This window comes from Diadema setosum, chromosome 17 (genome assembly GCF_964275005.1).
Source record: "Diadema setosum chromosome 17, eeDiaSeto1, whole genome shotgun sequence".
Lineage (NCBI taxonomy): Eukaryota > Metazoa > Echinodermata > Echinoidea > Diadematoida > Diadematidae > Diadema > Diadema setosum.
In genome coordinates, this window is record NC_092701.1 from 17,816,140 (window position 1) to 17,960,318 (window position 144,179).

Consider the following 144,179-nt stretch of genomic DNA (forward strand, 5'->3'; position numbering starts at 1 on the left):
ATACCTCGGTCACACCATCAACACAAACAGTGTACTTCCAGATCCCAGCAATACCAAGAAGGTAGCATCTTGGCCGCGTCCACTCAACCCAACTCAAGTTCGCTCATTCATTGGACTAGCATTCTTCTATCGCCGCTTCATTCGAAACTTCTCGAAGATAGAAGCTCCTCTGACCAATCTGACTCACAAAGGGGCGAAATCCATCTGGACAGATGAATGCGAAGTCGCCTTCGAGACATTGAAGCAAGCTCTCACCACACCACCCTTACTGGCGTACCCAGACTTCACACAGACGTTCACCCTGTCTACTGACGCCTCCCTTACTGACATTGGCGCTGTACTCTCCCAAGTACAAGAGGGGAAAGAACGATCGAGTAATTGCCTACTTCAGTCAGATGCTCTCCACGACCCAACAGAAATGGTCTACCTACGACAGAGAGCTTTGGGCTATTGTTGCGTCAGTTCGTCATTTTCGGCACTACTTACGAGGATAGGAGTTCACGATCTTTACGAACCATCAGCCTCTTCTTGGATACAACAAGGTATCAACCCAAGATGACGTGTCTGGACGACGAGCCCGTTGAATCATAGAACTCAGTGCCTACTAGTTTCAAATCAAACATCGCAAAGGTCATCAAAACAGCAATGCTGACGCTCTGTCTCGTGTGCCACCAAGCCCTCTACAGACTACATATCAGACATGTGCCACGACAGACGAGCTTACTCTCCGTGAAGCTAACAACCAAGGAGAATGTAGCCTCGTCCAAACTCGCTCTACTACAAACCAAGCCAAGTCGAATCCAGTCGCAGACCAACCACAAGTGCAAAGACCACCTGAAAATTCCAGTCTTTCTGCACAAGATCTCGATTTGCGACAGCACCAACAAGATGATGACATCAAACGAGTTATGACATACTTGACGGAAGGTTACCATCCACCTACCAGAGAAATTCGTCAAGACGTTATCTTTGGAACTGTGATCGTCTAGTCATCACTAACGACATCCTGTATCGTAAGACACAAGATAACCTCGGCAATATCAGGCTACAATCAGTTGTACCGAGAACACTGGTCCCTACAGTTCTCAAACAACTACATGGAGATCCAATTGCCGGACACTTTGGTACACAAAGAACACTCCAAAGGGCGAAGACATCCTGTTTTTGGCCATTTATGCATCGAGATATCTTGAACTACCGTCAGACATGCGACGCCTGCGAATCAATTCGTCTACCAAACCTCAAGTACCAAGCTCAACTACAAAGCATCTCATCTGACCATCCTCTCGAAATCGTGTTCGCCGACATTGCACAGCTACCAATCTCACGGAAAGGCTTTCGCTACATCCTAGTCATCATCGATCACTTCAGTAAATTCACCAACATATATCCAATGAAGGCCCAGACTGCGCCGACAGTAGCCAAACATAATATCTTCGAGGATTACATCAAAGAGCATGGAGTACCTGAAACCCTCCACACAGATCAAGGCAGACAATTCCAGTCTAGACTAGTGCAAGATTTGTGCAACAAACTCGGCATCAGGAAATCGAGGTCATCCCCATACCACCCTCAAGGAGCGGGCATAGTCGAAAGGGCCAACCGAGTAATTAAAGAGCAACTAGCCAAATATCTCGCAGACAAAGGAGATGAGTGGGACTCTCACGTCTCTCAAGTCCAGTTGGCATATAACACTACTGTTCATTCAAGCACAGGACTGACACCTTACTTCATCCTCCATGGAAGGGAAGCCCGACTACCAGTCAACATCACCTGTCCAGTACCATTGCCGTCACACTCCTCACCACAAGAATATGTCACCAATTTGGGTAGCCGTCTGAAGAAAGCCTTTGTACATGTCATACAACAAACAGAGCATGCACAAAGTCGACAGAAGGAAAACTATATACGACCGAAAGATGCGACTTGCTACATACAACCTAGATGATGTAGTGTGGCTACATGATCCAACCAACAGCCGAAACAAACTCGAACCAAACTGGAGGGCCCATATGAAGTCATGTCCTCCTCAGACGACGGACTCACCTACCAGATCTCTGACATCCACGATGAGGGGAGGAAGAAAGTTGTGCACCACAACAGACTAAAGATATTTCGGTCCAGAAAAGACCTGCAGAGAGAGCAATCTTCTACGCAACCCCAGTCATCTACCAAGCGACCACCCAAAGTTCCTTCTCCATCTAAGCCACCTGCAACTCGTTATTTGGAGGTGACATTTTTGAAACCAGAGCCAGTGGCACCACGTCCTACATCGAGCCAAGCCACCCCACATCGCAGACCAGAACAGTTGACCAGTCTCTATCAGGGCAAAACATCCTTCTTCAGGGGCAAGGCGAATTTGACCAAACACCACGGTCAAACCAGCCAGACCCAACCCAGCCAAGTGTGCGATATGCTGCAGACCAATCCAACCTGCAGGTGAGTGAATTTGACCACACGCCACGGTCAAAGTTACCTCACCAACGGCAGAGCCAGGGTCATCTCCACTGTCACCAGCCAGACCAATCCTTTGGGAAAGGTGAGTTTGACCTACCATCAGGGTCAAACCAGGCCGAGCAACTCCCGAGGCTGAGCCAACCTACTGCAGAGGCTCAACCAACCAACCTATCCCTGTGGCAGAGGTCAAACCAGGCTGACCTACCTCCGAGACGGCGCCAACCGGTCCAGACCCGAGCCCAGGCAAACTCCGGTGAATGCAGTACACAACCAACTGCTGTGCCTCTACCTAGACCACCACTCCAGAGTGCGAGAGAAGGACCAAACTCTACTCCAGAAGCCCAACCGAATCACCAATCCAGCCTATATGTCAACCCATCAACCCAACCCGTAGGTCAACAACCAACAGAGTACAAAACGCAAAATCTCTACCTGTTTTGACCCATTGCAAGGAGTGAAAAGTGAGCACCATTGGAAGTGATTGTGAAAAAATTGTGTTGAGGAACAGAAATTCTGAAACGATCTATTGTTGATATAATGAATGGTATTGTGTAAATATGTATATGTTTGAGAAGTTGAGTATATGATTTCGTAGAGATTAAGCTGAGTGATAATGATTCAGAAAGATCACCAGTACCGGGAAACAGATATTTCAGGATTGTAATTCATTGCATTTTTTGTTTTGGTGAATTTAAAGGTGTTTGATAGTAAGTATCTGTCAAGTGAGCCGAGATGGTTAAGTTTTTGTGTCGATAGTAAAAGGTGTTATTTTGTTGGCTCGAGTTGATTCTAAGTTTGGTGTACATTATGTGTAATGATTGATTGGAATTGCAGTAGATAATAGATGATAATGTGCTATGATACATCAAAGAAAAGCATTTATGCATTTGGATAATGATTATGATCAGTCTCATAGAGAACGAATGCAATATAAAATGAGGACATTTTATTTGTGAGAAGGAGATTATTTGTGACCCTGCACCTCAAAACAAACAGAAAGTCGCCAGACATGAATTTGTAGTTAAGACAATATTCTGAAAGAGCAGACTTTAAGCTTTAAAATGATGTATAACTCAAATCAAATGGACTCTCCTAACCTATCTAAATATTGGAAAGAAAGCACAAACTCAGGAAAAGTGTGAACTGAGAAAAGAGGCTCTGAAGTACAGTGTCTATTCAAGCGCTTAATCTTTACCAAACTGTGCTGGCTGTGCGATGAATGGGACAAAAACAGGAAGTAAACCACCAGAGTAACAACAATGAAGGGATTATCAGATTAAACTGAAATTAAGAATGTCTCATTTACACATTCTGTCTATAATTAATGCCAACTTTCAAAGCAGTAGCACTATCCTTTGAAAAGTTATTAGAGTTGAAAGTGAAGAGTGTGGACAAGGTTTTTCAGGGATTCTAAAGACACACCTAATCACACTATTCTACAAATATTTTCGAGATAAACTGCTAAAAAAAACACACTTTCCTGCCCGTTTTATAATACCAAATTTTAGCATAATGTAAAAGAAGACCCGCTCTTTCAGAAAATATAAAAAAGTCAAGTTCGGCTAAGTTGACCCATTTCACTAATATTTTCAGTCCTCACGGAAAAACAGTGTGTGCGACTTTATGTTCGTTTTGAGGTGCACTGTCACATTTGTAGAGACATAATTTGAACTGAATTTACTTTCCCTGTGCTAAGTGAGCTCATACAGTTTTATCCTTTCCCATGCCATCCACCATGTCACACCACTTTCACAATATGGTACACTCCACTCTCCTTCTATACCCAAGGCACATCTCCATGTCCTACCAGTACATGAGCCATTGTTTGAATTTCCCTCCATTTCTCCTGATTGGTTTTCCCGGTAATGAATATTTATTTGTGCAATCATCCTTGTTACGCAGTCACATATATGAGCCATGCATAGTAATTCATCCTTTGTTGAGATCCATTGTTGAGTCTCTTGAATATTCAGACCCTTTGTTAACTTATTTGTATACAATGAATATTCACTGAATGGCAAGTGCCTGAACAAGAACTAGTTATACAATAAAATTGCTGGGAAGGACAGTTTGCCAGCAGATCTCGTACAAGCAAGACCTGTGTCAGCTGCCTCCTAAGTATCTCCAAGTTGTACTGCCTCTAAGAATATGAGAGTGAACCCGGAGCCCTACAATGCCATAGATGATAATAAGTATGCTTTAACAATATTTATTGATCTTACGAAGGATTTTGATATTAGGTTGTTTTTGTTTTTGTTTGTTTTTTTAACAAAATTACATTATCATGGTGCGCACGTGGCCTCCACTTAAACTTTTAAGCAGTTATCTTATTAAAGATCGTTAGGAATTAACTTAGGAATTGAATCCGATATCAAAACATTTAACTATAGTGTGACACAGGGATCGATTTTCGGCCTTCCTTTTGTATTTGTAAATGATTCGCCTTTATCAACTCAACACTTTATTTATATACACACACACAAACACACACACATATATATATATATATATATATATGTATATATATATTTGTATATATATATATATTTGTATATATATATATATATATATATATGACACCGGTGTGTTTTGTAAAGGCTCAGATCCCACCAAATTATTTGAAATCGTAAATAGTCAATTTGATATTTGTGATTTGGTAGAAGTAAATAAATTGATTTAGAATTAAGATAAAACTAATTATACTTCATATGATATATATAATAGATCATTATTTGCAATTATATTTTAGGATGGAGAAAATTTACAGAGTTGTATGAAAAAAGAAATTATAGAAGTAGTATTGTAGATGAAAGATTATCCCGGAATTGTCATATCGAAAAAATAGCCAGCCACCATATCAAATATATAGGTTTGTATAAAGTACTGTATAGTATCACTCTAATAATGCTCTTAACATTTGTATCATATTTACAACTCACATATATCAACTATTGTAATATCATATGGGGCTTCACTTCTAACACGAATATTGATCGACTACACAACTTACAAAAACGAGGAATATATGTAATAACCAATTCAACATATTTTCCCCAGTCTAACTCTGTTTTTAGAAATATTGATACATCTATTACAATTTCGAGCCTTAATATCATTACAGTCTGCAATATTTTTGTACAAACTTGATAATAATCTCCTTCCTAATGTATCAATTCTCTGATTATTTTACCCTGAATAGTTCATCATGTAGCTGTCGTCAATATTTTGCAAAGGTTCAGTTTTATGGAAAAGTTTGGATTTCTTGTTAGGGTCAGTAAGAGCGTATGAGGCAATTAATTACAACATTACATAAATAATAAATAACACTTTTTATGCTATTAAGTTACAATTAAATTGTTGAATAGCTAAATGTGGAGCTTTCTTTTTTTTTTGTAGTGTATTGCTTTTTGAATTAAATTCAAAGTTGCTGTGAATTCCATTGTATATTTTCTTTGTATCTGTTTGTCTCAATCTAACTACAATGACTATAAATGATTACATGTATTTACATCATGTTATTTGTCTAGGGATTATTTTCAATAAGTCTCTCTTTTGGGGGGTCATGATCATGATTCCGTCAATATCATATTTTGATACCATGTAATCTTGTTTATATGTTTGTTTTTGCTTTTCTTATAATGCAAACTTTGTAAACCCTATGATGAAAGTGGAAATAAATGAAATGAAACGAAATGACATGAAATACATTTCCCCCTTGCATACAACTTTACAAGAAGTAAGAAGGCCGAACCTCTTTATTGATATCAGAAACTGAGGGGTAAACGCGACGAATGTCTATTTACTGCTTCTGACGTATGTTTTTTGCCTTGATAATGATAATTGCGACTTGTTGAAAAGAGTGTAATGTTGAGAGCGCTTGGCGAGGAAAGTTAAAAAATAAATGAACGGTAGAATGAAAGTTATTTCAAAGCACACATACAATGTAAGGGACCCAAAGCAGCTGGAACTCTTCTCACAGGAATCAAAATGTTCAAAAACAAAACAAAAGAGTCTGGCAAAATTAAGATATGCCTGATACAGATAGAGTGGTGTGCAAGCTTACTATTTTTTTTTTCTTCCCAGATTGCCATCTCTAACTGCTATTCCATGACTGGTAAATGAATAGATAAGTAGATGAAATGTACATGTAGAAATGGATATAGGTATCTAGCTCTTTTGATTAAAAAAAGAAGAAAAAAACAACAACAAGTAATGCTGATAGTGTCTATACGCATGGATAAAACGACAGACATGTTCGTTGGCCCATGTTACTCCCACGCTTTGCTCGCCCAATGCTCCTGATCACGATAAAAACCACGTCAGTGCACCGAACGTTATGGTGTCTATCAGTGTACGTTCCAAAGTAAATTTTAAATACCTTTCATCAATTTTGGTCTCTGAATAGTCAGCTTTATGGTATCTATGAATGTAGAGAGCCAGGAACTTCAGAAATTGGAAGTGCATAGTTGAGATACACGTAGCATAAAAGCAACAACGAGGACAACTGTAAGTTTACTTTGTTTCCCCCTGTATGGCAATTGGTATAATCCGTGAGGGTCTTGTTTCAAAAGTGTACACAATAATTTGTGCTCTGCTGAAGCAAAAAAAAAAAATAAATAATAATAATAATAATAAACGTAAATGGTGAACGTCAGTGTGCACTGCCTGTATAGTAGGACTTGTTTTCAATTACATGAAGCCTTTTTTAAAGGAATGTGATTAACACGAACCATAGCAAACGCAGTACACATTGTGTCAAAAACAATCAATCAAACAAACAAACAAACAAAAAGATAGTAGCGTTCCACAATGTAACCCCTATAAGAATTTGTGCGTGCAGATGAGTATCATCTTTAATATCTCCCATCATTTAATAGGTACAAGACTTGAAAAGTGACCTTAGAATCCGTTATATAGTTTGGATTATAAATACTATAGGATCTCACTTTCACACAATTTGGTAATGAAAATTGCGTTAATGTATTTCATTTCGTTCATCCAAAAAAACAAAACAAAACAATTGTTATCATAGAAATCCACATTGTTCACGTTTGTTTCGTTTGTTACACCAGGGAGGTGTGAGACCTCCCTGGCTACACTATACTAAATACCATCGAGTGCGCGGCATCTCTACTAACGCCCTCTCACCTGCTGTGCCCACGTTGTATCACTGATTTTCTTCTTAGTCGCCATGATCATATTAGTATACCCTAATAGACATAGATTCTGTATTGGTTGCTAGAGCACTAAGTCCTGGTTTGTGGCATATTATAAGGAGGGGTTTTGTCGCTGTAGTTGTTGTTGAATTGGTATTGTTCATCATTCACAGGGAGGGAAAAAAAGAGTGACAGGCTAGAGGACAAATGAAAGAACGAAACTCTTGTCATGTAACAGTATAATAAACACTCAAAAGTAAAATATTCACATCGAATAAGTATAGCTGTATTCAAATGGTTTTAATCAGGTTAAATGATCAAATTATCGATATCTATATCCGGTCATGCAGGTCCTTAGTATTACATTTAGCTTTTGCATACTACCGTACAATTTCATGAATTCCACAAATTTATGCGCAAAGGATTTTATTTGATATGATTTGATTAGATTTTATTGATTTGATGTACAACAAAACACAATTGACATTCTATGCAGATACAAAAGTTCAAAAGTTACAATAGAATACCTCAGAATGGCACGTCGGCAAGACATAATGAGTATAATACATACGATATCATTCGATATATTCTATGCGGGGCAGGGCAGTAGTGGTGTATATATAATAATATAAATCACACTCACACACATTACATTATATATATATATATATATATATATATATATATATATATTTTTTTTTTTTTTTTTTATATACACATATGTATATATGTATATATGTATTTATAGGGCCTACATCGAGGAATCCGAGGAATCCATATTTCACTAAAGAGGCTCGAAATAGTGCATAATTTGTTTTCCATCTGAAAATGCATCTTCAAAAAATACGAAACGTTTTCCCTTGCAATAAGGGTTCCTCTATGATTTTGTTGTTTGTTTACATACTGCAGGACAAACGATGAAGCAGGTGACCTCATTAAAATTGATATTATACAAAGTGGTCTATCTGTCCATGAGGCCGAATTACAGAGAGCACTTAACACGCGCTATCGATGAATTAACCATGTGAGTGTGACGTCATATCAGTAGTCAGAGCCTTCAGAAGACTCTGGGTGTAGTGCACCGTGAAATGAATATGACATCACGGTATATATGGCACATATTTTTCCCAGTCGGCATTAGGCCTTCAAAGTGACAATGTTGTGTGTCACATGACACCATTGTGTAGACCAACGTTAAGGCCCTGTCACACCTTTCCAGGTAAGCCTTGCGTGTGATTTGCGGAGAGCAATTTTTGCTACCCGGAGATCCTCGCAGATGGACCGCTCATAACAGTACCTAGCACGTACCTCGCCCGTAGTTGCCCGGAGGTGCGCACGCAACTCCAATTAACCCGCAGCCATATTTAGACCCTGTCACACCTTTCCGGGCAAGCTACGCGGGCTTATTGCGTGTCGGGATTTTTCAGGATACAGGACAATGTAAGAGGGCGGACAAGGATTTGGGCGGTTTTTAGCATGCGTCTTACCAACTAGACGCGCTATTTGACCTGCGTGCCAGGCGCGTGGGGGCTGACAGTCAGTGACGGAATTCCTCTGAAGGACTATTAATTTATTTGGCAGATTTTTGGCAATTTGCTCTTATATCTCGCTCCACGCCTGCAAAACTGACCAGGTACACGGGTGTTGGCAGTATCGACACCGTTCCTTGCCAGTAAAACATCCGTATTATGCTCGTAGAAGGTCGTCTGCGTGGACCTCTGATGGCAATCTCCGCGACTCACCAGGAACAAGTTTTGAGCATTCTCAAAACTCGGCTGCGGGTAAATTAGACTTGCGTGCGCAACTACGGGCGACTACGTGCTAGGTGCTGTCATTGTGCAGGCGATCTGCGGGGACCTCTAGGAAGCAAAACATGTTCCCCGCAAGTCACAAGCAAGGCTTGCCCTGAAAGGTGTGACGGGTCCTTGAGCATGCTCCAACTTGTTCCGGGTGAGTCGCAGGGGTTGCCCACAGAGGTCCACGCAGATCACCAGTAGAAGGCCCGTAGCTGTATAGCACCACACAGTCAACTCCCACGCAACTTTCCCCTAACTAGAACGTGAGTAGAACGTAAGTGTGTGATAGCACACGTCCAGCAGGTAAGACGCATGCGATACTCGCCCAAATCCTTGTCCGCCCGCAGAAAATTATTCTGCGTGCTGGAAAAATCCATACAAGCAACAAGCCCGCGTAGCTTGCCCGGAAAGGTATTTAGGCAATGGAAACAGGTTTTTATTAATGACGGAGAAAAGGGCATTATTATTCACGGCAGAATTTCAAAAATCTTGATTAGGTAATCCGTGAGGGTAGGTTACTGTGTTAAACCCTTAGTATACTATAGTGCACGATTTATTACAAATAACATTATATTCGAGTTTTATGTCATTTCATGCACTTCACTCAACCCATGCAGTTTACGGTGTCTAGACCCTTATCTTGACGAACATTATTAATAATATGTCACCAAAACTCTATCTCAGTAACCTGGTGAAGAATCAGTTACGAAATAATGTTTTTGTTGCATCAAAATTTCTTTCATAATGTGAGCTGTGCTTAAAAACATTTAGGAAATATTGTGCAAATCGTACAGTAAGAAAACAGGGGAGGGGAGATTGAGATTCTATGGCGCTACATTGTTGTTCAATCATGACTTTATTCAAGTCCAAGCAAGTATTAGAATGACATGTAAAAAAACAAACAAACAAACAAACAAACAAACAAAAACAAAAACAAAAACAACCAGGTCCACCGTTTCATTCAAAACGAATGGCAGGTTAAGACACGTACATGGGTACAAAAAATACTATTTAAGTTTACATTACACAAAATATACATACCATATCACACATAAACTGTCAAATATTAATCAATCAATCAAATATCAATACATATGATATTCCTGCGTTACAATAACGACAGTGGTGTAATTATCTTCCACAATATTAATACAATAATCCTCTTTAAAAAATAAAAATGAAGTAATACAAACATATAAGATACAAGCCTTATCATCATCATCATCATCATCATCATCATCTCATGACATCTTCACCAACTTAAATCTTTATTTGGCTCTGTGCCCCATACCCCCCCCCCACCACCTATTAATAATCAAAACCCATCTTTGCAATTATATTATAAACCATTTTCAACGTAAAAGAAAGATTATAAACAGAAAATTCTACATTTTTCAGTTGCCCATTCACCCATTCTTCATATACAGTGTATAACAATAATCTCATCTCAGCTTTCCGAACATAATTATCATTTGACCTCAGATTCCCTTTCCTTCCCAGCAGAAACATAATTATGTTCTTTAATGCGATACAACTATTATATTATTTCTGCTTCGTGCCAGATTAAGCATGTGTAATGAATTATGTTTCTTTCGACCAAACAGCAATTAAACTAGTGCAAGGTGGACTCGTAGATCTGGGAGGACCCATATAGCTCCGGCTTCTTGTTGTAGTAGAGACAAATGGAAGTCCCGAGTATCCGATCAGACTAGGTAATAACTATAAGTAAATCAGACATCCTAATTAAGCTTGTAGCATGAGCAGTAAGGACTATTGTATATGACGCTCTCGCTGCCTGTGGTGTTGTTATTACCATTCAGTTCACAAACGTCATCAAGGTAGTTGAAGGAAACGCAGCTGGAATTTGCCCTTGCGCAGAGAGCTGCGCAGTGCACCAAACCCACATCTCTTGCTGTTTCTTCGACAAGACCAGTGAGGCATGGTCCTTTCTGACGGAAAGTCGCGGCCGAGCTGCCGGCGGATGCAACAGGACCTGGCGGAAAGAGCCATTTCAAGAGGAAATATGATATTTTTTTTTGACAAAATACTCTCGAAATTTCTCGTGTTTTGTTTGTTTATAAAGTTATATTCCCAAATATTGTGTTGTTTTGATCATACTGAAAGCACAAGTACACCTTAGCATACATATGGATTTAGTGAATGCATCATTATTACAGAAACACATAAGTAAAAGTTTGAGGAAAATAGGACACCAAGCCTACTCATTCAAAAGTTATGAATCTTTAAAGTTTCTGTGCAGTAACTGTTGGATCAGAAGACTATCATAGTTTATGATGTCACATGCGAAGAACAATTATGGAAATCAAATGAGAGTTCCACAATTTTTTTTTTTTGAAAAAAAAAAAACACATACCCGGTACCCTTCGACTCGATACTGTTATATGTTAGGGGTGATATTATTTCCCCTGTCTTCTGGAAGAGGCAAGCAAGTGATTTTTTTTTTTTTTTTAAATACGAGAAAAGTGAAAATATGTTGAAATTTCTTTATATTTTCTTTATATTGTTGTACTCATTTGACATCACAAGCAGTTGTAGTCTTCTCATTTAGCGGTGGCGGCACCAAAACGTCAAAGATTCATAACTTTTGAACAGATTGTTGGAGTTTCCTTACACTTTCTTTCACTGATGTGTTCTACTATAAAATATTGCTGCATTCTCTCAGTCCACATGTTCGTAATGGTAAACTTGCCCTTGGAGGCTTATATGTATCTGTCTGTTTTTTTCTCGATCTTTGTGGGGTTTTGAAATATACCCTTTTCTCAGAGTTGTTGTTGTTGTTGTTTAACTCACTGATATAGCCATACAGCTATACCCCGAATACGAAATAGCTGAATATCACTTTAAGTAACCGAAGTTCTTTCAATGAAACAAGGTTTTAGATATGATAGTGTGCAAGATGTTTTTCTTCAAAAGAGTTAAAGCTCGCGCTAGTTCTAGACTACGACTTGGCTATAAGTGGCAGTGGGTATATCTCATTGGCTTGGGGACTAGCTGGCAACCTGGTGGTGACTCGGGTCTTGCAAGAAGTGGAGTGGTCGCGGAGCCAAATTTTGTCCGCAAAGTCTCCGACATGTACGTCTCCGCATCCTTGCCGAGACTCATTGCATGGCAACCTATCGGAGACGTCGTGTTAGACCAAGGAGGTATGAGAGAACCTCCTTGGTTAGACGTCTCCGCAACTGATACGACGTTATCACCTTAATTGTTTGGAGACAAATCGGAAATATCCCTGGAGTTGACTTGGTAGTGAGAGGGCATACCAAGTCATTCTGGAGGTCTTTCAAGTAGCATGAGTCAAGGCACTCGCCGCAACGTCTCCCCCGGTGAGACGATTGAGGGCCTATCTCACTGGAAGAGACTGCGCCATGACTGTCGCTCCAACTCCATGGGCTCGGAGAAGTCTCTGCGACTTCCAGACGAAGGATAAGTCGTTACCTAGCTTGTGTGGAGACGACTCTGAGTTGTTAGAAGGCAAGCCATTTTTTTTTTCTTTAGAGTCACAGGAATCGCGGTGATTGGTGAGAAGGCTTGCCTTAAATTCTCACCAAGAAGGCGACTCTTATAAGACGACGCCCGAGACGTCTCAAAGCAAGGTGACAACTTATTCACTCGGAAACCGCGATTACGTCTCCGCGACGTCTCAGATAGGTGACCAATGGGTCTCCGCAAGGTCGCAGAGACATGTGGGAGACCTCGTGGACAAAATTAGCCTCTACAACTTGGCTGTGACTGAGAGGAAATCGCGGAGACGTTGCGCAGAGGTCCCCGAGACCATACAGCTGGAGACCGGGAAAAGTCTACGAAAAAAAAAAAAAAAGTCGAACATGTTCGATTCACTCTCCGGAGACCAGGCTAGTTTCCAGCAGACGTCTCGAAGACGTGACAGAGACATCTCCGTTAACCACTCGGCGACCACTCTGCGACCATTGAGACTCGAGTCTCCAGGTCGCTATCTAGTCTTTAAGCTACTGAGATACCCGCTAAGAAATGGGAAAAAAAGAGTTATGGCATTATGCAGTCATTTGCAATTAGCAATTTGAATTGACATCGTGGCTTAAACTTCAAGTGCGCAACTTTTTCCATAAAGAAATACGGTTAAAAGAATAAAAGATGCCAATCGGGTAAACCCTTTTCTATAGTTGTGTGTGTGTGTGTGTGTGTGTGTGTGTGCATTCATGCTTTTTGATGTCTATGAAAACTGTTGCACACACGCCACGTGTTTTGTTCTCTTTATGTAGGGGAACGTGGGGCAAGATGGGACACGGGGCAGGATGGAACAATGCGATAACTATCTAATCAGAGGGCACTATAATCTGCACTGAAAAAGCACGTCAGGAAGCCATCTTTACGCTCTGTGAAGCTGAGATTCTCTTGAGCTTTGGTGGACAAACGCAAAAAATTGATATTGAAGACGGCAGAATTTCTGCAGTTAAGAAATGTATAGTATCCCCGCCTGGCATAATATGAAGAAAGGTAGAACGTTGATATCGTGTGGTTTTTATAGTATATACATCAAGTTTATTTCACAAAATGTAGGCAGACTGTATGTCATTGCATGTATTGTGTAGAGCTTAGAAGTATAGTGCGTGTGTGCATGTGGCAGGATGGGACATCTACCTCGGGGCAGGATGGGCGGGTGTCCCATCTTGCCCCATCATATTTGATGTGGTTAATGTATATGTTTTATTCTTTTTTCAGTTTCAGAATGGTCCGGAATTACAAAAGAAAGAGCGACCGATTCAAGTGGAACACGGAAATATGCGTCTTCATTGTTTGTCCCATCGTGCCCCACGTATGTGGGGCAGGATGGGACAGATTTGGCTATTTTGAGATGGCTATTACGTAAAACAAAAGTAGGCAATTAAGATGATATTACGTGTGATAGTGTTGCCTTACATAATCTTTGTAGATCCTGTTTCATGTGGTAGTTTGTTACGTAGTATTTGAATTAAGCACATTTTACTGAAATGTGGCCCATCCTGGCCCACGTTCCCCTATTTGGTTTGTGAGTACACTTGTAATATCAAATTTTAGGTAAATAGATAATCAAAACTCACCTCCAAAGGATATCAGCATCGAGAAGAACAATAACTCGAGACAGGCCAAGGCTTTTCCGTGAGTACCCATGTTGAAGTTATAACTACAGCAAGGCATTCAAATGTGAAAGAAAAAAATCACGAAGGAGAGACTGACAGCCGCGAACAAATTCAGAATTTACGACGGTTATTTTTATCAGTTGGCCACTCCACAATCAATCAATAGTTGGGTTTCCGATTGACAGATCCGTGCGATGACTGTCACGGATAAAATGATGTAGGAGAGCAAGAGACACAGAATCTATAGACTCATATGAAACGATATGGAGCAAGGGAAGTGGGAGAGGAATATTTGAGATATACTGAATTATCAAAGTATCAAAGTATTGCTATTTATTTGCAACATAATGCAAAGCAAAGCACAGCATCGTCGAGCATCAACAAATGCATGACGTCAATAAACCAGTTCGTAGTTCCACTTTGCGCATGAGCAGAAAAATGTAATTTGTGACAACAGGCATTTTGGTTTGTTAATTCACTGAGATAAGTTTCTGTGATGTGATGGTTATTCATATCCCTTTTATACTGATATATTGGATGGTGCTTGCCAGCACATTCACCTAATAACAAGCCTGCACTTGGTAGTTGGCAATATCAAAAGAAAATAGCCGCGAGTGATAAAAATGAGATCAAGTCAACATTCACTAATCAGCCTCTGAGTGAAGGGTGTGATGATTAAAAAAAAAAAAATCATAAACGGGTGCTTGGTAAATGGCAATGCATGTATGATTTTAGTCGGTGTATACAATGTAGATTGTCAGGGGTCTCTCTGATCTTTTGCTTAATGCTATCTTTTTGACACCAGTTACATGGCTTAAGTTCATACTGTTGTTCTCACGTGTTAAATGATGTAAAGCGAAATTTGTGACTTAATTGTCGGCTTTCTTTCAAAACCTGCTTGACCCCCCCCCCCCCCAAAAAAAAAAAAAAACAAAACAAAACAAAACACGAAACACAAACAAACAAACAAACACTAAACAAACAAAAAACAAAAACAAAACAAACAAGAGTTAAACCCTGTAGTTTGTTTGTTTGTTTGCTTGTTCATTTTCCATCTGAGATGATGGATAGCCCATATTCAGCTACGTTAAGGGGGTATCTCACTGAGCGGCGAACATTTGCGAACGTAGCGAATTTGGGATTTCGCCAGGGTTCGTAAAGGGTTGCAAAAGGTTCGTTAACAGTCGCAAGAAAGTTTGCAAACGGTTTTTATTGTCGCAAACAGTTTTTCTTGTCGCAAAGAAATTTTGAACATGTTCAAAATTTCTTCTGGAACCTTTGCGAATTTGTATTTTCGCTAACAGTTGCAAACATTCGCAAAACACTTGTAAGAATTCACAAACGGTCGTAATACGGTGTCGCAAACATTTTTATTTGATTCGCCACTGCTAGCGAACAAGTAACCATATGGTTCCTATATAAAAGCTTCTGAAACAGACAAGGTTCCACTCTAAGAAAGTTCTTGAAGCTCTTGACATCTCCATCATGTAATTGCTGCAAGTCTGTCCTCTGCAACAACCACTCTCTGACCCAAACAGTCTTTCTTTTCTTCTTCCTTTCTTGTTTTTCTTTATTTTATTTCTCTTATGCTGCACAATAGCTGTAGCAGCAGCCTGACAAAGCAGCTCTTCAAGGATAGCAACACATTGAGCCTCTTCTTGGCAGAAATTTATTTCCATATACTGGAAATCTATCTTGAACGGTTGTCACAAGAGATCTGAATTCAGTGGAAGGTTTTACGTTTGTTTTATGGGTCTGACTATATATAATCGCGTGGTACTTTTCTAGGTCCAAGAACATTCGCAAAATTGTCGCAAAGGATTTGCAAACAGTTGCTAATATTTGCAAAACTGTTGCTAACATTTGCAAAATTGTCGCTAACATTTGCTTACATTCGCTAATAGTCGCCACCTGTGTTTTGCAAACACTTTCGCAAACATTCGCTGAAGTGTTGCTAATTGTCGCTAAACATCGCTAAAAGTCGCTAACTGTCGCTAATGGCAGAAGCGAACCTCGATTTTTCGCAAACATTCGTCAGAAAAGTTGGCGAATCTCAAATTCGCTACCTTCGCAAACGTTCGCCGCTCAGTGAGATACCAGCTGTACAGTTGCAAGAAAGTTCGCAAACGGTTTTTATTGTCGCAAGCAGTTTTTCTTGTCGCAAAGAAATTTTGAACATGTTCAAAATTTCTTTGCGAGTTTCTATTTTCGCTAACAGTTGCAAACATTCGTAAAACACTCGTAAGAATTCGCAAACGGTCGTAATACGGTGTCGCTAAAAGTTTTATTTGATTCGCCACTGCTAGCGAACAAGTAACCATATGGTTCCTATATAAAAGCTCCTGGAACAGGCAAGGTTCCACTCTAAGAAAGTTCAGCTCTTGACATCTCCATCATGTAATTGCTGGAAAAACTTTTCATACTGACCAAAGTCTGTCCTCTGCAACAACCACACTCTGACCCAAACAGTATTCCTTTTCTTCTTCCTTTCTTGTTTTTCTTTATCTTCTTTCTCTTAAGCTGCATGACAGCTGTAGCAGCAGCCAGGCAAAGCAGCTCTTCAAGGATAGCAGCACGTTGAGCCTCTTCTTGGCAGAAATTCATTTCCATATTCTGGAAATCCATCTTGAACGGTGATCAGAAGAGATCTGAATGTAAGTTCGTTCGTTTTATGGGTCTGACTATATATAATCGCCTGGTACTTTTCCAGGTCCCCAAAACATTCGCAAACTGTCGCAAGGGATTTGCAAACGGTTGCTAATATTTGCAAAGCTGTCGCTAACATTTGTAAAACTGTCGCTAACATTTGCAAAACTAACGCTAACATTAGATTTTGCTAACAGTCGCTAATAGTCGCCACCTGTGTTTCGCAAGCATTCGCTCAAGTGTTGCTAATTGTCGCTATAAAATATCGCTAAAAGTCGCTAACTGTCGCTAATGGCAGAAGCGAACCTTGATTTTTCGCAAACATTCGTCAGAAAAGTTGGCGAATCTCAAATTCGCTACGTTCGCAAACGTTCGCCGCTCAGTGAGATACCAGCTTAAAGCCGGTCTTCCATGGGCAGGGGCGGTGCAGCCGTGGGGGCTCGGGCCCCCACACTTTTTGTGCACCATACAAAGGATCATCACTTTGGGCCCCCTGGGCCCCCACACTTTTTTCAACCCGGAAGTAAGTAAGTGGCACTAAATTGGGAGGGGAGAGAATGAGCTGAGGACCTTTTTTTTTTTTTTTTTTGGGGGGCTTATCAGCTGAAGAAACCCCGAAGTGGACGGGGACGGGGAGAGATGAGCTGAGGACCTTTTTTTTTTTTTTTTTTTTTTTCGCTTGTTAGCTCATGAAACCCGGAAGTGGGCCCCCACACTTTTGAAAACACTGCGCCGGCCCTGATGGGGTCCAGTTGGATGTGAGGTAGGACCACTTCACCGGGTTAAACACCCTGCTCTTTGCGATGAATGACTGAAACGGGATCTTTTACGTGCAAGAGTTGTTACTCTCTCATACACCTGTACACGGGACCTCCATTTTATCAGAGGGACAGAGTGTTTTGCCTCTTGCTAGAGGGGACGGTATGCTTACACACAACATTGCTCTGTCCAGACTCGGGTTCGAACCCGGGCCGCGTGATCGTGAGGCAGACGCGCTACCGACTGAGCCAACTCACCGCCAGTTACAAGTTTGGCGTTTGTTCATCACATGACTGCATGGTGGTTGATGTGTTAATTATTTGAATTCCAAAAGCCCAAATCCCGCTTTAAAAATGATAACAACAACAACAACAACAACAGCACAAATTCACCATTACAATCTTGCTGCTATCTAGGTTTTATGCTTAACTTGATGTCCACGTTCTTATTATTATGTGTGGTTGGTGTGACTGCCATAATGCAGGGTTCAACAATTCGTTCTGTGATGATGCCCGTTCGGGCCACTGATATCTTTGATCTTTTGATGGACCTACATCAATTTTTAAGTGGTCCCGGGCCACCTGGCCATTGATAACAATGCCGAGCCTTGCATATCCAGTTGCCTAAAGCTCTACATTTCCAAAGGCAAGAACCTATAGTACTCTGAATGTAAGTTTATGTATGGAACGCGGGACCTGTAGTTGTACTTATTACTGTAATGTGATATTAATTGTATTAATAACACGCCCGACGACAGTGTATAATTAAATGAGTTTCGCTGATACCATGTTTTAATGAAATTTATATCAGTACATTACAAAAAATTCAGTTTGCATCCACTGAAAACAAATTAATTAGTGCAACAAATACTGAACCTCCCTCCCTCCGCGCCCTCCCTATCTTTCGATGATCAGGTTACAAAGAAGAAGAAGAAAAAAAAAAAACATTTCCCACTTTTGATCCTTGATAGTTCGAAAACTATATATGTATCAGACAACACTGTCATTGATATGAGTAATAGCTGAATCCCATAGTATACAATTTGGTTGGAGGTGAATTGAATATGAAAGCATGCATGAACCAGTAAATCCATGATTGATTTGAAAGTTAAGTTCCAGATTTTGGTCAAATTTGAACCCTCTGTATATGAACTGTACACAGGATACAATGATGTGCAAGTGTGTGTGTGCATACAATGGCAATGAACAATAGACATAAATATCACGAATACCGCCTTTTTAGAGCTCTGCTGACTATAGGCTTCTGGTGTTTTGCTCCAAGGCACATGAATGCTTTATTAATAATTCATAGTGGATTGCCCTCGGCACTGCTTGTCTGAATTCATTGTAAAAGGTAAAAAGCATGCACATGAAAAAAGTAAGCACATGTTTCCATGTGCTTGCATACACTGCATTTCAGGATGAATAAAGACTAGATATGATATTGGAATTTCTCATGAATATGTAATAGAGCATTCAAACCCTGGTCATTTTTCAGGACCATTGTCTGGGTGTTAACCACACACTCCCATACACACTTGACCCCTGTGAAAAGTTAAAGTTTGTACGGAGGGTTGAAAATTGAGCTAAATCTGAACCGTAACTTAACAATAGATCTTGAATTTAATAAAAGCGAATCATTCTTTCATTTTTAAATTACCTACACCTGTACACTATTCAGCTATTGCTCATATCAATGTCAGTTTTATGTGATATCTAGTGTTTTGAACTACAGCTGTAGTTATTATGGATCAAAAGTGGGAAATGTTTTCTTGTAACACCTGAATATATATATATATATATACATATATATATATATATATATATATATATATATATATATATATATATATATATATATATATGTATGTATTAACAGAAAGACAGCCAGAGGTAGGGAAACATGGGATTTAAAAGGTGGGTAACATACAAACACAGATTGATTTAGTGATGCCTAAAGTAGACACTGGAGAGTAGTCCTATAACGAAATTAAATGTATTCAGGCAAATTGAATTAACAGCAGCCAAGGATAATCTACTTTCGATCAATCAACATAGAAATGTCATTCTATAGAACATTCCTTACCGTACTTAATAGTAAGGGAGAAATTGGTCACATAGGAAAGAATAGGAACGGGGAGGAAATAAAACCCGATGCTGAGTTCAGTTTAAATTGTCAGCTTTTGTGGGATTACTCGTGTCCTTGCTTGTACTCCGTGTAGAATCCATGTTCTATCTTTCCGGCAATGTCAAAGCTTTAGGATTAATGAAACTATCGAATGTTGGCTATATCATAGATGTGGGTCGGCTCAATGGCTGTCAGATTGAGTTGTCTACATCAAACGCAGAAACAATGGAATACTTTTATCTGCAGGTAGGGCCTAGTAATTCATTTGACGATATTTCGATAATGTAATAACTTTTCGTCGGTACATTAAAGGGATTGTATCGTTTTGGTTGAGACCTAATTTCAGGTTTCTAACATTTTTGGTGAGATAATGAGAAACCTCTTATGACATATGAAAGAGCATGTAATTCTATGAGGAATTCAACGTTTATTTGATGAAAATTGGTTTTGCAATGGCTGAGATATCCAAAAAAAGAACGATTCTAAAGCCTGGGACCCACACTTTATTACGATCGCTTTGTTTTACTTTGTAATAACTCAAGAAAGACATTCCCTATTACCCCCATATTTTGCACATGTTTAGTTCATGCGTACATTATTTTATAAGATAACAACTACTTGATCGAACACCATCTTGGGTAGGTAAATAGGGTCAAAGGTCATAAATGTTTCATCCTGTATCTTGGTGAATACATGTCCAATATTTTCCATATTTTGCATACGCAAAGACCATGTCACAATGATCATTTCATAAAATATTCACTTTTTGCTCAGATGCCATCTTGGCTGTGCAAAGTGGGGTCAATGGTCAAATATACTTCATTCTGTATCTTCGTTATAGTGTATACCGAATTTGGTACCAAAGATGGCAGACCTGACTCTCTTTTCTAAATGAGAATCCAAACATCACACGGCCAATGTCTCTAAACACAGATGAAACCTGTATGGTCATGCCTATTGCGATCAGGACTCGAATCATCGATTAAAAAAAAATCGGATCACCTAATTTGTCAGTGTTGACAAATTCCGAGTCTAGTTTTACTTTGTTTTTTTATGTTTCAGTCATTCCAAACCCGATTTTCACCAAATAAACTTTGAATTCCTCTGAAATTGGTATGCTCTGTACTCTATCATAAGTGTTTTCTTGGTATCTCGCAAAAGTTAAATGCCCAATTCTCATCTCCACCAATACTGTACGCACTCTCTTATCCATACGAAGAGCATATACTGGACTGGTTCTCCAGCGTATGAAAATAGGCTCTGTGTTGAAAAAGAGACCCAGTGGTGCGCGACCCGGTGAGTCTAGCGCTCACCCGAGTATCGCAAGGCTACCTTTCACACGTTCTTGCAGACTATCGTGACCTACCTGCCTAAGAGATGGAGGGGGGGGGGGGGGGGCGCGGGGCACATATTTTATCATACTGGCGATGATAGCTTCTATACCTAGCTTGTTGCAAATTTGATTATGGGTTTCAAAGACAAGATGGGAATTTGGAAAATAACTGGACCCAACCCCCCCCCCCCCCAGTCTGCGAAGAGTATATCCCTGGATCTACCATGAACAAACCTGAGATGCTATCACATTTGGGCATATTATTGGCCTACCTGCCAATTAGGTTTTTCAAGAGGCTTGAAAATGTGACAATACGTATGTTGCACATCGCACGACGAACAACGCATGATGAATGTCGATCGCAAGAGGTCTAAATGAGCCTTTACGGCAAGACAGCATAAGAAATAAAGATGAAATGCTGAAACAGACCCTAATCGAATGAAAAGGATCTGTCTCATCATTTTTATAAAAACAAACAATGCACAAATTGCTCAGGTATTGGCATAAGGTTTCACGGAAACCTTATAATATAGAGGTATGAAGGCAAACCTTAAATGTGAATATATGTATGAGGAAAACTCACTCTACTCATTCCCGTGGGGGGGGGGGGGGATAATGGCAGAGACATCTTGTATTAAAGCTTATAGATCAAGATTACGGATGCCTATGTTTCTGAAAGCTAAGCAAAAAAAAAAAAAAAAACAAACAAACAAACAAACAAACAACAAACAAACAAACAAACTAACAAATAAAACAATCCGTAACATTTAGGTTTTCACTTATGGCTGCGGATGTAATGAACGTCTCGTGGCAAATTTGGGACAAACGCAATAACAACCTGTGGGTGTGTGCACGTGTGGGCGTGTTTGTTGTGTGAATACACTATGTTCACAATCCTAAATGGTTTTATGTTCAGAAGTCAATTAGTTGAGAAGATAATCCTTGGCTTAAGCACTGGATGTATGTCAAGGTAATACTGTATAGAGTATTCGTTGGATAATAGGGTTCTATTTTGACTTTGAAAATTTGTGTAACATCAGTACAGTGATGTATTTTTCAAATATCTGTTGTGCTATAAGCTGCAAATGTTTCAAAATCCACACACAATTATGATTTGTCCAGCACATCATGTTTTGTTAGCACGACTTTGCATATGTTTTGTAAAGCAACACCATGTGTTGGTAACTAAGATCCCTTTCCGTCATACTCCCCCCCCCCCCCCCCCCATCAAAAAAATACAAATAAAAAATGCACACACAAATTCACACCCATAGAATAAAGAAAAAAAAAAGAACAGATTTTTGTAACAGTGTTACTAACACTGAAGGGGTGTGACATAAATTTTAAAAAATGCACACACAGACTCACACCCATAGAATACAGAAAAAAAGAAGAAGAGATTTTTGTAACAGTGTTACTAACACTGAAGGGGTGTGACATAAATTTTTTAGGTTTCAAGTCAACTTGAATAAAAATTGATCAGTTCTAACCAGAACCATATTTGCATACAGCATGTATTTGCTTTTAGATCACAACTGTATTTACCTTTGACATTCCACATTGTGACATAACAGTAAGTCAGATGCAGAGAAACCTGCGAGATTTTGTATGCACAATTTTCTGACAAATCTTTTGGTGTATTCCTTTTTAAACTTGGAATGTTTCTAAAATCAATGTATCTGCTTCTCTTCTCTACCATAAATTAATTTTCATGTATAAATAATCAGGGCAGTAATCCAGCAGGTTTAGGTACAGTGCACTCCCATTATAACCAAATCCTTGGGACCTGCAGGTTTTTGTTATACAATGTACATGTATCAAAATTTCATCACAGCCAAACTACATGTACAAGTATATGAAGATATAATACATGTAGATGATAATTTTGGGACCTGAATTAAGTTTTACTTTGTTCTAACAAGAATTTTTTATAACTACATTTGTTATAGAGGGAGTGTACTGTAGTACAATAATTGTAGTCCATCAAGTCACAGTTGTTTACTAGGCAGTAAGTATGTCTGATAAAGTGTATGTACGTGTATTTCTCAGCCTCACATGACCTCATTTGCTTGCATAACTTATAGCTATCATTCAGAGGAAATGACTCGACAGAGCATAGAACAAAAAGATCACAAGAACCAACACCTATGTACATGAATAATAATACATTCACTAATCCATCTTTTAATTGACACAATATGAAATTACAGACAATTCATATCAATCCAATCTGCTGTCTAGAACACTCTAAAGTGACATGAAAATACAAATGTATTTGGAAGACTAAATACCTTACATGACATAAATTCATTCAGCTATCCAAACACAGAGAATCAGAGAATGAACTCGGACATTTTTGACATAATGGTGATTTGTGCAAAAGGGGGTGCATTATATCAATTATGCCACATGCATGCAACTTTTTATTACAAACTTCGAATACATCATACAGCCAAGAGAAATGTAATGAGGAAGTTTAAAAATAAACGGTGTAAGGCTTAAGGAGGCTGAGAGAGGTGTAAAAAAATACTTTTGTGATGGTGGACAAGGATTCAAAAACCACACGCCATCCACGCTCTACTTCTCCTCATGTGTGCGACAAAGACAGTGCAACAATATAGACACACCAACACGAGAGCCAAAAAACGTAACTCTTTCCAACATGAACGACAAAAACACACAGATATGAGCTTGAAATTTGGCACTGAAGTCACAAAGTCAAGATGCCACTGCCTCAATGTAGTACAAATTGTTACCCTGTAGTACAATTACTTTCTTTCAGAAACAAACATAGGATATATAACATTCAAGATTTAATTCAGTGAGTTTTCCATGGTCATCTTTTATGTTAACTGTACACACTTTGGTAAATTGATTTGACGTAATATTTACTTATCCAAGTTGGGAGGGGTGTATGAGGGATGCAACAAGTCAGTCAAGTACACTACAACAGTTTGATGAAGGCAGCTGTGTATTTTTAAGGTACATAAGACTAAGTGTAATCCCCTCCTGTTGATGAGGGCTATCAAGACCAAGCTATGAATTTCCGACATCCCCCCTCCCCCCCCCCCCCTCCCGTACCAGGTATGTACGTCAAATACAGCTGTATTCACAGTATAGACCAACATCCTGATTTTTCCGAACATTTTTCTCTGTAAGCCTTAAAATGCAAATTTCAACGACAATGTTTTCCTTTACCACAGAAAATATCTACCTGAAGTAATCAACATTTGCAGAACAAGAATCAATCTTGAGAAGAAAAAAAACCCCATAAAAATCCACCCTGACCCTTTCATTTATTCTCTTTAATATGTGTTCACTTCATGGTACATCTATATCTAAGTATTTTCTTGTAATATCTGCCTTAAATTTAGGTGGTTACATGAAACACTTAATGCTATACATTGAAATCAAAGCTTTGCATTGTCAATTTGTCACATCTGTACATACTGAGCAACATAACAAAATAAAGTTACATGGATTGTAAATACACTTGCCTAACCATCACATTAATAAAAGATTTTTAGCTTTTATCAAAATGGTCACAAATACAGCTAATCTTCTGTGGAGACAGCTGAACAAACATTGGAATAAAATCTCATGTATCTTATTCTTATGTATTTGCCTCTCCATAGCATGCATTTGGTCGCAAAATTCTTAAAGCTTAATTTTTACAACTGCATGATTAAGAAAGAGTGACTACAATTGAGTAGTACAAAGCAGCACACAAAATGCCCTTACATTGTTAGTTGACACAATGAAAACTTTCTCTGAGCTTGTTGCACAGGCAAAATGGTAAAATTTCCAGGGAAAGTCCTTGCCCGACTTTCAAACATACAAAAGTTTTGAGGTGAGAAAAACCATCAGGAGAGTAGTAGGTATAGAAACCACAATCATCTTCTGTTTCAGTATAAGTTTTAAAATTGGTTGTCAGACTTTTTACAAAGCAGCACACAAAATACCCTTACATTGCTAGTTGACACACTGAAAACTTTCTCTGAGCTTGTTGCAAGACTACCCTCAGTCAAAATGGTACAATTTCAAGGGAAAGCCCTTACACGACTTTCAAACATACAAAAGTTTTGAGGTGAGAAAAACCATCAAGAGAGTAGTAGGTATAGAAACCACAGTGGGCTTGTACTAAGCGCCTGCTGTCATCTTCAGTTTTATTGTATTGACCGATTCGGGTTCGTTGAGGGCAGCAGACAATTTGTGGCACTGGGCGCAGCCATGAGCTCATTTTGAGGTGTCTTAGCCGACCCCCCCTCCTCTCCCCCACCCCCGGGCAACATGTTTATCGCGCACTTGTAACAAAGGTTCGCGCACTAAGCAAGCATTCGCGCACTCAGTATGACACGCCCATTGGCTAAAACAACCATGCATCAGTTTTTCATTCTGTGCGCGAAAGGGGGTGGGGGAGAGGGGTCGGCTAAGACACCGCGTAATGGCGCTGCCCGTGCCAAAAATACACATAGCGCGTCACAGAATCGGTCAATAAGTTATTGTATATGTTTTTAAGTCAGAAAATCCAACATAATTCTCTGAAAACTCAATTCTGATTGGCTGATACCAGACTGATGTTCGTTTTTCTGACTCATGTTTAATCACAACTTTTATGCAACAAGACCCAGGTTTCATTTGGTATTGGGTTTTAAAGAGAAAACCACTCCTGAGAACAAAGTTATAAGAAAAGGAACAGGGGGGCGTTGCATAAAAGTTACTATTATGGTAACTTTGCCATCCAATGGTAACTTCCATGGAATTCTTGATTGTGATTGGCTGTGGAGTATTGTTGCTATGGTAGTTACCATTGGATGGCCAAGTTACCATAATTGTAACTTTTATGCAACAAGCCCCAGAAGTGTGCCGGTTCTTAGAGTTAGTCATCATAGTTTACAAATCAGGGTATGTTGTTGATTCTCCATTTTCCCCATTTCAATCTTGACTCTGAGCATGAGAATTCATTCATGATATCTACTCCTCCTCCACTGAAGACCAACCTCAGACAATCCTAACAACACTTTAAATCACAAGTGCCGAGAGGATTAAGGTGGAGGCTGCACTCTGCAGTATGAGAAGGTAAGTTAATCCATGCAGTCCCCATTCTCCTCCTTAAAAGTCTCCAGTTTCACCTTCTGCTCCCTCCTGGCCTTCTCCTGTAGACAAACCTTGATCTCCTGTCCAATGGCGGCAGCCATCGGGGGCGGTACAGCGTTGCCAACCTTGTGAAAAACCGCAGAAAAAAAATTTGCATTAAAGACAGTCTAAGGCAAAAATTGATTATATAGATCAAAATCTCTGCTCATACCACAAATGAGGATATAAAGTTGGGACAGAGGAGGGCTTGCGGAATATTTCCAAAATCAAAATACACCATGAAAGGCTGGTTACCCTTCGCCTGCATGGTGAAACTGCTTCACCAGAAAATCATTTCAAACCTTCAAGCAACACAAAATCATTTCAAGTTGTCACATTAGAATCAAGGAGCACGACAGTATCCACAGGAGACCATCACACAAGGCAGTCATTTATTTTACCAATATTAACCCGTTGAGGACGGTTTGATTTTGCTCCAACACGCATTTCCCAAACGCTTGCCCGAGTGTACTCGGGACTCGTCCTCAACGGGTTAAGAGTACAATGGAGCCTAATCATAACAGGGTCTTATACAGTGAGATACCAGTTAAATCAAAGTCTGAAAAAATCTGAAACTTATGAAAAAACATCTGAAGGGCATTAAACTGTGAACATTTCAATGCATTTGAACTGAAAAAAAAAAAAAAAAGGTCTGAAAAATGGGCTCTGCGCAGAGTAAAAAAGTCTGCAATCAGATTAAACTCTGAACTCTCAAATCCCTGCACACATTAAGAGCAGTGTCTCATGCAGTGACTACACTTTGAATTAATCATGCAGGGTTAGATGATACACATAATTATGTCTTATACACTGATAAAGATGTTGTTTCCCTCTATCTAGGCCAGCACTGCTTTCTCACCTGTCTGTGCTTGTCCAGGATGGTGCCAAAGAAGCGGTAGGTGTCTGGGAATCCCTGGGACCTGGCGCACTCTCGGACACTGACCACACGGTGCTGCTCTGGGTGTAGAACTCGCCCCTATAAAAATTCAGCAGGAAAAAAAAAATAGGTAAACAAGTTTGCCCTTCAGTCTGGTCAAGGAAATACAGAAATTATCTTTATTTAGATATTATCATGCAGCTAGTTACATGTCTTTGCTGACTCTGTACAATGCAAGCAATTCTCTGCACACAAAATCAGGCATTTCTTCTCACTTGAAACATCTGATATCAGTTTCAATCTGAAGCACACATATACTACTTGTACACTAAAACCACAAAATATGACAGGCAACGTTTGAAAGTCACCACCCACTGATTAATCCTTTTCACCAGAGCTTCGTTAGTGCTTTATCTTTATAAAGGATTGAAATTGCTATATGTACATGGCATGTCCTTCACCATATGACAGAATGTGCTAAACTGATTCATTTTCTTAAAATCAGTCTACACATACAAAGAGTGGAAGCTGTCCTGTCACAAGCATGGCATCAACAGGAATGGACACATTCATGAAAGTCTTCAGATTTTAGTCCCTCAGAGTAAACTCTTACCAACGCCTTACTCTATGTATTCTTCTTCTTAACGTCTGAAGTGTCTTCCTCACCTGTTTCCCCATTGGCTCAGGGTTGGTTACTGTGGTGCTGAAGAAGCCATTCCACTCCAGTCTCCCGTAGAGCCCCGCCCAGTTGTTGTGGCGGTTCCCCGTGTGGGGCAGGCACCATGGAATTAGGGTGTTGAACTGGCGATCTGACGGGTCGCATGCATCACCCTCGGCACAGGAACATACACCCCTCAGGGCACCGGTCCAAGATTTGCCGTTCTTCTTGTCATGGTGGGTGTATCGCCTTAAAATAATTACAAAGATATTCTTGCATGACATGAATTCATTGCATCAGTTGTTTTTTTTTTTGTTTTTTTTTTGTGTGTGTGGGGAGGGGGTTGCTGCACTCGTAGTGTAGTCTCTTCAACATGTAAATATTTCAAGAAAAGTCCATTTCTTTGCCAGATATATATATATATATATATATATATATATATATATTTTATTTTTTTTTTTTTTATTTTTTTTTAGGGGGGTTGTTTCTTTGCTGGATATGCCAATACAATCTTCATCTTTTTCATCTGTCAGTTAAAGGACAAGTTCACCTTCATAAACATAAGGATTGAGAGAATGCAGCAATATCAGTAGAACACATCAGTGAAAGATTGAGGAAAATTGGACAATCAATGCAAAAGTTATGAATTTTAAAAAACTTTGTGTTGGAACCGCTGGATGAGGAGACTACTAAGGCTCGTGATGTCATATGAGTACAACAGTAAAAAGAAAATGTAAAGAAAATTCAACATATTTTCAATTTTTTTGCATAGTAAAAGAGCACTTGACTTGCCTCTTTCTAAAAGCAATGGGAATAATATTACCCATAACCTATGTCAGTAACGAGTCATGGGAATATGTACTTTTTTCAAAAGATGAAATTTTGTGAAATTCTCTTTATATTTTCCTTATATTGTTGTACGCATGTGACATCATACACTGCAGTAGTCTTCTCATCCAGCAGTGACTGCACAAAAACTTCAAAAATTCATAACTTTTGAACGGATTGTCCGATTTTCCTCAAACTTTCCCTGATGTGTTCTACTAATATTGCTACATTCTCTCAATCCTTATGTTAAAGAAGGTGAACTTGTCCTTTAAGGAAATTTCATGATACTTGTATAAAACAATTGACACCACAATGACACTAGTATTTTAGAGACTATCAATAAAACAATGATACAGTTTAAGACAGGCATCTTTTTCCTTCTCTGTTTTCCTTATCAATACCGTATGAAGGGAAGTTGTCTACATGGGGGGAGTTGCCTTGACTGTGTATTTGAGCAGGATACAGCAATCGCTGACTAATGAATACTCACAGCTTTCTGCAGACAGTGCCATCACGAAGTGTCACTGGAATGTTGGGAAGGTCACGCCAATCTGATCCTGGGGCTAGCGGGATGTGCTTCATGCGGGCAGCAACGAGGGCGCTCATGTCCTTGCAGATGTGGTCCCTCAGGATGGGCTGGTACTGGTTGCCTCGAATCTACAACAGGTGGGTCAGCAAATGTTTGAGGAAATCTTTTCTTCAAACAAAATAAATTTCAGAGATACTCATTTTCTTATTTCGAGAAAATCATGGCACCCCCTCTATATTGCTAACAAACAACAGACTCGAGAAAACTTATAGAGAACTACATGTAGAAGTCATAGACAGCTTAAGTAGGACAGAGAAGTACAGGTACCAGTTTGGGGGGAGGGGGGTTAGGAAATTGCAGGGCATGTGGTAACACTTTAGTCATATAAGAGCAAATCTGATATCTGGAAGTTCACTCAAGCCTTTTGTCCAAGCTTCATGATTTGATTTGTAATTAGACATAGATTACCTTACTGACTGATTATCACAATCCAAACAAGCTAGAATAATGCAGAGAAACATTTCACATATATATGTCATAGTAGCCAATACTTTCTGCCAGTGTATAATATAAACTAGTTAATATTTAATGAGTTTGCATGGACAGGTGGTGTACAGATATGGTAATATCTGTAAATAAATATATGTGGGACTGGTGATAAACCTGAACTAATCTACTCTGAAGAAGTTACTAAACCTCTGCCTCACCGAGCGTTGGAAAGCAGACTGCGGCTCGCCGTCGTACGAGATCTCCAGTTTGTTGGCGCCGTTACCGATGGATGGGAGGTCGGACATGGCATCCCGGACGGTGATGGTGCGGAAGGGCGCGGACTGGGACCAAAGGTTGTTGGACTCGATCTTGCGATCGCCGATCATGACGCTCAGCTGACAGGCTCGTGGTGAGAACACGTGCAGGGGCTCTGGGTACTTCGGAAGCTTCTCGCCTGGAGCCGCAGCAAGGATGATAGCTCTACGACGGGTCTGGGGGACTCCATACTGGCCAGCTTGAAGAATGCCAAAGGTGCACTAAACCCCCAAACAAAAAGAGTGATAAAAGAGAGAGACATGACGAAAGTGACCATAAACAAATCAGAAGGTAGTGTCACTTTTTATGACTTTAAGAGGAAATCCACCCCAAAAATTATTAAATGTTCAAAGAAAGAGAAAAATACTCCCTACAGAATGATTCAAAAAATCACAAAAATGGGATAAGAAATAAGGAAAATAAAACATTTTGAAATTTCACATATTTCTGGAAGACATTTCTTGACCAGTCCTTATGAATATTCAAATCAGCAAGTTGAGGATGTCATGCTCTCACAATTTCTTATTCATTTCATATACAAAAATGACAAATATCTCATATTCCAGCTGTATAAATATAAAACTTGTCTTAAAATCAAATGTTTACTCAGACATATCTTGGTATGGGAACATGCATTTTCTTGTATTAGCTAAAAGTAACAATTTTCCAAGTTTCATATATGACATACATGAAAACTTGTGAGGGTATAAATACATTTGTTACTTTCAGTTGTCTTTATCTACATTTACAAAATGCTCTACATGTGTGTGATTAGGACAGCATTATCCTACCACTGATAGTGTGTGGAAATACATGCAGACTATCAACTGGTATAGTGAGTAAATGGTACAAGCAGTGACAAGTTTATGGTTTCAGACTAAAAGAAAAAGATCCCTAAGTTCATACCTGATAACCCATTCTGACAAGACATCTCAGTGCAAGCTTCAACACCATGTTCTTCTTGTACGACACAAAATTACGAACATTCTCGAGGAGGAAGAATCGTGGTCGGTAGTAGTCACAGTAGCTCAGGTATGACGAAATCAGTGAATTCTGCAAAGGTGGAAGAAACAGCAAATGTTCACCTTAAGAGTAGAAACGGAAAAGACAACTTTCATACTAGGAATTTAGTCAATTACCCTAACATTCCACTATTACAATAAAAAACGTAATTGTAAATCCTGTCATTAGTTTAAAAAAAAAAAAAACCAACAACAACAACAACAAAGAAATGATTATGTAAGGTTTGCAGGACAAGAAGATAGTCTGGTTAACAGTCTGGATCCTGTAGAACAGGTCCTGTGAACAGGTTGCACACACAAAGGACTGGTATTAAATAATTTTGAGTACAGTTCAGGTTCAATTTCTTCATTCATCCTTGTAATCAACATGGAAGAGTCTGTTCATATTTACATCTAGTCCATTCTGGAGGGTGTTGGGAGAAAAAATTGATCACATTTCACAATGACTCATTAGTTCACCACACCGAGAAGTCTTGCAGGCTGTTGCTAAGTCAGACTTTTTGCGAAAAAAAAAAGAGTTTGGCGCTCACCTTGAACTTGGAATATTCTCTGGAGTTAAAGCGGTTCATCCCACTGAATCCTTGGCATGGCGGTCCTCCACACAGCAGCTCAACATCTCCCTTTTGAGGTAGCTTCTGACCGGTTGCATTCGTCTTCTCACCCTGGATATCAAGATCACAGATATGTTTTCATAATCTGGGCCAGTGCAATATGAATTGAAAGGGATTGGAGAAATACCTTTGACTGAAGTTACACGTAATTTATCTTACACAGTAGAACTAGCACACGTTTACAGCCATTCAAGGTAGAATTGTTTTTTCACTCAACCAAATTTTCAACCTGTGTGAGGTTGACTTAGGTGAGGTTCACTGCACCCTCTCATGCTTGAAGTTTTTAACTCTTGATGAACAGTTGCATAAATGCTAATCTTGCATCATACCAAAATGGAAATAAATATGAATGAATGCAAATACCTAAACTGTTGGCATTCTTCCATGATTACAGAAGATGTTATGAGTCCTATAATTTTACCCAACAAACAAACAAGTAAACAAACAAACAAACAAACAATGAAATTGTTCAGTTGGCAGATGTGACTGGCGTCGTACATGGGGCATCATCATATGCTCTAGGTCAATAGTGGTACAAGTCGAGACAAATTTACACTTCATTGCAATTACCAGGTAACTTAATAACAACATGAAAAAAGATGGCACTGAATGAATTTGGATGATTTCACCAACTGTGAAAACCAGCCAATGCCCCTAAAATTATCTGGACAGAGTTCTGCGAGCTAAAGGGGAATGTTCTGGCTCTGACCCACACCTGCATGACAAGGCGTAGAAGTTCGTTGCAGTCGTCACTGAAGACGATGGAGCCTGGATTGTTGAGTCGGAAGGCCTGTGCTGCAGGCTCCTCCTTCTCGATGGCCCAGCTGCTCTCACAGATACCAGCCTGGTGAAAACCTTCTGACAGACCTACAGGGCAAGCAGTAAAGGAGTTTGTAGGGAAAGAGAGAGGTGTGAATACCATTCCAAGGAGGACTACTAAAATCATGAGTTCACAATCCATTTACCCAGGATTGAACCAAGCCTTTGGAATAACTTGACATTAAAAACAAGTGAAGTACTTGTGTGTTTCTTCTATCAAAACAAAGATGCTATTGTCCAAATATGCAATAAACAAAACATGTTGTTGCAATGTTACAGACATGGTATCCCACTTCTTCAAGTGTGCAGTATTCTGGTTACTTTTCCAGCACAAGGTCACACTGCATTTACTGGTAATACTTTCACTTACACTCACTGTAATAGCAACCCCTTATCTAAAGGGGTAAAACCTACAACCAGTATTACATTGTCCAATCTGGGAAGATAGCCAAAGATTCACACAGGTTATGTGCAACAGAGAGAACCCCACTCATTTTCAATCTCCGAAGATATTTCAAAATGAAACAAATGTTGGGTCCTATTCTCATCATTTTGAATCTAACCTCGGTACTTCGTTATCTCTCACTGATGATACTGTGTTTGTTGCACATCACAATCATCCAACAAAAATGGAAAAATGGGCCAGGGGAAAGATGATAGAGGGATATAACTGTTTGACAATGTTGAATCAGAGATGATCCTACACTTTGTAGATCTTGCAGCTGTTAAACACATATCTGGACATCACACATACCTCCACAGCCGGCAAAGACATCAAGACAGCGCAACTTGTTGAAGGAGACTTCCTCAGAAGGTTTCTCCTCTGTCTTCTCGCTGCTAGACTTCCCTTTTCCTTTCCCTTTTCCTTTCCCCTTGCCCTGAATGAAACAGACAAAGAATGGCATATGTAACACAAGAACACATGAAGACATTTACTGCCATGCTGCTAAATTGAAAACCTTGGCACTGCTGGGCAAGGAAACATAGTACAGGAAGTGAATAATGATCAGACAATTCAACAATTCTGATGGAATCTAACGTGATTCCATGTAAATTACCATGCAGCAAAAACATTTTCTTTCAGTCAACGGACATAATATATTTATACTGTCCATTTATATTTTCCTGGCATAAAAAGGCCACAATGGTAAGGTAATATCAAAGTTTCTTGTTAATAGCACGTGAGTCTGATAAAGGTCAATAGGTGTCAATATAACAAACAAACATTATAAACATAACTGTGTCGAATTGCAATACTAAAATACTCATTATGGCAACGGCTTTAAGACTTCATAAGCTGACCAAGGCTACTGATTTGTGTTTGTATGTATTTGTAGGTACATATCGTCAGGTCTGAAATATTGACTGTTGTACTGGCTGATGGATGCACAATTACTTGTTCTTCAGCAATTCACATGCAAAATTATGATTGAGTTGCATAGCCATTTTTTTTTTTTAACTCCACAATTCCTTCCATGAAAATTAAAACCTGGAGATAAAGAAAAAAGATGAAAAAGGATGTTAAAACATACCTTTCCCTTCATCTTTGTGTTTCGTGCCTTACTGGGTGGATCTTCAAATGTCTTCCTCTCACTGTCATAGGCCTATGGGAGAGGAGGAGGAAACATTGAAAGGAACATCTTAAACTGCACTACAATTATGTCAGCATTCCAACATGTCTTCATGAACAGACCATTTCATTATAAATGAAATATCAAATGAAATTGCTACAGAACAGAGCGGATATGCAGGGCATATAATATTTCTATGCTCTTTACTTCATTTCCCCCTCCCTTTATTGAATCAAAGTGCATACAAACATGTTAATGACCAACACAACCCGCAACTTAGGGTTAGTCATAAATAATTATAGCTGCTGTATACACCATGCATTTCACAAAGTGAGATGTGTAAGGCAATTTTTAAAGTGGGTAAATTTGCAAGCCTCACTCTCATAGATGGAATGGGACAGAAATACTATCACGTTTCAAAAGCAAAAGAAAATAAACAACCCATTTGTATTGGAAGGCAATTTTTTTAAAAGGAGTTCTTCATTTCACAAATATTGGCTGACTTGCGAAAAATAAAGGCACTGCAAAATATACCACGTACACAGTAAATACAGGCAACATCACAAAGACATAAGTGTGAATTGAGCATATTATATCACAACTGGCAGCTTTGTATAAAGAATATTAATCATCAGGGTTCTGTCACTGTCATTCTATGCAGGGTATGACCTCTCACCTCTCTGAAGTAAAACCTGTGGGCACCACCCATGCTGTATTCCTCCACACTCTCATTCAGGTCTTCGGCATAAACAACAGAACATTTTCCTTGAACGCAGGTCAGCTCCACCAAAGCATCTAGACACATCAACAAGATTTTAAAAAGTTCTTACCCACACAGAGTCTAAGTTGACATATATAATAAGTATTATAGTAACCTGTGGTAAGCATTAAACTTTTTCCAAATCTACATCACTTGATTTAGATTGTCATAAAATGATAAGACACAATCATAAAGCATTACCTACTTATAAGTTTGTGGGAAATAGTGCAAACTATCGAAAAGATAAAATATTTCATTAAATTCTGAAATTTTATGGCAGCAAAGCTGTTTAGTTGAATAAACTCATTTGATCTTTCATGATTAAGTAATTTTACTGAGTTATGTCCACGGGAAGGTGTTTGTAAACTGCAAAGCTGATTGACTAGACCCTATCAAAAAAAAAAAAAAACCACACGCTACGGCGACTGGTGTATGCTTCCGCCATAATACATGGTTCTCCTAATAGGTCTGTAGTACAATGTCTTGACAATGTGTGATGACAGTTTCACACAATTGGCAAAATATTAAAATGACAGGTTTGCCACAAATGTGCTGAATGTTCACTTTCCTAGAACTAGGTTCAATTGGATGAATGATTAAAACGTCAGAGTGCAGGTATTTGGGGGAACTGATGATTTTCACTTGACTTTTGACCCTTTTACAAGTTTATGCATTGAGTAATTTTCAAGGTATTGAGAAAAAGTATAATTTCAGTATCAAATGGTAAAATAGTATTATCGAAACCTGGCCTTTGACCTTTGACCCCACAGTTCCAAAGAGAATCACTGTTAGGTAGAACATGCATAAATATGTAAGTTTCATGACAATACCTTGAGTTATTTTTGAGATATGGAGGAAAAAGTGCAATTTAGCACTTTCACTTGACCTTTGGACCTTTGACCTTTTGGCAAGAAACTTCCCACAGAATATATATTGGGTTATACATGCATACATCAAGTTTTAAAAAAATCCTTCAGGCATTGCATAAATATAAGGAAAGTAGTTATATTTTGAGGAGTTGACCTTGACCTTTGACCCCTGACCTTTGACCCATGACCCCAAACTTCCCTAGATAATCACTGCCCATCGGTACAAGCATAATTATATACGAAGTTCCATGAAGATACCTTGAACCATTTGCGAGATACGGAGAAAAACATGAAATTTCAAATTTTTTTTTTACAAAATAACCTGTGACCTTTGACCCTGTGACCCTAAAATCCACACAAAGTATCATCCCCCAAGGATATACCCTCATACCAAGTTTGATGCAAAACCACCACACGGTTGTTGAGATATCGACAAAAACAAAACGGGACGGACGGACGACCCGAAAACATAATGCCTCCGGCCACTTCGTTGGTGGAGGCATAAAAACTGCCAACATTACCTCTTGACATGACAACAAAAATAGCATAGCATGGTATACTGAACAGGTTACAAAGAGCATGAGTTTGGAAATTTAAACAAAAAGTATGGCATAATGCCCACTTCCAAGGTATGATTTAGGTATGAAAATGAACAGACGTATAAAGTTGGAAGAGCTAACCTTCTTCACTCCAGTAGAGGACATTAAGGTCAGACTGATGAGCAGCGCCACGCCCCTTGTGAGTGTCCTCTGGTCTGTACATCTTATTGACCCTGAGCTTGACCACCGAGTTTGACTTGGTGGTGTAGATGGATGTGATCTGACCGATCCGGAAGGGCTCCGGGCACTCCAGGTTGCTGCCCTTCACATACTCTGAGCTCTTGCGGTAGTTTTCAGGGTACAGATCCTCATCCTAGAAGGGACAGAGATGGAGGGATTAACCCTTTGACCCCCAGGAGGATACTTGTTCCTTTATCAATCATATGTGAAGTGAAAAATCTAAGAAGCAATGCGTTAACATGGTCCTATTTACTGAGCACTGTCATTTTAGGATGAATTAGCATCAAATTCTGAAATCATCCCAGCTATTACCTTTAGAATCATTCACACTGAATTCACCTACAATCTCATTTGCAGTTGTTGTTTTTTTTTCAATGTAAAACACAAGGCACTTAGCAAACAAGTTTACTTCATGGCAGTTTCTGTGCACACAAAAACACCACAGGACTGAAAAACAAGACATAGATATCAAAAAAAAAAAAAAAAATCAACAATCAAACTGACAGCCAATCCATCCTTGAATAAAACTGAGTTATACAAGATGGGGAGGAATATTCTAGTCAAACAGAAGTGTCTCTTGCAAAGACTTACCAGATCTTTCTTAGAGACAGATTTCTTGGGTGGAGCCTTCTGCTTGATGTTGAAGGAGTAGGCCTCTGGGAGTAGGTAAACACCATCTCCAATCTGGTACTCCACTCCTTTGAAGTGGCAGGTACTGCAAAGAGTACATAAAAAGATTTGAGGTCAAAGTTCAGTGCTAAGAACTTCTGTTTTTGGTGTTTAACCAATCTTCTTTAAACCTCTATGTATCTTTCTTCTGCTGTGATGACACTTGTTGAACATCTGTCATTGACTGTCTCTTTTTTTGGCTTTAAGTTTTCCACGTCCTAGCTTGACAGCTTTGACATGATTGGTGTAAACACAGCTTCTACAAGTTAAACTTTGTTTCAACATCCCTTTTAATAGCTCTGAAACAAACTGTCACCACTATATTCTTTAAAGTAAACAATGAATCTAGAAATCCTTGAATTTGGCCAATTAGTAACAGCACATTCACATGACAAGTAACTACATGTAGCTACCTGCATAAGGGCTGCCAATATACATCAAAACATCAGGGGAATTTTAAAGAGAGTTCTGGGATATACTTTGGTTGTATATGCACATCAACAGGCAAAAATCATTAAATCAGGAATATTGTCATATTCTCTAGTTAGGATATGAAGAAATACACTGTATGTCATTTTACCGAGAGGCTCCTGGAGTATCAGGGGGACTTGGCAGCTTTGCTTGCATGCTTACTGGGATTCTATCATTTGATGATGGTACACAAAAGTATCATAGATGGCAGACTCTACAAAACACAAAACTTTGGGGTGATCCTTTACCTGTACAGTGTCTTTGAGTCTTGCACTTCTGTCTTCGCGCCTGGTCTTGGAGTTTCATCCTGATCGTAAAAAGGAACACATTATCGCTGTCTTACAGTGAGAATACAGTCAAATCTGTATAGGACAGTCACTTAAATAGAAGCATATCTGTGGCCTTTACAGGACCTGTCTGCACAGAGTCACAAGACCTCTGGCATGGATATATATATATATGTTTAATAACTTTGTTTTTATAATCCCTCATTGCAACATATTTACCAGCTGGCAGACTGGCTGACATGCCCTGCTTGCCACAGATGTTTTGATTACAGTTAGCAATCTTCCAAATACTAACTATAACACAATGACTCGTTGTGGCAATGTTGCACTGCTGGAATGCAAGCTGGCATAAATATGAAATATTCAGTCTCACTTCATCCCATCCCCTCCCTCCCCCCGGAAAAAAAAAAAAAAAAGAGTCAAATCATAGAAAATAGATAATGGCAGATAAAAGCTACAATCAAGGACACACAAAAGTTCAAGCTAATGTTGACACACAAACCTTTTCTATCTTTTCTAGTTTCAGGCAACAGGTGCAGAAACGATGCAGTGGGATAGAGTCTGGCCGTTCCAGAACCTCCTCGTCTTCGAAGCGAGCCAGATCGGGATCGTACCACTTCTGGTAGAAGAATGTCTTCCCATCATCCTCCTTGACCACGCGGTCCGACTCTGGGTCGTCGATGCCACCGAGCATGTGCCAGTCGGGCGAGGGCGCCTTGTAGATGACGGTGCACTTTGAATTGACGGAGGCGAGGTACGTGTCTTGGCACTCGTCGACGAGGAAGACCTCCAGGTGGTCAGACGTCTCCCCAAGCACAGTCTCAGAACCATATCTGGGGAGTAACCAAAGTCATGATTTATAAACATGATCCCTTTATGTCATAGCCAATAGGTTTGCAGTCCTGGCTGTCCCCAAATATAAATACACGTAGAAGACCAAAATACTGAACAAACTTTGGTATACTCTCATTTTAATACCATAAGACCTGGCAAATATACGAAAAAGCCTCTTGCTCTCAATTTCCTAGAATATATTTCACCTTTTACAGTAAAGTCAGTATCTGACTTGTATATTTAATGACTAGTCATTCAAAATACACTCTTGAACCCTATCTACACATTCAGCACAGCTTTCATTGATGCAGTGCTTCAACCAATTTTCAATATTAACTGGACAAAAGCAGTGAGTTTTTTTTTATTACATTGACAGATGTCAAACACGAGGGGTGGGGGTGGTAGTGATGGTGTATGTGTGTGTGTGTGGGGGGGGGGGGGTGAGGCAATAAAAAAAAGGTGGCATCACTTAAAGATGGTGGCTGACTCACACAAACCAGCGAGCATGGAACATCATCTCCCCTTCCTTATCCTCCCACATGTAGACCACCTTGGCGATGAAAAGAGGCTTGGTCGGATCGTCTGGATGGATGTGAACGCAGTCACCATTTTCAACCTGCCAGATTGGGACAAACGACAGAAAAGATGTGCCAACAAAATTGAATCTCTAGGTACCATGCAGTGTAAAAGTGCTGAAAAAAAGTGCTGCTCTTACCATGGTTAAAAAGAAAGAAAAAATTAAAAATGGCAGGACCATAAAACCCCTCTGTTCTTCAATTTACCTCAGCCAAATGCTGAAAGCAGCTGACATTATACGAATCATTACTTACCAGAGATTATTTTTTGAAAGTAAATGTATGAAGATCCTTTATACTTGATTATCCCTAAATTTTCTTGAAAGCTTTGTCAGTCAAAAAAGTGTATCTTTACATTGCACAGAGCATACAGTAACTGTCAATCAAAATTGGAACCTGGTTGTGATCTAACTACTGTGAATACATCAAGCACCTCTTGGGCAATGAGATAAAATCAAACCAAATCAAAATGTTCATAACAGGAGTCACTAAACACAGCAAAAATTGATACTTATTCTGAACTGGATAAATTTCCAGAGATTCACTGTGTTACTACAGCTGTTTTCTGTCTTCAGGGATATGGCCATATTACATGTTGGATTCATTTCAGTATTCTTATAGTTGGACATCCAGGTATTTATGTGGCACAAGGTCACAGAGAGTAGAGGCTAGAGTGAAAAACAAACTCATAATCAGCGTACTTTCGAGACACAATTATCTACTTTTCTTATGTAGTTGGCTTCAAAATTCCATCAAATCATCAGATATGGTCCATCTGAACATTTCTAACAGCCACAAGAAATTTTACTGACAAATTACAAATGAGAAGGGTGGATAAAGAATTCTGCATGCCGACAGCCCAAGTTCATAAACACCGTACTAGTGTCTGCATCACCATGTAGATTTGTACACTGCTAGTGTGCACTGCATTCATGTGAAAGCTCCACATATGTACAGGTAAGCCGTCTGTTTTCACTCCAGCTACCGGAAGTGGTGTGTACCCGACTTCAAGAATATCTAGATAGACCTTAAGAGCTTGCCTGCTGCCCCCAATGCAATAGAAATTAGGGAGCTTTAGATGTACGCGACGTGGACCTTCAGAAGAAAAAAACCTGTTCTGAGCATGCGCAAAATTGTTATCAAAAGTGATAACTTGCGTCAACTGAATTTTCACGCCGCATAGTGGGCTATTTTTATGTCTGCTCAATTCACAACGCAGAGAGCTATTTGACGCATCGATCATGTAGGGGCATCATTTTATTTTGTATAGGTTGCATAATCGTGTAAGCTAGAGCTACTTTTCAACATGACGCAGGGATAGAGGAAAACATCTAGCGCAATCGTCGTTTCAAACATCCACGTCGCAAATCTAAAGCTCCTACCTTCTCTGCAACCTACCCTTTCATCTCCAATCATGGCTGCAGTGTAGTATGCTCTGGTCTCTGTCACTTCTGATGGATCTCCAATCCATGTCACCTTTGCCTGGGGATGGGGAAGGTGGTATTAGAAAATCAATCACTCCATATCACATCCTCTTCATAGTACTAAACATGCTCCTTCTGAACTTCAAATCCTGGTTTTTGTTTCTAACCAGAACAATTCACTGAAATGCCTCTTACTGCAAGGAAAAGAGCACTAGCATATTCACTTTTCTCTCTTTCCATGAGGAAAAAAAAAAAGTTTGAAGTATCTTCAAAGCTGGAATCTCTCCAATTTCTATATGGTAAACTTTGGTCATGGATTTATCCCCTTTAATAGTAACGCTAACTTATAAAAAGTTTTATTTCTGACACTAGTGCAAATGTCCAATGATACACAAGAATAACAATTTAGCAATAAAGGAAATGCACCTCAAATGTGTATGGACACAAGAATAAAACAAATAAGTATTTCAATACTGTTTAGCAGTAACAAAACTTAAAGGCATGTGCAAAGGTCAAAAAGACGAGACTTCTCAGCTACTCTATATTCCTTACCCTTTTCTTCTTTTTGAGTGGGGAGCCCAATTTCCTGCTTTTCTTGAATTTCTTCTCATCAATATTTTCCTTGTTATCCGAGTCTTCCAAATCATCCAAATCATTCTCGTCTGCCTCCTTTACTGCCATGTTGGGACACCTGTGTGAAAGACAGCAGGAAAGATTGCATAGCGACATAGGAATAACAATAATCAGCCTTCATGTTAAAATTTTCATTGTTCTGAGAAAACACCCCATGGCTGGATCTAACTCATAGAGCTCACTGTTGGATTATCACAAGTTTCGTAACAAATGATATCTTTTCTTTTTTTTTCCCCAACAGCAGGAATCTCATTGACACAGTCTGAGATTTATTCTGATTTTGCCTTTTTTGAATACTGAAGCATGCAAATTTCAGTACATGTAGTTATAATTGCAGCTGTTCTCCTGTACCCGTAATAAAACATAACACAAAAACAAGGATATCTTTTTTGAAGCATTTGTTTAAAATACAATGTACAGGTGCATTTTGTCTTTATAGTATTACAACTTATAATTACTGTAACTTGGCAAGAAAATGTTAATAATAAGTACATGTATATTCATATTTTTCCTTCCATATTTTTCTTATGACTCACTGGACATCCACAATTTGCCTACCTTCTCTGGCTGCAGGCTTGCTTGGCTTTGCCTGACCCACCAAACTTCACCATGTCCTTACATGCCGCACACTTCCCACAATCAGGGGCTTGACATATCTAAAGATTTGAAAAAAAAAAAACAAAGAAAAAAATAACCACGCAAATACATACAGAGAAGTCAAGAACTGTTAAATCAAACTGAAAATTTCAGAACGAGTTTTCACTTTATCTACCAATGACCCATTATCATTTTCACCATCTTGAACATTCTAGCATTCAGCCATTTAAACTACTACTAAACAATATGCCACAATGATTACCTAAGAAGAGGCAAATGGCAAATGGTATTGTCAAACAAACCAGAATCAAATGCATGAGTGTTCAAAAACAAAACAAAACAAAACAAAACAAAACAAGACAAGACAGAGAATTACTCTTTGATAAAAAAAAAAAAAAAAAAATCACACTAGGAAAGCACTCGTAGAGTGCAGAACTCTGCCAAGCAGCTCATTTCCACCCATTATACATGCATGCTGAAAAATCGCCCAATGTCCCAATATAGAAGCCTTTTGTTTACGTCATCAGTTTCAGCTACACGGCGCCTCGCCCAAGTAGAGCATACACTTTAGAGCAAGTATGCAAACCATTTAAATATGTGCAGCTTGAACTCCCAAGTTCATTGACCCCATCTGCTAAAAAATTAAAAAATCCTACAAAAAATTCATAAAAATCCCTGGATCACTACCAAAATTGCATCATCTGTTCCTTGTGTTATCATCAACTTTTCTTGCAAGTTTCATTCAAATCAGTTCACAACTTTTTGAGTTATTTTGCAAACAGACAAACCCATGCTGATGATCACATAACCTCCTCCTTCCTTGACGAAGGTAATGAGTATGGGCATGTGATTTGAATTCTTTCTTGCTGGATAAACACTTATCATGGGAGTATTTATGTGGTAGTGTGTTATGCAGGTTTATAGGTTAAAGAAATCGTATAGTATTGGTTGAGACCTAATTTCAGGTTTCTAACACTTTTTGGTGAGATAATGAGAAACCTCGTATGAAATATGAAAGAGCATGTAATTCTATGAGGAATTCAACGTTTATTTGATGAAAATTGGTTTTGAAATGGCCGAGATACCCAAACAAGAGCGATTCTAATGAAGTGTGGGACCCACTGATTACGATCGCTTTGTTTTACTTTGTTTTTGGATGTTTCAGTCATTCCAAACCCGATTTTCATCAAATAAACTTTGAATTCCTCTTAAAATGGTGTGCTCTGTACTGTATCATAAGTGTTTTCTTGGTATCTCGCAAAAAGTTCAAAGCCCAATTCTCATCTCCACCAATACTGTACCATCCCTTTAATAAGCACTTACTTCACAGACCCCACATCGCTGCTTTCTCCCCATCGATGCCTTCATCTCATCAGCGATCTGGTCCTGGAAGATGGCATCGAAGATGTGGCTGACCAGGGGGGTCACGGTTGCCATGGTGTGGGTAGGCTTCTTCTCCTTCTTGACGGTGGCTGCCTTGCGAACTGCTCGTCTGTGACAAACATTTCAAGGTTATCATCAATGAATTACTTCACATTTCCTGAGCGATTGTAGCCAATAAGATAGTTACTGCAAATCAAGTTTACTGAGCAAATGTACAGTTGGATGCATCAAAGAGGGTTCTTTTGACAGAGATAATGCTGCAGAAATAACAGATCAACAGGTTTGAAGCAAAAGCTAATATCATTTAATGCTAACATGAGTGGCAATATGATCATTCACTTTAGTATCCCAGATACATATAAAAATAATCTACATTGTTGTGTAATGATGATATACTATGACAATCTCACCTTCTTTCATGTATGTGTGTACCTATTATCAAGTGACATTTGCTCTCATCATATTATTGTGATTCTCATCTTCTTCATATTGTGGAACAAGGCCCAAAAGATTAAATAAAGAGAGATATTTGACTGACATGACTCTAAAATACTCTAAAACCTAAAAAAAAAGACATTCCTTTTTACAGCCAGGACTGCAATCTGCTCAACATTCTGCACAGAATCCCATTCTTTTTCTACATGACTTTCAATATGAGAAGGCTCTTTTGACATCTCTTCCATCAACATTGAAAACCACCTGTCGCTTTCCACCTGTCAATCTTCACTCATGATGACGGCCAATCAACCTGTCCAACACATGAAACATAAGAGTGGAGAGTTTAGTTCTTTTAACCCATTTTCTGTGGGATTCTAAAATTTCTACACACTTTACATAGAGTCCATCAGGGTTTGGCAGTCAATGGGACTCAAACTCACTTCAGGAAAAATAACCAACAAAACCATCAATAAGACGTGCACAGGGTAAATTGCACACTTTAAAACAACCATCGCTCTTTGCTGACCGATGGACACTTCACTGACCTCTTGCCTAGGGTCACTCCAGCCAGCTTGATGAGGTCACGCATGCACGGTGTGGTGATGAGTAGCACCTCATCTGAGTCGGCCGCCTCGTCGTAGCTCTCCACCTGTTCCACAACAAACTGGGCATGGCGGAGGAGGGAGTCCTCTGTGAAGCGCCCACAGTCATCTGGAGGCACGGTGGTCTGGTGGTCAATTAATAAACATTAACTCACTTCCAGTGACCCAGTGAATAGTGTCGCATTTCATGAAAGATGTTAGAATAGCAAAATTGGCTAGAATAGCAACTTTTCGTAGCAACAACCAATCAGGAAGCTAGATTCTTGTTGTCACCATCACCTTTGCCATTCCAGCAAGACTAGCCTCTTTTTAAGAAATGGGCCCCAGATGTGTACATGTGCTGTTGGTCAGTGTTGTAAAACAAACTAGTAGGTTATGTAACAAAGTTTCTAAGATATCTATGTTGCCAAAATTTTGTGGATCTAATCCAACTTTCGAATCAGCCATTTGACCAGGACCAAACATCACTAGGACCTATTGATTGACAAGTGTAAAACCATGACTCCCTAAGTTTGCATGAAATGGGACACTTAGCAAGTAGGCAAAGTAGCTTGTACTATCTACTTAAAGGTGATCTAATCATCTGTAAAGCAATTCAAGAAAAGATAACTGTGTGACAGAATTCAAGTATATTCAAGTAAAATGAACAAATACTGATCAGTGCATTGCTCTCTAGTAATAATTCTCAGGTGAATTGTCCTACCCTTGTATGTCAGCCCAGGCCTCGAAATAGGATTTTGGAGGGGCAAGGCCATTTAAAAAAGGGCACTTTTTCCAAGAGGCCAGGGCACTTAGGTCAGTCAGAGGGGCACCAAGGCCACATTAGAAAGGGCATGTTGGGTGTTTATACGTGATGTGAATGCCCCATAGAGCTGTATGCTATCGACCGTGTTGCTACACTCCAGCAGCGCACGCACGCATAAGATCTCTCCGCAGCAGACGACGTTAGGCAGTAGGCCATACGCAATACAATGTAGGTTCTGTAATACAGTACGTTCTCAATGCGTACCCCGCGCTCGCTTTGGAGCACTTCCGGCGCCATTTTGCTTTGAGCATGCGGGCATGAATGCAGAGCGCGCGAGAGAGATGGCAATGCTCGCAGCTAGCCGTCCGACAGGCCTGGCATTTTTTAGCATGGCTTGCGACCACTAAATTTGTCTTGCTCCGGCCCGCCGCTGCCTAGCTAGTAACTCTATGGCCGCTGCGCTGCGGAGGCAGTTGGGACGGTAAAAGCCGGTCGGGCGTACAGTACATGTACGTAGACTTCTACACGTCGTCTCGTATCTCGGAAAGATACTTTGAGATTGAATCAGATATATTGGGATGTGAGTGAACTGAAGGTATGATATTTGAGATCACGAAAGTTGTTCAAGCTTATTAAAGTGTAGACTTTGAGAAAGGGCATATTATACGTCATAAATAATAACTTTCATTCTAAAAAAGGGCACCACGGCCACAAGAAAAAGGGCACATTATTTTTTTGGCCGTAACTTTGATCAAGGAAAAAAGGCATTGCGGCCAACGAGAGGGGCACCGACGGCCATGGCCGTCGGTGGCCGTCGGTTAATTCGAGGCCTGTCAGCCTCTGATGCTTCTTCAGCAACAAAGTGAAATAAGAAATAATTCATATCACTGAAGACTTATTATGAGTGTAAATGAGTATCATTCAACAAAAGTATACTGCAAAGGTGGAAATGTTGGTGCAAGTAATATTTCATGCTCTGTCAGGTAAGATGAATTTCATGTGTTTCTAATTTCCTAGAATCAAAACATAAAACAGTTACATAATGAGCAAAAAAATGTGCATGTTTTTATTTTTGCACTGGTTTCTTGTGCAAAAATGTCCACTTTCACAACAGGCATAATTGAGCTACTATGCTACATGTAGGTCAAAACAGAACCCTACAGCAAAGAGTGCATAAATGTAAGTTATTGGAGTAAGGTGATCAAAAATATCAGACATTTGAAATCAGTCTTTCACCTGGATCTTGTTTAGAAGGTCCTCGTACACAGACTCTGGGTTGTTCTGGAGGAATTCAATCACTATTTTGCTCATGTAGATCTTCTCCTGTACAGCTGTCCAAAATGGTTTGTATTCTTCGCTGGGGTTCATCACGATGTACTCAGCAAAGGCTGCGGATGATTATATGACATTGTGTTATATGGAAGTTGTAATCATGTTCCCCTAAAATCTCCAGCATATTCTCAATTTGTTGAATACTAAGGGACTCCAGTTCTCATGTTTTTGCAGGAGATCTCCAACATTGAGGCCATTTCAACAAAATGTCTCGCTATTCCTCTTGAGTTCAAATTTCTTTCACTATAGGTGTGTGTCTCCAGCTTACATTACAATGTACTTCCTGCCTCTTTTTCCACCAGTTACACTTTGCGTGCATACCGTGCACATAATATTGCGTGCATGCTTGCGTGGTCAGTCTCCCTTTTACTATGAGGTCCACACAGAAGAATCTCCAGTGTACAAGATATTTAAGGTTGAAATTTCTGAATACTCCCCCCCCCCCAAAAAAAAAAAAACAACAACAAAAAAACAAAAACAAAATCCATTCAACAATTAATTCTATATCAAAAGTCAAATGTTGATTACCAAAAAGAATCTACCACACTTGACAAAACTTCTATTTTACTGGATTTCTATAAGCATTAGATGATTACACATTGTAAGATTTCTTTTTCTTTTGCATCATAAGAATTTCACATATTTTATCAAACAGATGATACACAACATTGAGTATTGAAATATGCTTAGGTTCTACTCTACTCTAAGCATCTTTGAAGCACTGTACTGTCTCTAGTTTATTATCAAATTTCTTTAAAAACTTTTCCCCACACTTGGAAAACAAAAAATAATTCTCTTTCTCTGAGCTCAGATTCCAGCTCACTGTCACCTGTTACAACCATTATCACTTTTCACGATAATGGAAACGGCGAGTACAGTTCTCATCCAAAATGGCCGCCACACAACTGACCTGTGCTGAAGCCAATGAGGGCCTTCTCTCCTCCGTCGAATCCCGTCGTATACCATTCATTGATGGGTCCCATCTTCTTAGTGGGGATGCCTCCTTCGTTGCTCGGGTTCTCATCGTAGATTGGCTTCACGTAGCCACTGAAGTAGAGCTCCTTGTTCTTCTCGATCAAGCCTCCATCGAACGCACACAGATGGGTGCTCTTGTCATAGACACTGTATCAGAAATTTGGTATTGTACATATATTATGAATGCATACTGGTTGAGTTAATATATCACTCAATATAATTAAACAGCTTATTCAAACCTTTCTCTCCCTTGATCTACATAATGCACACAAAGATAGATAGATAAATGGACAGACAGACAGATAGACAGAGAGCTGGAGACTATATAGTAGATATTCAGATAGATAATATGGGAAATAACTAGGTGTTTACTTATCCCTGTTTATTTTTTCTTGTACATGGGGTATGATCAAATAAATACCAAGCTTTTTTTTCTGTTAAAAAAATTTAGTTATTACTTCCGAAACTGTTTGATGCAGAAAATAGATGTTTGCACAGGTATTCAAGTAGTAATTTAATTCATTTAACCTCAAAGAACAAACTTTGCCCATGCTGTCTGATTATTTTCGAGCACTCATCCTCAGCATTTTTAACTGTTAGGACAAGCTAACTGACATTTCTCTAGAGGAAGAGGTTAACACCTACAGTACCTAAAATTGGTGATCTTGTACTGCAGCCTCTCGTCGTAACTCATTGTCTCCTCCTCATCTCCCGTCAGAAGAGACAGTCGAGGGTCAGTGAGGGTGATGTACTCTTCACGCTGGGGTGGGGGGGGGGGGATGGTGGGGTAGAGATGCAAGGAATAATGAAAATGGAAATTGAAACATGGATATCACTTGAAATATTGATAATGGCTATTTGCATAACACAGTCTTTGAAATTCCAGCAAGTTTCAGCAAAATCAGAAAGTGATGGTCTTGACTATGATTGTACGTAGAAATCATACTATAATTCGAGTAACCTTTGTCTGTTTGTCTGTTTGTTCCTCTACTCCTCCCAGGTCCTTGGTCCGATCTCCATCAAACTTGGTGGGTGGATGCAGGTTGACCGCGAAATTGCCCTTGAGGGGTTCATTTTTGGAAAAGTCAAGGTCACTGGGGTCAAAGGTCAAATAACTGTTTTCGCTACTCCTTCAATGGGGATCTCCCAGGTGTAGGTCTACTAATATGGGGATCCCCCCAGAAATATCCTCAATGGGGATTTCCCAGGTGTAGGCCTACTTATGCTTCCAGCAAGTTTGGCCAAGATCGGACCAAAGGAGTAGCGCAAAACAGTTATTTGACCCCCATTGACCCAGTGACCTTGACCATTTCCGGGGGAATCCCCACAGAGGATTTCTGGGCACTGGCTGAAGCCAAACAAGCATGATACATGTACATGTACTCTCTGATAGTAGACAATGTTGTATACAGAGAAGTTCTCAGTACTTACCAAACTACTGCGATAACTTCATCATAGCCCCCCCCCCCCCCCCATATGCCCCACTTCGGCTGATTCAGCACTCCACAGGTACATTGACTAGTACTTCTAATGTGACTATCTTTTTAAATGTCTAAGTTGGTATCCTACCCAAGTAGATATGAATGAATAGAGTTCACCTGTAACTGATATAGAATCTAAGTGTCAATGAAACAAAGTTATCATGACAATCAAATGAATAAAATCAATGCATGGTATGTTTCTGGATATTGATCTGAAAGGCCACATTCTGTGTGCAAACACAAAGACGCACACATACATGAAAACAAATGAAGAAAAAAACTGTTGATACTTACAGCATCATCGGGATCTCCAGGGAAGAGCTTCAAGTCTGGGTCATCAAGCAGCTGTCTACACTCCTTGCAGCGAAGAGGAGGTTGCTGTGGAAACAGAGTTACAACATGCACATTCTTTTGATGTCAAATGAATTGTGCTATTAAGTTTAAAGGGACTGTACAGTACTGGTTGAGGTGGGGATTCATGTTTTGATCATTCTTAAGTGAGATAATGAGAAACCTCTTATGAAATATGAAAGAGTATGTAATTTTTAGAAGGATTCAACATTTATTTGATGAAAATTGGTTTTCAAATGGCTGAGATATCCAAAAAAGTGATAATAATAAAAGGCGACAGGCCACAACTTTATTAGGATCTCTTTGTTTCACCTTGTTTTTGGATATCTCAGCCATTTCAAAGCCAATTTTCATCAAATAAACTTTTGATACCCCTTAGAATTACATGCTCTGTGACATCTCATAGAGTATTTTCTGAATATCTCGCAAAACGTTAAAAGCTAAATCTTCACCTCGACCAGAACTGTACACACCCTTTAAAATGTACATGTATTCTGAATATCTATTCATTTTTATAAAACAACTGCTCAAACAAATCAAGGATGATACCATGACATCACTGTAAGAAGACAAAAACCTAACTGGTCTTTAAATCCAATACAGAGAGGAACTCTGGCAATTACCTCCTGAATTTCAAAATGTATCTTTGATTATGCATGTCACAAAGACTAAGTGTTTATGATAACAGTAAATCAGGGACAATACTTATTCAGCCTCAAAAATAGAGAGAGAGGAAAAAAAACTTTTTAAGTGAATCCCCCACCCTCATGAGCAAAATTATACTTTGTAAGTTATGTGTACATGTGCACACACATCTTTACCAATCATAATGTTCATACTTCATCTATTAACCTGCTGAAGAAAAGTCTCTAGTATATACAGACAGGTACGTCTAGGAAATGTGTGTTAGAGCAAAGTCAGTTTGTCCTTTACTAACAGGTTAAATGAATGTGATGCTACATGGCTAAACTCTATTGCTTGCCACACAGACCAGAATAAGGGTGATTAATTTCTCTTTCTCTTTACAACACAAAATGGTGAATCAAGTTAGATAATCTGACAATGATGCATGCCTTACCTTTGCCACAGGTTCTGAGCTTGGAGTAGCCGTCTTTGGTTTTTGCCTCAACTCCCTCCTGCATGATATTAAGGTGGGAATACAACAGAAAACCACACAACTCAAAAAAAAAAAGAAGAGAAATATATCAAAGTATGCCAACTTGTGATCCACTATTACCACTTGAAAAAAGCGCCTGCAGATACACACTGATACACATTATCTGATCTGATTGAGAAAGTTCAGAGAAACAAATTATGCTACAAATACTGCAAACAGCAGAAGGGTTTTGATGACACATTCCACAATCTAGTGATGGGTAGGATTCCAAGTTTCATGTAGCTGATTCACAAAAACAAACCCCAAAAGGAACAAAATTGAATGGTGGTGTGTGCAAAAAAACAACAACAAACAAACATACAAACGAACAGTTGTATAAGAAAAAGAAAAAAAGTTTCTTTACTCACGAGGGAGAGAGAGGTTCATCTTCTTTGCTCTCTTCATCTTCTTCCTTCTTGATTCTTTTTCCACCTGGTCCACTTGGTTCTGGTTCTCCCTCTTCCTTCATCTCTGCATCATCATCCTTTTCACAGCCCTCCCCAACTTCTTCTGGTTCTTCTTTCAAGGTGTTGGCAGAAGATTCTTCTACTTCCTTCTTCCCTTCTTCCTTCTTGACAGGTCTGGAATGAACATAATGAAGACAGAGTTTACTCATTCAGAAGTTTTCAAGACTTCGGCAGCAACAATTTGGGGGGTAAAATGTGCCTTACAATATCTTTGATTTGTGTTCCCCCACTACATGTCTACACATGCCAGGTCCCACCATATACATTTTCAAGTTAGGACTTGAACTCTACAGCACACCACAGACATATTTAAAAAGATAGAACACAAAGGCATGAAAACTGCACAAGATTTTAATGCAAACTCTGTGCATATATCTAAGTGCTCTCTTGTGATATCTGGTAACGTACACTTTGGAAAACATGGAGAGAATACTGGGCTGTCTGGCATCAACTTTTGGAGACCGCTTCCTCTTAGCAGACCTGGTAGAGTTTGAGTCGGGTGTGGTCTTTTCTTCATTGTTCTCCTCCCCTTTCTCTCTCTTCTCTTCATCTTTTTCATCATCATCTCCCAGAACTCTCCTCTTCCGCCCTTTCCCCTCACCACTACCACCACTGTCCCTCTTCTGCTTCTTCTTTCTCATTTTGGACTCCTCCTTTTCCGAAGGGGATGAGTCTGCATCCATGTCTTCCTCTGATTGGCTGGTTGTTTCATCTCTAGTGGTGGGTGATGCACTGCTCTCACCATTGGAGTGCCCATTGGCCTTACCAGATCCAGGATGATGATTCCCTTCCCCATTGGATGATGGAGTGGATACACCATTCTTGGCAACTCCATTACCCATGCCTGGTGGACCAGAATGATCTTGGGCACTTCCATTACTCAGAGGGGAGGAGTCCAGAAACTTGGTGAGGAGAGTTGTCACTTTAGCAAAGTAGCCCTTCTGCAAATGACACACAGCACAATAAGTGTTATCATACAAGTAATCTTCCAAGGAGTTATACTTGCATTTTTGTCACTCCATGTTATAGTGACTTTTACATTACTTCCTATCTCAGACAAAGGCCCTTTTATATGTGCATGTATAACGAATGAACTATCAAAGAGCATGGGGAGTTGTCATTTTCTAAAGTCTTTTTTGTTGTATTTTTTTAAGTGCATCTCTACACTGATTAAAAAACACACACATACCATTTCATTATGCATAGCATTTAATTTCAATCATCTATTCAGTATTAAACCTGTTGATACTGTCTCACTTTATTCATGGAGTGTGAGAACTTTGATTAGAGGCCATTCTCCACAGCAAGGCTCTGGGAATCTTGAGAATATCAAAGGTAACTTGAAAGAAAATATGAATTTCAGCTAAAATATGACACATTGCACATGATGCAGCATTACCTCAAAAACAAACAAACAAGCAAACAAACAGATAACAAAAACTAGAGCTGTGAGAAGAATGGACGGATGGGCAGACAACCCGAAAACATAATGCCTCTGGTGACACTTTGTGGTGAAGGCATACAAACTAAAGATATGTTATGGAAGACAATTTCACCTGAAGGCCTCAACAGTTGCAGCGGACGACTATAATTAACTCCCCGAAACCCACGGAACGTTTTGAATTTTCAACCGTCATCGATGCAGTGCGAATCAGGAGTTCTCATTTTCACCAAAATTTCACCTTCTCATATCTCCGCTATACATTGACCAAAATCGCTCAAACTTTCAGTATCAATGCAAAATTATGATTTCTATCCACATAAAAAAAAAAATCACGAGAAACGATTAAGTACTTTTTAAGTTATTCAACATTTCATGTTTCGCTGTCTCAAAAAACTACCCTCTGATTATTTCCAGACACATCTGGTCCCACCATTAGATATTCATGACACTTAAAGATAATAAAAAGTTTTGGTACCTCAAAAGTGTCCTTGAATTTCCTTGCCTTAGTTTGTGTTTCAGGTTAAAGTACCTTTCATATAACTAACACTGTGAGACTTACTCGCTCCAAAGTGCTCTCATGTCTTAGTAATCATGCAATTAACTGCGACCAGCAGCTCCATACGCATAGCGACCAGCAGTCCCATACGCATAGCGTAATCGGGCTTCGCATTGTAGCATTCAGGATCATGACAGATTTAGTATCGCAGGGTAAATGTCAACTTCAAATCCCATAAATTCTTCAATTTGAAGACTTACCAATTCAGTTGAAGTATTGAAAACAGGCTTCGGGCAACGTTTGGTTCTGCCTATAGTCCCTTTCTGTTCGAATTGATGACTGAATGTGACTCGGTCGACAGGACCTTAGGAGAGCTACATACAGTACACTGAATACTACAGCCAGTGCCTGCGAACACATCATATGCAGCCCGCACACAAATTTCAAATCCATGAACGGATAAGATGTTTGTGTGCGCATGCGCTGGCCATAGTATCCAGTGTATGTAGCTCTCCCAAGGTCCTCTCGACCGAGTCACATTCAGTCATCAATTCGAACAGAAAGGGACTATTGGCAGAACCAAACGTTGTTCGAAGCCTGTTTTCAATACTTCAACTTAATTGGTAAGTCTTCAAATCGAAGAAATTTTTGGATTTTAAGTTGACATTTATCCGCGATACTAAATCTGTCATGATTCTGAATGCTACAATGCGAAGCCCCATTACGCTCTGCGTATGGGGCTGCTGGTCGCAGTTAGCTATGCGTACAATGGGCTGCACGCTGCTGGTCGCAGTCAGTGGTTTCGTACAATATTTATCGACGCTGGTCAGCGTCGGCTCTGGTACGAAACCATTATTGCATGATTACTAAGACATGAGAGCACTTTGGGGCGAGTAATTCTCACAGACAACGTACTTTAACCCGAAACACAAACCAAGACAAGGAAATTCAGGGAAGCTTTTGAGGTACCAAAACTTTTTATTATCTTTAACATACATATTCATAAGACATGAGCGGACGTTAGCAGAGTGCTGTTCGCTTTGCCGAAGACCTATTTTTGAAGTTACAAGTGAAAATAAATGAGGTGTTTTGTCAGAAATCTCAAATTGTGCGGGAGCAGCAAACGAGAATAATGACGTCATATTCTCAGAAAAATTGATTTGCGCTAGCGCAATGAATGGACTTTCCCATGCTGCTTCGATCCAGCGAGCTGACTGGTCGATGCGTACTGTGCGATGCGAGGTGGCTGCATGCTGCGGATGCCTAGTACACTGTACATACATGCATGAGAGTGGGCCGCATGTGCTGCAGGGGACTTCGCCACCTCATAAACAAGCACTTACTTTATCAAATCTGGCCTATTAAAAAGAAAGAAGCAAAAATGTGAATATCTACCAGCTATGATACCACTTGTAAATTCATGACATTGGATTATTCGGACTTTACGCAGATTTTACAGCACTAGTAAGTAACAATACAACTACGAATTCCTGGTACGAGTTATGATCAGAGTACAGGTAATGTGAGCGCCACAAAGATGTGGGTACGTGGGACTGTACCTTGTCTTCCCGTGTGCGAATGACCAAGAAATTTCGTGCTCGGAACGAAGGTAGAAAGTGCACCTCTTTCGATTTTTTCCAGACCTATCCGGACGCATGACTTCTCGAATGCGATATTTTAGAGTTCCGTAAAGAAATACATACTTAGTAACATACTTGAAAGTTTTTTTTTTGATGTTCACGAAGTCAAAATGTGAAATTTTAGCAACGATTTCTGACAATTATTTTCCGTTTTGAGAGTGAAGTTCTGCTCCATTTTGGAATATTTTATCGTCATTATTTAAACAAGATAACATAATGGCAGGTTAAAATTAGGTTTTTACTTTTCATAACCGTTTGGATTATCAAAAAATATTAATTATGATAAAGTTACAGTAGTTTTGCTGTGACACTTTCCTAGCGGTTTTCGTGCGAAACGTGTTCATTCAAGAGATATAAGTAAGGTCACGTCAAAATGAAAACAGTGAGTTAATGGCACCCGTCCGCTGCGACTGTCAAAAGTAAAACACCTTTTCTTGTAAATTACTCATTAGCATGCATCACCAATGCAGACTTACCTCTGTGAGTTCTTCATCTTTCAGTTCATCCTCAAAGGACTTCAACCTGGTAATGGACATTGAAAAAAAAGAAGAGTAAATTTGAAAAAAAAAAGGAATACAACTAAAGTTCCATCAATATCCACCTAATTGTTAATATGTATAGAAATATTTCCATCTGAAATATGCAGCTTTTCGCATCCATGTTTTTTTCAAGCATGTTATTATTAGAATCCTCTTGGTTTGATGACGTAGGGAGAAAGACCTGCTGTACTGAGTAGCACATCTCTGCCACCATCTTGTGAAAACACATCATTATTGTAGTTGCAACACTGCCAATAACAGAGAAATGAAAAGGCTCTCAATTTTAAAAAGTAAATTATTATTGATGTGTTTGACATATCTTTGTGATAGATATTTAGTGACATATTTTGCAGAACATCACATCAGGGAATAATTCCTTTCTTGCAATTGAATAGGAATTTTAAACACATTTTTAACACAAATGATATTTTGCATGACAGTCATATATATCCAAAATGCATACAATTGTAGCAAATTGCTAAGTGATGAGAGGAAAATTATTATCTGCACTTGGTTACAAAATGCTAACTGTAGTAGTAAAAAGTAAGACATCATCTGCCTACAATTTGTATGCACAAGTCCCATGAATTTTGAGTGGCAAAGTGAAATTTCTCCTTGTAATCTGCAAGAATGATGTAGTGCTTTTAACTTGATAGGTTGGTCTTACCTTTTTTGCATACCATCTGGCATGTGTTCAAACAGGAGTTTACTCTTCTTCTTGAGATAGCCCTGCATATACCAAAATAATCCAGGAGAATAAAGGTGATCTCAGCTAAAACACGGCTTTTACTAATTGCTGAAAGTAAAGTTCATTGTTTAACTAGAAATGTCGCTACGGCGACTGGTATGCCTCCGTCATAATGCATGGTTCTCCTAATAGGTCTATAGTACAATGTCTTGACAATGTGTGATGACAGTTTCACACAATTGGCAAAATATCAAAATGACAGGTTTGCCACAAATGTGCTGAATGTTCACTTTCCTAGAACTAGGTTCAATTGGATGAATGATTAAAACGTCAGAGTGCAGGTATTTGGGGAACTGATGATTTTTACTTGGCTTTTGACCTTTTTATAAGTTTATGCATTGAGTAATTTTCAAGGTATTGAGAAAAAGTATAATTTCAGTATCAAATGGTAAAATAGTATTATCTAAACCTGGCCTTTGACCTTTGACCTCACAGTTTCAAAGAGAATCACTGTTGGGTAGAACATGCATAAATATGTAAGTTTCATGATGATACCTTGAGTTACTTTCGAGATATGGAGGAAAAAGTGCAATTTAGCACTTTCACTTGACCTTTGACCTTTTTGGCAAGAAACTTCCCACAGAATATATGGGTAATACATGCATACAACAAGTTTAAAAAAAAAAAACTTCAGGCAGTGCATAAATATAAGGAAAGTAGTGATATTTTGAGGAGTTGACCTTGACCTTTGACCCCTGACCTTTGACCCATGACCCCCAACTTCCCTAGATAATCACTGCCCATTGGTACATGCATATATACTAAGTTCCATGAAGATACCTTGAACCATTTGCGAGATATGGAGAAAAACATGAAATTTCAACCTTTTTTTCACAAAATAACCTGTGACCTTTGACCTTTGACCCGTGACCCTAAAATCCAAACAAAGTATTATTCCCCCAGGATATACCCTCATACCAAGTTTGATGTAAAACCACCACACGGTTCTTGAGATATCGACAAAAACAAAACGGGACAGACGGACGGACGGACGGACGGACGACCCGAAAACATAATGCCTCCGGCCACTTCGTTGGCGGAGGCATAAAAAGGGTTTAAAAAGGACTATAAGATCTTCACTGCCACACATCCATTATCTATACTTCAGAGAGTTCTTGATCCCTCTTCATTTCTACCTGATATGTGGGCAGCAGCTGACAGTTAAAGCATTCAGAACAATTGCATAGCAAATAAATATTAAACATATTACTTACCTAGCTGTTGGTCACAAAATATCAAGCCAGATATCAAATATCAAAGTGCCATATAATTCACCTAACATGTAGGCCAAATGTGTCTGATGTCTTGCACAGCTTTTGCATTATTTTGTACTAGGTAGCAATAACAGCCAAAAGACAATCCAATAACATGAAACGTACATTTTCTTCGCTCTCCTTTACTCAATAGATGGACGAGTTGATGTGGTTATCATCACTTGGTGAAATCCCATGCGAAAAATGTAATGACCTCCTAAAAGTATACTTTAGACTGGCTTCCATTTGGCTGGCTCTTTATCAAAGAACCAGTTACTGACCTACATGCACTGTGTGCACACACACTGAAAAACATTGTATGCATGAAGAGGATTCCTGTTTTTGTTTTTTGTTTGTTTGTTTGTTTTTTGGTGCTAGCCACCTGCATCAGAAGCTGGAATATCAATCACATGTACATGTACAGCGTATATTACCCCAATGTAACATATTGTAATGCTGCCACAGCTGATCAAAAATTAAGAAAACAATCAAGTTGGAACCGGAAGTTAATGGTTCTAGGGCAATTATCCCCTGGACAATTACCCCTGACCCTTCCCCTAACCCAACCCTAATCCTAAATCTAATCCTAATCCTAGCCCCAATCTTTACTCTGACCCTATCACTAACCAGTATTTAGCCAAGGGGTAATCGTCCTCGGGGGGGGGGGGGGGGGGGGGGGGGGGGGGGGGGGGGGGGTAATTGCCCTGATACCGAAGTTAATATTAGTTTACTACCGTATACGCCATATATTTTGCGAGTATAAATTTTCGCGAATCGGGAATTCCCGACGATTTCGCGAGTGGTTAAATTCGCGATTTTCGAGTCGTGCACTGAACGGAGAAGAGTACACGCGTACGTCACATTCACATCGGGATTAGAGTCAATATTTTCGCGTGTCTTTAATTTTGTTAATATAGTAGCACCTGACTCGCGAAATTTGCGAAACTAAAAACCTCGCGAAATATTCGGCGTATACAGTATTATATGACTTTGTTATTGCAAGAACAACAACAAAAAAATGATCATTGTAATTTTCAAAAAAAAAAAAATAAATGCAGGCGATGATTTAGACAAGGATTTACGGTACCTTTTCTGTGAGCAGGCCATCTTGAAGATCAACATCCAGCTCCTCAACCCTAAAAAGGATTAAAACAATGAAACACCTTTTACTGTGCAACTCTCCTGATGAGTATACAAATACAAAATCTGGTGATCAATGTAGATAAATTTACTTTTCATAGTTTACATTATATGATCTGAACTGCAACCAGCAACCCCACATGCGTAGCATAATGGGGCTGCAGACTGTAGCATTCAGGATCATGACAAGGGTAGTATCGCGGATAAATGTCAACTTAAAATCAAAATATTTCTTCAATTTAAAGACTTACAGGTGAAGTTGAAGTGTTGACAACAGGTAACGTGCAACATTTGGTTCTGCCAATAGTCCCTTTCTGTTCGAATTGATGACTTAATGTGACTCAGGAATCTGGGAGAGCTACACTGAATTGACGGCCAGCGCATGCGCACACAGACATCTTGTCCGGTCAATGGATTTGAAATTTGTGCGCATGTGATGTCTGCGCATACGCTGGCCGTCAATTGAGGGTATCGCCAATACGTAGGTGCAGCGTTTTAGATGCATTATGGGATAGCTCATGGGACAAACTTGCCCCGGTTTTGGCTGCACATGCACTTACATCACGCTCTGTCTTTATAAAGAGGTGTTTTTTGTTGAAGATTTCTTCGCTTTCCATCATGTGACCAGCAAATTGAAGCCTTGCATTAGTGAACCATGACTCTAGTGACCGCAAATCAGTAAACCTTAGACACTTTCAACTCTTTTAAGCTAAATTATAGCTCAGGAAAAAAGGGTTAACAACAGAAAAGCAGACAAAGAACTCCACTGAATTGTATGGGAACTGTGACTCGCATGAGACAAACGGAAGCAAACAAGGGACCGAGGAATCCCACAGTGCACCTGTGACAGAGCTCTTCAGCGTGCACAGGAGTTTCTTACGTCATTGGCGATAGCGAGAATTCAGTGTAGCTCTCCCAGGTTTCTCTCGACCGAGTCACATTAAGTCTTAAATTCGAACAGAAAGGGACTAATTGGCAGAACCAAACGTTGAACGTTACCTGTTGTCTGTATCATATTTCTCCGTTGTTTGCTGCAAATATTTTTCTGTATCAACGCCTTAGAGCTCCTTGATATAAACACTGCAAATATTTTTCTGTATATAAAATGCAAATATTTTTCTGTATCAACGCCTTAGAGCTCCTTGATATAAACACTGCATATATATATATTTTTTTCTTCTTCTTTCTTTCGAAACAATGATACAGTTATAGTAATTTTATCTATTTTGTAAAAAACATAATTGAGTGTGTGCTCTATTTAAATACTGTACATTATTTTGGGTTGAACCATGATATGGGTGTGTCTGTGCGTGGTTGGAGGTGTGTGTATGTGGTTGAGTGTGTGCACGTGGATGAGTTAGTGTGCGGTACACGCGCGCGTGTATTGTGTAGTTATTTGAGTTTGTCTGAAGAATATGAGGTATTCATCAATATCATATGAGCTCCCTCGTGGAGACGTAATGAGCTCCTTTATGGAGACAATATGAGCTCCCTCGTGGAGAATTTATGAGCTCCTCTGTGGAGACAATATGAGCTCCCTCGTGGAGACGATATGAGCTCCCTCGAGGAGACTTGGTATGCTTTCTTGTTTATATCTCTTTAAGATCTATGATGTTTGTTTTATGTTACATCTGTATAAGTGCTGTCTGGGGCAAATTATTTGTATAGGGCCCCATTTCTCTCTCTCTCTCTTCTTTCGATCTTTAAAATAACAACAACTGCTGTCAACACTTCAACTTCACCTGTAAGGCTGCTTTCACATAGAAGTACGGTGTATACTATTCGGGTATTCGGGCTCGTTTTTCGAGGGCACGCGAATAGCTTGAATCGAACGATAGGATTTCCTCACACCGGTTCACATAAGAGCTAGGGCACTATTCGAAAGTACCGAATACCTGCGAAAAGTATAGCAAAGTGGGAATCGAGCTTGTTCGATTTTCTTGCAGCGTATACCGTCTCTCGTTTATGAAATAATGACACTTTTGGTCTGGATTTGCCCGTTAGCAAATATAAGCATGTAGACCGACATTCTGATGCAGTTTAGAAATTGTTAATAAGATTTGCTGCGATGTAGGAGGAAGAAATCCTCACTACATGGGATGGTGAGTTGACGGTGCAGGTGATGGTGTATTCGGTGCTCGAATAGCGAATAGCGAATAGCGAATACCGAATACCGAATACTTCTATGTGAAAGCAGCCTAAGTCTTCAAACTGAAGAAATTTTTTGATTTTAAGTTGACATTTATCCGCAATACTACCCCTGTCATGATCCTAAATGCTACAGTCTGCAGCCCCATTGCGCTAAGCGTTTGGGGCTGCTGGTCGCAGTTAATATGATCTCTACAGGACATTGAAGAAAATTTAGTATTCAATGAATTAATGAGATAACTGATTTAAGAAAATGAGAAGAAAATTTTTACAATTCACTGGGTAGGATAAAAACTTTTGCTTGCATTTTACTTTAGCAAGTTTGACTCCTCCCCATATTTGCAATTTTTTTTTAGTGAAAATTTCAAAACATCATAACTTCTTATCCGATTTCCACTTTAAAAGTAATTTGTGCCTCCTCCTCGCTCTACCTCAGTTTAACTTTATGACATACAATGCAAAACACTAACTTACCTTGTCCGTGAGGACGATGAGCAACATTGTATATACTGCACATGGCAGATGACTTTACATAAAACATGATATTCATTTGCGCATGCACAGTTTACTGTACTTCCGTGAGAGATGGCCAAAATGGCAGTGGTCGCGTCGTGGTGGAGATGGCCTCAAAGATGATCATGATGATGGCAATCAATCTTGTTTTTGGAGGAATTAAATGGTGAGGGACACATATCCATTTACATTTAAAATATTCAACAATATGGTATCACAACAAGCTGCTTTTTGTTGCAAATCCAAGTTTTGTTTTGAACAATCGAGTGACTGATGATGGAGTTGCATATAAGCGATGCATTGCAGCGCACTTCGATTAGGGTCTAAATTTACTTCAACAAATTGCACGTAAATCGTTGGGGCACTGTATACTGACTACTTACAGCACCCCAGTGTTAGTGAGTACTGTAACTTTAAAATGGGATTAAGTACACTTGGGATTGTTGATGCTCTAAAGATTTACAAAACCTGGTATTTACTACAGACAGTGGCCACCCGCCATGGCATGGTGGCTGTTTCACTTTTACCAATTTAGTTATTGATGAAACTGCACCTGCCACAAATACTGAAATAGGCTCTCTGCTACTTGCAAACAACTGAACAAGGATAATTACTTGTTATTCAATGAGCACAAGCTTGACCACTCTAAAAAGTAAACTTTGATTTCAATTTTCTTCGTAACATCACAAACATCAACATCAACGTTGCTCATATGCAGAGATCGGCAATCGGCCATCGGGTACTACTGCACCGCACTGTTTCATACCGTGTTACAGAGACGTATACGCGACATGACAACCACAACACAATGAATCAGATGTTCAATCTTCAGATTTTTCAGGCTTACCTGGCTTTCACATCTGCTGGAATGACAGATATGACCTTCGACGGCATCTCTTCAATGGAGCCAAGGACACAGGTGGTAGAATTATGACAGAAATGCTAATTATAACAGTGGTTGTGATCAATGTATCGCATCACACATGTGTCGATAAGCTCAGCTCGAGCTGAAGTACGAGAGTATTACGCGACGGTACGGTACTGTACTGTATCTCGGTACAGGTGCAGCTGTCAATGGAATAGTGTACACGCACAAGTGCGAATGCAATTTGTGGTGTTTACGATCAGCAATCATAATGAAAGTCGCGCGGTATTTTTGGCGCGAAATGGACGAGTGCATTATTAAATAGGGGATGTACATAATCCATTGGACTTTTTATTCATAAAATTAAGCTTTGGTCTACAAAATTATGACTGGGAAAACATATTTAGTATAGATCTTCATCAAAATTCTGTTTCAAAAATTAAAAATATGTAGTACTTTTTAATGATAGTTTCCAATAATTTATTACCTCTGCTTGTAATAGACCGATTCAATTTCGATGACCTATTCACCTACCGCCGCTAGCGGCGCTATAACGGCCGCCATAACTGGGGGCCAACGGGGGCTCCCAGCGAGCTAGCTACCCAGCGAGTTGCACTTGCAGCTAGCAGCCCAGCGTACCCATCGCGCATAGTTAGCCGGGCGCGGCCGCATGCGCCGCCGGCGGCCGCTGGGTCGGCGACCGCCGCGCTAAAATTGTGATTGTTTTACTCACTGTGGAAAAGTCATTCAGCGGCATTTAATGCCTTTCTTTTGGACAAATTGAGTAATTCAGACATATCGATCTAAAATTAATGAAAGACTCAAAGGATCAGAAAAAAAAAACACATATTGTGCAGTTGTTTGGGTGCACAAAATAAAATAACAGGCGAAAAAAACGGAAATGGAAGCTGCACGTCAGTGTGTGAAATTCAGACACTACTGACGCATGATGAATATAATATATGGCCTATGCCTAATAGATTCTCTATTTGATTAGGCTAAATCACTGCATATTCATATTCGTGAAATAAAGTTGTTCATTTTAGAAGACAGGTTCAGATGAAAGATTTTAAGAATTAATTAAATATATATATATATATATATATATATATATATATATATATATATTTTAAATGCTTGGTGCAATACTTACAAAAGTTAGAATACACTTCCTGGCTACTAGTATACTACATTGTATATGACAAACATTTTAAAGCCTACACTACAGCCAAATGTATGTTTCAAGATGTGTAAAAAAAAAATCTTATATTGTAAATTTTTACTTCTGCACTAAGCGTTCAGCATTAAATTGACCATATTCAATTTGGGCCTGGAACTCTGAATTTGAATTAATTTTTGATAAAGTGATACTTATAGATATTAAACTGCCATGAATGGTGGCAAACATCCGCGTTTCATAAGAATAATTCATATTAAGAAAGTTTGATTTGAAAATCACTTTTGTAGATTATAATTTTAGGCGTTAGCGCGATGTTAAATGCAAGGTTACTTAGACCTTAAACAGTAGAATGTTTGGTTGTTGACATCAGGCGACGTAAATTAACTTCTTCAGTTTGTACGGCTTAGAAACGCCTAGATTTGCCTTCAGTTTGGTTTACTTAGACTTGCCGGAAGTTAGTGACAACCGAAAATGATAATATAGGATGTAGCTAACGTTAGAGGGTTCTAGGTAGAAGTCAATAGGTCTAGACGGGTCTAGATCTAGTCTGGACTGTTGCCTAGAATTCTAGACAAGATCTAAAAAACGTTAGACAGACTTTACCCCACTGGTCCGAGAAAAGGCAAAAACCTAAAAAGGTTTAAGTTAACTGATCTTATTAGTTGCTTTGATAGCGCCATATCTACTATCTAGCTCAAAACTGATTCATTATTTGTATTTTATTATATCAGTTAACTGCTCAACAGTCTAGGCTTACTATCTAGACGTCTGTCTGCGCCTAGCCATAGTTCTCCCCAGGTGTATTTTATCCTCTTACACAAATGTGAATAGATCTAATGTTAAGCTTACACGCGAGTACCCAAGTCATCGCAAAAGAAATAGACTAGAGTCTAACGTGTTACAATTCCACTCACGGATCGTACCGATATTTACCTTGAAGTTCAAGTTTTGGCTACAGCCGTATATGCCATGTGCCCATTCGCTCATAGCCGGTATAAGTTGTTTAATTTTATTAATTAGTTAACGAAAAAAAAAAAAGTAGACGTTAGAGTTGTCACAAATCCAGATGCGTCGATCGCTGCCAGCGCCAGAGATAGCTAGCTGGCCGGCTGGCGCCGTGTGGTAAAAGCACTGGCTGCCGCTGGCACCCTTGCCACGCACGCACGGCGCTTGCCGACCCGGCCTGGTTGGCCCCCAGTAATGGCGTCGCCTTAAGAGGGCGCACTTCCATGAACAGTCACTTGAATCGGTCTATAGGCCTAAACAAAAAAGTTCAAATATTCTTATTCTTATTTCTAAACCTGCTTATTTCTTTTATTCCAGCAGAACAATGAGAACATGAAAAATGCAAAAAACTGCTGCATCTAAAAGTTGTATCCATGGAAATCATAAAATTTGCCATATTGGGAGTCAAATGATACCTGTTCACAAAAAGTTAAAACGTCCGACGGCTTCCCTGTTCTGGACTTTCTCTTCTACTAGTAATCAAGGTCTGTAAAATACAGACCACCGAAACCCAAGCACGAAGTCCATGCCATGCGCCATGGCTCCTATCCTGCCACATGCACTACTAAATGGACGTTCCCCGGCCGGATGCGTTTTTTTTTTAAGACGGCACAGATTGGGGCATGGCGCGTGTTAAACCTATGGGAAAAACGTTGGGTTAGGGTTTTTGGTTATGGTTATGGTTAGGGTTAGGGTTAGGGTTGGGGTTAGGGTTAGGGTTAGGGTTAGGGTTAGGGTTTGATGGTTAGGGTTAGGATTAGGATTAGGGTTAGGTTTAGGGATAGGGTCCCCGATAGATTTTTAGTTTCCCCAATCTGTGCCGTCTAAAAAAAACACGCCGGCCGGATGGCCCTCTCTACACGTTGAGGTCTAAACGTTACATACACAGCGCGAAATTTGACGATAGACCGGCCATGGACGGACCAGTGGACTGGATCTGGGGACGTGACGATTGAATGACGACTATGGGCCGCAGGCACGGTGTACGGATTCAACATTGAGAAGGTGATCAGTTTTTATGTTGACGTTGAAATGCAACTGTAAATTTACATGTCTAACGTTAATGTTAACGTTAAAGAGTTAGTCTGTGTGACCGTCAATTTAGGATCAGCCTACAAACAACAAACAAGTAGGCCTAACACAGGCTACAGCATCTACAACACTACGCCTAATATAAACGACAACATTAACCATGTTAACGGTAGTATGACAGCCAATTTCTGCACGGCTGCTAGACACCTTATTTATCCAATGATCTGTTGGTTGCTAATAATCTAGTATTAAGCGTATTACTATTACAGACTACGATGTATAGACTTTTCTATAGCAATGCTATATCTACTAATCTAGACCATTCTATTGGCTGGTTGCCATTGGATTGCATTGCAGAGCAGAGCTGCGTCTGTGATCATTTAAAATTAATGTCTTCTAATGTTACATCGTCAATTACATGTAACTATACACAGCCCTGTCGCTGTACACAAGTGTAAGTCGCGCATGCACGGCGTCTGGTCGGGCTATTTAAATCGTCAATCAGAGGCTAGTACTACTAAGATCTAACGTTAGTAGTAGGCCCTACTAACTAAGTAAGTTTAGTCAAGAGTAAGAAGTAAATATCACAAGACCAAAAGGTTTAACCGTTAGATTTTGATTTTAAGAAGGTCCAACTCCAAGTGGCAAGGCAAAGGGGTTAAAATTACAAACAACTTGACCGGCAAAAGATTGGTCTGTATCTGGTCGTCGGGGATACAATACATTCCGCGGAGACTGCGTCTGGCTTCACGGAGGAGATTTGTCGAGTGATAACGTCAAAAAAAATTAATAACGACTCCTCCGGACAGACGGATCTTTCTGTCTAACAAACAACAAGATCACCCGAATGATGGCCGAATGCATTTAGTTAGACAGCAAGTAGCCCGACCAGACGCTGTTACGCTATGCGAAAACAGCGTCTGACGTGCGCGGCATGCAGCCTTGAAGTGAGGAACCTCAACACAACTACAAAACTTAGGAAAATGTATTCTTTTCTCCTTTAAACAGAATACTTTACTCACGTTAAATGCATGTTTCTATTACAGAAGAATAGTCCGCCACACTGGGTCCATGGAGACCACTTGCGATAAGTCCGTGGAACAAATAAAATTACACTTTCTGGCGCAATTCCTGACCGTCCTTGACCTTGACTTATGCGCATGCGTGACCGGATGTGCTCCAGAGCGAGCGCGTGTGCGTTGAAAGTGTCAAACAAACCTTGGCGTCTGCTACACAATAACCGTGGTATGGAGCTCAATGCTCGTCGCCCGACCAGACGCCAGCCGCCGCCAAGCCCAGTACAGTTTATAGCTGTATACTAGTAACCGTGCGTACGCTGCTTGAGTGTAACAGCACGGTCGACAGCGCGACCTTTTGAAAGGGCATTCACATCACGTGACCACCCGATATCTAAACTTGGCCTGGCGTGAAAGATTGTGTACGGTGTGGACATGCTGGATATGATGATCAATTTCGGTAAGTTTCATTTTGTACATTTGAATACTGATAGCATCAGATGTAGAGTAAATATTGAAGAGTATACTCGATGGGTTTGAGGTGACAAAAATGGAACGTAAGTATCAAAAGTCAAAGCTATCGTGATACGATTACGTCGCTCTCCTAGTGGTTGGTGGTCGCGCGCGTACAGCCCTGTCGCGACGTACCATGTACAGCGACTGGGCTGTGTATAGTTAGACAGCAAGTAGAAGCTATCACATCTTGTAACAATTAGTAGAACACATCATTGAAAGTTTGAGGAAAATCGGACAAGCTATTCAAAAGTTATGAATTTTTGAAGTTTTTGTGCAGTCACCGCTGGATGAGAAGACTACTGCAGTGTATGATGTCACATGCGTACAACAATATGAGGAAAATATAAAGAGAATTTCACAAAATTTCATCTTTTGAAAAAAGTACACATTCCCTTGACTTGTTACTGACATATGTCGGGTAATGTTATTCCCATTGCCTTTAGAAAGAGGCAAGTCAAGTGCTCTTTTATTATGCGAAAAAAGTGAAAATATGTTGAATTTTCTTTACATTTTCTTTATACTGTTGTCGGTGTACTCATATGACTTCACGAGCCTTAGTAGTCTCCTCATCCAGCGGTTCCAACACAAAAATTTTAAAAATTCATAACTTTTGCATCGATTGTCCAATTTTCCTCAAACTTTCACTGATGTGTTCTACTAATATTGCTGCATTCTCTCAATCCTCATGTTTATGAAGTTGAACTTGTCCTTTAATGTTGAGTTGTAACGTCAATTGGGGTTCTACCATTAAGTCGCTATTAGTATTAACTACCTAAAGTCGGCAGACATTCACATCGTATGTAACGTGCGCCGTGATCAGAGATCAGCTGGGGCGACGGATTTTCATTGCTCTCAAAAGACATTCCTACGTAATTCACCTTTATCCTCCATAAAAACACAAATAATTGTAATCCAAGTGTACTTTACCATACATAAAAGGTGACAAAACCATTTTTAATGCGAGAATGTTTTTGATTTTGAATGGATTTCAGGTGGCAGATCATGAAAGTCTTTCAAACGCAATGATGCACAATGCATCCTACACGGAAGTGTGTAGAAAAGTATACACGCTATGGGCGGCGAACTAATACAGCGCCTATCGTTAGTTCGCCAACCCAGGAGTCCATAGGAAATACACGCAAGTGGCGGCTAAAGCGGTAATTGACGTTAGCTGACAGATCACGGTGTATGTTGTACTATGTGCTATCCTATTCCACTAAAAAAGTATCTTGCACACCACAGCACAGAAGTGATTAGTTTGGCACGTACATACACTCTTCAGTACTGGTACTGAATTTAACCATAACATTTTACATATGTATTGTTAACAATGATAAGGGATGAGGGAATGGTGAAGTGTTGATTTGAAGCACATATCATCTTGTACTGGGATAGTGGTGGAGGTCATGCTTGTACTGACCCATTGTATCAAACAATTATATCAATTTGTAACATGTACTTTACTTGTACACAGGAAGATAGAACTGATGCCATGGCGGATTGGGTGCTGCCTCAGATAGATGAAGATTCTACAGCTTTGTAGGTTGATCACTAAAAACTCGTCAAGATGTCGCAGGAATCACTCATCAATGATGTCTCCACATGGAGCCAAGAAACCCGCAAGCAAAAGCTGGACGAAACCCTTCCTAAGCTGTTGATATCCTTTTGTTTGGCTTCCTTTTGCAGCAAGTACAGTACTCATCGCATAATCGGGACAGGTTGGGAGTAGCAAACATGGCCCCTTTAAGCGGGGTGCCCGATTTCGCGATGAGCACTCACTATACACTAACGGCATATGACATGTACATGTAGTGCACACATACACACACACACACACACACACACATGCATAGTGACGTACTGTACATGTACATGAATACACAGCCGCGCTACCCCTCGGCGCGACCCTCTAGCTCTCCCTGCATTCTCGCAATGATGTAGAGTAATCGCAACCGGGTTCTTCTTCTGTCACCTCTCTTCGAACACAAAATATGTGGATTAAAAGCTAGCACTTTCTTAACCATTCGTAGAATTCTTGGACACGTAGGGCGTTCCGTATAAATACATATCCACAACCATGGGAAATGATTGCCCAGAACTGATGTGGGAACGTCAATGAGAAGTCCATCAATCATTCAGTCATCATGGCTTGATTGTTTACTTGCCGCGATCACTGCACTGTACATGTGTTGTCAATATGTAGCGATCTAGCTCGCCATATATACACATGTACAGAAAAGCGAAGGCGGGCAGCGAGCTGAAATGTACATGTACTGGATGGACGGAGGTCAAAACACACCAGTCCGAAGCTTGCTTTGTAAGTTCGATGTAAACGACAACTGTTAGGAATCTTTGAAATATTGTTGTGGCATTTTGGTAGATTTTTTTGTGTAAAATGTCAACAAAATCAAAGATCGCTTGAAGAAAAATTGTCCCGTTTATCAGAGGTCCCCGCCCGATTATCCAGTGAAAATAACGTGCATTGGAAATGTTTCTTGGAAGCGTATGTCATTTAAGCGAGGTTCCCGATTATCAGATGCCCGATTATGCGATGAATACTGTACCGGTAACTAAAAAGTGACTGTGACCCATGATATGCTTCATTAGGGAAGTTGTGTAAAAAAAAAAAAAGAAAAAAAAAAAAGGAAAAAGGAAGACTTTGAAAAAAATGTGTTTTGAGAAATATTCGCTGATTGTACAGTGAATTCATGGTAAACATGATGTATGTCTAATTCAGTTGAAGTGTGTGTGTGTGTGTGTATGTGCATATCAAACAATTTGTGACAGCTCATTTGTGCATGATACAAAAGAGTCATTCACAACTCGGTCATTGGTTAAATATCCTTGACTGAATGCTCTTAAGCTCAGTATTGTAATGGGACCTCATCGGCAGTGAAAGTGGACATTCTGAGGACAATGGTGGAGTCACTGCTTCCCATCATTGAAGTTGATCGGAGGGAGGTAGACTTCCTGTGTCCTGTCATGCCACAGGTAAATCAGAGATAGAAAGACTTGTAGAATTGACACAAAAACAGGGCATGTGGTCAGAGAAATTGAGACAAATTTAATTTGAAAAGAGAAAACCCAAACAGAGAGATACATGGCCCAGCGTACAAAGTTAACAAGAGATGAGGGAATGGTGAAGTGTTAATTTGAAGCACACATCATCTTGTACTGGGATAGTGGTGGAGGTCATGCTTGTACTGCCCCAATAGTTAGTGCACACAGTGTCAGGGGAGTTTGTTGTTTGTGTGATCATTCAAGCAGTCCACAGTAATTGCACATTTCTTGCAGAATTGTGACTGAATAAAGTGCACGTTTTGCATGCTCTGTGATAAAATGTATAGCCAAAAGAGAAGTTCTGAGGAGCTGTCAAAGTGTATTTTCAAATGAAAATGTACCTTGTAAGTGAATGTGTTTTTTGTGATTGTATTGTGTTAAAATGTTACAATGCATTGCTGCCCGGTAGTGGTTTTTGATTTGTAAACTCATTGCTGTTTATGGTTTTGTTTCTGTGGGGAGGCAAGCACAATGTTTACTTATTGTAGTCCGTGCGCTTTACCCAAACTTATACAGCACCTTAGGGTGGGCCAATATTAAAATTTGTTTTTTCCTAACCCCGTAACAAATTCTAAGCTTTTGTCCCTTTATCTCTTTTTCTTTTTCACAGGTATGATATTCTGCAGATTTAAATCTGTTTTTTTTTCTCTCTTTCTCTCTCTCCAAGTCTGTACACATTTACTGTTTTTGTGTATCAGAATTATCTGAAAATTCTGATTTCCATTTTTTTCCCCTTAAAAAAACCTCACCATCGGCATCCCTGCTTTCCCCACAGACCAAGACGCTGTTTGGAAATGTTTGCAGCGCCATCCTAGATGCACTGCAGCAATCATCCTCTTCTCAAGATTGTCACCACACACTGAACCAGAATCTCGCTGTAAGTCAGTCAAGCCGGCTTTCCAAACTAATATTCATTAAAACTGCAACAAAAGAAACAATGACAAAATGATATGATTTCCTTAAAAAACAAAAGATGTTAATTTGTTTAAGCGGACCCTGCTCGTCAGCTTTCCAGAATATCCTTGTTTCTGTGTGCTTGCATTGCATGAAACATGTAAAACATTGCAGCAGATACGGTACACTGGAAATAAGAGGTGTGAAATGTATTTCATTTAAAATTATAGAATACAAAGTCTGCATTAGATTGACAATTGAGCAACCATAATGTAATCTGAATTTTCATTGGTCTTAAGATGTCTTGAACATTGCAGAGCCTCATAACATGCTTGTTTCATTTATTTTTGATTTTTTTTTCTTTTTTAGCTGCAGGAAAATAGCCCAGCTAAAAGCTCAGATGAGCACAGTATATTCATTTATTATTTTTCATTTCTATCTATTCATCTGACAGCTTCTAGTGGAGATCATCAACAGTCTGGAATCCTGTGTTCAGCAACTGATGCCCCCTAGAGGTCAAACGGTTACCATGGATACCATAGACTCACTTCCCTGCAACGTCCTGGCAGTGATCAAGCAGTCATTCAATCACTGCAAGGTCAGATGAAAGTTTTCAGAGTGATCATGCGTGGATTTAAATGTATATATATATATATATATATATATCTATATATATATATATATATATACATATATACATGTATACAATTCTATGACATGACATTTGCTCCAGTGTTGTTTTTGTCCCCGCCGAACGAGTTCGAGCAGGGGACTATGAAACGGGCTCCGTACGTGTTTGTGTCCGTGTGTCCGTCCGTGTGTCCGTCCGTCCGTCCGTCCGTCCGTCCGTGTGTCCGTGTGTGCGTCCGTGTGTGATCAAAATGTTCAAAATGCTACTCCTTCGCCATTTCTAACCCGATTTTGATTCTGTTGCTTTATATGATAGCACTACATGGGAGCTTTGAAACTTTTATACAGAATTTCAGTTGTGACCTTTGACCTTGACCTTTGACCTATATTGTACATTTTGCTTCAAAATGCTACTCCTTCGCCATTTCTAACCCGATTTTGATTCCGTTTGCCTTATATGATGGCACTAGGTGAGGGCTTCAAAACTTCTACACAGAATTTTGACCTTTGACTTCTTTGACCTTTGACCTTGATTTTTGACCTATATTGTACATTGCCTACAAAATGCTACTCCTTCGCCATTTGTAACCCGATTTTGATTCCGTTTGCTTTATGTGATGGCACTAGGTGAGGGCTTCAAAACTTCTACACAGAATTTTGACCTTTGACTTCTTTGACCTTTGACCTTGATTTTTTACCTGTATTGTACATTTTCCTACCAAATGCTACTCCCTCGCCATTTCTAACCCGATTTCGATTCCGTTTGCTTTATGTGATGGCACTAGGTGAGGGCTTCAAAACTTCTACACAGAATTTTGACCTTTGACTTCTTTGACCTTTGACCTTGATTTTTTTACCTATATTGTACATTGGCTACAAAATGCTACTCCTTCGCCATTTCTAACCCGATTTCGATTCCGTTTGCTTTATGTGATGGCACTAGGTGAGGGCTTCAAAACTTCTACATAGAATTTTGACCTTTGACCTCTTTGACCTTTGACCTTCATCTTTTTACCTATATTGTACATTTTGCTACTGAATGCTACTTCCGGCGGGGACATATATTACGCACCGCGTAAATTTCTACTTTTCCTTGTTTCCAAGGACTTAGGGTTATGGTTAGGGTTGTGATAGGGTGTTAGGTTTACTTTGATATTAGGATTAGGGTTAGGGTTATGCTTGTGGGTAGAATTTATGTTTGGCTTAGCGTGCAGATATTTGATGGGAGCAATTGTCGGAGGACAAATGTCGTGGAACCAAATGGTTTGCATTGTTTTTTTTTTGTTTTTTTTTTTTGTACTGATAACTGAGTATTTTTCATGCAATACATGTAGGAAGTAAAGCTTTGTGTAAACTACAGCAAGTGTTTATTACAGAAGCAGTTGTCATTCATTAGCCACATATTGCTGCTTTGGGGCATAGTGGGATAACTTGATAACTCATAACCTGTATATAACCTGAATATTCTAGCAGGAACATTAGTGGTATAGAATTTTTCAACATAAATTTTCCATGTGTATCTTGAACGCTGCATTTTACCTGCCCTATTAAACCCCTCTGCAGGAAAGCCACAGTGTGTATGGCGAGCACTTTTCAGCCGCAGCAGAGCAGCTTTCGTCTCTCTTCAAGCGCGCCTACAGTTTGCAGAAAGCGCTGATGGCTCTTCTGGAATCCATTGCAGACTCCGGTTGCCATGGTGACCATCTTTCGCAAGGTGTGTTAAGTGGACAGCTCCTCAATAATCATGGCAGGATTTGCGGCAGACAGGAATTCAGTCAGCAAAGTTGCTTGGAAGAAAAGAATGCATTCCCTGTGTTGATTTGATGAATACTTGTGAAATGTACATGTACTTTACCAACTGACCTGGATGATCACTGTCTGTTGAGCAGGTTAATAGCAAAGGCAGCATCCCGTCTCATTTGTAAGGATTACTTTCACGCCTAGCAGAAATATTTTTGTATAATGGCTCTCCTACAATGCATACAGCACTACATTTAATTTTGCTGGATTACCTTACGAACCAAATACCTCCTAGTTTTTGTGCAGTCTATGTTACAATGGAAAACTCCTAATCTATTGCTCTCTGTCAATGGCAGTGTAGAAAATATGTGACCCGCTACAACAAAAGGATCCGAAAGTCTGGGGAGGACAATTTTCTTAAAATGACATGACATTATTCTTTTACTCTTCTACTTTCATTTCATATATAGCACAACTCATAAACATACTGGGCTGAGAGATATTGATGATTTTATTTCTATTTTTATTCAGTGTTCATTCAAGCTTAGCGCCAGCTGTCTACGCATGACCAATCAGTAATCAGGATGCCGTTTCTGTTACGTTGAAAGTCAGAAAATCGTGGCCCAGAAAAACGCTGATTTCTTGCCTTTCCTTTGATCATTTAGCTTTGAAATTTCAGCATATGATAGACAAAACATTAGACTACAAAATTCTGCCAAAAACAGAAATCCGATTGTTTTGACCAATTTTGATGATGTGACTTCAAACTCAATTTTCTCGGCTCAGCCGTCAGCGACTTTAGGATCCTTTTGTTGTAGCGGGTCACATATGTTTATAAAACTTAATCTACATTGTAGTATGAGACAAGATCACCATCGCATCTGATGCAAAATTTAAAATGAACTTAAATAAAGATCCAAGAATTTGTTTAGCAATATGTTGAAAACAGACCTGTTTAGTTATGATTTCAATATTATTTTATTATCTGTGAAATCCATTTCATTTGTAACCTGCTCTTTACTTTATAATGTGAAATCTTAAAAGTTTCTGTTGTTGTAACTTTAAACTTCTTGTGGAAGGATGATTTAAAGTATGGAATCTGGTCGTGTTCTTTGATATATTCTTATAAACTCTAAAACATCTTCTGGTTCTTATAAACCTTCCGCAGTGTGCAGTGGCTTTCATGAGCTGTGCAGCATCATTAGTGGAATGGACACCACTCTTCTGGTCAGTACTTGGAGGTTTCTGGTCAAGCTTGTCAGTAGGCACAGAGACACAATCCACATCTCATTCCAGGTATGTCAAGCCTTTTATGAATGATCACCTTTTTGTCAATTCGAATGCAGTGATGTCCTTTTCTTAATCAGCAGTGCTCCACATCCACAGTTCTACAACACCAAATTGTTTTCCTTTTTTTTTTGTCATTCACATTCTTGTTTGAAAGCACATGGCTGCAGTTGAGGTTTCTTTGGAACCTTTGTGTTTAATCGAGACTTATTTCTGTTACAGGTACAGAGGCATGGGATTCAAGAGGATGCTTTTGGATGGTGTGGTGATTGCCACCATCTTGGTTACGAAGTATAACAATGTAAAGCTACATTTGTAGTTAATTGTCAAGCACAATAAATCTCAGGTGCATAATGACCAATGTACATATGTGCTCTCTTTTACACAGGATCAATTGACTCAGATTAGCTGTAAACCTACATAGCCTAATAGTATACGGTGCAAGTTGAATCGGTTCAATTGTATCTATCTTTTGTAGATTGAGATCTAATCATGCACTTTACACAGCAATTCGTCGACTTCCACATACCTGTTACACGTAGTTACACACAAGTTTCTGTGGCAAGCTATCAAGTAAACTTTGTCTCCGAAGAATCCGTATGAAGTAGGTGGAACCTGCCAGGAACAAAGGCCAAGTCAAGAGATGAATTGAAATTGATATTATTTCTACCATTTTTGCTGTGCTCGACATACAAATGGGTTTTATTCACACAGTATGAACATGGTAGATGTGACCATGGGGAAGCACCCTCTTGAATCCTGACTCTGTTTCCTTTCATCTGCAGTGACTATTTTAAGGTTTATAACATGTAACTCCTCTTCAATGAAGAAAGCAGTTTTACTAGATGTAGATGGTTTGTGGAGCACCCTGTGAGATCCCTGGGAAGTACTATGAGGCAATTCATTCATGAAGGTGTGTTCTAATTGCACCAGAGCCAGATTTTCAAATGCAGCAGTATTCTGGACAGATTGCTTGACCATGGCTAATAAGATTTCCTTTCAAGAGGAAATGATTGAGAAGTCAAATGGTAGGTAAATAAACCAATATTGACATGATGCTAATCATGACGACACTTGTGAACTAAACTTATAATGTACCAATAGTACATAATAGAGAAGAGTGTTTCATTCCATACCCTTGTAGGCTGCCCCACTGGTGACTTCGCTGTGTTCGGAAGTGGAATTGCACTACCGACACGCCCTCCAGCTGGCGCCCCGCCCTCCCCCAGAGGGTGGTGGATCCCAGGGCGGGGATGAGAAGGCCTTTGCCCGCACCCTGAAGGTGTGCAGTCTGTGCTTCAAGATGCTGAACCACGTCCTGAAGGAGTTTGCTGACGAGTGCTTGGAGCAAAGCGCCCCTCGGGTCTTGGAGCTTCTCCTCCTCCTCCAGAGGTACTAGGCAATGCTTGACTGCTTGATGACATGTTGTGTGTATTTCTCATGATAAAATCAATGTGTAAAAAATGATATGATTGTAATAATTCAATGAATAATGGGTTGGTGTTTACATTTCAATCTAAAATCAATTACAGGATTGTCATGATGATGATAAGAATGATTGTGGCTATGATGATGATGGTGAAGACTATCATAATCATAACTTAAGTAAAGATGGTACTGAAGAGAAGACCTCGTAGCTGGTTAAAAAATCAAAAAACAAGAAAGCTGTAAGTCTCTTCAACTGTTAAAGTAATGTGAAGTGTCATTGCTATTTGCCATTCTGAAAACAAAGGAAACTCGCACTGAATACAATCTAGATTGGGCATAATGTATTTACATGTTTTGAAATTCCCCTGCTGTCTATCATTGTAAGTGGAGAGTGTGACGTCATCTCATTGAATTTCTAACCTGTGTTTTGCCCCTCCTCAGCCTCATTCCGCCAAACCCTGGGGCTCAACCCGTCAATGAGGGAGCCCTCTCAGATGTCCAGAGATCTGTGTTGGTTGGGATCGAGCCACTTTTGCAGCTTTTCCTTCCTAGCAGGGACTTGTGTGCATCTTTACTGGCAACCAATAAAGGTATAGGCAGGCACAGTACCTTTACATCATTTTTTACATTTTTAACATCCCACTAAAGTGGGTTATGAAGCATGCAATTTCTTAATGAAATGAATCTGTGAAAGTTATTGTGCAGTGACATCATCAGAAAAACATAGATCTTATGAATGCCATTTACTACGGCTGCAAGTTAAATTCTACTTTTCTCAAACTGAGAGAGAATACTGGTGGTACATAATTCATTTTAAGGGTATATTTCTTGTGGAAACTGAGGTTAACATGCTTGCCAATTTGTTATTATGAGTAAAAAAAATAAATTGAGTTAACCCTATTCTAACTGGGCTATTTGAGACCAAGTTTTTACTGAGGGGGGTCAATTTGACCCCCCCTTCAGATCTCGGCCGCCGATCGTGCAATCGCCGCGAAATTTTGCCTGAAGATAGAGCTGGATGTCAACTACAAGATTACATGGTCATACAATAGAAAAATATTGCCTTTCTATTTTTAATAAATTAATTATGCAAATTTGTGCATGAAATCATATTTTCACCTATAATTCCATTTTTATGTCAGAATTCCTCAAGACACATCAAACAATTTTCGTATAAAAAAATAGCACAATCGAAATCAATTTCTTTTGTTTTTTATTGTTTTGTTAATTTCTTATGTATTTTATTGTTTTTTCGACCTTCTGTTTTCTATTGTTTTTTTGCCAAAATTTGTTGCAGGCACTTTTTCAGGCTTATCTACACTAGAATTGATTAATTTCAATGGTTAAAAGTTGAAATAATCTAATTTATATCAATTTAGCCAAAAAACACAATTTGCATTGGATTTGCACACGATATCATGAATTTGAGCTGTTTTTTGGTTGACATGCATATGCAAAACATTACGTAACTTCAAAACGGTGCACCCGGACGTCGCAAATTTGGTTTCAAAATATGCGGGAGACTTCAATGAAAAAAGTCGTGAAACGACGCAGCAAAATCTTTGCGCGTTGCGAAATCGTGGCGCGAAACGTCGAGGGGGGGGGGGTCAATTTGACCCCCCCAGTTAGAATAGGGTTAATGTCTAGAGTTGTCTCTGGTATTGTTTTGAAACTATGTCTATTGCCTGGCTATGCATTTATGTTTTTGCAGACTTGATACTTCCCCCGAGAATCACAGAATCATTCTTTGCATGCATACATGTATATGCCTCTTGAATTGCACAAGTTGTTGTATTTTCATCCATTGGCAAGAACTGTTTTGTATTTTGATTTGTTCATTTTATTAAGAACACCCATCACACCAGAACCTACCTAGACTGCTCACCCTCCTCCTCATCTTGAAGCTGTTGCCATCGGCAACCGAAGATGCCCAGGCAGCATGGCTGGATCCAGTTTTGTTTCCAGAGGATGAGCCACGTGAGGATGTAATATCGGGTGTATTCTCTGCTCCCACAAAATGTGCGTAAATGCAGATCGAGATGACTTCATTTTGTTTGTTTGTTTGTTTGTTTTTTATCGCATGTTTTGCTTGTAGTGTAAAATGACTCTGTAACTGTGTTTCCTTTGTATTACTTCTTTTCCGATTGAGCTATTTTTAAAGATTTATTATTGCGTATGTCCAAGGATACTGCAGACACTATACAGTGGACACCTGTTACAGGGAAGTCCTCGGGACTGGCAATTTTCTTTTGTTTTATCAAAATTTCATTATAACCTAACAAACAAAAAGTAAAGAATTAAGAGCAGATAATTTTGTAGTCTGAATTTTTACTTAGTTTTAACCGAAATTTCGTTGTAACTGTGTTTGTTTTAACGGGAGTGCACTGTACAGATTTAATAGGAGAGCTTTTGCTACTAAAAAAGTTAAATAAGTTTATTTCCTTGGGATTCCCTTTGCGGCACACTTCTCCTTCAGACAAGAAGGGAAGTATTACACCTTATAAGCTGGTCAGAAACAGCTAATGCATTCAATTGGCAACTGAATATGTGCAGTGTAAAGAAACGTGTTTGTTGACTTTTGGTTGCTATACAGAGATGGAATTTGTCAGAGTATTGTTTAGTTTGTCAGTAAGCATGACCTTCAAGTTTTCACCAGATATTGACAAAACTTCACAGAAAGTTTGCATATTATGGAATAAGTAGCAGTCAAGAAGACTTCATGGTAATATGTAATTTCATCTTGACCCTGGTTACTTTTGTAAGATTCTTCCCTATCAAATGATATGTATATTCCCCAATGTAATAGACTCTTGTCATTAATGTTTTGTCCCCAAGATCTGAGCTCTTGGATGGCCCTGAAGAGATCCTGACACTTTGCTCGCTCAGTTAAGTTTAGTTCATGCTGTTTGCATTTCAAACTGTCTAAAACTCATTGTGTGTCACCCCAGGTTATGTAGAACTCAACCTCCCTGTGACACTGCCAGGGGTCATGTGTCAAGGCAAGCCATTGGTCGATGTTAGTCTCCATGAGCACGTTGTCACACACCTCTGTGGCTTCCTGGCTACCCTACCAGCCAAATATTTCCACGCCTTTGAGAAGTGCCTCTTGAAGAACGTCCTGGGTAGCAGCTGGTCCTGTGTGATGATCGCTGCAGATGTCTGGTGCTTTCTAGCAAGGTTTGTTGGGTTCGACAAACATCCAAGATTTGATTCAAATGCATCATTATTGAATTGCAATGTAGTCTTAGATCTGATCATGTGTGAGTCGATTGAATGAAAGCAGTATTAACAAAGCAATTGGGATTTAAATTAAAAGTGCAGTGAAAGCTAGTGTTCAACATACTGTACACATGCATACATATACAATGTAGTGACAGCACTGTATGTAATAACTTCCAACAAAACAAACAGTGAATTTCTTGCAATGAGGATGCATGGATGTTTAAACCTCACTGTGCTTCGTTCACTGATTGGCACTCCTACGGGAGTACTTTCTTTGCTGATTGGCACAGATGTATGGAAACTAATTGTTAATGAGTGGAAATCACCTAATCCCCTATGACCCTATCGTGGCCTTCATGTTGGACTAAGGCACAGTGCTATCCCTTATTGGGCTTGCTATTAAACTCTACACAGTCAAATTTGGAGGGATTAATGAATGCTGATGAAAAATCTTGGCAATTTAAACTAAGAACCTGTGCACATAAGAGCTAATGTAGAACCTGATAAGCAAATCTAACAACATAGAGTAATTTCCACTTATAGCTGAATGTTGGGATAAATTTATTCTGCATTGTGTCCCACAATTCTAGCTAGGGAAGAGTTGCTGTTGTAAAGATATATTTAGCCACAGGGAAATGAAAGGAAACTATTTCAGCAATCATCTATCATTTCTTACTGCAAACTCCTCTCTCTTTACGCTGCAGGTATAGTTCAGCGGAGCTCTGCTACCGTCATGTGAGATTTCTCTTTGACCTCCTGACCTCCATGCCGAGTAATCAAAGTCCGGTGTACCTTCATGTCAGTTTGCTCCTTCGTAGATTGATTCCACTCATGGCCAGTGAGCACCAGGTACTGCCAAGAGCTGTGTTGTGGTACTCTTAAAGGAGACCTCCGGATGATTTTCAGATTTTTACATTGGAACAACTATAAATTAGTTATACTGAGGACAGAGTTTCAGAATTTGTGATAATTGGGATGAAGAATAAGAGTATTTTCAAAATTTAGAACAAATTGTAATGAACAAGGATGATGACATGGCAGTGTCACCATAAGAATGCATGAGTTGGGGCTCAAGGAAGCAGAACAAAAGAAGAAGACATGCATATATTATACACAGGTGAACTCGCAAGCAAGCGGTATTGTAATGGAATTACACTGCTACATTTCTGAAATATGTGAACCTTCTATGTCATCATCCTTGTTCAGTGTAATTTGTTAAAGTATTGTTTCTCTGCTCAAGAACCACAATAAATTCCACAAATCTATACATGGAGTTGTCGATTTATGTACTACATGATGTGAAATTATGAAAATCGTCTGGAATGTCCCTTTAAATTGCCAGCAATCTGTATGGATCTTGATACATGTACATTTATGACATCGCTATCGTTTGAGGTCAGGATATCACCTCAATTTTCTTATCAGTACTGTTCCCAAATTTTGATTGACAGGTATTTGGACAAAATATATTCTTGTGACACTTTGGAATACTTGGTTTCAGTGGAAATATCAGGAGATATTTTATGTTGAAACTTGAAATGAATAGCAGTATACTAATAATTACTTTGGGATTGTCATGTATACTGAACATCGAGTCCAAAAACTCATTAACAAATTAAATTCCTTTCACCCGGCTTTGAGAGATGACACATCATATATGGGTCACTTTTTGCTAGAAGTTGCTATCATTACCACCAGTCTTACTACATCCTTCCACAACAAACTGAGAGATTCACCAGCCTTTGTGAATTATAAATCTAGTGATCCACTTGTGTGCAAACAGTTGGCTCCATTTTCATAGCTCATCTGATTTTGCTGTCTGTCATCCTTGTTTTGCCAAGTAAACAAACAAACTCTTCTTCTGTGAATGAAATAAACCTAGTGCAATGATTATCGTGGAAGTTTGATTTCTTTCCCGTTCCATCTTTCAAGTTGGAGCTGATTTCAGCCTTTGCTATTGAGAAGCACCTGACATTGTGGGCAAGCCTTCCACTAGCCTCTTTACCAGACTCGTCAAAGGATCTGTTGTGTGAGAAAGTCGTCACAACCTGCGTTAAAGCTCTAAGTGACTGGGAAGATTCTGGCAAGAGAAGGGATGCTGCTTCTGCTGAACATTTGGTATGTGCATAATTCCTTATTATGTCCTCCATGCTTTCTGGAAGACTTGTATGACAATGTATTTCAATGAGCAGGTGTTTCTTTCCCTTGTCGGCGTATTTGTAGTCCAGCTTTACTTGTCTTGAAAATTGATTTTTTTTTTTTTTTTTTTTTTTTTTTTTTTTTAGAACTATGAGATCTACTGACCCTTCTGCTACCCCGTAATGAGTTCCTAAATGAGTATTTACCAGGGGCGTTGACATTTTTCCTGTATTAGGTTGATGTCCGAAACAGGTTATTTAAAGGGCTATAGGGACTAACTTTGAAAATCAGACTCTCCTCTCTCTCCAATGCCATTTACAGCTACAAAAAATAATGGTTGTAATTTTGCAATCTTTTTCCCTGTCTTATTCTCATAGATTGAAAGCATTTGGTGTTTGCGCACATTCTTTGCTACAAATCATCCTATCGCAGCCGGTCTTATACAGCGGTTAGCTGAAGCCCTCTCGAGGCTCTATTCTGTCCTGTCATTGGACAAGCTGTCCCAAGACGTCCTTGGTAGTTTCGTTGAGATCTCAGCACACCTCTTGCAGCACCTTAAACCAGGCCACATCGCAGAGGTAGGCCAGTGCTTTTTCTTTTAATAGTGTTATGACCAATTGATTCAACATCAAAAATATGCCCCTGTTATAAATGCAAATCCAAAGTTACCCTGTCTTATCCCTAACTAGGCCGGGCTATTTAGGTAGTTGATAGAGCCGGGGGGGGGCCTCCCAGGCCCCCCCTCCAGATCTCGGCCGTCGACAGCGCGATCGCGACGAAAATTGGCACACACATTGCCTATGATGTAATCTAAAATACCATGAAGTTAATTTTAAAAAAAATTATCATTTATGCTAAATTATGCTAATTTATGCATAATGATGTATGAAATCAGACTATTTGGTATAAATCACAAAATAAAGCTCAGAACAGGCACATTTTTTGTGTAAGTATTCTTTTTAGTGTCCTTAGCAAATGTAGTAAAAAAAATTTGTGATATCAGAAAAAATTCTTAAGTATTTTATTGTTTTTTTGAATTTCTTATGTATTTCTTTGTTTTTTCGACTTTATGTTTTTCATTGTTTTTTGATGGAATTTATTCGCGACATTGCTCCGAACAAGAAAATATGTTATTCATTGATTTTAATCAATAAAACACCAAAATAATCATGCTTTTATGAAATTTGCCTGCAAGCACAGTTTGCATTGAAATTGTACACGAATTCACGTTTTTGAGCTATTTTTGGTCTGACATGCATGTACATATTTATGCGTAACTTCGGAACCACGCGCCCGGGCGTCGCAAATTTGGTGTCAAAAGATGCGGGAGACTTGAAAGAAAAAAGTCATGAAACGTCGCGGCGATAGCTTTTTGCGATTGCGATACATCGCGCGGAACGTCGAGGGGGGGGCCTCGGAGGCCCCCCCCCGGCCTAGTTAGGGTTAAGAGGCTGGCTAGACTTTCACTGGAAGATTCAATGACCCCTGCCAAATGCAATGAGGCCTATTTCATGTCTCATACAGCTACATTGTAGCAAAGTTATCCAAATGGCTATCTTGAATCTTTGGTGCAATCTTCACTTCTTTTTTGCAAATGTTTGACGTCAGTGTAATTCTGGATAGCATCAGAATCATCTCACAGTTAGAAATTTACATCGCATTTGCTCAGAGCAAGCTTTTTTTTTTTTTTTTTTAAAAGAGATTATGTATTCAAAATCATGTTTTGCTTTTTGTTTTGATTTCCAGCTCCTACACACAGCTTGTGCTGCCATTGGAAAAGATTCACCTTTGACCCTGCGATTGGCATGCATCAACTTCCTTCGTAAACTTGGGAAGGGAACACCTTCAGCATGTCCTGAGGTTGCGCAAATTTGTCTCATGAATAGTTTCAGTTTAAAATTTTGTATAGATTCTTATTTCATCTAACATGGCATAGATGTCTATGTTTTGTCCATCTCATACAGCATGTAGATAGTTGTTTCATGTATCATATCATAAATATGTATTTTGTGTCATTTCTTGCTTTAATGTGTGTTATGCTGTAAAATTTAAGTGGTGTTTATGAGACAGAAGCTAAGTTGTTCATGGTCAGATTTAATGCAAGTGTGTGTCTGATAGCTCAGGTGTGTCAAGAGTAAAAGCTGATCAATATGCTTTTTTATTTTTAATGCTTTTTGATTTATTGATATTCTAATCTTGCACATGCCTGTGTGATTTAAACATGGTGTAATGTAAAAGTCATGGAAATTCCAATCTGTTTTCTCCAAGTGACGACAGTTTGCTTTTCACTCAACAGAATTTCCAGTAGCACTTGATTGATTCCACTTTCTGACACCCATTCTGCACCCATCAATTCCCAGAAATGTTTCTTTTCACATTTGATTTCTTTTCTCTCTTCCTCTTCCTTACAGCAAGCAGCGATCCTGGCTGATATTCCAGTCCTGTTTGCAAAGGTCCTCTCCGATCCCTGCTTCGTTATCCAACAGCAAGCGTTGGAAGCCTTCAGTCTCTTTGCTGAGGTGAGAAGAGTGGAGTGATAATTAATCCTTGTTTGTGTTCCAGACGCTCCCCGGCACTACAACTGCAGTAAATAGTCATATAGTAGAAGTAGTAGTGGCAGAAGTAGTATGAATGATATTACTGCTGTTACTTCAATAGTACTAGTGCAGCTTTAGCAATCTTATTACAATAATAGTACTGGTGATTGTAATAATGCTCTGTTTAGACTGTTGTCATACAAGAATTTCTTTAACTTGTAATGGATACCTTTCAACAAGAAGGGGACAAGATTAGCAAGAGTTGTTATTGTTGTTGTTTTTTGTTTTGGTTACTTTGTTGTTGAATATTTGTGTTTGGTACGGCTAGCAGCAGTGGAGATCTGTATTGAAGGTGTCTTTGTGAGATACAAACAACAATTTTGACAATAAGCAGGGGATTTTAAATGTTACCCTGGTGAGGATGAGTCCCGCAGATGGGAATGGGAAATGCGTGTTGTAGCAAAATCAGTCCGTTCTTCACGGGTTAAAGGCATGAATAGCAGGGAATAAAAATCATGCTTTCAATTGAATTCAGGCTTACGGGCTACCCCATCTCCACAGTGAACAGCTGTACATGTCTATTATGTAATGGCTTGGATTCATTAATACTTTCTCAACTTTCCTGCCATCATCCATCTGCAGTGCTTAATTACACTGTTCTAAATTGTGCTATGTGACAGCAAAAGAAAACGGTTCAGCTGAAATCTCCTATGCAGGACCTTCTACCTTATATGCAGTCCCAACATTTGTGAAATAAATTATACAACTGTAGAACCAGAACAGAACAGATAATGGAGGGCTATGATGCTGTGTTTGGTAAAATCATGTGCTGTAGCTGCAAAAGATAAAAGAAGTGGCTGTAGGTGCAAAAAACAACAATAAATAAATAAATAAATAAATAAATAAATAAAAGAAGGATGATATGTTGGATGATATCAGTCTTTCCAGTTTATCAATCTGTGATGACTTTGTGTGAGCAATGAAATGGTGATATTCTTTGGATAACAGCAGGTTTAGCATGATGTAAGTTGTTTATATTAATCAGTGATGCATGTGTATGTGTAATTGATAGCTGTTCTTCCTTTTGTTGTGTTGCTGCTTTTAATGTTTGAAAGGAAACTTGCCATGAGGCCATCGTCCCAGAATGCATCAGAGAGGAAGAGGTGCAGAGCAGAGTGGTGGATTACCTCAATCAGGTAAGGACACTAGAGTCTTTTTGTAGAAATATTGAATAGCTGTGTGAACATGGTCAAATGTTCTTTAAGGAGTTGTCATACATTTGTAATCACTTCAGTTTAATCTTAAATGCACTGATACCTTCAGATGTTAATGTAATTGTAGAGGATGTTTTAGATGTATCAGTGTTCAAATTCATGATGGACTTGATTCGGTAGTAATTCACAGGATTGCATCTTTCAGTTGCATTTGTACTATTTCTCTTCTCCGTTCCTAAAGTGATGGATTGACGTGCTCGTCGTCACTTTTGACACTTTGACAGCCAGTGTTAAACCCACTGCATTAGACCCCCAGTTTCTTATCTGTTTTCTTTTTTTTTTTTTTTCTGTTTTGAGTTGGTGTTTTCCAGTCTGTAGGTGCAATTGTCTGATATTTACCAAGTAGTGCAAAGAGAAGCTGTGTTCTAGGGATTATGGTTCTCTCAATTACGGAGTGCTTGGTACCCTAATCAAATTTGAGGAAAAAAAATGTAACCATTTGTAGGTGCTCTGTGAATGTCGTCAGTGAAACCTTCTCGCTTTGGTTTACCAAGATTCCGGCACATGCTGACCTCCTGTTGGAGAGGTCAGAGGTCGACTTGCTGTCAGCTCAGGGGAAACACCTTAAAGAGGTCTGCGAGAGGCTCACAGGGCAGACATTGACTGAGGACCAAGCCACAAGCAGAACAGAGCAGACATGTGCACCGGGAGAGAATGCTATGGACGTTGATGAGGTACACATTCGATTGCTCTCAAATAACCTGCAAGATATCTATAATGGCTATGTACTACAAAGACATTCAATTGAAGATTGACAGTAGTGGCAGTTAAATGCAAACTGCTCATTGAAGTATTGTTCAGAATGTAGCACTCCTATGACACTCAGCCAATGTTTGTCAACTTAATGCACAATATCCCAACACCTATAATTGCTCTTTTAAATGTGAAAGAAATCATCTTTGAATAGGAGACATTCTTTGAATTCAGGTTGAACAAGCTTTAATACTTGACAGGTTTAGACTCTGTTTCAATGCCTTCAATGCAGTCTTGCATAATCTGCACTCATGGTTGAGTAGCATAGGTTCCATGCTGTCACAAATAAGGAGACAATACACTTTTAAGAGTAAGCTTTTCACCTTCCCTGGAATTTGTTTCTGCAATTTGTGTGTGTTTGTGCGTCTGTTAGTGTGTGTGAAAATTTAGAGGGGGGGGGGGGGGGATGGGATGAGTAGGAATTTAGTTACAAGAGGATAGATACACTCTATAGTTACAAAGGTCATCGCCCTTTGAGTGGCACACCTAAACAGTGGAGTGTAAAGCATTGGTTGGTCAAGTTATTTACTGGTATTACATAGTGTCTTTCGCATCAATGATTGCAGTAAAAGGAGTGGCAGCTTATTACTGGTGTCCAGTGTAAGTAGATTTGTTTTGTTCCTATCCCTCAAAGAGAGCTTTCAAGCCGTTAATGTAATTGGGAAGTATGAGTGATTTCACTAGATGTCTGTGATGTGATTGCCATGAGAAAAATCATTTCCTTATTCTGTCAATGATGTTGGTTCAGGCAAACTGCTTACATTTGAATGACACTGAATTTTTCTACCTTGACCAACCTGCTCCCTTGTGAATTTCTCCAGACCACCCCGCAATCCAAGCGTCGTCGCGGTGATGCAGCAGAAGCCTACACGGAGGCGTGTGCCAACTTGAGGGAGGCCTTGAGGAGACTGAGCGAACTAAGGAAGGATGCCTCCACGGACTGCCCGGATTGGGTGAGGGCAGATTTGTCCGATGCGAGACAGCGTCTTGATGAACTGATGGGAGACACTGTGACTTCGTGATAATAGTGCCTGTGGTGAAATCACTATGTGATGGCAAAAACCTGTCGGTGCAATGAACCTGATGTGACAAAGATAGGATATAAGGACCATCATCACCAAAGGAGAATGGGACAAGATGGACGTTTGGAATATAGTGCAAGGACGCTACAGCAACCAAGCAGGAAAGAAAGAAGAAATCCGTGATAGAATCAGATAGTTGATGTGAAATCTAACTACTTATGTGTATGCAAACTATCTCATGGGCAAATCAAGTGGCAGTTTTGATCACATGACTTCTTTCTCTTGTACTGCACACATTTTTTTTTTTAATTTGGTGCTCACTACAGTATTGTGACAAATATGTTGTAGGAGGCGAGTGTGGAGCCCTGTGTGCGTACTTTACATTTTTAAATGTTGACAAACAAGGCATACCGTCATATACAGTAGGTTTTGAATATATAACTATGTAATCTTGACACCACACAACCTGATTTTCATACAAAGAAAATAAGGTAGAAAAATATATAATACTATTTGAAAGCTTGAGTTAAACTCTGATTTCAAATCAGTCCAAATTTTTATAATTTATCATTTTGTTACTTAACATTCATTTTATGTTGAATGATTGTTTAAGTTGGCCAATCACACACAAGATCAGCCAATTATGTATTCATGTCATTCATTATTAATCTTCTATCAAAATGACAAGAAAAACATTCAGACATCCCATTCAGCAACATTTCAACATGATTCATTCCAACTGTCAAGTCAATATGACAAAAGGATTGTCGGTCTATCTTTTAAACTTGTAATCAAAATTATTGAATAACAAGATTTGAGAAAACAACGGAAATAAAAAGACATTAGAATTCAGGTACAGTGCATACAATCTCCCCGTCATTATGACCATATTCCAATGACCCACAGCAGACTAAAGTCAACTTCCTTGACTGATCATAGTCATGGTACTTGTCAATTACATGTCACTTAGCAACAGTTTTTGTTGGTATAACTAGATATATATATGAGGAAAATACTGTCAGCCACTCACAAAACATTTCACTGCAAGTGATGCCAACTTGCAACTGGAATAAAGACTTCTTTTAAACTGTGTTTTCACCTTTGCAAATTATCCAGATGAGTATTCTAAATTGTGTAAATCATTGAATGTCAAAAGCTACATTATACTACATAACTAAAACACAAACAAATACTAATCTATTCTACTGTTCTAATCTACTGAGGCTGGCTTGCCAGCGACAGCATAAGGTCCATGTGACCACTGGTCACCCGCGAGTGCTGGACATGGTAGTGCAAAAGCTGGTGCTGCTGCACAGGCTATAATCTAAATTGAAACTGGGTCAAATGAAAACAAATTGTAAGAAAATTGAAATTGGACTAAATTGTAAATACTATGAGAAAATATGTACTGCTAGAAGTCAAAAATGAAAAATTCAATTTGTAGGGACTGTGTCTGTAATGGGTCTATGTAACAGGAAGAACTTAGTTGTAGCATATTTACAAGTGTATTCATATTGGCCAGAGAACAAAATCTGAACTGTGCACAGGTAAGTAATTGATTGAGTGAATTCTCAGAATGCCCTCTGAACCTACTCTTCTTCATTGTATAACCAACCTGCCTCATTTACCCTTTTTGAACCCTCTACGTAGCCATCTTCCCTTTCCCTGTAGCCCTCCCAATCTTATATCTCCCTAATTATCTTTTTCTCTCTTTTTTGGTAGAAAAGTGTGATTAGGTGTCTCCTCGAGTCCCCTTTTTATTTCTTAACCAGTTGAGGACAGACTGATTTTGCTTCAACACGCATTTCCCATAGACACCTCCCCGAGTATACTCGGGACTCGTCCTTAACGGGTGAAAAACCCTTTACACACTCTTTACTTTCAACTCTAATAACTTTTTAAAGGAAAATGCTGATCAATTTCAGCTGAATCTGATAATCCCTTCATTGTTTATGGCACAGAGTTTCACATGCCCCCCCCCCCCCCCATTTATTGCACAGCTATCAACGCTTGGTAAGACTAAGTGCATGAATAGACCATATATTTTAGAGCCTCTTTTGCCAGTTAACACATTTCCAGAGTAAGTGTTTTCTGTTCAATATTTTGATAGGTTAGAAAAGTCAATTTGAATTGAGTTATACATCATTGTAAAGCTTCAAGTTAACTCTTTCAGAATCCATGTCTGATGACTTTTTGTTGATTTTGTGGTGTATGGTCACATATTTATATAGAACTTAATATTTGCTTACATACATACTCTGCACAGTCTCTCTACTATGTGATACTCCACAATGTGTTTCTCTACTCCTCCCCCCCCCCCCCCCCCCCCCCGTATACTGTACTGTCCCCATCACTTACTATAATTATGTGCCTATACCTGAACTTGCTACAATCCCTATCCACTGACCTATTAAAACCACAATGTATCCTCTGCATAGACTTTGATTTTTCCACTTGATCCCTCATGCCCTTCCCACCACTTCCTACAAACTCCTGTGTTCCTATCCCAGTCCCCACATACATGTAGCTTACATTCCCCTACAGTCTGTACACATATGTTTATGATTTGTATAAATCGTCGCCGGTCACACGAACCGACGAATCACTCGATTTTGGGTCAAATTTTCGATTTTGAGATTTTCAACCATTTTGATAGTAGATATTCCATACTACATATTCTGAAATTCTCAGTGTGCAATTCGGTGTAATTTTTACGTAGTTATCACTTTTGTAGAAGTATGTAATTCCATTTGTGAAAATTATTTGTTTTCCCCATAGACGCGTGTGTTAAACAATCAGGCGATTCGACGGTTCGGTGACCGCGTGTACACGCGGTCACCGAAACCGTCGAATCAGTGCGCATTGACTTGCGTGTAATTTTTTAGATTCAACAGTTCATTGACCGCGCGCACAGTGCGCGTACTACATGTATGTAATACATGTGTTGACAATGACAACGCTCAATGTACATGTACATATGGACACACATGGAAAATGACAACGTTCTTTGCAGACCGAAAATACATGCATGCAGCTCTTTGACGATTTCCCGCTTATTTGTTAACAATACAATTCGATAAAAACTTCACAAGTTAGAGCAAGTATTGAAGTCTGATGTACTCCAAAAATAATTGGAAATTTTAGACATGAAACTGTAGCAACCATAAGTCAAAAATGGGTTAAATTCAAATGCGATTTTCTCAAATTGTCATTCTTACGCAAACCTGAGGGATTCGTCGGTTCGTGTGACCGGCAACGAAATGGATAGATCAATAAATAATAGGTATGTGTACGTTTTTGCATCACCTGGGGTAATTTCAGAGTACTAATTATGTGCAAGGTTATTCCTTTTTCTGTTCAAGCGAGCAGTATGTATTTTTCTGTTGAAGGCGTTGCATTTTTGAAGTTTGTATTTCCTGTAACCACAGATACTGTTATATTTTCTGTTTTGTGTTTCTGTGTACTTTTAGTTTCCAATGAAAACATGAACAATACATTGTAATTCTAAAGTTTACGAAATTTGTACTCTTGTGTTACAATTTCTTCCAAACCAGCACGTTCTCTTCCATCTGACCAAATGTTGAAGGCACTCTTTTTATGATTCAAATGTGAAGTCCATTATCCTACAAGCTACCAAAGTCTTTGATATTGTGTATGAACCTATGCAGAAATGACAGTCAAAAATAAATGCCAAATACTTGTATGTCAAAAAAGTGAAAATCTGCATGTACTTGATACTTCCTGTGATAAAAACTATTGTACTTCCCTTTACAGTCAGTTGTGTTCATAGATGTCTTGGTAGTGACAGCATGATTTCCAAAACGTTTTGATGCTGAGGATGTTTTTGTTTTGTTTTGTTTTTGTTTTTGTCTAAGAGAGGTCAGTGAGCAAAGTTTGACAAGAACTTACAATGAGTCACCACAACTTGAAACAGTGCCTTTGAGGCCTACCAACATTCAAACAGCTCCCCATAGAAGTGACTACATAAAGGTCTAGCAGATTTAATCTGATGATACCAATTATTTAGTGTTGAAACAGTGTTCTTACACTGCTTCTGTATAGAACAAGGTGGTGTGTGTGTGTGGGGGGGGGGGGGTAGGTGCTGTTGATAAACTGTAATTTTGGAAACAAAATATTGAACAAATACAGCATGCAATGGCAGGTCTAGTGGAAATGACGGATTCTGGGGGGGGGGGGGGCAGGAAAAGTGCTATTTCTGTCACCGAGACACCCGTAGAAACAGTTCATTCTTTATATGTTTTACAGTATGTATATCCCTCCATCAAATCTTATCTAAAATACATATAAAGTTGGGAAGCTGCCATTTAATTTGGTTGTTTAAATGTTGCAGCACATAGCCAATCAGTGTAGTACTGTGAATGTCATTTACAAAGTGGTCTATGGAAGCCTATTAACCCTTTGGGGACGAGTCCCAAGAACTCAGCCAGGTGTCTATGGGAAATGCGTGTTGTAGCAAAATCAAACCATCCTCAACGGGTAAGTACATGTATAGCACTTTACACATGCTACCGATGCAAAATGATCGATCGATTGTTGTCTAAAATCAAGCTAATTTTGGTGTGAGGACTACTTTAAAATTTGCATGTAAATAACGTGTTGCAATCTTTAAAATGCCAATTGCCTCACATGCTAATAACAGCTAATAACACACACAATTTTTTTTTAAATGTCCTTTTTGTTCCTGCTTTATTAGGGAATGAACTTGTAAGATGAACTATCCTTCACACCAAAAGAAAATTAAGTTGTTTCACCAGAAACAAAAAACAATTCATTGTCAATGGACATTTTATTTTTCTCTTACCCAGAAATGTATTTACAGAAATCGTCTGTCTTTCAGTGCAATATATATTTTCATAAATATAATTTCACGTGCTGAAGAACATCCTTCGAAGAGTCGTAGTGCACACTAGAAACTACACTTTACATGCTGCTAAGCAGATATTTGTCTACACATTCAAAGATAGAAACATAATGGCTCTTCGGAGAGTAAAGAACACAAGATACTATTTTATTTTTTTGTTTCACACTGTTTTGTTCCACACTGTGAGGGGAAACTGCTTGCTTACCAGTAAATTGCATAACAATCTCATTACACAATGTGTACAGTACACAAGGTGCTTCTCTTAAAGACTGCAACAGGAAACTACATGTAGCAGTAGTGATCACAATGGGGCTTTCCCATCAAACACGTCATTGTGCCTTAAGAAAAACAAGGCGTTTCTGTTTGACATGCATGTTGTCAATGCTGAACATTCTAGAATTCTGCACAAAGTTATATGGAGAATTCCACCTGTTTTTCAGACGCTTACAATTGAACAACTATAAATTGGTTAAAATCAGTACAGTGTTTCAGAATTAATAGTGACTCTGATAAGGAATAAGAATGTTTTCAAAATTTATAACAAATCACAATGAACAAGGATGGTGACTGTGTAGCAGCCTCACAGTAATAATGCCTGAGCGGGTTGTCAACAAACACAAGAAGAAAGCATGCATAAAATACATTCTACACAGGTGACCTTGTTAAGCAAGCAGTATTGTAATAAATCACATTGCTACATTGTATGTGAGCCTCCTACTCGTGCACTCTTATTTTCAGCCTCCACTCGTGCATTCTTATGGTGAAGCTGCTACCTAGCTTGTTCAGTGTAATTTGTTTTGGGTTTTTTCAGAGTATTGGTCTCTCCAGGGAGGTACCTCCCTCACAGGTACCTCACAGGTACCTCCCTGGTCTCTCTGCTCAAGGACCACAATTAATTCCAGAACTCTTAACATGGAGCCGTTGATTTATGTATGACATGATGTGAAATTATGAAAATCGCCTGGATTTCCCTTTTAAATCTCTGGAAATGCAGCACATAGAAGGACTATGAGGAAGGACCATGTGGATTCTGATCGTTAACATTTTGCCAGACTGCAAATATGCATAAGTAGCATTCACACGATTACAGTGACACATTACCTGGCAGGAGAGAAACCCTAGCCAAAATTTCTCCAAGTGTTTTCACATTTCACAATCAGGATAATTTCACAATCAAGATAATTCGCTTCTCTTTCCTTTTTTGTTTCTTTACCCTTTTTGATATGTCACTATATATGGCAAGTAGTACACCTTTGTGAGGCATTCCGCATGGAGCCACCTGAGATCTAACTGGTTCTAAATTTGGCAACGAGAGAGGGCAATCCTGAAAATTTCTGCACATTTCTCTTCTTTTTTTTTTACATTCTTCCAGCATGCAACATCATTCTGGCCACCAAAAGGAGGACAATACAAACCCAGATTGGAGAAAATGATGATTAAGAATATAGTCATTGCAACATAATACACTGTATTACAAAGTGAGCCATGATATGTAAAATCTTGTTTCTGTCCAGAAAGCTTAGACCACTATTACACAGGCAGCACTTTCACATGCATTTTTTGGCTCAAGTTTCATAAAAGGGAGACATCTCCCTGCTGAAATAATATAGGGTCATTATTTCTGCAAAAATCTACCAGGAGGGTCTTGATATCTTGACAGTTTCATATTTCACAAAGCAATTAATACATGTAACTACACTATTCACTCGGGTGCCACTAAAAGCTCTTAAGTGAATACTATATATGTATTTATAATTAGACCATAAATAGGCAAAGCAATATATTTTTAAATCTGCAAAAGGAATTCTGTATTATCCTTGCTGCATTTACATCTCCTAGTAATCTTTAGCCTGCCATGTTTCTGTAGATCAAACAAGAAAAATGGAAGAGAGAAAAATGAATTTGAAAATAAGCATTGACACTAATTGTGCAATACATTTACTGTCAAACAAAATGAAAGACACGGTAGCATAGGGATACCATGTAGTGGGCAGGCTGACCAGCTCAGATGTACATGTGTTTGAAAATCCCCCCAACAAACTGTGTACCGCTGTATAACTGAACTCCAATGCAAGTACATGTACACACAAAACCAAAGAATCTTGACTAGAGTCGACCGTTACTGACAAGAGTACGGTACACATCGGTGCACATATTCTCTGACAAGCGCTAGTGGTTTTTGAATATACCCTTCTGGGCAGCGACAGGAGATCAATTAATTCAGGCCACCCACTTCTCCCCACGCTACTGGGTCTTTAACTGCTCATGGTACCTACAGTATTGTACACTTGTATGGCAAGTTCTGAAAATGGCTGAATGTGAATCTGTAAAGCAATGATAGCATCTGCAAATAAAACACATCTGTCTTAACAATACTTTTGCTGTCTGTTATACAGTCAACACAAACCAGCTGTCCTTCTTCGAATGTACAAATCAAATTCAAGCAGAGACAAGTTCTTCCAATAAACTAATCATGAATGAGTTAACAAGCTATTACATGTAAATACATTTTATATATGACACGGTGGAGAAACTGCATGATACTAAGACAAAAACAAAATCAAAGAGCTAACTAACATTATGCTTGGCACATCTTTCTGTTCTGACATGATGGAGACCATGATTGCAAATAACCATAAAATATTCTTCTTAGATGCGACCTGTATGCATCTGTGGTGTGCATATGTATTGTACATGCACACATCCAAACATGACATGAAGACGTCTTGGTATAAACGTGTGACAAGTAGCAGCAATATTTACATGAAATACATGTGACAACATCATTATGTTGTACTTTGTTTAGCTAACAGTCATCAATAACAGGCCCTGTGATGAAAAAAGGCAAGAGTCTGTCAATACATGAATCAAAACTGTATCAAGTCAAGCAAACTCACAAAACAAAACCACACAACATTCAAAACTAAATTAAATTCAATTACAGTAAAGCAAATTCATGCATTAGTGATTATAAACAGAAATATACACCTTAAATATCTCCATTGAGATTGCACAGAAAATTGTTTGGAGATACATGTAGCACTATTGTCTTATTTTCACTTCTTTTTTTATTATTAAAAAATAAATAAACATAATTTCTGAAGCACTTATTACAAAAGTTTCTAAGCAGGTGAACATGATGGGAGTGAACACGAGAGGATTTACACAAATAAACTAAAATCAAATGAAAGATACTGTATAATGTAATGCAAGCTGTTGGAGTTGATGAACAATCTTTCCCTTCAAAACCAAACCTGCCTTCTTAAATTTTAGGCACAACATGCTTCAATAGCTTATTATGAAAGCTAGAATGAACTCTTCCTTTCTTTTACACACACTGCAAATATGTATCAGCAAAGGAAACAAATTAGACAGTGTCACACATCAACGCAAACTGCTTTTTATAATGACTTCATATCCACATAAAATCACAGACCATTGAGAGTACACAGGACCCTGTGGAGGACTCAGAAAAGACAGAGTAGTTACATGAATTTGATTCAAAAGTCACTTGATAATTTGAAGTGCCTCTGGTTTGTTTGCTTGAACATTTGTAAAGAAGACAATCGATTACAACCCTTGCCTACCACTCTCTTCCAAATTGGGCCAGTGGTAGTCTACATGTCTTGTGGCACCAACAATACCCTGTGCCATTTCTGCTGCGTGAACCATAACTTGCTCAGTGCTGCTCCACTTCACACTTCATCACACTGATTCACAACTCCTAAATCCTGTGACTCGTGGTGTGAATCCCGAGTTGCCGTAACAACACATCAGGATGCTTTGCAGACGAGGGATGGTGGTACCAGGTAGCGGGTGTGGATCAGCGGACACCAGGCACTGTCCGGTCTACGCACTGTGGTTGGCTTCGCGCTGGACGGCACGAGTTCCGTTGACCTGTAACCTCTTCATGCCCTCTGACAGGCCTGTCTCGGTGACACTGCATATTTTATGACAGGACATAAGGGATTCATTTTCTTCAGAATTCACACTCGAAGTACATTCAGCAGTCTCAAGTAGATACCTTTCAATTTAGAAAACGTGTGAAATCCCAGCCAATTTCTCGCTAAATATCTATTTCACTTGCATGTTCTTCTCTTATGTGTATCTGTGGAAATGCTATTTAGATAGCTAAGTGATTATCATTATGTTTAAGAGTACAAACTGGTTGTCCAGCTTAGAGGGAATGTTTAGTGTTTATTACACAGGACAAAAGCATGATCATAACGACAACGATGATGATGATGATAATAATAATGTCTTAATGAATACATACAACAACCTTGGTAATTACTGGGGAAAATATACACAGATTACAACAAGAGACCCGCAGGTCTAGCGCTCACCTGAGTATCGCAAGTTCACCTTTCACGCAGTCACTAATCTAAATTATTCACAGCTCTACTAAAATTTGACCAGGCATTCTCAAGTAGAAGATGAAAATGTACAATAAGGGCCCAAATTTTTAAAGATTCCTTAATTTGGGGGGATTGGGGCCCCCTGGGGCCCTCTGGGTGGGGCATGGTGCCCATTTTGATAAATTTAGATCCTGACCCCCTAGGGATGCTACCTGCCAAGTTTGACGAAAATCCATCATGAGGTTTTCAGGAAGATGAAAATGTACAATTCAGGCCCCCATTTGGACCTTCCCAACCCCCCTCCCCTCCTGCCCCCAAGAGGGGCACCCCTGGATCTGCTATGAACAAACTTGAAACTACAGTCATTAATGTACTCACTCATAGTATTATTGTAGCTCTATAACATCTGATTCTAGAGAAGATTTTTAAAGATTCCTTCATTTTGGGGGGTTTGGGCCCCCCTGGGGGCCCCCTGGGTGGGGCATGGTGCCCATTTTAACAAATTGAGATCCTAACCCCCTAGGGATGATACCTGCCAAGTTTGGTGAAAATAGGTCATGGGGTTCTCAAGAAGAAGATGAAAATGTACAATTTAGGCCCCATTAGGACCCCTCCCCAACCCCCTCCCCTGGGTCCCAAGGAAGGCACCCCTGATTCTGCCATGAACAAACTTGAAACTACAGTCATCAATGTACTAACTCATAGTATTAACTTAGCTCTATCACTTCTGGTACTAGAGAAGAAGATTTTTACAGATTCCTTAATTTTGGGGGGTTTGGGCCCCCCTGGGGGCCCCCTGGGTGGGGCATGGTGTCCATTTTAACAAATTGAGTTCCTAACCCCCTAGGGATGCTACCTGCCAAGTTTGATGAAAATCGGTCTTGGGGTTTTCAAGAAGAAGATGAAAATAAAAAAAAGTTTACGCACGACGGACGCCGGACGATCGCAATAGCTCACTTGAGCCTTTGGCTCAGGTGAGCTAAACAGGAACAGAATTACAGAAGGGCAAAATAAGAGAATTACAGGCAGAAATAGAGATATGCTTCTTGGCATTTTATGCACGTAGAAATACACACAAACACACAATAAATCTGTGAGGTGTATATCCAAATATATTTGTAATGGGTCAAATAGTGAAATCATTTGACGCACGTTTATATCGTCTCACTGAAATTATCAGTTAGCAAAAAAAAAAAATAATAAAATAAAAAATAAAAAAAATTGGTGTATAGGCCAACAGGACACATTACAGATAAAACAACCAACATACCACAACTGTATGTGTGTGTGGAGATGGAGAATTGGGTTCTTTATTATCAAATTTTGACAAAATCTTACACTTCCTCCATTTCAAAGTCTTCATCATCTTCATCGTCTGAGGGAAGTTGGAGGTATGGGTTGTCTGTGCCCGGACGGAACTTGTAGGCTGTGACGACATAGAAGACATACGTTGCCAACTCAAAGAAGAACTCGTCCAACCACATGAACTGGAATGGCATGGTAACCTAGACAATCGAAGAGGAAAGTGATGGGGGTGTTAAGGGATATCAAATCAATGCCTTGATCTTACGCAGAGCAGCAAAAGAAAGAATACATGAAAGGTTCTTCTTGATATACTTAATGATACCACAAATAAAAACTTACTGGTAGAAGGGAAATAAACTACCAATATTCTGCCTCATTATTCTTGAACAGAGTGGTTAGATATCAACTGATCACAATTCTTCAATCTGTTTCAGAACCCCCATAATCCCTACATTAGTACTACAGCAAGCCAGTGCAGTTGGCAGTTTCTGTCAAAGGTAAAGATGTACAAAGCACTGCCCCTATTTAGGCAAAAAATGTAAAAATTGAAACTGCACACTCTTCTACATGTATTACATGTAAGAAAGTGGAATTGCTCAAGTCATGCATTTTTGTTTATAAAAATAAAAAAGATCATTATTTCAACAACACAATAAGGCAACAGTTCTATAGTTGTTACTCTTAAGCTTGATCTTGAAGATAAATACAGAATGGTGAATATACATGTATTCCTGCATAAATTCCAATGACAAAGTGCAGACTACCCAGTTGTACTAAATGACTGAATGCTGAATGAAGGAGCATGTTCTCACCTTGAGGAGATACACCACAATTCTGGAGAAGTAGATATAGCATACGACCTACGAGAGAAGGAAACAATTCAGACATATAAAAATCTGAAACAAGCCTCTTTACGCCATTCAATAATCTTCATGCCATTCAATAATTCCAGCTTTACATTACTTTGCAGAAACATTGTTCAAGCAGAAATTGTCTTTAACTTCTTCCAAAAACTGTATAGTTCAATTAATACAAATCCCTACACAGTGAGGGGATATGGGGATCCTAAACATGACTACACAAAATCACTTAAGCTTGCTGGAGACTTTGTGTCTGGTATTAGAAGGTTAGACACAACTATGGATAACAATTCATAGTGAGAAAAATAATTTTCCAAATCACTAAAGTATCATTTCAGCTTCTTGCTTCTCCATGGCATAATCATATTTGGAAGCATTTTTTAGATGTATGCATGTGGGGGAATCAATTATAGAACACACATAAAAATCAATTCTAAAACATCCTTTAGTTTCAATAATAATCAATCTCCTACTGGAAAAGTTGAGATGCAAAAGTGAAAAGTAAGGACCCCTTTAAAAATAAACCTCATCTTTGGCTAAAATGGCAATTATTTCAAGGAGTCAAGAATCAAGAATTACTACACAACTAACTACACATATAAATGAATGAATTTGTGAATAATGTATGAAATACTCAGACATACACATTACATGACTAGAAGGAACAAAGATGGAGCAGATACACTTGTAGGGACACTCCATTTTTACTCACACATCATTTGTATCTTCATCAATTTAAACTCTCAAAACCATACAACAATCCAAACGATATAATGGTAAAGAAAGACAAGGCATGTTTTCAATCATTCAGTAAGTTTCAGTCTTCACCTCAATACTGCGATACTGTACTACACGCACAATATTATTACAGTGTGTGTATAAAATAATCACCATATTACAGTATTTCATGTATAACAAACAGCCTTTAAATTTGTTGATCAGATAGTACCATTTTTGGTGTTTTGAATAAAGCATTCAAGACTTACCAACACATAGTAGGACCTGAAGAGCTTTAGCTTGATAAGGCTTATTGCGGCTGTGAAGAGAAAAGATACATAGGGCAGGAGTGATATTTCTAGCGTTGACCACTACCTCAACAATAGTTTGTGGAGAGAAGCTGAATGTTTCTGGATACAAACTTATTGAAAGGTACCATCACTATTAACTTCAATGCAATCTTTAAAGAAAGCAGAATGTGGTTTCCATTGATTTTAACTTTATGGTACCTTGCGCAGTATGTCTAGGTACCAGGTACTTTGGAAGCAAATTTCGAATTTCTTGTGCGCCAAATTTCAGGCAACAAATATCATACAAAGTGGACCATCCATCTAAAGAGCACAGAAGATTAAAGGGATGGTACAGTATTGGTGAAGGCGAGGATTAGGCTTTTAACTTTTTGTGAGATACCAAGAAACCACTTATGAAATACTACAGAGCATACCATTCTAAGACGAATTCAAAGTTTACTTGATGAAAATCGGTTTTGGAATGGCTGAGACATCCAAAAACAAAGTAAAATAAAGCGATCATAATAAAAGGTGAGTCCCACCTTTTATTGGATTGCTCTGATTTGCGTATCTCGGCCATTTCAAAACCAATTTTTATCAAATAAACATTGAATTCCTCTTGGAATTACATGCTCTTTCATATTTCATATTAAAGTGGTTTCTCATTATCTCACCCAAAAATGTTAGAAACCTGAAGTTAGGTCTCAACCAAAACTATACGATCCCTTTAACACATACAGACATCTGTACATAAAACTCCCCTGTGCCTTAGGCAAGATAATTGCTTAATGAGACATGCACATTGATCGGCTTAATAATCGCATGCATCCATTTAATATGCCTTATACCACTTAACATGAAAATGTCGGATTTCAGAGCTTGGGTAGTAGTATTTGTTCCAAGTTCATCATGTCACTGCCTGCAACCAGGGATAGCCTGGCAGTAGTATCGCTGCCCAGAAAGCAGTAGAAGACAGGTTCAATTCCTGCCGGTTCCTTTTTTCCGACATGTTTGTTAAAATGTAGAAATGCAGTTGCAATCTTACAAATTTCATTTGTACAAAGGGCGACAAATTGAAGAAAGCTCATACCATAAAGATATTTGCTCTTCTGAACTTTGAAAGCAATAGCAGGGAGTATGGAAGAAAAATTGTAGGGCAGCAAAGGGGAAGTAAGATAAACCACAGGTATAAACAAGGAGACACAAGAAGGGAAATAGTGGTAATGGATGCTATACAGTTGAGCAGGACAAGTGGCATGAACAAGCTATGGTCTGACAAGATGCATGTGCCACATACTTTCAGTCCCACTCCTTACCTTTGCCGTCAGTGTGGGCAGCCTCCTGCAGATGTCGTATTGACCAGATGACTGGATAGAGAATGGCGCCGCAGCAAATGATGTCGACCGTCACAAACATGACCTTCCACATGTAGTACTGCGAATCACCCTCCTCCGATGTGTCGGTAATAATGTACGCCACATTGGCCAGAATCTACCGAGGGAGACAAAAACAAACACTTGTGTGTAGGTCACAATAAATACCTCATGAAATCACCATGTGGTTGGCACAAAGGTTTTTAAATATTTTGGAACCATCAGTAAATAATGCTCTCTTATTAGCCACATGCCACTATGCTCTCATTTTGAGGCCTTTCTTCTGTTACTTCCCGCTCTCTCTCTCTCTTTCTTTCTTGCTTGCTTGCTCTCTTTCTCCCTCTCTCCTTCATCTTACAAAAACAAAAAAACAAAACAAAAACAAAAACAAACACACAAACCTTGTATTCTCATGAAAAATTGAACATGAGATTTGATGTCTGGTTGGGAAATGTAGAAATCAACTTTGTCATGCATCAAGATATTACCATCAAAGTTTCAAAATTAATATGACAGAAGATTGTTTTCATTCATTATAGGTATTATTGAAATTACCTTTGGGACCTTTAACCTTTTACCTTTAACTATAGACTTTGTGTGGACTGGAAAAGCAGTGATGACCTTGTGTTATTTTCCAGATTTTACACATGGCACCACTGCACAAGGGTTAAATGAACAATGTTTTACTGTTCTCTGATCTACATCTACCCTATGATAAATTCTTGCAAATCGTGAAAAGACACTTCAGATATCAAATGATGTTTTAAAAAAGGCAAATACATTGCAAAGCATTGAATATGATGCGTAAATCACATGCTTTCTTCTCTTGGAAAGGATGTACAGGTATATTTGTGGTTTGAAAGAGATTCATTGAAAAAAAAAATGCCCACACTCAGGCTTGCAGAGTAGCCTTTCCTGGAAGAGCTTGCAAGAGCAAAGCTACCTGACATACATGGCAGCGATGCCCACCTTGCAAGCAGTAGTGCAATATTCAGAGAGCTGAAAAAAGCATATGTGTATGTTTGATGGAAAAACAGTATTTTTCACCTTTCCTATTAAAGACATTTGTAAAAACACAATTTGGTAAAAACAGCACTTCCCACGAAATATGCAGTATTTTTTGACAAAGCACAGAATGCAGTTGGCACCTCTGACATAGAGAGGCAAAGGAGGAAGGTAAGTGACACAAAACATTCAGAACTGCATTCCATGCATTTAGTTTTCATAATCCAAATTGTCATATCAAATTGGCTAATGATATCCAGGTGAAAGCAGCAAATGCTAAACAAGTGGAATGATGGTAGAGTGCAGAGACCGGAATGAGAAAAAGATGTCCATGCCACGGAGGGTAATGGCATAAAAATGAAATCAGAGTGAGGTCATGTGCGCGAGGTGAAAAGAATCTAGGCTTACCTGAAGAGGAATGACGACCCAGAAGAGAGTTTTGTCATTGTCTGACAGGATTGGCTTGATGAAGGCCCAGCCGGAGCCAATCAGAACAATTGTACCAAACATCAGTGCTCCTTTTGTCCTGCAGAGTCGAAGCAATATGTATAATAATTATGTAAACCTGTTAGTAACCTTCACATTAAACAGATTATACACTCATTTACACATTGGGCCAGTTTCAACCACACTTTGTGATAATTGCAACTTAACCCTAACTAGGCCGGGGGGGGGGGGGGCCTCCGAGGCCCCCCCCCCTCGACGTTTCGCGCTATGTATCGCTATCGCGAGAAGCTATCACCGCGACGTTTCATGACTTTTTTCTTTCGAGTCTCCCGCATCTTTTGACACCAAATTTGCGATACCCGGGTGTGCGGTTCCGAAGTTGCGCATAAATATGCACGTGCATGTAAGACCAAAAATTGCTCAAAAACGTGAATTTGTGTACAATTTCAATGCAAACTGCGTTTCCAGGCAAATTTCATAAAAGCATGATTATTTTGGGGTTTTATTGATTAAAATCAATTAATAACGCATTTTCTTGTTTGGAACAATGTCACGGACAAATTTCATCGAAAAAACGATGAAAAACATAAAGTCGAAAAAACAAAGAAATACATAAGAAATTCAAAAAACAATAAAATACTTAGGAAATTTTTTTCTGATTGCGCAATTTTTTTCTCTTACATTTGCCAAGGACACTAAAAAGAATATTTACACAAAAAATGTGCCTGTTTTGAGCTTTATTTAGTGATTTATACCAAATTGTCTGATTTCATGCATCATTATGCATAAATTAGCATAATTTAGTGTAAATGATAATTTTTGAAAAAATTAACTTCATGGTACTTTAGATTACATCATAGGCAATGCGTGTGCCAATTTTCGTCGCGATCGCGCGGTCGACGGCCGAGATCCGGAGGCCGGCTCTATCATCTACCTGAATAGCCCGGCCTAGTTAGGGTTAAGATAATTACAGGTGCAACACTACCAACTTAAATGCTTATGGACAATTGGTTTTAGTAAAGACTGACAACACAGAGACTGCAATCATAAAAGTTTCAGTTTTCAAAAAATAGACTGTAACACTCACAGTGTATGCTCTCAGATATCAATTACATTAAGACATATGAACTTAGAAACTTTGCACAGCATATTCCCAATTTTATCACATCTTGCTACATTCAAAGCTTAGATAATTTTGCTTTTCAAATCTCTATTTTGCCTTTCAATGCTCCATTTGCAAGCAAAATATTAGCACAATACTTTCCTAAATGCATGGTGATAAGTAGGAAGTTTTGCCAAGCCTGTTCACATACATGTAACATCTTCATGTCAACCTTCAATTATAAAATGTTATACTTGAAAGGAATTACCCGATCTACATTTCACACAAATCTTTCAGAAGAATCTAAAATGTAATTTCTGGGAGCAGAAATTGACAAACTTACAAATATGTGATGTAGAACAGAATTTCAAAGGCCTGCATTGGTGATCCATCTTGAGCAATGAAGTGGTAATCAACCTAAATCAGACGGAAAGAGAATGGGATTAGGAATCACAGTGCTCTGACTAAGAAAAACAAAATTCTTAAAAGGATGGTATTGTTTCGGTTTAGATGAGAGATTCAGATTTTAACTTTTTGCAAGATTATTAGAAACCACTAATATGAAATATTTAATATGAAATATTAGACAGCATACAATTCTAAGAGGGATTCAAAATTCATTTGATGAAAATGGGTCCCCAAATGACTGAGATATCCAAACAAAGTGGTCCTATTAAAAGTTGGGTCCGACCTTTTATTTCGACCACTTTGTTTTTTGGACATATCTGCCCCTTCAAAACCAATTTGCCCCCACTTGTGGCATGTTGTATGCCAACCAGTAATTTGGAAACCAGGAAAAGCAGTGCTTATGCTTTCAGACCTAATATATATCCTGCTTCCCTATTCAAGGTCATGACAAATTTATACTATAAATGGGTGCAAAATAGCAACCTACCATGGTGTTCCCAAGTAACTTTTAATAGCTGAGAAAATTTAATACCCCCATCCAGTATGGAATGACATCATCATGATCACATTATTAAAATCAATATCATCATCACAATCATCACAAATGCCATCAACATCATCATCTTTATCAACATCATCATCTCTCATATTGACAACTCTGTGTCACTATCATCATCACAATCATCACAACCATCAATATCAATAAGAACATCCTCCTCCTCCTCCTCCTCATAATTTACAGTATCGTCATTACTACCTTGTGAGCGACAGCCTTGGGATACTCACAGCATGGAAAACGAGCGAGAGTGACTTGAGCAGGGCCAGGAAGAACATGAGGTAGTGTATCTTGAAGACCACCGGCTGCTGGCACAAGTAGTAGATCCAGTAGATAGCGGAGCAGAAGAAGAGCACAGACATGGCGCTGTAGAGGGTCGGGAGAGGGATATCCCCTGCCGACAGGTAATTGGGACCCAGGTTCTGCTCAACAATGTTCAGCTGGGGTGTACAGCAAAATGGAGAAACAGATAATAACAACAATGGTGATATTGGCTATGATAATTATATCCTACACCATAACAGTGTCGAACTAGGATTGGCCGAGGACTGCTCATGTGACTTAAAATAATTTCACCATGAAAAGAAAGTGGATGTAGCATGACGTCAGGTTCAGTATATTTTCCGCCACACCAAGATTCTGACATCATTTTTTTGACAATAACAAGATACTTAGGTACTGATAACTCGGCAAGTTGAATCGTAATTGGGAGGAGGCTACATAACTAGTACTTGCACTGCGCAGCATTGTACTCCACTACTGCATGCGCTGCGCTACCCAACTGCATTGCACTTTTAGAGTGTGCTGCTGATGCACTGCACTGCATTACGTTATGCGACTAAGCAAAATGAGCAGATGTGGCAAGCTGATATAATTTGGTCTTCATCATTATTATAATTATGATCATTATCTTTTACCTTGGTCTAGAATTTTTTCTTGTAGGATATAAATCAAATATTCCATGCACTCTTTTTGAGGTACCAGCTGAAATTATTGGTTCTTCCATGACTGGCATGGTTATTATTATTATTTTTTTTTTTTTCCAGAGCTGAACCCCTCAGAAAATAGTGCTATGCCAGTCACCTCAGAATTCACAATTTCAATTGGAACATCTCAGTGCATAGTATATTTGATTGCCATTTATGAGCTTTGCAGTGCACTGCAAATGCTTACTCCAGAAGCATTTGAATCCCCCTATGTAAACAGTGCACTCCTGTGATAGGAGAGTTTTAACAACATTTTGTTACAATAAAGTGAAAATTCATGTCAGAACATCTTCATCTATATGATTATCTTCACATACTCTATCTGTTTGGCTCTTACAAAATTTTGATGTAAAGAACGAAAACTGCTGGTCCCAAGGATTTCCTTGTCACAAGAGTCGCCTGCAACATGTTATTAGAAAGATGGATTATATGGGGTTTTATGGCAGCAAAATGTTACTATGATACAGGTGTACACAGGTGGCTTAGCATAGCTACAATTTACCATGGCCCATCTTAACAGCAAATCTTTATTTAATCTGCCAAAAAAAAAAAAAAAATAATAACTTGGCCACTAATGCCCTTCAAAAGAGGATTAGAGAATACTAACGAAATTGTGATACTTACAGACAGGTTGACTGGCTGTACGTGAGCCTTCTCGTCTGTGGCGCAGTGATGGAAAAAGAAGCTGTACAGACCTTCCTCCTGTGTATCAGTCACACACACCACAAACTGTCTTCCCCAAAGACATCAAACACAGACAGGACAAAAAGAAGAGACAGACAGGGAGACAAAAGAGAGGAAACAGAGAGCAAAAGATAATATATGATCAAACTTCAGCTGAAAAGTTGTCATATCCCAACAAAACTACTCTAGGATAGGTAAAAAAAAATGGTATGAAGTCATTTCAGAGCAGAGCTGGAGGACAGAGAAAAAAAAAGAAGAGCTTGAAGGAAAGAAAATTACTGACACAAATGGAGAAAGAGGCAAGATATGGGGAGGGAAAGTCAACACATACATTGTACAAGTTCATTTTGAAATGCTCAGCAACATCAAGAGTGACTGTATGGGTAAATATCAGTTTACTTAATTTCATGCAATCTAGCACTTCTAGCACTTTTGCATGGCTTACATTTTCTAAATGTGTTATTTTCACACTGATATATATGACATCAAATCGAAGTTGGTTAATAATAATGACAAAGTCTGTCACATGTTTCATTCACACCCTTGACCACTTATCCTTGACACAAATACTAAACATAGCCAAATGATTCATCTTACAGCTTATCCTTCCCTGAATCAAACTTGATTTAACTTGATTTAATTCGGTGAAATATTCCTCTTAATTATCTCATAGACACAGTACTCACAGACTTTGGCATTAATGCTATGTTTTGCCAGCAGCACACCTTCTATATGATGGTCAATTCTAGTCTTACAGAGTATAATGCATACAGTACTGAGCAAGTGTATTTTGTATGTAGATGATTTTAGCTTGTGGCCAGCATAACATTGCCTATACCAAACAATTATTTGTATCTATTGCATACTGTATTTAGTCATTTAAAATGGATATCAGACGACTTCTGTGAGAATAATTCCATTACCAAACAACATTATGACCCTTAATGAGATTTTGGTACCTGCTCATGACAACTAAGGTCATATGGGTAAATTTAGTGTCCTTACACTTGTGTTGAAGAACATGATGTCTCCTTTTGCCTGCGAAGTCACTGGCAGTCTTATCGGCTGCTTGGTCTTGGCAGCAGGCGTTTGATTGGGAGCTGCTTCCGGGTTGGGGGCTGCTTCCGGGTTGAATGCTGCTTCTGGGTTGGGGGCAGCTGGAGCTTGATTCTGTGGCTCCGCATCAGTGTCTCCGTTCACTGATGCTGGCGCATTCGGTGACTCGCCATCCCCATTACCTCCAGGAGTATCCTCGGGCTTGGCACTATCCTTCTGTTCCTTATTCTGGAGTTTGTCATTCGGTTCTTCTTCTTTGTCTACAGCACAAGGACATTCATACATGTGTTTCAAAGGTTGGGAAAAATACTTTAGCATCTTTGTTAGTGCCAATAGTAATCTCATCTGGCAATAATTTTGGCAGCTGGTACTGGATAAAAATTAAACCCGAGGGTTTAATTTTCACAAATTTTGTGAATCCCCGTTGGACCACAAATTCAACAACACACAAAAATGTGGGCATGTTCTAGGGTAATAGTGCACTCACAACAGCCTCAGTGTCAATTTACAAAAATAAGATCTTGTGAAAATATCTGTGACCTCCTCATTCACGAATATATCTGTATGCAAAAATAACAGCTTATAAAGTATTTACAATCTGCCGTTATGTATTCCTCCAGTTGTATGGAAACCATGAATACAGAATGTCGCTCAGGCATGTACTTCTTTTCAATCTTCTCCCTTTTTACCTGAAAATGGTAATAGTCAAGAAATAGCCTTAATGAGCATTTAACATTGCACGAGGCCACATAAATCTGCATCTGTACTCTCTCCACCACAGTATAACAGATAATTTTGGAACGAGAGATATAACTGAAAAGAAAGAGACAGACAAGAAAGAAAATTGAACACTTGTCCCACTGTGATTCCACAGCTCAATCATTTACAGACCACCATTCTCCCCCCCCCAACACACACACACACACACACACACACACACACACACACATACACACATAAATTTTTGCAAACCTTTGCTGCCTGGAATGTTTTCATTCTGTGATTCTTCCCCCAGCTCTGCCCGCCTACGTCTGGTGGAAATAAGGGTCTGCTCATCTAGTTTGACCGGACTGGTCTCACTTGCATCCTTGGCTTTTGATGCACACACATCTTTTCCCTCATGCATCGGCACAATCCTCAGGTTCTCGAGCCTCCTACCCCACCTATTTACATCCAGCCTGTTGTATGAAAATGAGAAGTAACAAAATAGGAAAAAACTCACATTGTCAGAAATCTTCAGACTTAGAGGCAGCCTGAGATTGGAAGCCCTGAAACTCAAAGCACAAATTCCACATACACAATACATCTGTATTTTGGAATTCTCATACAGCTGCACCTCACATATTTTCATTCATATGTTCTTGCATTATGGTTATAAGTTTTCCTCTGAATGATCTTAATAGCCCCTGAGATATCTTCAATATTCCTATATACATACATTGTATTTGGCAGTTCATTTCGAATGTACACAATCCATCACGGGTATCCATTTTGTAAATAGTAGGTTTGTTACTCAACAGTAACCTGACCCATCCGACTTATCCCCTCCCCTCCCAAAAAAAACTAGAAATGTCGCTACAGCGACTGGTTATACCCCCGCCAAACAACATTTCATAAGCTTTGGTCAAAACAACATTTCATAAGCTTTGGTAAAAAAAACTGAGGAAGTAGTTAAATCCGCAAGATCTTTCCTTGATCTTCTGCCATTAATATGCCGTTACCATGGCAACGTACTTTCGGGTACTGTCGAAAAATGTGTCTTGCACATCTACAACCAAAGGCACACATCTGTACCAAGTTTCATGGAAATTGGGCAAAAACTGAGGAAGTAGTTTGCAACACAAAATTTTCCATCATTTTGGCTCATAATATGTGAGCTGTTACCATGGCAACATACTTTTTGTCACTGTCAAGAAATGTGTCATGCTGACCTATATCCTAAGACAAACATTCAATATGAATTCCATGAGAATTGGAAGAACACTGATGAAGCAGTTTTGCCATGAAGCATTTTGCCCTATATTTTACCAATAACATGCCGTTACCATGGCAACGCACTTTTTGCCACTGCGGAAATATGTGTCTTGCACATTAACATATTCAGATGAACATCTGTACCTAATTTCATAAAAATTGATCAAAAATTGTGGGAGGAGTTCGCGACGCAAGATTTGTACCCATTTTTGCCCATAATATGCCGTTACCATGGCAACGTACTTTTGGGTACTGTCAAAAAATACGTCTTGCACATCTACAACCCAAGGCACACATCTGTGCCAAGTTTTATGGGAATTGGTTGAAAACTGAGGAAGTAATTCGCGACGCAAGATTTGCAACGGACCGACCGCCCGACCGCCCGACCAACCGCCTGACCGCCCGACCGTCCGCTGATTCCTATATACCCCCGCCAAACGATAAAAAAAGAAAAAGGGGGGGGGGGGTAACAACACTTCATTTATGCCTCTGAGACTCATTCCTGAGGACAGATACATGTATCTGGCCAGTTAATTCAATTTATTTGGTAAAATTTGCTTTCCCTAACTAGTAGCAAATACTCGCTAAAAACGTGCACATGTACTGCAGCATAATCTTTAGTAAACTGGTTAGCAAACTTACTTGATATTGCGGGGATCTGTGAAATTGAATGTGAGATAAACTGTAGCCACAGAATCATTCTTCCCTACACTTCCTGGCTTCAAGACACAGTGGCTGTTGGCATGGTCCTCCTAGTTTTATGCACAAACACAAACAAACAAAAAATTGATATGAATACTCTACTTGGGCAGAGTAGCATCAAGTTTTGAATTACACTGTACATGAAAATCCCTCACAGTCAACATTATCCTTTGACACTGCTGTGCACATAGAATGCAAGTAATATCAGACACATCACTAAAAACAAGTTTTCATTCAACAAATTAAAGACGTTTAAAAGACCAAATAAGTATACTTTGATACATGTAAGTCTCCTAACAAAGTATGCATGCTAAAAAAAGAAAATTTACCTCAGTAACTTAAAAGTATGGATAGTACTAATGTGGTAGATATCTACTTAGAAGACTAAGGTGCTTCTCATAGAAATTCAAATGTGACAGACTTAAGTGTAGATCCATCCCTGATTTTCAGATGTTGCACTATAGATTAAACCATCCATATACTGTTTCTTTACAACAGATAATTTTCCTATAAATGTTAATTCACAAATGATTTTTTTTTTTTAACTTGAATATGTCTTAGACTATAATTGTAAATAACTGTGTAAAGAAACTATAAAACACCCTTTTAACTTAATACATGTCATTGGTTACTGGCACTTCATCACTCACTGCATAGTTGGCACTTTCAAAGCTCCGAGACACATCGAGGGTGAATCCAACCATTGGGAGCTTGATGCTTGGATCTTTAGGTTTGGGAATTCCAAGTTCTGAGATGTTTACGGTCAAGGTCCCACCTTTGAGGAACCCAAAGCTGGTAATTTCTATGTCCTGTCTCTTCTCCTCCTGTTGTGGAAATTAATTGAGTGTGTTTAAAAGGTGACGATACTCATACACATTGACATGCAATTGCAAAATCATTTTAAAATAGGTTATGGAGCAAGCAAGATTGCTAAGGTAGGATATTATTTGCATGAAAGGCTTGCAAGATGCTGGCAAGTACAGTAGACTGAGCTGTGATATATCTGTAAGACTGTTAGTGTATGAATCCAGAAATGTTATTTTAAATAATGACAATACTGGCAATAGCAAATATAGAATTCTATTTGCATTATTTGTGGCTAACAACAAAAGTCAGTACTGGTAGTGGTAAGTAATCAGCTGGTATAAATCAGAGACTCCAACTCTCCCGCCGAAAGCCCATTTTTGCAAAATCTCCCGTTCTCCCGCTTGAGATTTAATTTCTCCCGCCCTGGCTCTGTGTCTCCCACTTGAAATGATTTCTTACTTAGTGTCATCACATGTTGAAAAATAAGCCTTAGATAGCACGAGAGAGGATCTAGAACCCTAGAGCTTGGACTCCGGTTGCGAGAACTTCACGCTATTAAGGGATTCATATGTTTCTGCAGTTTAAACGTGACGACGTGACGGGCTGGTTGATGTGTGTTTTACATTGAAAATTCTACCAAAATGTTACTTTATTCATTAATCTGGTGAGTGTAGTGCATTCTTGAAATGTTGATTTTGATATACAAGCTTACATTTGCCAACCTAGGGCCGTGAATTAGACGCAATCGAGAAGGGCGAGGTACCTCACCCAATTTTCCATAGAGACAGTGGTTAAGACCATCCACACAGCGATGTGTACTATTAACTTCCGTCTGTCTACGGAGGAGAGCAATAGCGTCAAAAAATAAAAGACTCCTCCGGACAGACGGATCTTTCTGTCTAGTGGAGAACCTGGATTCTGTATACCGTATGTGTAGATGTGTAATCGTATAGTTTCTACAAAAGCTTTCAGACAAGTAGTCTGTATGGACTATTCTACAAGTTTTACTTAGTTCAATGGACAATGCAACCATTCAAGTCACCATCATGCATCATTGATCATCGATCATGATACTGTAATCACTCAGAATATCATTCTGTCAATACACTTCAGTTCGGGAAACCCACTCACAAGGGGGGCCCCTCCTTATAAGTAACCCGTCCCCCTTACAAGTAACCCCGTCCCCCTTATAAGTAACCCCCGGGGCACCCCTTATAAGGAGTCTCCACGCTTTTTTGCAATGCAACGCGAAAATGAAAGGACTGCGGCAATTCGCTTGATTATGTCCATAAAGCTTCACAAGTTTCCTAGTTACTCACGAAATTTGAGCAAAATCGGTTTGAGGCATCATATCTAAAATCATTGATTTAAATGCGATGTCAAACGACCCATGCGAATGCTGAAATGCGAGCGATTACTGGCGTGAGTGTCGCCAGGCGCGGCGGCGCGGCAATGTTTGAGTGCAGACGTGGCGACTAACCTCCGTACTCAGTCGCCACGTCTGCACTCAAGCATTGCCGCGCCGCCGCGCCTGGCGACACTCACGCCAGTAATCGCTCGCATTTCAGCATTCGCATGGGTCGTTTGACATCGCATTTAAATCCATGATTTTAGATATGATGCCTCAAACCGATTTTGCTCAAATTTCGTGAGTAACTAGGAAACTTGTGAAGCTTTATGGACATAATCAAGCGAATTGCCGCAGTCCTTTCATTTTCGCGTTGCATTGCAAAAAAGCGTGGAGACTCCTTATAAGGGGTGCCCCTGGGGTTACTTATAAGGGGGATGGGGTTACTTATAAGGGGGACGGGTTACTTACAAGGAGGGGCCCCCTTGTGAGTGGGTTTCCCGAACTGACTTGTAAATACACTCAACAACTGCTACTTTAAGCATTTAAGTCAAATCTGTGGCACTGTGCACGATCCTTATAAGACCCTGTATTACTAAAGGAATTTTTTAGGCTTAAAAAGGATGGATATCTGTTTGCTTTGGGACGAGACCACGGCAAAAACCCTTTTTTTTTTTTGTTGTAACGAGAAACAAGATGCCTCTTTCGCACTAACACACTTATGGATATATGGGACTACAAAAAATTCAACCGCATTCGAACAAAGTAACAATCAAGCAAAGAGGTCGAAAAACGGAATTTATGACACCAATATCTTATGAATAATGTATGGTCACTTACCTTCAGCACAAGAGTGTGATTTCTGCAGAGAAATAACGGGAATATACTGAAGGAAATATACAGAAAGAGTGCCAATTTCGTCATTTTGACTGTCACTGTTTGTCACACAGCTGGAATTGTCCTTTTCTTTTTCTTTTTCCTCCGTGAGTGATGACGTCATGGTGAAGTGGAAAAGGGGAAGGTCTCATGATGTGAAACTGCAAGCTCCACGCGAACAAGTTTGACATCCAACGCCATGACACACCACCCGATTCCTAATTAAAAGAAACAAAAACAATAAACAAAAGGACTGTAAAGCAATGACCAACAGAGTCGATACTTATTATGGATGATCAGGGGCGAATCGCCAGGAAGTCCGTAAAGGGGGGGGGGGGGGGGGGGGGAGGGGGGCTTTACTAAATTAAAGGGGGCGGTGCGCCCCTCCCCGGCCGCGCCCCCGATAATTTTCTTCTTCTTCCGTTAGTGTCGAGTCAAATGCATTGCATTCTGATCTCTGGGTATGGCGTCGAGTGTACACAACCCTACGATAACCCCCCCCCCCCCCCACACACACACACACACACACAAACACACACAAACACTAACCCAGCAAAGGATACACGTGACGAAGCTGAAAATGCTGAAAATAGTGTTTATCATTTATCAATTATGTGATTTCCTTTTAAAATTCAGTTTAGGCACACTCAGTTTGATAACTGCTAAAGAATCGTATTGTAAACAGTGTAAACATACCGATAGAAAATTAGTGACAGGTATATGCCTACTATGAAATAAACAAAATTATACCAAAAATGAAATGGACAAAAGAATAAACTTTCTATGTATATACATCGAAGTTAGAATAGAATTAGGGGAGGGTACAGGGACAACTATAGGGTGCCTATAAAGGAGTGTAACAACGGACAAAAATACTTAAATGTTTATTGTTAAATTCACGGAAAATATTACTGTGACAAAATAACAACATCAATTAAGAGAAAAGATGGTTATTGTGATGACATTAACGACAGTGTGATAATTCGTGTCGCGACTATACTATCGTTGATAATCAATACGTCTTAAAGAAATAATCAAATCAAAACAAATACACACCAGATATCACCCCTTATTCGATATTGAGGGACCTGGGGCCCCATTTCATAAAAAAGTTGATATGATAACAACTCTTGCTTGAATGGCAATCGTCATGGTAACGACAAGAATCCAGCTTCAGTGATTGGCTGTTGCTATTGGAAGTTGTCATTCCAGCAAGAGTTGACATCCTTATACATCTTTTATGAAACGGGGCCCTGGTCACCAACTGTCAATTATGAATCCACCACACTTGGCTCATCAACATGTAGGCCTACAGTCATTGACAGTAGCACGTTTTATATTCATGACACATTTTAATATGGTATCATAATATAAGCAAGGCCATCTCTTTTATTTGACTACCACTTCACTCTTGCCTCTGTTATGATAATAGGGGAGAAATCTGAATATGACCAATCTTTTATTCTGAATGCCCGAATATTCCTCTGATCTACCCTGACTGTCATGATGGCTTCAAATAATTTGTGCTATATAGATGACATATTTGGTCTAATTCAGTGTTGTCCTTCTTTGTTTTTGGAAAAAATTGACATGGATTTACATCTCAGAGAAGGCCAGCCAAATGTCCTATTGAGTGTAGTCACTGCGCAGGCGCAATTTGATGTGATTTTTTAAAAAACCACAAGAGTGCCACTCTAACATCAGCTTTACCGATTGGATTGGACTTTGAGTGTCCAATCCAAACAATCACTTGGCCTATAAACAAATTGACAAACTGCAACGTGATATGCTGTGTGTGAATCGTTTCGTAACCCACAGAGCCTCACTGAAATTTCAGACAAGACATGTATGATTCCCACCCAGGCCATTATTGTGATGCACGAAGGAATAGTTTAGCCGTATTCTATATTATCTTCTCAGGAAGGACTCTACAGTTTCTCGTCTGCACTCACATTGTTGGATTCATTATGTTTACTGTTCAATAGATGAACAACGAAACTTCCTTTTCCTAAAACATTGTAGTCTGCGTCCTTGGGCAAATTCATTGATAACTTTTTTTTTCTAGCTTATTCTTTCTTTCTTCTTCTTCTTTTTTTCCGAGAGAGAAACTTCAGAAATGTCTGACTATCTTATGAGAAAGGAACTTACATACTTCGCGACCTATGGGACCATCGTACTACTGAAGATGGCTTTATTGTCCCCCGTGACAGGGCTGACGAGAGTGAAGAGAAAGGTAACGTAGCATGCTGAATAGATCGTCACTATCAGCATAATCTCCTTCTCTTTCTTTCTCCTCCTCCTCCTATTCCGTTTCCTTCATCTTTTCTCTTTCCTTCTTCAACAGACTGAGCCTGCACTTCGTGTCAGCATTACATTTCTAAACTAGGGACTGACAACAAGACGGAGTGGTATCAGGCAATATTGTCATGGGTTCAACTGGTCCCACTGATCGAGTCTCAAACCAGGGACCATTGTTTATAAAAAGGACTTACAAAGTGTATCTTAGATGTATATATGGCAGACATTTTGTTTCAGCTGTTTGCGATTGTTGTGTGCATGGTGTGTGTACAGCCTATATCTGTTATACAGAAGCTCATGGTCATGATGGTGGATGTGATGGATGTGTGTAAAGGTATTTTAAGAAAAAATGACTGAAATTATAAGGCAATTCACAATCTATAACAAAGGAGGTAAGAGCTCACCTAGTACCTCCCTGCTATAACCAATATGGACCTGATGAACCTAAAGACACACAAGCCTCATTTTCAAGATACCAGCCCCATAACTGATCATGTATGAGAACTGGTCAGAATCAACGTTTATAACGCTGTTTATGAGTATTTTATCAGAATGATACAAGATGAAGCAGATTTAAATATGATATGATGTGAGATAATCAAACTGGATCAAACGAACTGAAATAATTTAATGATAAGAAATGAAAAGAAATCATATTAGATCAAAAGAACTGAAAAGAGCAAAAACAGGAAACCCAGTTTATGAGCCTGGCCTTCATCCAGCCTCAGTAGCGACAGCTTCTCGTTATAAAGACTTCAACCACGTCATATTCACGTAATTTGCTGGTCTCTACAATTACATTCCAGGCTTTTGCTAATGAAGAGGATATGGCAGTTCGGAAAGACTATAAGGAGAAGAAACTCACATTCAACGATCCTGTAATTGAGAGATTGAGGAGGTAAGCTCAAACAAAGACTCCTCATAACATTTTGTCAAAGTTGTTTTCTAACCATACAGTTCTTTCTTACACCGTCCATGCTGTTTTCCTTTAACTACTTGCCCAAACACTGCTTGCATTCTAAATAAGGAACACGAAGATGATGAAAACGCGACTGATCTCATGACTGCATTAAGGGTGTACTTTTTTTAATACTAATTTTTTAATATATCAGGGCCTCGTTTTATCAAAAGATAAAATCGATTTTAAATTTCCTTACCACACAGGCTGCCATAGACTTACAGTTGAAGTCAACTTATAATCAATTATAACTCTTCCCAAAACAGAGCCCAGATCTCTAATCCAGTCAGGTCTCATCGGCGGCGAATGCAGTGTATACTTATAGGTATAACTGGGTACATAATGATAGGGACTGACTAAGGTATACGTCTGTAAAGCAGACATAACAAAAAAGAGCATAATTATGACGCATTATAGTAGCCAAGCCAACTGCAAGCAAACAAATGTAAATTCTCCATCTAAGTGTTACTCATTGTAGCGCAGTTAGATAATTTCCAGTACATTAATTGTGACTGAACTTTTTTGGACCCCTGTAATATTTCATTTCTTGGTACACCAACACTTTCATAACATAAAATAACTTATGAAATGAAGTTACTGTGGAAGAAAGTATAGTATGAATATTGCTATTCCTTTAGAATATGAATATAGAATACAAATTTCGCTGACTTTTGTGTATGATGCTTAAGTGGAATATTGATGAATATGATGTCTTGTGCAGAATACACTTATTTGTGGCCATGAGCCTAGTTAGACTTAGAGAGAAATTTTATTTTTGCTATTAGCAATCAAGCTCTACCCCCAAGAGATTACTTGGAATTTCAAAAATTCAGCAACTTGTGATACATTTATAATAAGGAAGGTTCCGTTAATTTGTTGTTATTTTACAAAGAGTAAATGACTAAGTTTAAATCTTGTGTAACGATTAGAATTTTGATGATTTTTCTCTTCCTCAGTGAATAGGTAGCCTGATATAAAACATCATAGATGAAACAACGTAAAAGCAGTTTAATGTCATGATGTATGAAACAGGTGTCATCTGAACGACCTTGAGAACATCGTGCCTTTCTTCGGACTGGGACTCCTCTACGCGCTCTTTTCAGGCGCCTCCACCAGCACCCTGTTGTGGCACTACAGAATCTTCACCGTGTCTCGTCTGCTACACACCATCGTCTACCTCAACGCCATTCCCCAACCGTCGAGGGCGCTCTGTTTCTTAGCAGGATTCGGCGTGAATGTATCCATGGGTATTCAGATACTGATGAACAACTTCAACCTTTAGGATTACGATATAAAAGCAGAATACAATGTGAGCAATAATATCAATACAACAATAAATTGACTGAGATCTCGGTAAGCACGGTGAGTGAGAATTCTTACAATGGAGTTGATAATCGTGATTATGCAAAATCATCATTGCATAAAATTAAGTTATGATCGAAAAAGCCAAAAATACATATAAAAGTGAACTCGATTTCTTTAAGATGCACCCGACATTTTAAAGCCACACTTTGGGATTTTACCGGATGCATGGCGCAGTATGAATCAGTGAAAATCAATGCATGATAATTGACCAGTCAGATTGCAGAGATTCTACAGCCCATTTTATAAAGGTCGATGACGAATATCTACGCATGCAGATATGAAAAGAAGCATTAGTAGAATCAAGAAACGAAATCGTACAATAAGTTTCTTCTTGATTATCACTTGTCAGGAGCAGCCTTGGTGAGAATATTCATTGAAGAAATCATCAAAATTATTTCGATAATGACCTCATAACTCTTGGTAAACCCAATGTTTTATGCATTGTTTGTGATGAATGTTTCTTTTGTTTGTTTGTTTGTTTATTTGTTTGTTTGTTTTTATTGCTCCATATTCCACGTTTTTAATAAAAAAAGAACCATAAACATACCAAGATGAATGAGTGTCTTGTCGAATAAAACAAACAAAACAGGGGCGGATCCGTAAAAGGGGGGGGGGGCGCAAATAATATATCTGCTGCTACTTCTGGGTTTCATCTCATTTTTTTTTTCTTTTGTTTTTACGGCACTGGGGGACGCGCGCCCGGTGCGCCCCCTCTGGATCCGCCACTGTGAAAGAATTAAGACAAGTGAAATATGATGAATCTACGTATATAGAAGCATTGCTTGCAGGGCGTATAATAGTTTCCACTCGCCGATTTAAGGTGAATTCTAAAAAGAATGACAAATTATAGAGTGTGAAAATGTAAACGTCAAAGAGCATAAGAAAGAGAGAGATAGAGAGAGAGAGAGAGAGAGAGAAAGAAAAGAATGTCTGTTATACGAAACTGCAATCAGAGTTTGCTGAGAGTGGCGTGATCACTCGAATGAGACGCGAGCCAGATACCTGTACTTGCATGACGGAAATGCAAAGTATTATTATGCACAATAGGACATACACAAGGACGTAGAAAACCAAGCAATATTGAAGAAATCGATACAGATATGAATTAAGTAAAATGAATTTGAGTTTATGCTTAAATGTAGAATCTCAACTGTCATGTCACCACTGTAAGCTATAGCGATGCGTTGAAAGAAATCAAAATGGCGATTCTGCATCATGTTCAAGTTGACTTTGAAAAAATACATCTCAGACAGATGATGGTGAACGTTTAACAAAATAATATCGGACCTGACCCTCACTCCACGAAACACACACACACGCACGCACACACACACACACACACACACACACACATACATACACATCTTGTCCTATTCTGATGATACTTTTTTGCTCACGTGCCTAGTCTTGTGATGCCTTTAAAAGCCACTCATACTTAGACAGTGAACATTGAGAAGAATAACTATTATCAGATCGAGAAACATTGATTTTAACTGACAATCGCTGCTATGTGATTCTTTGATGTTGGTTCTCACCTCTTCAGTTAATTGTGCTATAACCATGCACTTCACCTATTATTGTACAAGGAATGGACCCTGGGCTGAGCAAACATCATCAATCTAGCCTTTCCACTTGAGGGGGGTTCATAGATAAGACAAGTGTATAGTTGTAGATTATCAACCACAATCATAAATGTTTATATCATTCAAGCGACAAGAATAGGGTTCTATCTGTGTGGACTTTGTCTTCAATGGTGTAGCATGCAGTCGCGTGCTCTATTGAAGAAGCACCATTTGTGTATAAATTAAAAAGATGAGTAGTTTGGATTTGCCCATCCACCTTACATTGCAACTGTTGACGTCTTAGCTTCCATACAGGAGTGTGGCATTAATCATACACAGATTGTCGATTGGCAATTGCGAGAGTTTTATTTTACTCCCACTGACGACCTGATAGGAGAGGGAAAATGTCCGACCGACTTGGGAGCGAAGAATTTTCCTACTTTGTGACTTACGTCACAATCGTGCTACTGAAGATGGTCTTCATGTCGCCTATCACTGGATTCTTCAGAATTACACGAAAGGTACGACGTGGGCTTATAAAAAGGGTACCTAAACAGTCAGCGTACACACCCACACTCGCGTAAATTATGTACTTATATATAAATACCTCCGCTGCTATATACAGTTTGACAAAATTAACCCCCAAAATGCGAAGACATATACAAAATGTTTTTACTATAATATGATTTCAATATTATTACATGCCAATTGTCTTAAACATTTTGCTTTTAACGTGATTGGACATTCTATACTTCTTTGTCTATTGTATTCCATCCTCACTTTAATAGACTATAATTGTTGAGTATTTTGATGAGGTCACAATCATTTATGCTAATATACCCTTCTCCCTCTGTCTCAATTTATCGCTAATGTTTGCAACATAAACAATAATCATGTTATTATCTTCATTTCAACTTCCTAGTGGACAAAATCTCTGCAATACCTTGGAAACTGGTTTGTTTGTTTGTTTGTTTGTTCATTTTCCATCTGCGAAGATGGCTGGATAGCCCATATTCAGCTACTGTATGCTAAGCTGGTCTTCCATGGGGTCCAGTTGGATGTGAGGTTTACTTCAAGTGTTTACCTAAAACCTTACCGTAAGCCTAAAGCCGTACCCTATCCTTACCATTTAAGCCTAAAGCCGTACCCTAAAACTTTACCGTAAATCTTACCGAACGGAAGCACTATACTGAAATCACTGTAGGCCCTATAATGCTAGAGTCACACACGGCCGGATTTCGTACCGGGTCCATAAGGAATTAAAACCGTATCGACCCGGTTCGAGCCGTAGAGACCCGCATTGACCGGCATCGTAACCCGTGTCAATTCCTGATGGATTCCGGTGGCTACGATACGGCGGTGAAAAATTTTTGTTCATGTTCAAAATTTTCTCATGGATTTCAATTCCGTATTGATATCCGAATTGACCCGGTTCGAACCGCATTGACTCGCATCGACCCGCTGCAACCCGCAGCGTAAAACCGTATGGACCCTTGCCATATACCGCATTGCCTTCATGCAACGGATGATGGCAAGTTTTACATTCCGGGTTAACACGGGTCGATATAAGGGTCGAAAAGGATTCAGTTAAGGATTTAAAGCAGATTTTTATACGGTCTCTACGGCTCGAACCGGGTCGATACGGTTTTAATTCTTTATGGACCCGGTTCGAAATCCGGCCGTGTGTGACTGTTGCATAAATTACCCTCCATTCTGGGACTAATCTGGCTCATTTTCACCCGGATCAAATCCGTTTTGTGACCCGGCCGTGTGTGACTCTAGCATAAAACACTGTATACTGCGCCTGCGCACGTGATACCTTTTTCATCTGGACAATAAATTCTCTTCCTCTGTCTCATGCAGGTCTATGCCAACCAAGAAGATACGGTAGGACAAGGTGTCAAAGACAACAAGACCATTATGAACGATCCTGTAGTGGAGAGAGTTCGGAGGTATAGACATTACTCAGTCCGCTCATAGTGACCTCGGAGGGCGCCTTCCATATAGAAAAAGTTCCTTTGACAGTGTTGTTGGCTGTTGATAGACTTTCATTTGTTTCTTCAATGCGCGCATTGTGTGTCTTATTCTACTTTCTGAGAGTAAAACAGAAAATATACAAAAAAAAAAACAACAACAAACAATTTAAGGTTTCTGTGATTGAAAGTCAAACAGAAGGGATTAGTGGTTGATGACGCATGACTATGATATGAGTGCCATGACGAATGAAACAATGAGAAAATGCGTAAATTTGTTACAAGTAGAATACAAGCATGTACATAATTTTATGTTCAGTATAAGCAGCCGATTTATTGTGGTCCAACTGGTTCTATACAAAAACGTTGTTTTGAAATGGTGTCCAAAAGAAATCAAACGATACAGTAATAAGGGTATGATATGATACAGTATGATACAGTAATAAGTGTATAAATGCTATAAACCTCATCCTAAAAAAAAGGGGGGGGGAGCCTAAATGTTCTCACTCGTGAACTCAGTGCTAACTAGAATCGCAAACTGTTCAGGTAAGACCTTCTAGGATACAACAAGTTTTGGAGGCCATCTGTTGCTATCAAGGATTCTCCGCAACATACAAAACTGACACATGATATTTTATCAAAATGACTGTAAACTTTCTTTTGTGGAATGCCTTTATCATACAGGTGTCATCTGAACGACCTTGAGAACATCGTGCCCTTCTTCGGACTGGGACTCCTCTACGCGCTCTTTTCAGGCGCCTCCACCAGCACCCTGTTGTGGCACTACAGAATCTTCACCGTGTCTCGTCTGCTACACACCGTCGTCTACCTCAACGCCATTCCCCAACCGTCGAGGGCGCTTTGCTTCGCTGCAGGATTAGCAGTCAATATTTCAATGGGTGTTCAGATATTGATGAACAATTTTAATCTATAATGTCTTACGATTTTAGAGTAAAACAACGCTGAAAACGACCAACAGATAAATCATGTTTGCATCATTTGACGAGTGCAATGACAGTTGCATGTGATTATCAATGTTATTATAAACTGTCACTCGTTGGTAATACCAGTCGTTGATTTTAGTGTTGTTCACACGTAGCTAAATAGGGTGTACATGATAGCGTTATGTTTGTTTGTTTGTTTGTTTGTTTTCATATCGTTTCGGATTAACGAACCTCCGGAATAACGAACCTTCGGAATAACGAACAGCACCCGATAATAGTATCCGTAGGAAATTTCTTTTTTTTTTTCTCAAAGGACTTCATAAATAAGGTATACAGGAAACCTCATTTTTACACCGTTGAGGAAGGCTCAAGAAATGTGCACCCCTAAACAGAATAAAAGTTGTTGGTATTAAATCATTACATTTTCGTCCCGTTGGTGTTGGTGTTGGTGTTGGTGTTGGTGTTGGTGTTGGTGTTGGTGTTGGTGTTGGTGTTGGTGTTGGTGTTGGTGTTGGTGTTGGTGTTGGTGTTGGTGTTGGTGTTGGTGTTGGTGTTGGTGTTGGTGTTGGTGTTGGTGTTGGTGTTGGTGTTGGTGTTGGTGTTGGTCATTTTCCATCTGTGAAGATGGCTGGATAGCCCATATTCAGCTACACTAAGCTGGTCTTCCATGGGGTCCAGTTGGATGTGGGGTGGGACCACTTCACCGGGTTAGACACCCTGCTCTTTGCGATGAATGAATGAAGCGGGATCTTTTACGTGCATGAGCTGTAACTCTGTCATACACGGGACCTCCATTTTATGTCCTATGCGAGGGACAGAGTGTTTTGCCTCTTGCTAGAGGGGACGGTATGTTTACACACAACATTGCTCAGTCCAGACTCGTGTTCGAACCCGGGCCGCGTGATCGTGAGGCAGACGCGCTACCGACTGAGCCAACTCACCGCCCGTAAAGTGTAAAGCGTTCAGTATTCGTATAAAGTGTAATAATCACCCGGTGAACGCTCATTACCGTATAGTATTGAACAATATAACGTCAGCATTTATTTATTAGAAACCGTAGACTCCGAGGACTCCTAGAGTAGTAAATATTCACTTTTTATTCATAATAATAAACATACATTTATAAACACATTATTGTACATATACATTATATACATATAAATATACACATACACATATCTCTATACATCATACATAAGTGTAAACATCTGTATATTCCTATCAGTATAATAATAATCCTCGGTCAGCCATCAAAGTGTCTGCTAGCGCAGGAGTGGGAATTTTGGTCCAAGAAAAGGTTCTCGAAATACTGCGGCAGTTTTTGCAACGAACTCTGAAAATCTCATTTTTGTGATTCTTAGGATTCCCTGAATTATATGAGTTCTCAGTCAGACTGGTTTGAAATTATGAACCAATCCGTAAGATGTGTGTATCTGGCGTTAAAACAGATGAAAGGTAATTATTTTTTTCCTTGTATCCGACGGCAAAAAAGAGGGGCTTCATGAATTGAAACCATATATACCTATTCGGTTTTAAAACACTGCATTTTACGTTGGCCATAACGAGGGAGGGGGCATTGAGCGTAGGCATCATGAAGGACGATTCAACGGGTTATGCGATAAGTCAGGTGCATTTCTTCTTTTGATACATTTTGGCTGTAAGATCGATGTCAAATATGCCATCTTTTGATTCATTATTTGGTGGAAAAAAAAAACTGTCATACCCTCTCTTTCATTCTCTCTCTCTCCGCGTCCCTCTGTCTGTTTGTCTCTTTGTCTGTCTGCTTGTCTGTCTCTGTCTCTGTCCCTCTGTTTCTGTTTTGTTACTCTTTCTGCATTCAATTAAGATGCAACAAGGTTTTTGTATTGCAACATTTTTCTCTCAAAATTAAAGGAATTGTAAAGTATTGGTTGAGGTGAGGATTCAGCTTTTTACTCTTTTTTTTACGAGATACTTAGAAATCACTTTATGAAATATTAAAGAGCATATCACAATTTTAAAAGGAATTCAAAGTTTATTTGACAAAAATCTGTTTTTAAATGGCTGAGATATAAAAAAAACCCAACGGCAACAACAACTAAAATCAAAGCGATCCCATGAAAAGGTGGGTCCAACCAAGTCAGAGACTCCAACTCTCCTGTTTTCGACGGGAGATCTCCCGCCGAAAGCCCATTTTTGCTAATCCCGTTCTCCCGCTTGAGATTTATTCTCCCGCCCTGGTTCTGTGTCTCCCGCTTGAAATGATTTCTAACTTAGTGTCAACGTATGTTGAATAATACAGCCTTAGATAGCACGGAGAGAGCATCTACAATCCTAGAACTTCGCGCTTCGCGCACATCAAGTTATCCCGCTCGCTAGGGATTTCAGGCGGGAGAATCTCCAGATCAGAAGGTGCTTGGGGTTGGAGTCTGTGCCAAGTTTTCCTCTCACCTCTCTGCATGGTCCCACCGTTATCTTAAAAAGAGAAAAATACCGTAAAAAGTGTTGAAAACCTGAAGACCCATCTCATGAACCAAAACTATTCCATCCCTTTAAGAACAGAAAACTATGAGAATGCATTCCCTATAAACTCTTAATTTTATATTATTATACCGCACGTGTTTTTGGTATAACACAATTAACAGAAACCATTGACATTGTACCCTCACACTCACTATATTTGTAAAGAAGATTGATCATGATAGTAAATTTCATATGAAATGTCACAACACAACCTGACACAGGCAATAATTGTGTTACAGCACAGAGAATGACCTTTATACAGTGATATTGTTACATCGTGACAACGACCTCACTCAAGGCTGCACACGAGGTAGTTCAATACATTGCTCATAGGTATTTCAATTAATATTGTGTGAGTGCAATGTGCATGATAGTGTGATGTGAGGTGTGTGCGCTGTGATGCTTTCTATTAGAACTGACGATGACACAGCATTATTGCAAATTCTTTCTCAATAAAGTGCAAACACACTAGCTACAGACTGATGTAGGCCTACATTGTATGTGCTCACATTGTCTCGCTTTTACGCGGGACACCCATGTGTTCATTTTAGCAGCAGACAACACAATTTTAGCCTTGCGTTGTTGAAACACTGATTTTTCAGATAATCACAATGTCACAGCAGTTTAAAGCCATAATTTACCATTTGCAGATTGAACAAAAACCCACTATTACTGCTTTAAGATAGTCCTAAAATGTGAGTTAGGGATAGAAACAACCACTGTAAAAATTTGAACCAGTATAATCGATGTTAAGTATTGTTAAATGGACAAAATGTGAACAATAGTTATAATAAAAAAATTTCCAGACTAAACCATCTACAGTTATGGTTTAATGAGAAAAATAGTAACTTATCTCCTTATACTTTAGGCTTTATTGCGAAAATTTTATATGGTATGATGTTTTCTGATACAACTAACCTACACATATGCATCAAAAGTGATATCTTGAACATTTTTAAAATCACTGCTCCCAAAGGTAAACAGGATCTTTAAGGTCAGTACTGAAGGTCAATGGTCCCTAACTTTATCTATAGGTACTTGCATATTCAAACTCCAGGCAAAATCTCATGTTTGAACTTTGCTCCCACGATGAAATGTCGAGCACAAAAGAAAAATTGCGGTGGTGCTATTGTAGGGTTGTTGGGTGTGCAGAGCAATATTTGAATTCATTATTCAGTTTGTGAAGGACTATTTGCACCGATCGGATCTGCATGCGTGCACATATAGGGAGCTTTTTAAAACTCTTCCTGCACGCGAGTACAACCATCTCGTACACAACTGGCACTGGTACACGTTATAGAGATCTGACACCCATTCTCACACCTTGGACAAGGAATGTTGAACAGTGAGGAAAACGGATTAAACCCAGCATAATGTCGGACATCCTCGCAAGTAAAGAGATGTCGCATTTCGTGACGTATTCAAGCATCGTCCTGTTGAAGATGGTTGATATGTCACCAATTACGTCATTCTTTCGACTCAGGAGAGGGGTAAGGTGAAATGAGGAATAAGATGCTCTCTCGGCATGGTAAATAATACATAAAATATCAACCATTATGGCTTGTCCTTACTTGAATTGACACCTCACGACAATGAGGTTTTTGATAAAGTGCATACTGATCCGTGTAATATGACTATAAATGACTATTACAAATATTCGTTCACGTGAAATCCGTTCTACAAATACGGTACATTTTACTGCAGACAGTAAATGATTATGTTTTCTCACGCAGAATTCTAGACTGCACTGTTATAAATACGCCTTAGTAGCATTCGGTGTCTGTGAAACAAAGAAAAAAAAATGACAACACACCTGGGCAATTCATTTTCGTTGTAGTACTGTGCATTAAACAAATCATTCACTATGAAATTATACCTAAAAATGATTCGATGCGAGTTTAAAATTTCATTAATGCCGTTACATGTGTCATGTCTTGAAACCGATTGTGAATACATCGGAAACTTGAAATCTAATAAAAGTTCAACAAGTGAGAAAACGCATTTAGTAAGTACATTTGTATGGGGAAAGGTAAACAAAATTTGCCCACACCTATAATAGTCTGGTGATGAGTTTCTATCAGAGTTACATTTATTGAGAATAGGGTGTCACATGTGTGTTGTATCAACCCGACAACTAAATACCAAATTCATGAAATAGAATGTTTATGTTCGGGGTATCAATAAAAAATGACGCATGAAAAGAAAAATAATTCGTTATCTTTTGTGTGCGCCTTTACCTCTATTATAAGACTAGGCGTGATTATACGTCTCCTCGGGATGTATTTCAGATTGTGTATGATGTCTCTCAACCCTGCAGGTGTTCAGCAATCCTGAAGACTTGCCACTGGCGACTGTGAAAGACAACAAAGTCATCACCAACGACTCGGTGGTCGAACGTGTAAGAAGGTGAGAAGCGATATATTCATCTCTGATATAATAATACACACTTGCTTCAATAGTTTGCTGTCTTACATCAATAAATGTATGACCGTAAAAGGCTTATTAGCGATTTGATGAAACTCGTTTGGGTGCCTCGTTCAAGATGGAGAGGTGTCGACGCACTGATGTTGGAAGCGAAGGGGAGAAGGCAGCTTTTAATTTTGAACCTGCCTGCGTGATTATACATGAGGAGCTTGCTACCAGAAGGCGCCAAATCCATTGAAAAACCGTGGATATAGCCCCTTTTGGAAGCAAGCTCTTCATATATATATATATATATATATATATATATATATATATATATATACATTTTTTTTGGGGGGGGGGGTGACAAGATGGAGAAAAAAAAACAGGTTATTTCTCCAAGTTCACGAAGGCATTTAGTTCACTTAACAGGAAGAAAAAGTACTGGCAGGTATATAAGAAAAAGAAGAAGAAAGAAAAAGAGGAGGAAAAGGAGGAGGAGGAAAAGAAGAAGAAGATGAAGAAGATGATGATGAAGAGGAAGAAGTATAGGTAGCATAGCAACAGCAGCGCAGGAGCATCAGCAGCAGCAGTAGTAGTAGCAGGAACAGCTGCTGTAGCAGATGCGGTATATAGTCGTGGTAATTATGATAAAAAGTAATGATAACAAGAGATAAAGCGATTATAACCTTTTGTCCCGAGCAAACCATCTTGACGAGTTTGAGCTGCATTAATGGACCGTTCGTTGCCATTTCTTAAGAATAAAATTGATTCTTCATTATGGATTATGAGAGCCACGTACGTGATCACTCAATGGAAAAATTCACTAAACCTTCTCATTTGTCACTATCAGGTTTTTTTTTTTCATTATTACTATCAAGAGACACAGAGTTGTATCAATCCTATATAAATATATTCATGGTACCGAATGGACCTTTTGGAAATAACATACTCTAAGACTGCTGGAATAGGTTTCTGTTCTTATATTCCTTCTTCTTTGTTTTATTTATTTATTTCTTTTTCAACGCACGCTCCGATAACATGCAAAGGTCTCATTTGAACTTCCTCCCTTCTTAACAGGTGTCATCTGAACGACCTTGAGAACATCGTGCCCTTCTTCGGGCTGGGACTCCTCTACGCGCTCTTTTCAGGCGCCTCCACCAGCACCCTGTTGTGGCACTACAGAATATTCACCGTGTCTCGTCTGCTACACACCGTCGTCTATCTCTATGCAGTTCCCCAGCCAGCGAGGTTTCTTTGTTTCTTGGCGGGATTCGGCGTTAATGTTTCCATGGGCGTTCAGATTTTGATGAACAACTTTAATCTTTAAGATGATAAGCAATCTCTTTGGAATGATATGCAGGGTAGCTGCTGCCTTTCTTTTTGTGGGGATGCTATGTGGAGGGAAAATCATGCAAATTGTTCATAGCTTACCAAACCGTGTATTTTGTCGTCGACATCATTCAGTAGAAAATGACACAACATTATATAGATGATAACTGGCGGGGGAGGGACATACCGAATGTTCCAATAGCATTTCAAACCCTGAGGGTGGAACGTTTGGTACATGTTCCCGACAACAAAAGTCATCATCTTTTATATTATATGGGTTAGTCAAATACGTCAACATCAACCACCAGCACATTAACGTACTCGATCCCTCTCTCGCGATCGCGCAGAGCCAAATTCACTGCGCGAGTGGTCACAGGCCTTCTGTCATTATTGTTACGTGAAAATGTTTTCCCATGGTAGAACATTACAAAAATATTCGCCCATGGGCGAACATAACGAATGTGCCCCCATCACGTGACTGTGTTTAGCCAATCACTAACCGGTATTTGACGAACCCGTGTAATATAATCTGATGACTAAGACTTTATAGATTAACTAAAGAAAGTTTTATCAATATATTTCATACACGATTTTCTTTTAGTATATGGTTGCTGAAAATACATGTACTAGAAAATGACAAAACTCTTCTTTTCATGTTTTACAAACTTGTATAAAGAGGAATATATCACAATTATATCGACAATTAACAAAGGTAAACTCTTTTTTTTTTAATTATGATTGATTCCTGACCACTTTTTCCAGTAACATAATTATTATGTGACGTTACGTTTTCGGTGTCAGAATTCCATTATTTTTGCTTGTTCTTTTCAGCTTACGTACGTTCTGCGTTCTGCAGTAAGCTCAGCTTTTGCTGGGATTTTTTTTTTTCGTTTACATGAACACGTAAACATTTCATGTGATCAACCATCATAACAACTGAGAAAAAAAGTTTCTTACTTAAGGCAAAGGAAGATTCATTTAATACACCAGAAAAGCAAGAAGAATTTTATCTGGAACGCAAGCCTTATTACGTAGACGCCATGCAGACTATGTGTGAGGGGAGAGGGGAAGGGCTGTCCCCTCCCTATGAAAAGCAAGTTTGTCATACTAAGTATTCTCCGTCTGCAAATGAATCTTCGTTGCATTTAACAGGTTTTAAAGTTACAATAATTCTGTAGACCCACAGCTGTATAGTACATGATTATGAATTCAAAAACATGTCATAAGATTCCCAAGAGGGCCCTGAAGCTGTTATGGTCGCTTGCACATCTCTCCCACTAGTCATGCTACCTTCCTCAAAATAAAGGTTAATCGTGTACCGTGAATGCAATGCGTCTTGTTTGCTTAATATTTTCGAACTGGGTATATTACTCATTTTAGTGTGTTTGTTTGTTTGTTTGTTTGTTTGTTTGTTTGTTTGTTTGTTTGTTTGTGGGAGAGGGGTGGGGTTGGGGGCAAGGATAGAACTCATGATTTGGTCAGGGTCTCCCCTCCCCCCTTTGATGGGAACAATGACGTGGTAGAATACGCGGAAATTCATAGGTTTGTGCGGGGTTTTTTCCCCTAATGCCAGAGACAATGGTGGAAAGAGAGGAGGCTGAAGCTCCCGTACTTACACTCAAATCTATAAAAGGAAAGTCGTCGCACATAGAATACAATGCAAATGTTACCAAGAACTTCATCATCAATTTCTTTGAGCAGTTCCTCTGAGGTCGGTTTACATTCGATGTGATCTTTCCTAGTTGCCGATTTTAAATTGAATTTGTCTGCCAGAAGGCCCACATAAAATTATTTACAGGGCAACATGGAAATCGATTCATGCGAACTCGATATGATATCATGCAATTATATTACTATCATACATTCTGAATTCTTCCTCTGAACCTAAATTGCATTTCCAATGTCATTTAAAGGCGGGAGGGTTCAGGAAGCTTTCTATCTTCAGTGACTATTAGTATCTTCAGATGGAAGTCTTAATCTATGTTTGCTGTTAATATATATACTCGATGTCACAAAATAATCATATGATTTGAGCAGATCGACGGAAGTGAACCTTGTACGATGAAAAGCAGCACAGTATAGACTGATCCTTGCGTAGGCAAAATATGGACTTTGTTCAACAGACAGCACAAAGGGCATTCGAGCGAACAAAGCGAGGCAAATTCAAACTTAACTTCAGTACTCTTGACTCTGAAATCAAACAATGACTTTCTTTTTTATGTGTAGTCTATTCAAGTGTACAGGGGGCAAAGGTAGTCAGTACTTTTTATTTCTCTAGCAACATCGTCGGGTGAGGGTAAACCGGCCTAGACTTATTCGAAAGGTTTCCTTGATGTTCTTCGCAGGTGTCACTATAGTGTGCATAACGCGAACACGTACCTGGCAACCTGTGCTGCCATATTGCTGCTTCCATATAAATATCTATAGGTCATAGGACTAGCTCAGTGAAGAGGTATTATAACCCTATATTGCTCAGCCTCGCGTAACTCTATACTTCTCAAAGTGGATTTCTTTTGAGGCTCACAAAAGGCACGTTATCCTCGCAAAATGTTTTTTTTTTTTTTTGATAGATACTTTATTTTCTGCAAATCAATATACATAAGTTACATAATCATGAAGATGCAGGAAATATACAAAGTAAATTCAACGCAGAGTCGTTTGACTTACATAAACCACGATACATATAAGTACATAATCATGAACATGTAGGAAATATATAAAATAAATTTAACACAGTCTTTTGACTTGCATAAACAACGATATGAAAGAAATATAATATACAATATGCATGTCTATGCATGTCTATGCAGCAGTGATAAGAATAACATTTATAGTTAAGAAATGATTATGCAGAGGGCCGCCATTATAAGCATTGCTTGAAAAGATGGCCGGCCCGAGGAAAAGATCAAGGACGTACTAGATTCGTAACAATATAAATTCTGCTGCGAAGGTAGCAGGGGAAAATAAACTCTAGTGTGTGATGGTGGTGGTGGTGAATGTGTGTGCAGGTGCTTGAAGGTGCACAATGGCAGATATAGGCTGGAATTTAGAATAATAAAATTGGTTTACTGAAAGAGGCGACGATATGCGTTGTTGCTATCGGGAGACCAACATTAGTTGTATAATTTGTTTGTTTTTAGTTCGTATTTGAAGTATCCTGTAACAAAATGTACTTCTTTAAGTTTGCTTTAAATGAAAACAAGGAGGCACACTGTTTCAACTCCTCAAGGAAGAGTGTTCCATGTATCCGGATCTTGATGTCTAATCGACTTTTGAGCAAGTAAAGGCTTCGGATTACTTAAATGAAAGTCATGGGAACGACGGATAGGGTATAAGTCCGAGTCTGAGTTCATGGAGACTAAAGAGCTGGCATACTTCGTCACGTATGCTGCCATTGGTTGTGATGTCGCCCATCAGTGGATACAACCGAATGACTCGAAACTTATATATGGTTCTTTCATTCTTATTATCTGTAAGGACTCTGGTGCCTACATACATACATACCTACATACATAAGTATGTGTGTGTGCGTGCGTGAGTGTGTGCGTGTGTGTGTGTGTGTGTGTGTGTGTGTGTATGTGTGTGTGTGTGTGTGGTTGTGTGTGTGTGTGTGCATGTGCCGTGTGTGAAAGAGTTGTTTGTTAAAGCTCAAAGAGTAATGTGGGTGAAAAGATTTTTTTTTTTTTTGTGGAGAAAAGAATATGACCTGGAAAGAGTATTTGAAATATGTTTTAGGTCAGTTGTTGGTGTTTTAATTTTTCAGTGTAATTTAGAAACAAATAAACATTTTTTGAAAGTTCCGAAATTTTATAAAGAGATTTTACAAGCGTGGCAAGGTTTGGGAAGTTTGAGAAATTTAGAAGAGGGAATTATGAATCAAATAGTATTTGATAATGTTTTTTTTTTTTATTTAAAGGTGAAATTACATATAACGAAAATCTTTTTAGAAAAAATATCTATGGATTATGTCATTATTTTGATGGAAAAGGTATACGGACGATTATTTATTTTCAAAAAGCAGGATTATGCAGTGAGGAAATTGAATATGTTTGGAGGATTTGTGATGTAATTTTGAAAAGTAGACGGTTTAGTTTGTCGTGGGTCAGTACTAAACCTTTTCAGGTTTATGATATTTGATTAAGATTATGTGGAAAAGAAATTAGGATTGGTGACATACCTTTGAGAAAGATTTACAAGTATTTTTTAACTGATTTACAGCAGTTATATACATTGGAAGTACGAGATCGACAGAGTAATTTCGCCTTCTCACAAAAAGTAACCCAAGATATTTTTCTGCGACCCAGAGTCACAACTCTCATCCCAAAGCTTAGGGAATTTCAGTTTAAACTTCTTCATGGTGTATTATATACAAAAGTTAATCTGTTGAGATTTGGGTTTGTTTCGGATGATCTCTGTTCTTTCTGCAAAAAGAGCACTGAGACATATTCACATTAAAAATAAAATAAATTTTATTTTGGGAGTGTATTAAAGTGCAGGAATTGTGGCAAATTATTATTCGGATATTGAATTTAGAAGAACTGGGAAATATGAATTGGGAAGTTGTGTATACAGGTACATCTGGAAACTCCTTTAAAGTCAAAGGGTGGAATACAATTATATTGATGATTAAATGTATTTCATATTTAGAGAGATCAGAAGGGGAGGTACCTAAGTTTAATGATGTCATGAAGTATTTTAGGATGTGTACAGAAGAAAAAAATAAGATAACGATTAAAAGAGGAACAGTTGGAATGCATTTGTTAAAGGCATAATTTACCATTTGCAGATGAAACAAAAACCCAGCATTAGTGCTTTGAAATAGTTCTAAAATGTGAGTCAGGGGTAGAAACAACCACTGTGAAAATTTGAATCAGTACAATGGATGCTAGGTATTGTTAAGTATAGAAAATGTGAACAATAGCTATAATAAAAATGTTTCCAGACTAAACCGTATACTGCTACGGCGTATTGAGAAATATACTGACATCTCCTGATATCTTAGGCTTTATTGCAAAACTTTTATATGTGAGGGTGTTTTATGGTACAACAAACCTACACATATGCATGAAAGGCGATATCTTGATCATTTTTCAAAATGACTGCTCCCAAAGGGAATATTATGATGTATACTGAGGATGACATGGGATTTTCTTTTTCTGTCTTGATTTTGCCGCATCTACGAGTTATTGTCACATCGTTGTCATTTTTCCCTCTCTATTGCTTCTACCATTTCCACATCATTTCCACGTTATGTTTAGGATGTATTTTCTTGTATGAAAAAAAAGGCAATTTACACGTCAGAGTTATTCAAGTGTGAATAAAACCTGAAACCTGAGGGCTGAAGACATAGGGGTAGGTGGGGTGGGGTGCATGTTGGCGTTTGTGTTGGTGTGCAGTCATGGCAGTGTGTGTGCATGTGCGTGTGTTTTCTCGCAAATAGCGTCGATTTCTTTCTTTTTTTTTTTCTTTAGAGAAGTAATGGAATGTGCCCTGTTTGTTTTCAGCAAATTATCTATTATGTCCCCGTTTGCGGGCTTTTTGCTATAGAATATGTGTTAAAAAAAACAAAAAGCGGATTTCGTTTCTGGGTTAAAGGAGTTACAATGTAAGTTTGACATTAGTTTGCACAATGTTTGTGTTACTGCATTTTGTCTTTATATAGTGTAAGATTGACGTTATTTTGTACAATGTGTGGGTATAATGCAGTTTGTCTTCGTATAATGTTTTGTTTTTGTTTCTGTGATTGTTTCTGTTTCTGTGATATGAAATTGAACGAAGTTCGAATAAAGAATTATCAAAAAAAAAAAAATGTGAGTCCATAAAAAAAAATGTGGTGATTGGGGGATCACCAACTATGATATACCTGCCAAGTAGGGTTGGACCTACTACTAATCGACCGCCTAATGTTTATTTGCTTGATAAGAATATTTAACACTGAAATTCACGTAAAAAAACTTGACCTACGTGATTGAGAAAATCCAGCTCTATCAAATGCCGTTGTTCCCTTTTCGATTCGAAGTTACAGTGCAAAAATATCGCCGACGAACTTGCGTGGCCTCGTTTCAGCTCCCCGCGGTAAATCGCGTTTTTAGGATCGACCGCTGATTTTGCATTGACAATGCACGTAAACCGAGTTGTATTGAACACCGTGTTGTACGAAGCTTTTTAGAAGCCTTTTAGGAACTTCCATAGACATTACATTGTGCTGTCATTACGATTCGGTGAAAATATTCATTCGAAATTTTGTCCTTGATTGAAACCATTAATGAACAGTGAATTATCGCGTTTTCCCACTCCATCCTAATCTACATTCAAAGCCAATCCATTTTTATGTGCTTTGCGCGCAGAAAAGTGCGTACTAAGTGTTCAGTGCGCGAATTATACGCGGTCGGTTTCAATAAGGGTGGTCGATATGTAGTAGGGCTACTATACTCATTAACTCAGTGAATGATACTACATAGGTAGATGCAAAAAAAAAAAAAAAAAAAAGTTCCTTGTATAGTAAGGTCTACGTTGTAAAACGGAGTCCTGTACAGCCTAAAGGCATTGAAACGACATGAGAGCAATTGTGTACATGACTGATCTTTGGAGGAACACACCGACGCACAGATCCGTATGGAAATATGAGTATAATACTATAGACCGTTTCAATTTCGATGGCCTATTCACCTACCGCCGCTAGCGGCGCTATAACGGCCACCATAACTGGGGGCCAACGGGGGCTCCCAGCGAGCTAGCTACCCAGCGAGTTGCACTTGCAGCTAGCAGCCGGCCCAGCGTACCCATCGCGCATAGTTAGCCGGGCGCGGCCGCATGCGCCGCCGGCGGCCGCTGGGTCGGCGACCGCCGCGCTAAAATTGTGATTGTTTTACTCACTGTGGAAAAGTCATTCAGCGGCATTTAATGCCTTTCTTTTGGACAAATTGAGTAATTCAGACATATCGATCTAAAATTAATGAAAGCTTCAAAGGATCAGAAAAAAAAAACACATATTGTGCAGTTGTTTAGCTGCACAAAATAAAATAACAGGCGAAAAAAACGGAAATGGAAGCTGCATGTCAGTGTGTGAAATTCAGACACTACTGACGCATGATGAATATAATATATGGCCTATGCCTAATAGATTCTCTATTTGATTAGGCTAAATCACTGCATATTCATATTCGTGAAATAAAGTTGTTCATTTTAGAAGACAGGTTCAGATGAAAGATTTTAAGAATTAATTAAATGTATATATATATATATATATATATATATATATATTTTAAATGCTTGGTGCAATACTTACAAAAGTTAGAATACACTTCCTGGCTACTAGTATACTACATTGTATATGACAAACATTTTAAAGCCTACACTACAGCCAAATGTATGTTTCAAGATGTGTAAAAAAAAATCTTATATTGTAAATTTTTACTTCTGCACTAAGCGTTCAGCATTAAATTGACCATATTCAATTTGGGCCTGGAACTCTGAATTTGAATTAATTTTTGATAAAGTGATACTTATAGATATTAAACTGCCATGAATGGTGGCAAACATCCGCGTTTCATAAGCATAATTCATATTAAGAAAGTTTGATTTGAAAATCACTTTTGTAGATTATAATTTTAGGCGTTAGCGCGATGTTAAATGCAAGGTTACTTAGACCTTAAACAGTAGAATGTTTGGTTGTTGACATCAGGCGACGTAAATTAACTTCTTAAGTTTGTACGGCTTAGAAACGCCTAGATTTGCCTTCAGTTTGGTTTACTTAGACTTGCCGGAAGTTAGTGACAACCGAAAATGATATAGGATGTAGCTAACGTTAGAGGGTTCTAGGTAGAAGTCAATAGGTCTAGACGGGTCTAGATCTAGTCTGGACTGTTGCCTAGAATTCTAGACAAGATCTAAAAAACGTTAGACAGACTTTACCCCACTGGTCCGAGAAAAGGCAAAAACCTAAAAAGGTTTAAGTTAACTGATCTGATAGCGCCATATCTACTATCTAGCTCAAAACTGATTCATTATTTGTATTTATTATATCAGTTAACTGCTCAACAGTCTAGGCTTACTATCTAGACGTCTGTCTGCGCCTAGCCATAGCTCTCCCCAGGTGTTTTTTATCCTCTTACACAAATGTGAATAGATCTAATGTTAAGCTTACACGCGAGTACCCAAGTCATCGCAAAAGAAATAACAGCGTTAGAGTCTAACGTGTTACAATTCCACTCACGGATCGTACCGATATTTACCTTGAAGTTCAAGTTTTGGCTACAGCCGTATATGCCATGTACCCATTCGCTCATAGCCGGTATAAGTTGTTTAATTTTATTAATTAGCTAACGAAAAAAAAAGTAGACGTTAGAGTTGTCACAAATCCAGATGCGTCGATCGCTGCCAGCGCCAGAGATAGCTAGCTGGCCGGCTGGCGCCGGGTGGTAAAAGCACTGGCTGCCGCTGGCACCCTTGCCACGCACGCACGGCGCTTGCCGACCCGGCCTGGTTGGCCCCCAGTAATGGCGTCGCCTTAAGAGGGCGCACTTCCATGAACAGTCACTTGAATCGGTCTATACCCCTCGTCTTCTTAACAGGTCTTTGTCAATGCCGAGGATGCAGCTGCACACATGAAAGGCCCGGATAAAAAGGTCACTCTAAATGACCCCGTTGTCGAGAGAGTTCGGAGGTAGGTACATATCGCATTTCCATGACCGAGATAAAGGTGTCCCCCCCCCCCCTTGATTTAGTCAGAAAGCCTCAATTAAAGGGATGGCTTCTCAATCATATTAATAACTCAATGCAGGAAGAAAATCAATGAATATCTAACAATCAACATTTCATATTTTTAGGATATCGACATTTCATATTTTTAGGATATCAACATTTCATATTTTTAGGATATCGACAGAGGGCTTGACAAAACTCCTCAGGGAGGCATGGTGAATACTATTTACCTTACAATACAATTATTTCTGCAACAAGTCAAGGGAATGTGCACCTTTATTTAAAATATACCTCCCAAAACGCGAGAATATTCTCATATGTTTTTAATGTCGCTTTTTTTATTTTGACAGTACAATTTGTTTCCATTTGCAAAGAAACCGGTGAAATTGACCATAAACGTCTGAACAGATTGTCTGAATAGATTTTTTTTCTTTTAGATATTAGATAGACTATTAGATATTCCTTCATTCACAATATACAGTATTATGCTTTGTGACCCCCCCCCCCTCTTTAATGTTGATTCTCTCTTTTTCCTGTACTCAGTTACGCACCATTCTTCAATGGCTTTGCCATTCTAACTTAAAGTAGCTGATCATGGAATAAACATATTGAAATTGTTGTTTCCCCGCGTATGTCAAGGTCATGTACATTGTCCTAAACTCCTATACCTACATCTCTATGATTACATTTGCTTGTTTCAGAATGTAGCAGGAATAAAACGCTCTGACAAATACCATTACCTGATACTGCAATACGACGATCTAAATTCGACAAGTAATAAAGATCAGCAATAACGATACAATACAAGCTACAAGTGAAATAAAATGTAAAATGTTGCCTCTAGCAGCAATCTCGAAAAGATTTATGGGAGCATTGCAGCCTAAAATTATCAATATGGTCGCCATTTCGATGAAATAATTTCGTCGTCCCCAATTGTATACTATTTTACTCGGTAACACAAGATTTCAACCCAATCAAGAGGCAACAACAGTTCTCTCTATATAGTCTAGCAGTTCCAGAGTTTCTGTTCTTTGGTTCTCACACATGCACTACTCGCATTCTCATGTTGCATAAATGAATATATATATATATATATGTATATATGAATATATATACATATATAAAAAAACTGCTACGGTTGGGGATTTCCGGACTTGTAATGGTAGATCATTCCAGAGTTTGGGAGCTGCACAGGCAAATGCTCTGTCTCCCAGTGTTACTATTGTTTTACATGTTGGAATTTGTAAAAGAAGAGCGTCCTTAGAACTGCGCAAGAGTGTGTCTATGAGATTTGAATACTAATAATTCGGATATGTACCTGGGGCTTGACCGATGAGTGACTTATATACATTTACAATCAGCAAAATCTTAAACAATATTCGTTTACGAATCGGAAGCCAGTGTAAGTCTTTCAGAACAGGAGTAATCCTTGAAAACCTGGGTTTGTTACAGATAAGCCTTGCGCAGGAGTTTTGGACTCGCTGCAGGCGCCCAACTTGAGAATCAGGGAGTCCACATGATAACCCGTTACAATAATCCAATTTACTGACAATGCACGCTTGGACGATCATTTTCATACTGTTCTCATCAAAATATTTCCTGATACGTCTATCATATCATATGGTATGATGATTTACACACATTTGTGATGTGTGCGTCCATGTTCAGATGTGTGTCTGAACACTCTCCAAGATTCCTAACAGTGGAAGATGACTTTATGACGGTACTTCCAACTGATATCCCATCAAAAGAAAGTTTAGATATTTGCTCGGATGTGCCAATCAATAACAGTTCAGTCTTATTGTCATTCAGCATGAGTTTGTTTTGCAGCATCCATTCACGTACATATAACATTGACACATATTTCCATGTGAGTGATGCTTTGCTGCTGAGCAAGTGCGTCAGGTGTGAACGACAAATATATCTGTGTGTCATCTGCGTAGCAGTGACAGTATACACCAGGAAACTTTTCATACACATTTTTGATCAGATTACTTGTGTATAGAGTACACAACAGAGGGCCCAGCCGAGACCCCTGTGGGACTCCAGAGGGCACTGGGAAAAAATCAGAAACAGTACCATCAATATCGATCTGTTGATATCTATCTGCTAAGTATGACTTAGTCCATCTCAAAACAACACCATCAATGCCAAAGCAAGTGTTCAATGATTCTACTAAGCGAGAATGATCTATGGTGTCAAAAGCACTGCTCAGATCTAATAAAAGAAATATGGTTACTTTCTGATTGTCCATAGCCATCAATATGTCACTCCTGATTCTTAACAGTGTTGTTTCAGTACTGTGGAACTGTCTGTAAGCCGACTGGTTAAAAGGCAGAAGTGAATTAACATTAAGGTGATCAACAATTTGCTGATGGGCAGCACCTTCAACCAACTATACATATTCAGGTTACTCACAGGCCGCAGATTACAAAACTCCATATCTAGACCAGCCTTCTTCAAAGTGGATTTAACTAAAGCATGTTTCCATTGTGAGGGGAATTGACCAGTTGCCAAAGAGAGATTGATTAAGGATGTTAAAACAGGAATCAGTTCGCTATTGTAAGAGAACCTTTGTAGGCATTGGGTCTAATGCACACGACTTTTCACTGAGCTTAGATACGAGTTTTCAACATATATATATATATATATATATATATATATATATAATGTGTGTGTGTGTGTGTGTGTGTGTAAACTTCTGTCAGTATTAATGGAAGCACTGCAGCCTAAAATCATCAATATGGTCGCAATTTCGATGAAATATTTTCGTCGTCCCTAATCGTAATTACTCGGTAACACAAGATTTCAACCCAATTAAGAGGCAACAACAGTTCTCTCTAAAGTCTAGCAGTTCCAGAGTTTCTGTTCTTTGGTTCTCACACATGCACTACTCGCATTCCTATATATATATATATATATATATATATATATATATGAAGGGGTCGGTGCAATGTAGTGCTAACCCACACAATAGTCATTTTGAGATAATCGCTGTTGAATGTTTGGAAAGTCCATACATTGTACATTAATAAAACATGAATGCATGCATTTTTTACCATCTTATAGGTTGAATTCAAATATGATATTTTCACGGAGGTTAGAGTGAAGGCTAAGGATTATGAAAATGCATGTAACTCAATTTTGACAAAAGTGTGGGTTAGCACTATATTGCACCGGCCCCTTCATACATATATATATATATGTGTGTGTGTGTGTGTGTGTCTGTGTCTGTGTCTGTGTGTACGTGTGTATAAACTTCTGTCATCATTAATATATAGTTTGCATAATTGTATAATCACGTTTTGGTATTAGGTATGATTATTAGTGTTTAAAGAAGTATTTAACATCTGCGTTGGATAGCCCATATTGTCCGTAAAAGATTTCGGGTTCATGAAATACGTTGGTACTCATGATTCCGTCTGAATCGGTTCACCACATATCAAAGGGATACAGGTTACAAGAGATGACCTCGTGACTAGAGTTACAACTTAGACTCCTAAAAACCCATAGACGCATATTTTCATCTCAGACGCGAACATGTTAAATCCATACAGATGGTATAAAAAGTGTCAAACATCAATACATACAGTATGTCCCCCCCCCCCAAAAAAAAAAAAAAAAAAAATACGACGGGGCCCTCCGCAATGATATCTTCAAAAAATAGTGAATCAATCTAAAGACAAATTCAGGGTATGAAACTATAACTCATTGCCCACATCTTACAGAAAAGCCCACTCGATTTGCTTCAGTGGTCAAAAAGAAACACGGAATTTTGTAGAGGATGTCGGGAATCTCTTCTGTCCAAGTTCTGTCTACTCTATACACACATGAGCATTGAATTGCTAAAATTGGAAGAATGGGACTCATGACATGCTTTACAACAATCCACATTTCTCTGTGACCGCTTAGCCAAATTGAATGGGGTTTTCTGCAAAATAGAGCTAAGATGTTACATTTTAAAACCCTGAAGTAGCACATTGACAGGTTGATCATATTGGGTGCTATCAATTCGAAAATCTGATTGTAATTTTGGGGGCAACTTACTGCAGTAGCCTATGTCCCCCCAAAATTACAATCAGATTTTCGCATAATAACGCCCAATAAGATTAAATTCCTTAAATGCTATACTTCAGGGTCTTAAAATGTAACATTTTAGCTCTATTTTGCAGAAATTCCCATTCGATTCGGTTAAGCGGTCACAGAGAAATGTTGATTGTTGTAAAGCATGTCATGAATCGGATTCTTCCGAGTTTAGCATTTCAATGATCTTGTGTGTGAATAATAGACAGAACTTGGACAGAAGAGATTCCCGACATCCTCTACAAAATTCCGTGTTTCTTTTTGACCACTGAAGCAAATCGAGTGGGGTTTTCTGTAAGATGTGGGCAATGAGTTATAGTTTCATACCCTGAATTTGTATTTAGATTGATTCACTATCTTTAAAGATATCATTGCGGAGGGCCCCGTTGTAATTTTTTTGGGGGACATACTGTACCGTGTAGCTGTGTGGGTATGGCAGTACGGCCTGTATCAAAACTACAATGCTCAATGAGTGTGATAAAAATCGTGGGCCGTACTTGGAGCAGCACTGACTGATCACCAAATCAATGTATTCACGTATTGACGATCTGTTTCTTTTTCCGATTCCTCCGTTATCTGCACAGGTGTCATCTTAACGACCTTGAGAACATCGTGCCCTTCTTCGGGCTGGGACTCCTCTACGCGCTCTTTTCAGGCGCCTCCACCAGCACCCTGTTGTGGCACTACAGAATCTTCACCGTGTCTCGTCTGCTACACACCGTCGTCTACCTCAACGCCATTCGTCAGCCCACTCGTGCGCTCTGCTTCTTTATCGGCTTTGCAGTTAATGTCTCCATGGGCGTACAGATACTGATGAACAACTTTTACCTCTAAAGGCGCCTGATCCTAGGGTGCAGATATACTGATCAACTGCTGATGAACAACGCTTTAACTCTCTAAAGGCCCCGGATCCTAATGAATCTTATGAATCATAATCAATATTACATAATCACTAGTTTAATAAAAATGTAGACAGGCGGCTTTAGAAACCACCTATAAGACTCCTAAAATACAAACGTGTTTTGATAATAAGGCTGAAGATCCACTGTAAATCCTCTGATTGGTGGAAAGCATTAACAATCGCTGGGTACGTTTATTGTTAAAATATGATCGCCTGCTTAAATGCTGGAATTGTTACATGTTTACAGCCAACGAAGGGATCTCAAAGAAAAACATGACTCTAAAAAGGTGTTCCCTGTGAAATATAATATATCAATAGCATAATGAAAGATTAAAGATGCACCATGAAATTAATGAAATCTACCCAGCAAAAATAATAGTGATGTATATGATACACATTCGATGATACATAAGCAAAATGTGTTCATTGTTAAGTGCTATATCACTAACTTGCTGATATCAATATCATAGTATTCTTGCACTAATGTTTGATGTTACGCGCCCCGATGCTGAAATGTTATTATCAGTGTGATTACTATTATCAAATTAGTTGTAACTTAAGATTTAATGCTGCAACGGAGTATATGAAAAAGAAAGATGTATATGCAGAAGAAGAAGGTAATAAAACGAGAGATTAATGGTAGCTTTTCGATATTTTTCGAATTAGAGTTTGTTTCCCTTTCTATTTGTTTGTTAGTTTTGTTTGTTTGTTTGTTTGTTTATTTGTTTTGTTTATCTCCTTGTGTTTTGTTTTGTTATTTTTGCTACTGAGGAAGTTTTAGATGCTTGCAAGCCAGCAACCACGAGACCGACATCGACGGCTTTTGTGCCCTCTGACTGAATAGGCAATGGTGTCTATCTTTGCTCGAGTTTGAGACAGTGTGACGCCTGTTTTAAACTGGCGTCATCGAGCAAAAAAGGCAGACCCATATCAAAGACAAATGTTTGAATTCGGTTCTGATCGCATAAACATCGGGCCATTCGTGATGAGGGCATCTTGAGCCATCGTAATAAATGACCAACAGTGGAGAAGTTTCTCGGGCTTCAGCAGCAACTTCGTAAGCGGTGGCAAAATCTTCGTGTAGTCTTCGTGTTTCCTTCGTGTGTCCTTCGGGTAAACTAGGTAATGAAGATTACTCTTCGTGTAGCCTGGCCATATCGCGTGAATTTCTACCTTGCTTTCGCTGTTGATTGACATTTGAACATGTTTGGGTCAACTTCACATGGACTTGAAGAGTCCATATTCAAATTGCCATGTTGGGTCAATTTTAAGACAGTGTTACGCCACTCTTACTGTGAGGCCCCTGCCTCAATTTCAAGCTTAATCGCTTACGATCGCGATCTCCTGCATTCAGTCATCTTGATTACACTGGAAAATACTACTTGCATTATTCTATTGCGTTTTTCTGTTTGTGTACTGCACAATACAATTACAGTATAGGCCTACTTACAGTATTTTATTTTCATCTATTTGTGCGGTGTTATATTATCATTTGAAATCACTGCAACTTTTGCGATTTTTAAAATTTGTATTCAATTTGGCTTTGATTTAATGCAGAAATAAATCAATTCAACAAATCTAACAAATTTTTATTGCATTGCGGTCCGCTCCTCCTTGCATACGGCCATTGTATGGTCAAACTGGTTCTCGAAATATCAAGTTCCGCCATTCACTCGGAGTCGCACTATAACCCCAACCTAGCGGGAGTTTTTTTTTTTTTTTTTTTTTTTTTTTTTTTTTGGTGGGGAGGGGGGTGAGGTTTAATCTATCAAAGTTGTTTGTACAGAGTTCCTTTTTCGTTATTGTTTTTCTTTCACAAATATTGAGAAGAAATATACGTCGCATCTTTAGATTTGGGGAAAAGTGTCGTTGCTTTACAAGGGTTTTTATTTCTAATTCAAGCGCGGGGGTGGGGGTGGGGGGAGGAGACTGGTTCGTGCCCCCTGAACTATTTGCGATTGTCTCGCTAAATACCAGGCAACCTTGAACTCACAATACTTCATTTCATTCATTTCATTTCATTTTACTTAACTCCCCATTCCCATTCATAGGAAGGAAGAATGGAAGTGATCATCGGGAACGTGTGAAGTAGTGCGTTTAACCCTCTGAATGCCAATCCCCCAAGCGACGTGTCATGGCCTTTTTACGGTATGATCTTGTCTCTGGGTAGCATACTACGAAACTTTATGATAAGAGGTCCTTTAATAATTATACGGCATTACTGTGTCTATGACAGTTATACTATATGTCTCATGCACCGTGGCATACAAATATAATGCACCCATCTAGAGCAACTGCCAAGATAGTCTACCGTACACTTTGTGTGCCTTTACTTGTTTGGATTGGTACAAACTGACGAGGACTTTGTTTCTTTATCAAACAAAATGTGTAGGAACCGAAAGACAAAATTGAGCTTCTACTGGATTATTGCGCCCTTGTAGATTATTGTGGTCGTCTTTTATTTTGTTCTTTGTTTGCTTGATTTGTTGTTTGTTTACGATGTACGTGCTTGTGTGTGTGTTTGTGTATGAGTTTAAAAATTTGTTTGTCTGAAAAGTGTGGGGGGGGGGGGGGGGAGGGAAGGGGCGTGGTCAACTGCATGGCCCAGGTTTGTCGATCGTTTTTGCTGCGTCCGGAAGCTCCGAAAGTTAGTGGCAAGTAAAGTGTGTATTGTACATCCCGTTTCGGGTTCTCGCTCACAGCTTTGCTTAAGTAATTGATCTTTACCCGTTTTTGTTTGTATGGCTGACCCAGGATCACCCTGCACATATATGTACCTGTGTAGTTACGTACCTGTGCTGTAGAGTGTGAGCCTATACCACCT

The 144,179-nt window shown here is 39.1% G+C and overlaps 6 protein-coding genes and 1 pseudogene across 6 annotated transcripts; 5 read left to right on the plus strand and 2 right to left on the minus strand.

The window, feature by feature from the left end:
- Positions 1–23,541: 23,541 nt before the first annotated feature.
- LOC140240366 (DNA (cytosine-5)-methyltransferase PliMCI-like) lies at positions 23,542–61,992 on the minus strand. Its single transcript, XM_072320136.1, has 32 exons — positions 61,843–61,992; positions 58,282–58,330; positions 55,861–55,922; positions 55,131–55,176; positions 51,483–52,015; positions 50,976–51,188; positions 50,530–50,587; positions 49,395–49,478; positions 48,270–48,379; positions 47,555–47,766; positions 46,549–46,700; positions 44,511–44,692; positions 43,468–43,636; positions 42,106–42,203; positions 41,467–41,605; positions 40,889–40,972; positions 39,407–39,531; positions 38,584–38,914; positions 38,043–38,101; positions 37,246–37,369; positions 36,556–36,787; positions 34,923–35,041; positions 34,208–34,279; positions 33,430–33,553; positions 32,572–32,723; positions 31,776–31,907; positions 31,130–31,276; positions 30,127–30,444; positions 29,381–29,547; positions 28,071–28,311; positions 27,387–27,503; positions 23,542–26,613 (listed from the first exon to the last, which is right to left on the minus strand). Exons 1-32 carry the CDS (start codon positions 61,887–61,889, stop codon positions 26,476–26,478), a joined length of 4,836 nt encoding a protein of 1,611 aa, XP_072176237.1. The 5' UTR covers positions 61,890–61,992; the 3' UTR covers positions 23,542–26,475.
- A 2,987-nt stretch (positions 61,993–64,979) lies between these two features.
- Positions 64,980–87,611, plus strand: LOC140240692 (FIGNL1-interacting regulator of recombination and mitosis-like). The gene is made up of 19 exons (XM_072320448.1): positions 64,980–65,050; positions 68,084–68,276; positions 69,473–69,600; positions 70,445–70,546; positions 71,018–71,161; positions 72,757–72,907; positions 74,102–74,229; positions 75,365–75,612; positions 76,090–76,238; positions 77,497–77,667; positions 78,597–78,825; positions 79,575–79,719; positions 80,803–80,988; positions 81,387–81,587; positions 82,756–82,869; positions 83,421–83,528; positions 84,662–84,742; positions 85,315–85,494; positions 86,395–87,611. Exons 2-19 carry the CDS (start codon positions 68,177–68,179, stop codon positions 86,593–86,595), a joined length of 2,766 nt encoding a protein of 921 aa, XP_072176549.1. The 5' UTR covers positions 64,980–65,050; positions 68,084–68,176; the 3' UTR covers positions 86,596–87,611.
- Positions 87,612–94,013: 6,402 nt separating this feature from the next.
- LOC140240483 (protein GPR107-like) lies at positions 94,014–114,199 on the minus strand. The gene is made up of 15 exons (XM_072320257.1): positions 114,148–114,199; positions 112,296–112,390; positions 109,951–110,124; positions 109,241–109,350; positions 107,597–107,802; positions 106,574–106,884; positions 105,509–105,613; positions 104,129–104,338; positions 103,278–103,351; positions 101,794–101,911; positions 100,324–100,498; positions 98,987–99,036; positions 97,953–98,000; positions 97,174–97,340; positions 94,014–95,417 (listed from the first exon to the last, which is right to left on the minus strand). The coding sequence occupies exons 1-15, from the start codon at positions 114,197–114,199 to the stop codon at positions 95,327–95,329; spliced, it is 1,986 nt and encodes a 661-aa protein (XP_072176358.1). The 3' UTR covers positions 94,014–95,326.
- A 248-nt stretch (positions 114,200–114,447) lies between these two features.
- On the plus strand, positions 114,448–116,869 carry LOC140240961 (microsomal glutathione S-transferase 1-like). The gene is made up of 3 exons (XM_072320734.1): positions 114,448–114,564; positions 115,436–115,527; positions 116,620–116,869. The coding sequence occupies exons 1-3, from the start codon at positions 114,448–114,450 to the stop codon at positions 116,867–116,869; spliced, it is 459 nt and encodes a 152-aa protein (XP_072176835.1).
- A 1,932-nt stretch (positions 116,870–118,801) lies between these two features.
- LOC140240747 (microsomal glutathione S-transferase 1-like) lies at positions 118,802–121,841 on the plus strand. Its single transcript, XM_072320512.1, has 3 exons — positions 118,802–119,035; positions 120,378–120,466; positions 121,172–121,841. The coding sequence occupies exons 1-3, from the start codon at positions 118,919–118,921 to the stop codon at positions 121,419–121,421; spliced, it is 456 nt and encodes a 151-aa protein (XP_072176613.1). The 5' UTR covers positions 118,802–118,918; the 3' UTR covers positions 121,422–121,841.
- A 3,465-nt stretch (positions 121,842–125,306) lies between these two features.
- LOC140240767 (microsomal glutathione S-transferase 1-like) lies at positions 125,307–127,957 on the plus strand. The gene is made up of 3 exons (XM_072320539.1): positions 125,307–125,423; positions 126,251–126,339; positions 127,417–127,957. Exons 1-3 carry the CDS (start codon positions 125,307–125,309, stop codon positions 127,664–127,666), a joined length of 456 nt encoding a protein of 151 aa, XP_072176640.1. The 3' UTR covers positions 127,667–127,957.
- A 1,289-nt stretch (positions 127,958–129,246) lies between these two features.
- LOC140240484 (microsomal glutathione S-transferase 1-like) lies at positions 129,247–141,288 on the plus strand (annotated as a pseudogene).
- Positions 141,289–144,179: the final 2,891 nt, after the last annotated feature.

Bases quoted from the DNA above. Each gene is read 5' to 3' on its own strand.
- LOC140240692 (XM_072320448.1), top strand. From the start codon at position 68,177: ATGTCGCAGGAATCACTCATCAATGATGTCTCCACATGGAGCCAAGAA. The intron at 76,239-77,496 runs GTATAGGCAGGC...CATTTTATTAAG, and splicing joins TTTACTGGCAACCAATAAAG to AACACCCATCACACCAGAAC. The intron at 78,826-79,574 runs GTTTGTTGGGTT...TTTACGCTGCAG, and splicing joins GTCTGGTGCTTTCTAGCAAG to GTATAGTTCAGCGGAGCTCT.
- LOC140240483 (XM_072320257.1), bottom strand. From the start codon at position 114,199: ATGGCCTGGGTGGGAATCATACATGTCTTGTCTGAAATTTCAGTGAGG. The intron at 107,803-109,240 runs GTAAGTTTGCTA...TTCATACAACAG, and splicing joins ACAGATCCCCGCAATATCAA to GCTGGATGTAAATAGGTGGG. The intron at 97,341-97,952 runs GTGAGAACATGC...TCGATTGTCTAG, and splicing joins TTGTGGTGTATCTCCTCAAG to GTTACCATGCCATTCCAGTT.
- LOC140240747 (XM_072320512.1), top strand. From the start codon at position 118,919: ATGTCCGACCGACTTGGGAGCGAAGAATTTTCCTACTTTGTGACTTAC. The intron at 119,036-120,377 runs GTACGACGTGGG...TGTCTCATGCAG, and splicing joins TCTTCAGAATTACACGAAAG to GTCTATGCCAACCAAGAAGA. The intron at 120,467-121,171 runs GTATAGACATTA...TTTATCATACAG, and splicing joins GTAGTGGAGAGAGTTCGGAG to GTGTCATCTGAACGACCTTG.
- LOC140240366 (XM_072320136.1), bottom strand. From the start codon at position 61,889: ATGCCGTCGAAGGTCATATCTGTCATTCCAGCAGATGTGAAAGCCAG. The intron at 40,973-41,466 runs GTAAGGAATATA...CCCCATCCCCAG, and splicing joins CACTCAAAAAGAAGAAAAGG to GCAAAGGTGACATGGATTGG. The intron at 31,277-31,775 runs GTGAGCGCCAAA...CCACCTTTGCAG, and splicing joins GAGAATATTCCAAGTTCAAG to AATTCACTGATTTCGTCATA.
- LOC140240961 (XM_072320734.1), top strand. From the start codon at position 114,448: ATGTCTGACTATCTTATGAGAAAGGAACTTACATACTTCGCGACCTAT. The intron at 114,565-115,435 runs GTAACGTAGCAT...ATTACATTCCAG, and splicing joins TGACGAGAGTGAAGAGAAAG to GCTTTTGCTAATGAAGAGGA. The intron at 115,528-116,619 runs GTAAGCTCAAAC...TGTATGAAACAG, and splicing joins GTAATTGAGAGATTGAGGAG to GTGTCATCTGAACGACCTTG.
- LOC140240767 (XM_072320539.1), top strand. From the start codon at position 125,307: ATGTCGGACATCCTCGCAAGTAAAGAGATGTCGCATTTCGTGACGTAT. The intron at 125,424-126,250 runs GTAAGGTGAAAT...TCAACCCTGCAG, and splicing joins TCTTTCGACTCAGGAGAGGG to GTGTTCAGCAATCCTGAAGA. The intron at 126,340-127,416 runs GTGAGAAGCGAT...CCTTCTTAACAG, and splicing joins GTGGTCGAACGTGTAAGAAG to GTGTCATCTGAACGACCTTG.